The 144,179-nt window shown below is 32.0% G+C and overlaps 9 protein-coding genes, 1 non-coding gene and 1 pseudogene across 14 annotated transcripts; 3 read left to right on the top strand and 8 right to left on the bottom strand.

Moving 5' to 3' along the window:
* Positions 1 to 14,794: 14,794 nt before the first annotated feature.
* Positions 14,795 to 17,455, bottom strand: LOC125865134 (transcription factor MYC2-like). Of its 2 annotated transcripts, none has more exons than XM_049545312.1 (3): positions 16,853 to 17,455; positions 15,995 to 16,333; positions 14,795 to 15,287 (listed from the first exon to the last, which is right to left on the bottom strand). In XM_049545312.1, the coding sequence occupies exons 1-3, from the start codon at positions 17,444 to 17,446 to the stop codon at positions 15,036 to 15,038; spliced, it is 1,185 nt and encodes a 394-aa protein (XP_049401269.1). In that variant the 5' UTR covers positions 17,447 to 17,455; the 3' UTR covers positions 14,795 to 15,035. The 2 variants fall into 2 exon arrangements, with proteins under 2 accessions (XP_049401269.1, XP_049401270.1); XM_049545313.1 differs by having other exon boundaries at positions 15,995 to 16,318.
* A 23,763-nt stretch (positions 17,456 to 41,218) lies between these two features.
* Positions 41,219 to 43,286, top strand: LOC125865933 (3-ketoacyl-CoA synthase 1). The gene is made up of 2 exons (XM_049546197.1): positions 41,219 to 42,510; positions 42,846 to 43,286. The coding sequence occupies exons 1-2, from the start codon at positions 41,327 to 41,329 to the stop codon at positions 43,267 to 43,269; spliced, it is 1,608 nt and encodes a 535-aa protein (XP_049402154.1). The 5' UTR covers positions 41,219 to 41,326; the 3' UTR covers positions 43,270 to 43,286.
* Positions 43,287 to 51,282: 7,996 nt separating this feature from the next.
* On the top strand, positions 51,283 to 52,055 carry LOC125865338 (uncharacterized). Its single transcript, XM_049545538.1, has one exon. It carries the CDS (start codon positions 51,342 to 51,344, stop codon positions 51,897 to 51,899), a length of 558 nt encoding a protein of 185 aa, XP_049401495.1. The 5' UTR covers positions 51,283 to 51,341; the 3' UTR covers positions 51,900 to 52,055.
* A 362-nt stretch (positions 52,056 to 52,417) lies between these two features.
* LOC125864893 (heterogeneous nuclear ribonucleoprotein Q) lies at positions 52,418 to 63,403 on the bottom strand. Of its 3 annotated transcripts, none has more exons than XM_049544989.1 (9): positions 63,208 to 63,403; positions 61,402 to 61,827; positions 61,169 to 61,285; positions 60,909 to 61,049; positions 60,635 to 60,814; positions 58,087 to 58,291; positions 53,162 to 53,346; positions 52,988 to 53,076; positions 52,418 to 52,720 (listed from the first exon to the last, which is right to left on the bottom strand). In XM_049544989.1, the coding sequence occupies exons 2-9, from the start codon at positions 61,780 to 61,782 to the stop codon at positions 52,576 to 52,578; spliced, it is 1,443 nt and encodes a 480-aa protein (XP_049400946.1). In that variant the 5' UTR covers positions 61,783 to 61,827; positions 63,208 to 63,403; the 3' UTR covers positions 52,418 to 52,575. The 3 variants fall into 3 exon arrangements, with proteins under 3 accessions (XP_049400946.1, XP_049400948.1, XP_049400947.1); XM_049544991.1 differs by having other exon boundaries at positions 52,988 to 53,073; XM_049544990.1 differs by having other exon boundaries at positions 63,078 to 63,357.
* Positions 63,404 to 66,265: 2,862 nt separating this feature from the next.
* Positions 66,266 to 75,955, bottom strand: LOC125864706 (calmodulin-binding protein 60 D-like). Its single transcript, XM_049544747.1, has 8 exons — positions 75,582 to 75,955; positions 74,366 to 74,441; positions 73,032 to 73,090; positions 71,481 to 71,974; positions 71,228 to 71,388; positions 70,932 to 71,135; positions 69,063 to 69,306; positions 66,266 to 67,335 (listed from the first exon to the last, which is right to left on the bottom strand). The coding sequence occupies exons 1-8, from the start codon at positions 75,668 to 75,670 to the stop codon at positions 66,785 to 66,787; spliced, it is 1,878 nt and encodes a 625-aa protein (XP_049400704.1). The 5' UTR covers positions 75,671 to 75,955; the 3' UTR covers positions 66,266 to 66,784.
* Positions 75,956 to 78,633: 2,678 nt separating this feature from the next.
* LOC125866197 (ribosomal RNA-processing protein 17) lies at positions 78,634 to 81,710 on the bottom strand. The gene is made up of 4 exons (XM_049546510.1): positions 81,478 to 81,710; positions 81,275 to 81,380; positions 79,805 to 79,928; positions 78,634 to 78,908 (listed from the first exon to the last, which is right to left on the bottom strand). The coding sequence occupies exons 1-4, from the start codon at positions 81,600 to 81,602 to the stop codon at positions 78,643 to 78,645; spliced, it is 621 nt and encodes a 206-aa protein (XP_049402467.1). The 5' UTR covers positions 81,603 to 81,710; the 3' UTR covers positions 78,634 to 78,642.
* A 10,095-nt stretch (positions 81,711 to 91,805) lies between these two features.
* LOC125866441 (small nucleolar RNA U3) lies at positions 91,806 to 92,012 on the bottom strand. Its single transcript, XR_007446506.1, has one exon. It is a non-coding gene; the product is annotated as a small nucleolar RNA U3 (small nucleolar RNA).
* A 315-nt stretch (positions 92,013 to 92,327) lies between these two features.
* LOC125866281 (glycine-rich cell wall structural protein 2-like) lies at positions 92,328 to 93,087 on the top strand. The gene has a single exon (XM_049546618.1). It carries the CDS (start codon positions 92,374 to 92,376, stop codon positions 92,749 to 92,751), a length of 378 nt encoding a protein of 125 aa, XP_049402575.1. The 5' UTR covers positions 92,328 to 92,373; the 3' UTR covers positions 92,752 to 93,087.
* Positions 93,088 to 95,062: 1,975 nt separating this feature from the next.
* On the bottom strand, positions 95,063 to 109,563 carry LOC125865028 (secretory carrier-associated membrane protein 2-like). Of its 2 annotated transcripts, XM_049545179.1 has the most exons (26): positions 109,473 to 109,563; positions 109,263 to 109,370; positions 109,087 to 109,122; positions 108,834 to 108,944; positions 108,629 to 108,712; positions 108,412 to 108,530; positions 107,897 to 107,998; positions 107,606 to 107,722; positions 107,458 to 107,523; positions 107,113 to 107,179; positions 106,654 to 106,707; positions 106,235 to 106,324; positions 105,494 to 105,520; positions 105,360 to 105,386; positions 105,190 to 105,233; positions 99,546 to 99,648; positions 99,372 to 99,434; positions 98,684 to 98,717; positions 97,621 to 97,743; positions 96,814 to 96,876; positions 96,644 to 96,737; positions 96,297 to 96,342; positions 96,145 to 96,212; positions 95,861 to 95,909; positions 95,521 to 95,586; positions 95,063 to 95,381 (listed from the first exon to the last, which is right to left on the bottom strand). In XM_049545179.1, exons 1-26 carry the CDS (start codon positions 109,530 to 109,532, stop codon positions 95,295 to 95,297), a joined length of 1,908 nt encoding a protein of 635 aa, XP_049401136.1. In that variant the 5' UTR covers positions 109,533 to 109,563; the 3' UTR covers positions 95,063 to 95,294. The 2 variants fall into 2 exon arrangements, with proteins under 2 accessions (XP_049401136.1, XP_049401135.1); XM_049545178.1 differs by lacking the exons at positions 105,190 to 105,233; positions 105,360 to 105,386; positions 105,494 to 105,520; ... (10 more) ...; positions 109,263 to 109,370; positions 109,473 to 109,563 and adding exons at positions 100,694 to 100,753; positions 102,344 to 102,640 and having other exon boundaries at positions 99,546 to 99,653.
* Positions 109,564 to 116,536: 6,973 nt separating this feature from the next.
* LOC125865610 (protein ALP1-like) lies at positions 116,537 to 118,001 on the bottom strand. The gene has a single exon (XM_049545812.1). The coding sequence runs from the start codon at positions 117,951 to 117,953 to the stop codon at positions 116,604 to 116,606; it is 1,350 nt and encodes a 449-aa protein (XP_049401769.1). The 5' UTR covers positions 117,954 to 118,001; the 3' UTR covers positions 116,537 to 116,603.
* An 18,940-nt stretch (positions 118,002 to 136,941) lies between these two features.
* LOC125865111 (uncharacterized) lies at positions 136,942 to 140,663 on the bottom strand (annotated as a pseudogene).
* Positions 140,664 to 144,179: the final 3,516 nt, after the last annotated feature.

The following is a 144,179-nucleotide window of genomic DNA, read 5'->3' as shown; positions in this document are numbered from 1 at the left end:
AATTTAAAATATTTCCCAAAAACAATTTTATCATAAAATTGTTTTTGGACTGGAATGACCTGGGTGGGGGGTGGCGGGGGGATGGTGGTAGGGATGGCGTAAAAATGAAATTTTTTTATTGAAATATTTTCCAAAAATAATTTTTTCAAAAAAATTTGACGGGAATGGAATGGAATGGAGGTGGCGGGGGTAGGGGTAGGAGTGGCGTAAAAATGATTTTTTTTTAAATTCGAATATTTCCCAAATATATTTTTTTTGAAAAAAAAAGTTGACGGGAGTGGTGGGGTAGGGGGTGGCCTTGTTGGGGGCGGGGTGGGGTAGGGGCGTGAAAATGAAAAAAAATTGAAATATTTTTTAAAAGTAATTTTTTGGAGAGGGGGAGGTAGGGAGTAGGGGTTGGGTGAGATAAAAAAAATCTTAAAATCTGAAATATTTTTCAAAAATATTTTTTAATTTATTTTTTTTGGTTTGAGGGTGGGGGGGGGGGGAGAGGGTCTGGTTTGGTGGTAGGGATAAAAGTATATTTGAACTTTAAAAAATAAGAAAATGTCAAAAAATTTAATTATTTTTTTTTGAATGGGGAGGGTCGGGTACGGGGTATGGGTAGGGTAAGAAAAAAAAGTTAAAGGATGAAGTAGAGTTTTGAAAAATGTTTTCTTAATTTTGGAAAGGAAGTCATTTTCCTTAAATTTGAGAAATGAGTTGATTTAGAAAACATTTTCCAAACATTTAAGCCAACGAAACATGAAAATATTAAAAAATATTTTCCTTCATACCAAACACACCCTTAGAAGTGTTTTTAACCTTGACAGTGCCATTTATTATGAAACGTGTTATTTGCTTAGAAGCCATATATATAGAGCCAAATGTTGTTGAAATGAATTGAAGTTTTTGTCCAATTAGTTCAAATTAAATGAATATATATATATATTACCTTAAAAGCATGAACTCCTAACTTGAATGTTAAATTACTATAATATCCCTAACTTTGGTTGTGAATTTTTCGATGAGTTGTGACTTTTCTGATAAGTTGTGACTTTTTTCAAAGTTTGCGATTTTTCGATGAGTTGTGGCTTTTCCATAAGTGTTATGACATTTTCAATAAGTTGTGACTTTTCCAAAGGGTTGTGACTTCTTGGAAATGTCATGACTTTTCAGATAATCCCCAACTTAGATTGTGACTTTTTCGATGAGTTGTGCCTTTTCTGATAAGTTGTGACCTTTTTCAAAGGTTGCGATTATTCAATGAATTGTGGCTTTTCGAAAGTGTTGTGACTTTTTCAAAAAGTTGTGATTTTTCCAAAGGGTTGTGACTTCTTGGAAATGTCATGACTTTTCAGATAAGACACATTATATTTGTTCATATTACCCTTCGTTGACTATAAATAGAGGGGTTTCCTCTCATTATTCAACCACATTTGTTAAATTACTATAATATCCTTAACTTAGGTTGTGAATTTTTCGATGAGTTGTGACTTTTCTAATAAGTTGTGACTTTTTTTAAAGGTTGCGATTTTTCGATGAGTTGTGGCTTTTCCAAAGTGTTGTGACATTTTCAATAAGTTGTGACTTTTCCAAAGGGTTGTGACTTCTTGGAAATGTCATGACTTTTCAGATAATCCCCAACTTAAGTTGTGACTTTTTCGATGCGTTGTGACTTTTCTGATAAGTTGTGACTTTTTTCAAAGGTTGCGATTTTTCGATGAGTTGTGGCTTTTTGAAAGTGTTGTGACTTTTTCAAAGGGTTGTGACTTCTTGGAAATATCATGACTTTTTAGATAAGACACAAAAAAATATTTGTTCATATTACCCTTTGTTGACTATAAATAGAGGGGCTTCCTCTTATTATTCAACCACATTTTTTTTAATCTTCTACTCTTCTTCTTCTTACATTTTAATTTTTTCTTTTTGTGATTTATTGTCATTGAGTGAGTTCGAAGTTTAGCGGAATATGAGGTACCACTATTCTGATGAAGTAAGTTGTTCTACCCTAAGAGGATATATTTCATAACCTTGAGTACTTGAGGAAAATTATTTTGATGATATAATAATTACTTTTTTTTCTTAATATATACATTAGTATGTAATGTTCCAATATATGAAGTTTGCATGATGTAATCTAAATTCATTTGTTTTTGTTAACAATTTTTCTTGTGATGTAGATGCATAAATAAAGAGAGAAACTTGAGATGAAAGGGAGGACGTCAAGTTTCTTTGTGTTGATACTCAATTGAGGAAGCTTTATTTGTTTTGGCAACTCAACAATTCTCACATGCTCAAAAATCATTCATAATATAATGACAACCGTAGCCCACAGGAAAACAACAAAGTAGACAAGTCATCATCATTCTTCATCTTACCATTTCACCCATTGAGTTATCAGTTTTGATTGTAAGTCCACTATTTCAAAAAATATATTTTCACTGTTACTTATAATATGATTATATAGTCATGATAAAAAAATATTTTTTTAATAGATATGTAAGTAAAAATGAACAGAGAAATAAAGTGTTTGGTGACAAGAGATTTCAATCAAATGGAACACTAGAGTTATATTGCATGAAGAATTTTCTGTTATTTTGTGTTTATTTTAAACTAAGAAAATATTATGTCACAAGATACACTCCTTGTTAGCTATATAAAATTAGATAAGAAAATAGTTATTGGTTATAAAGTGATCTTAAATCAAATTAAAGATTCTATAAATAATACATTAAATTTTATTCATCTATCAATTTTTTTAATTGAAAATTTTTAATGTTTTATGTTACGATACAGATTCTATAATATACTAGATACTAGATACTAGATACTTTCATTAGACAACAACTATATGATATGTATGCAGCAGGAAAAATGAGAAGACTACAATTCCATAAAGATAAGGTAGAAACTTAAAGAAATGAAATATTTTTTTCGTTATAGGTGATGTTGTTCATATATTAACATTAAATTATGCTCCTGAAATATATATAACAACATTTCCCTTTAACAACCTAATTTTCTTTAGAACTAATTTTTGATGTTATATTTGTTTTATCTCTATAACATTCTACTTATAATAGTGTTGACATTCACCATAGAGGTACCCTTTTTTCGTAAAATTACCGCTCTACGATACCCTTACTCAAATATTATTTGAGTAAAACTACTTTCTAAAAAATATATATTACGTATAAAGATAAAATTTGGAAATATTTATGGTAATGGTTATGCACATACTAAATTTCAAGCATGAATATTTAAAAGAAAAATTGTACTTAAATGGTATCCATGTGGTCATAACCTTAAAAGGAAAGACTATTGGTGACTTTTTTTATATTGATATTTTTTTTCTATTATGTTGGTTAAATTTGTTTACAAAATTGAGTGAAGCAAAACATAATACTGCTAAAGAAATGTCACTTTCTTCTTATATTTAAACTTAGAATGTATTTTCAAATGTACCAATTAATGATATTTGGCCATTTTGATTTAAAAAGACAAGTAACTCTATGATAATCTGTAATAATGATTTAAAATCACTTTTTTTTTTTTATGTTCTTTCAATTATAATCATTTACTAAAAAGCTTCAATTTAGTAATGTTAATTCCATTTTACAACATCATATAACATATGATATGATACACATGTGCAACGCACGTGCCGTGAAACTAATATATATATATAGGACAACCAATCTTTCTCTTGCAAAAGACAAAGTCACAAAGATGATTTTGGCAAAATGGATTAATTAATTAACCCATACCTCCTCCGGCTACGTGTTATTTGGATATTCACCTGTCCCCCACTAGTGAAAGCAAACTAGCCTCTTAGATTGGCGAGTTATGAAGAGAGTCACTTTCGAAATATTCAATCCAGCTATAGATGTTTTGTAGTTTAATAGAATAGACACTTTCAAAAATAGACCAAACGAACCCAATCTTGTTTGATAAAAAAATTGTTGGAACTTTGTGGTGTTAAATAAGTAAAAGCTTAAAGTTATATTATTTTATAACAATATATTTAGTAAAATTTACAAGTGGAATTTGAAGAAGGTAGAGTGTATACAAATTTTATCATTACCTCGTGAAGGTAGAAAGTGTTTTTCCTCAGTACAAGTGTCACAAATTCATGTAAAAAAAAAACAGTGGAGAAAACATGCAACTAACAAGGGAAGGAGTACAAAACATACCAAAAAGGAACAAAAACAATAAAATAATAAAATAGTGTGATAATCGAAACAAAATAAACAGCATACGATGATAGATATATCAAAAGCAATAATGAGAATAATACGGCTAGTACAATATTATAATAAGAAAATATAAAGTTTTCTATTTTTTCAGATAACCAACTCCAATCCAATCATCTATTTACTTTCTAAAAAAAGGCTTAATCCATCGATGGCCCCTTAAAGTTGGCATGAAGTTTCAATTAGACACCTTAACTAGACGATGTTCATCTTAGACACCTCATGTAGGATACCGTTGTGTCATTTTGACACTTTTTTTTCAATCGACAAAAATATATAAGGTGTGTGTGTTACACTCGCGAATAACGTGTAAAGTGACTAATTAAGCGATGACATTTGTCATTTGTGTCAAAAACAATTCTTAAACAATAAATTTTGAATAAAAATAAAAAGCAATCAATGACATAGGGATTTTTGCCCAAATAATTTTTGAGAAAATACATAAAAAAACCCCTGAACTTGGTCGGATAACTTACTTTAGTACTTAAACTATATGGGCGTTTAAATCCCCCCCTTAAGATCTTTGAAGTGATTTTTTTTTCCACCCTGAGACTATAACACCACTCTCACCCGCCACATCATAGCCACGTAAGCGCCACATCATAACCATGTAGGAACCATGTCATTAATCTTTATTTCTTTTTTACTTATTCACTATTTTTTCTTAAACACTTTTTAAAATTAATTATATCAATTGATTAATTTATAAATGCATAACCCCCACCCCCATGCTCACCCCCACCCCCACCCCCTCTCTTTCTTATTCCTTGTTGTTCACCATTATTCCAACCTTCAATATTTTCTTTTCTTCTTCTTTGCTATTCAACAATTTTTTAAGTCACTTTAAAGAAGAAATTCACATTATCTTCTTCGAACCCTCCCAACAAATTTACCCTCTTGGAGAATGGATTTTTTTGAAAGCCAATTTTTTCTTGACAACTCAAATAAGAAATGAAGATTGCATAAGAAAGTTGATCCAAAAAAATATAATATTTATGAGAAATGTTTGAATGATCTAGAAATCAAAATGGGTCACTCAAAATTTAAGAAAGTTTACATTTGTCAAATCGATACTAATAATAGAGTGAAATCGACGTCAATAAAATGACATTGCTATTAAATTTTACGAATTATTAAAAGATTAGTGAAATGAAAATAGTGGATAGATGTGGGGAAGAAGATGGAGGAAGAGATGTTTTAATGGAGAAAAATGTGTATTAGACAACAAAATAAAAATAAAAAAAATTAAAGAAAATAAAAAGGGGGCCCACTAATTTCATTTACCTCTTAATAAGAAAATTTACATATTTTAAAGATTTAATATATATATATAAAAAAAAAATATTTAAATAATTTGTTATATATTGGCCAATAAAATAAGGTCATGTGTAGGGCTTTAAAAATTCAGCTTTTTTTTTTCTCTTTTTTCACGCACTTTCAGGAAAGTGCACTCACTCTCTCTGCCACATCATCCCTTAGGGGGTATTTTAATCACTTTAAAGATGTTAAAGGGGTATATAAACACCCGTATAGTTTAAGTACTAAAGTAAGTTTTTGTGCCAAGTTCAAGGGGGATTTTATGTCCTTTTTTCCATAATTTTTTTTTAAAATTAAGCCAATAAATTCACCCAGGACCCACCCCACCCCCACAATCTTCTTCTCCAGACACCCCAGTCCATTTGCAGAAATATCCCCCCCCCCCCCTCCCCGTACCTATCCATTTGCAGAAATGTTTCTTCTCCAAGTACTTGCAAAAATATCTAGGAAACACGCCCACTCAAATGTTATTTTCTTTCTGTTTTTATCTTAATCACCAGATTCACAAAAAAATTAAATTTAGCTCCTATGTAAATATTAAATTATTTCAGAATCATGAATTAATTTACTAAGTAAATTTTGAAATAGGTTTATTTCTAAATTTCTAAAACAATTTCCATCATTTTTCATCAGTTTTCGGTAACTAATTTTGTTCTCCATCTTGGATGTTTAAGTTTAAAAAATGGTGGCTGAAAATTGTAAAGAAGAAGAAAAAAAATATGAAAAACTTAACTAAATAGGTTCTCACGCGCAGTCACTTAGTGTATTACACTCACAAAGTCATGTAAGCAAAAAGTGTCAAAATGACATCGATTCCCTACATAAGATGTCTAATATGAACATTGTCCAGTTAATGTGTCTAAGTGAAATTTTGTGTCAATTTTAAGGGGCTACCGATGGATTAGGCCAAAAAAAAAAAATCTCATTCTGTCTTATCAATATTATATTATTATTTCTATTTCATTCTTATTTTCATATTTCATGATATAAAATATTATTCCATTCTTTCTTTTTCAAATAATCATTTTATATAATTTTCATGTGATATAAATTTTTTATTTTTTCAAATGATTTATTTTAATATAAAATTGTATTTTATACTAAATTTCTAAATAACACAAATTGCAAGCAAATACTATATAATATACAAATTAACAGAGAATTCAAATAAAAGTAAAATCATTAATGAAATACAATTACATAGACATTACATAAACACTCAACTTTCAAGATTATTACGTTTCTCCCATAAATGCTCTATTAATGTAGTACCGAATTCAAAATGAGCAGTTTTGTCCTTAATTTTTCTATGTTTAGCCAAAAATTGTTCAAATCGGAGATTTTCATCTACTACCATTTTGTAGTTATAGTTGGATCCTGTACGACATCTTGAATTGGTGCATTAAGATCACGTTCATCCTTGATTATAATGTTGTGCAATATAATACATGTAGTCATTATATCATGTAGCACTTTCTTTCTCAAAAAAATGTGACGATCCTGCAATAATTGCAAAACGTGATTGTAAAACTCCGATTGCACGTTCAATATCTTTTCGGCAAGATTCTTGTTTCATCGCGAAATATTTCTTCTTTTAGAAATGTGGATCTCGAATAGTTTGAACAATTATAGACCATTTAATTTTGTGCATTTTTTATAGTGAAAATTACTAATATTATATTAAAGTAAAGTAAAATTTTAAAAAAATTAAAATATTATTAATTCGGAACGAAAGTAGTTTATATTAAATAATACATTTTAAAAATATTATATACTTTTGAAAAGAATTACGTATATTTAATTAATGATCTTATATGAAAATAAATATATTAATTAGAAAATAATAAAAATAATAATAAGTAATGAAAAGTGAAATAGAGAGTGTGAATAATAGTTAATGGAGGATAAACAATGACTTAAAGAGGAGTTGGAGACTATTCTGTTTTTTACTGTCTAAATATAGAAAATAGTGTCGCGGAAATAAACTTCAACTAAGCGGCCTACTCACTTATGTTTTAACTTAATTAATGCTTAAATTGTTTGATAAAATGACGAAACATAACAATAAAAGGTAAAATAGAGATGAGTTGAGATGTCAGAGCTCCTCAACTTTCCAAAAACAATTATGTGAGGTAGTTGTCTTCCAATGTCAATAGCCATTTGGCGCTCCCCCAAAACTCCTTCCAAAGAAGGAATCTATTACCCTCAAACTTAAATTTGTTTGTCTTATTTTTTAAATTTATTAAAAAACTATTTTTTTATTATTATTTTCAATAAATTTATAATTTTAATTTTTTGCTAAATTTAAAATCATAAAATTTAAATTATATTTTACTTTTGTGTTAAATTAAAATAAAAAGAGTATAAATTAAACAAGTTTCTTTTTTTATTTAAATAAATTACTCATTTTGTTCCAATGTATACGATTTATTTTATTTAGTCAATTTAAAAAAGAATGACACATTTTTATATTAAGTAACAATTTAATTTTAAAATGCATATTTTACTCTCAATGAAATGATTTATCGTCACACAAATATCTATCACTTACTTCCTCCGTGTATTTCTACTTGTCACTTATTCCTAAAATAGATTTTCATTTTTATCTGTCACTTTTGACATACAAAGAAAAGACAATAATTATTTTTTTTCATATTTTTCCTCAGCATTAAATTCTTATTTTTCAATTCATTTTTCAAGACATCATTTAATAAGAAATTGTTTAGTAGAATACCTATATCATTAATTATTTGGTGTTTAGTGTAATTTTTGTGAGACATAATATCTATTATCTTTTTTATCTACTTTTAAACGTTCGTACAATTCTATATTTGAAAAATAGACATCTTAAAATAAGATTAATCATCTTTATCTTTGAGTCATCAACCACTTTTTTATTATATTATTTTAAAAACCAAGACAATATCTAGCAGTAAAATATAAATAATAAACTAATATGAAATCCAACAGCTAAAATGTGTGGCGGCTCTTTTCATTATTTAGACTTAAAAAGTATATTAAAATCTTCATATAGATCTTTATTAATCAAGTTTGTGTTTTGAATCGTTACACTATTGTACCTCATGTTTAGAATGGATCCAGCCAATAATAATTGCTGTAAAAAATACGAATAAAGGTCTAAAAAATATCTTAACTTTGGTAGAATTTGTTGTTGCGATACTAAACTTTCATGAGGACCTATTACCTCCCTTGACTATTTAATATCGTATTTTAAACATATATATTTGTCCACGTGAACATAAAAAAATGCAAAATTATAAATAGTAATGTGTCCATGTGGGCACATATATACCTTTAAAATACACTATTAAATAGTTCAGGGGGTAAAAAATATGGTATTAAATAGTCTAGGGAGGTAATAGGTCCTCATGAAAGTTTAGTATCGCAACAACAAATTCGACCAGAGTTGGGGTATTTTTCAGACCCTTATCCCTTTAACACCCAAGTATGTCATACAGACGTGTTACATAAAAAATTGATTTTGTAATCTTTTTAACATATTATTTTTCGGATATATGATTTTTTTTTATAAGAAATATGTGAATAAAATATCAGAAATTTCGATAGTAAATGAGTAAATGAAATCATTTTGATGTCATACAAATGAGGAGAAGAGTTATATTTAACATAGACAATGTCATTTATTATGACACGTTTAATTTGCTTATAAGGCATAAATATAGAGCCAAATGTTAGTTGAAATGAATTGAAGTTTTTGTCCAATTAGTTCAAATTAAATGAATCTTATATATATATAGGACCACCAATCTTGCTCTTGCAAAGGACAAAGTCACGAAGATGATTTTGGCAAAATGGCTAAATTAACACGTACCACCTCCGGCTACGTGTTCTTTGGACATTCGCCCATCCCCCACCAGTGAAATATTAGAGAGTTAAGAAAAGAGTGCATTTCCATCGTGAAAGATTCAATCCAGCTATAGATGTTTTGTAGTTTTAATAGAATAGACACTTTCAGAAATAGACCACACAAACCCATCTTGTTTGATGAAAAATTGTTGGAACTTTATGGTGTTAAATAAGTAAAAGCTTAAAGTTATATTATTTTACAATAACAACAACATATTTAGTGAAATGTCACAGGTGGAGTTTAAAGAGGATAGAGTGTATGCAGATTTTATTATTACCTCGTGGAGGTAGAGAGTGTTTTTCGTCAATTCAAGGGTCGCAAATCCATGTTAAAAAAAACAGTGGAGAAAACATGCAACTAACAAGGAAAGGAGTGCAAATCATATAAAAAAGGAACAAAAGCAACAAAATAATAAAATAGTGTGATAATCGAAACATAATAAACAACAGACGATGATAGATATCAAAAGCAAGAATGAGAATAATACGGCTAGTACAATATTATAATACGCAAATATAAAGTTCTCTATTTTTTCAGATAACCAACTCTAATCCAATCATCTGTTTACTTTCTAAAAAAGAATTACCTTCCGTCTCCTCAATATTATATTATTATTATTTCTATTTCATTCTTATTTTCTTATTTCATAATATAAAATATAAATCCATTCTTTCTTCTTTTTTAATTGCAATAATTGCAAAAAATATGATTGCTAAACTCTGAATGCACATTCAATATCTTTTCGGCACGATTCTTGTTTCATCGCAAAATATTTCTTCTCTTAGGAATGTGAATCATGAATAGTTTGAACAATTATAGACCATTTAATTTTGCGCATTCTTTATAGTGAAAATTAACAAAACTATATTTAAGTAGGAAAATTGAAAAAAAATCAAAATATTATTAATTCGGGATGAAAGTAGTTCATATTAAATAATAATATTTTAAAAATATTATATACATTTAAAAAGAATTACGTATATTAGAAATTTAATTAATGTCCTTATATGAAAATAATAGAAATAATAATAAAATAATGAAAGTGAAGTCGAGAGTGTAAATAGTAGTTAATGGAGGATAGAGAGTGACTTAAAGAGGGATTGAAGATCCCATTCTATGTTTAACTCTCTAAATATAGAAAATAGTGTCACAAATTTAGACTTCAACTAAGCACCTGCTCACTTATATTTTAATTTAATGCTTAAATGGTATGATAAAATGACGGAACATAACAATAAAAAATAAAATAAAGATGAGTCGGAGATGACAGAGCTCCTCAAAGGTTCCAAAAACAATTGTGTGAGGTAGTTGTCTTCCAATGTCAATAGCCATGCGGCGGTCCCCCAAAACTCCTTCCAAAGAAGGAATCTATTACTGTTCAAAATTAAATTTGTTTGTCTTGTTTTTCAAAATTTATTAAAAAAAATATTTTAATTTTTCATTAAATTTAAAATTATTTTTTACTTTTGAGTTAAATTAAAATAAGATAAATAAATTAAAATAAAAAAAGTATAAATTAAACAAGTTCCTTGTTTTATATATAAATAAATTACTCATTCTATTTCAATTTATACGATTTATTTTTAGTCAATTACATTTATATATTAAGTAATAATTTAATTTTAAAATGCATATTTCATTTTTAATGAAATGATTTATCGTCACACAAATATCTATTACTTACTCCCTCCGTGTATTTTTACTTGTCACTTATTCCTAAAATTGATTTTCATATTTACTTGTCACTTTTGATATACCAAGATAAGACAATAATTTTTTTTTCCAAATTTTTCCTCAGCATTAAATTGTTATTTTCCAAATCATTTTTCAAGACATCATTTAATAAGGAATAGTTTAGTAAAATACCTATATCATTAATTATTTTCTTAGTAGATATGTAAGTCAAACTGTGACACTTAAAAATGAATGAATTGAGTATTTTAGATTAATTTTCTTTTTAAAAAAAAAATTCTTAAATTTTGTATCAAATTAAATTAACTCATATAAAATGACACACCAGAGAAGTAAACTAAGTTTCATGAGAAAGCAAGAACCAGGGTGGAAGGGCATGACACTGTCACTGTAATTTTACATCACAGGTTGGTTTCAGTATGTCAGAATTTAACAGGCCAGTACATATAAAAACTTACCATACAAGGATATGGTATCTCATAAAAACTCTTCTCTTTTTTTCATTTAGAATTTCATATTATATTGAAATTTGACTAATTTTAATTTGAGATGTATAAGATCTTAATAAGGGAAAAATGGTTTTTAAATTTAAATAATTCTATATTATTTTATAACATTTCAAATTTAAAAGAAAGAAGAGAGAGTATACTCTTGAATGATATGTTGCTATTGAGTTAACAAGTTTTAGTGCTTTTCTAAAAAAAAATTATCGGATTATTGATTCGATTTTAATTTTCTAATATTATTTTGAGTAAACTAATAATCATTAAGACTATAGTAATTTTCTATTTTTCCCTATATAAATATTAAATATTAATATCAGAACCTTAGTAGTTATTTTCTTTGTCTTTTAACCTCAATACACACTTCATAGTAATTTTGAGTTCACAAGAAACAAATTCTTTAATTTGTGTTGCACATTTATAGATCTTTTCATGTTAATTACTATTGGTTCTATTTCATGAGCATTCTATTGTCACGACCCAAAAATGGACGTGATGGCACTCGTCTTAACCCACCAAGACAAGTCAACCTAAAACTCAACCATTACAATAAAATGCGAAAATTTTATAATAAACTCAAATATACCCCCAAAATCTGGTTGTCACGTGTACAAGCCTCTAAAGTATTACAATTGAATCAAAAGAAAAATACAAGTCTCATATGACATTGTTTCTAGAGTAGAACAAGATCATAAACAGGAGTAAGAAGGATTGTTGAGAAGACAACCAACTACCTCACAAATCTCCCAGAGGCCTCGGAAAAGAAGAGAATATCAAGTACCACAAAAATCCAGGCTCGTAACCTACAAAAATTTGTAGAAGCAAGGGGTGAGTACCAAACCACACGGTACTCAGCAAGTAAACCTCTAAATGCGAGTTAAGGGGATAGAATACAAGTACTCCTTACACCCCAACCGAACGTTCACAACTACAATCTGTATAAAATCAGTCCAACCTAACAGTTCACAATTTACAAGCACATATCTCAACAACGACATTCTAACAATCATATAATCTCAACAACAAGCTCAATATTTATCAATTACCACCTCCACAACTACAGCCTGCTTAGTACCAGCCCAACATAACAGTTCACAGTTTACAAAGCACATAGCTCAACACAACACTCTAACAATTTCATATCCTCAACAACAACACTCTAACAATTGCATATCTTCAACAATAAGCCCAATATTCATCAGTCACAAGTTTCATAGAAAGGCACTCGCAAGATCAGCAACACACAAGTTCAAGTTCACCAATAATAAAGAAGTGCAATGCAATGAAATGCAATGTCAAGTATAGTGATGCATGTCTGACCTAATGATACATACCTGCTGTCTCTCAGTCCGGGACCCATGGGGGACATATCTGTCCATGCATCCATCGCGGTGCGCGATACGACCCTCGATAATAGTAACCATCGCGGTGCGCGATACGTCCCTCGAAATATAGTATCTGTCGCGGTGCGCGACACGTCCCTCGAAATATAGTATCCATCACGGCGCGCGATACGTCCCTCGAAATGGTACATCCTCTTTATTTTCTTATTCTTTCTCAATGCACATAACACTTGTCACAACCATGTCTCAGAACAATGCAAATGACATGTTCACACAAATAATGAAGAGATGACCATTTTCAAAACATTGCACAATTCACAACAACACAATCAGGATACAACATCAACAATGATTCAACAAGCCTTTCAAACAATTCTCAACACATCACACAAACAATTGATCACATTGCCTTTTATTATCCCTTTTTCATCATTAGAATTAATCAATGTGGACAAGTCAACCCATCACCAAGCCTCATTATGCTAAACACATATTACAAGGAAATACATGAATTCCACACACTTAACAAGGGTTTAGAAATCCACTTGCCTCAAATAGTCGAACAATCACTCCAAGACTTGAGTCTTTCCTTTCGTTGAACTTCCAACTCAAAGCAATCTATTCACATTAATAATTACAATAAGATTTCGAAACTAACCACACTCAGATTACTATAGGTCTAGCCTAGACCCAAAAACTCACTCAATTTATAATCAAGTTCTTAATCTTGGTGCCAATTAACATGTCAACTCTCATGTTTTCTGAATTTCAAGCCTATGGTTAAGTTTCAATTTCTCCAAATATCACAAATATCATGCACCTAATATTTAATTACATGTCTCAATATTTCAAAGCTTGAATCATATGTGATAATTATAAGAAAATTGTGAAACCAAAAATTAATGTCATAACCACTAAACTTAACTACAGCATACGACCTAAAATTTCAAAACCAAAACCATTAGTTGATTATCATAATTAATTTAACAATCATGTGGCCATCATTACATAATGATTGGCCACTGATGCATTCCCTTCCAATTCCAAACATGCGTACATAAAGTGGCAGAAGTTAATTTATAACAATCAAACTTTCAACTCGTTTCACATTCAATTATAATAATAATAAAATAATAACAGTAACGAGTCAATATGCACAAACTTGCCTATATTATTCAAAAATCTAGTCTCAAGTGATTAACCCATCATTAGATCATTAGATTCATTAAATGATATCGCCATTACATAATTCTTAAATATAATATACTTACCATTATTTCTGGCCGAAATTTTCAACAACAATAACTAAAATTTAGACTTTCTCTCAAAGATATATAATTATACTAATGTATACTATCTATCCTAGAATTACTACAAATAATAAAAGTTGAACTTGAGGTTTACCTCAAGCACGGAACAATTTTCTTGCGGCACCAACTGCCTCCATGTTGAAGCCGTAGGTTAATTATTGCCAGACTCCTTTCTTATTCTTTTTACTAAATAAAATAATATGTATTAAAAGTAATAAACCTAGTAACTTATTTTAATATTTCAGACTTGGCCTATTATTATTAATAATAAATAAATTACCCGCAAATTAATTAACTATTGTTAAATGACTATTCAAAATTATAAAAAAATGACTTTTCGGGTCCGGGTCATTACATCTATGAAGTTATATTATTGTCTTGTCGAGCCAAATTGTTAGAGAGTTATATATTTATTTTATGAGCATTTACTTGTTAGTTAAATCGAAATCGAATCATTAAAGATAGATAAAAATAGCTTATTGATTTGATGTATTTAAAAATCAGATAAACCAAATCGATAATACACTAAACCGACCAATCACACCCCTTTCTTAGACGTGTAAGCGAAAACCCTACACTTCTTTTCCTACTCATGAGCTATCAAATGAGTAACTCCGAAGTCGATTCTCAATCCAAAAAAATGTCAAAGCATACGATACTGTTATTGAGAGATCTGATGGTAAGATTAAAAATGAAAAGAAGAGACTGAAGATCATACTTCATCTTCAGTCTCCAATAGGTAATTATCAACATGTTATTTGCTTTAAGCTTCTAAGTAGAGCATTTTTTACTTCATCTTCAGTCTCCAATCCTTGAGGAACTTTAACAAGTATGTAATGTAGCATAAGATCATTGACACTTGAGATGTTGGCATGGTAGATATGTAGTTCAACTTCTTGAAGAGCACACATCAATCTTGTTGATGGATAATCCACATTTTCTGATTGAACCCTAATCATGGCATCTTGACCTACCATCTTCACTTCAATCACCATTGTCTGGTTGTTTTTGTTCCAAATGTTGCACAAGATAATGTGAGATACTTTGTAACATTTAAAATGGGATTGTGTCACATGGAAGTAAAAAATAAATAAAATAGTTTGGAGGCTTTATTATTATAGTTTTCTCACATGCATATCTTGGCAACAATAACATATCAGTGTAATTTCATAAAAAGGAATTCAAGAAAGGTGGTGCGCACAAAGACATTATCCTATCTAGTGAAGGTAAATCTAGAAGTGTCCAACAGATGTCTGGATCAAATAAACTATTTTAAAGTAAATATGAAAAGGGAATACTGAAGAAGTTGTGATAAAAAATAATGGAGAATTAAAAGAGACATGCATATATCGTGATATGTTTAAAATTACAAAATTCAAAATTCTATTTTTAATTTAAATTTATATTTAGATATTTTTGGTTTTATTAAAACTTAATAAATTTAAATTAACATATATAACATGTCTTTTCATGGAATAATTAAGATGACTATTTTGAATTAATTCTTTTCTTTTTCCAACTCTACAAATATAAGCCTTCTTGGAGAAGTGATCAAAACAATCCTTTTAGAAATACTCATTTCATCTCAATTTAGGTGATGTAATTTGACTGAACACATAATTTAAAAAATGTCTTTTGTTGATTTATTAAAAGTCAAAACCAATCTTTGAAATAATTGACAATACGAGAAGAAAGCACGCCTTACATGATCCCAAGAAGTGGTAGAGCTTTGGTTGTCCACTACATTATCATTTTCCATTTTGTGTTTCTTCTTGTGCTCTGAATAATAGTAATTGTTATGAAGTTTTGATTCTAATTCATCCACTTTAGCTTTCAGTTGGGTAATATATGTTACAGCATCTGATAGCAATGTGGCTTTGTCCATTTTCGTTACGTTTGGAACCACCTCGCGCAACGCGTAGAATCGAGAGTTAAGTTTCTCTCTTCTCTGCCTCTCCGCCTCTACGTGGTTTCCTTGTGTCTCGCAAATCTCTCTCCCTTTTCTCCCCCTTTTCTTCAAAGTCTTGCTCTGTACAGGCAAATTCTGCATTTAAAGTTCAAAATAAGTACTTTTCACCTTTTTCATAAATATTACGTATTTCATTTGACTTCAACATATTAGGTAAAAAGTTGAAATTTAAAAAATTTGCTAAAAAAAGAAATAATCATTATTTTTGAGACAAACAAATTCAAATAGAAAGAATATTTGTTTTTTTTCAAATTCCTCAATTCTAATGCCCAAATGGCCACTAACTTGAGATTTTTTTAGAAAAAAGCAAGAATGATGCACATACATTCAATTAAATGAAAGAAATATGAACTAAAAGTAGTTTATCTTTTCTGAATTTCATGCTCAGTCAAATTACATTATATAAATTGAGACGAAGAAAGTATCTTCTTAACATTCTTGCTTATTCTTCAGCGTGATTCAAATCCTCTTGATTTTGATGGATGTGTTCAACCACTTGAACCGACTCACTTGTCCCAGTAAATATTACAATATCGTAGTATAGATGTAACATATATCAACGCGAAAGCAATAAATTCAGTTGAAGCAACTCACCTTAAATCCAACTTTGTTTTCCTGTGGTGTTGTACCTACTACTATTTCACCTTTCTTTGCTTCTTGACCATATTGTTCCAAACAATTGAAAAGACCAAAATCATCAATTGGACCAATTGTTTCATAACCAAAGAACAGAGACTTGACTTGTTGAATCAAGTTCAAGTCCTGTTTAATCACTGTGCTCGAGCCCAGTTCGAGCACACCACTAGAAATTGGAATATATACAAAAGTATTAATCCCATGAACATAATGAGCTTCTTTAGCCCTTTCACAATGACAAAACTCAAATTGTTGATCCCCTGTTAGCCACACAAAAGAATCACTACTAAAACATTTTCCAACAACTCCTTCACCAACAGAAAAACACTGAGCTAAAGACATCAAGTAGAACCATTCGACGTCTTTATTATTCGTCGTCTTCATGTTTAAATGGCCATCACCCCATGTTAAAGAAAGACTATTATTCGACGATTGCCAGAAAATAGCATACGCCCAATCAGAATAATAATTTGTTTGATTCTTGAAAATATATTGAAGCCTATGTTGAAGGCTTGATGGTGATGATGAAGGGGAAAAGATTGGTTCATCCATTTTTGGTATTGATGATAAAGAGAGATGAATAATTGAAGCACGTAGGATAAGGAACACCATTAACTCAACTTATATATATGCGCTCATAGCCTCATACCTAACTTCCTCATTTGTCCTAATTTATGTGACGGTGTTCGAATTCGAAAGTTAAACAACAAATTTGTCACGACCTTGATCTGTCGTGAGTGACACCCACACTAACCCTTTAATGGAAGAACCAGCTACCAACCCAAGACTAACCCATCAACCATTTTAAAACCAAACCATGGAATAAAACGCTAATAAAATAGTCTTAAAGCAATTATAAGTTTGAGCTTCTATAAATTTAACTAGTCAATTAAAACAATTGTGTAACCTAAAACTTGTAAGTCATAGTATCAAAACATCTAACAGTCTAGGATGGAGGATGAAAGCCCAACTAATAAAAAAACATAAGTCTAGAATGTCTGAGTCGGAATAATGGACTAAGAAGGAAAAAGAGAAATCCATAGTAGTCCGAAGGAAGTATCTCCCTTGGATTTAGATGAAATGATAACATATTTCATTTCATATACTGTCTTTTCAGTTTTCGTAATCATATAACATGTATGCACTACTAACTACGCAATTAACAAACAAACACACACACACATATATATATATATATCATACATGGAAACACAACAATCATCACCTACCTCGAATCAAAACTCGAGCTTCCCTTGGAATGTGAAAAAGTCATGTTGGAATTTGGAAGTATTTTATTAAAACATGATTTTTCCTTCGATTTCTTACTGAATCAACTCATTGGGAAAACATATGCTCAGTGAATATTAGTAAGTTTTTTGATTTTTCGTATAAAAAGACTATTATTTATTTTTTCACCGATTCAATCAAAATATTTATAATAACGGAGTGATAAGCATGTGTTTGGGCAGCATAGCTGAACTCCATACTAGACTAGCAATATCTAGTTTATGTACAAGTTTTTCCTTTTAAGTGTATCACACTACAACAAATAAAAAATTATTTTTGTGAGAAATCGTTCGTATTTAACCAATAAATTTTATAAGTGCTTTTTGAATAGTAATTATAGTATTAGTCAAATTTTTAAAAAGTGTTTCTAAATATATTTTTTTCAAAAAAAATTTTATTTGAAATTCTAAAAAATAAATTTTACTATTTCCGAAAAAGCTTATATTTCCCCTTAAAATTTTGACTTAACATCTGTTCTTCTTTTTTCTAAATAAATATTTTTGGTCTTCCAAAATTTGGCCAAATAATCTATACATATCTATCTTAGATATTTTTATTTTTTATTTTTTTTAAAAAAAAAGTATGCTTGTAAACAAAGTAATACGTGTTCAAACGTCATATCAAGAAATTTTGTTATTATAATATGTTTATTATAATGTCATTTTTGGCTATCAACCCAAATAATTTGAGCCTAGGACTAGGAGTATATTATTTATAATAAATGTTACATCGTACAATATTTATATATATATATGGACAGAAAGGCTTTGTTTTTGGCATCATAAATTCTTTATTCTAATCATCTGCCAATTATAAAAGAGAGGAAAGTACTGGAAAACGTTTTAAATTGATCATCTTTTGCAATGCCTTTTATTTTAAGTTAAATAATATCAATATATACCTAGCCTAATTGCCTAGTTGCTTATTTTATCAATCAATAATAGAACTTCTCAAAAAACAAGATTTTCATTAAAGGAGTTAGAGAAATATATATATATTGTATTTTTTTTTTTGCCGAGGGGGTTCAGGTGAATCCCCTCCCAACCCCCTAGAACACCCCTTGTAAAAACTTGAAAATCAAATATCAATGGGTGTGTTTGGTACGAAGAAAAATAATATTTTCTTCGAAAATAAGTGACTAGTTCCTTATTTATTTTTTTAATGTTTGATAATAAGTAGGTAAAAAAATATTATTTCAAAAATATTTATATGTAATCTAGCAAAACACTATTGGTGTGGGAGTAGGGCTTCTGCGGTGGCGGGGAGGTGGATGGTCAAGGGGTGGAGTGGGGGTGGGGCGTTGGGTAGATGGGGATGAGACAATAAACTTGAAATGTCACTTATGGAACTTATTTTTTCTACCTTCATTAAGTCATTTTTCTCATTTTAAGAAAATTTGTTTTCTTAGAAAAAATACTTTTCAAAATATTTTAACCAACCAAACATGCATGCTAAATTTAAATCCATACCAAACACACCCTAAGTTAGGGCTTATATATTAAGTACCCTAATTTGAAAATATGAGAAGGAATATTCCTAGATAATGTAAACGTAGCATGAATAATAAGAAGGGAAAGACCAACATGCACATGAGTAGTAGTGCAGTGGTGAGACTGTTTCACCCTTAATTAGAGGTCTCACATTTGAACCCTAGATATGGAGAAAATTATGTTGGAACCGCCACTGCCAAATGGACCCTACAGTGCACGATCCAAATTTAATGGAATTCTAATATGAACTCTGATCATCGAATTGGAGGGAAAAAAAAGGTCTTAAATCACACATCTCATTTTCTTAGTAGATAGAAGTTCCCAATGTCAGCAGTGATATATATGTGGTTTATTTTCAGACCAATAAATATGAAAAGAAGATAATGTAGGCAATATGTATATAAATGTATAGTTCAATTCAGTTTAGATAATTTTGTGATATACATATAATTTATGTATGCATAAAGCTATAAATTTGTCATATATATTGTTTAGGTATACATTTTAAATGAATTTAATACAATATAGAAAAAAACATATATTGTAAACATTTGATTCATGTATACATAATAGTGATAACATGGTATACATTTATTTGCTTTTACCTGATTGGATAAGTTGTGCCTGTTTTTAGGCATACAAATAAGGTATAAAAAATTGAATTTCATTGGAATATAAAAATTCTTATTATATAGCAGCCTCTTTATTTAGTTGGCCAAGTTGTGTCAATATTTTTAAGTTTATAATTTGCTAATCTATTTTTTATTATGTAGATGCCAATTACTTGTGGGCGTGGTATATTTATGGGTCACTTACATAAATTTACTAGTTTAGTACCTAATTATTTCTCTTAGGGCCTTTTACTTTTTATTATTACGAAACTTATCAGAACATGGACTTCAAATACATGTATCTGAGCGTCCAGATGTATGTATCTCAGATACATGACGTCAAAATTAGGTATAATTTATTTTTGATACATTGTATCTAAGTGGATTCACATGTATCTGACTCTCTCACTTGTTTATCTCGCTCTCTCGCTCTCTCGCTAGTAAATAAGATAGGAGTATTTGTTTTAGGGAAAATTGTATGAAATATCAAACTATTAATTCAAATTAAATGTTATATCCATAATTTATTTTATTTGTATTCGCAGCAAACATCCCATTTTTTGGTCATCTGGTTCGATATACAATTAATCATTTTCGGTATACAATTACCCATTCGGTATACAAATGGATAGAATGTATAAAATGTGTTTGTGTTTGTATAAAGCGAGAGAAAAGTGTATATACAAATACAAATACATATATTTTCGTCCTATACACTTATAATCATACAAATACAGATCTTATTATACAAGTACAATGTATAAATGAATTTATACAAAACTGAACAATCATATATATATATATATATATATATATATATATATATATACCTTAGGCCCGCCTACGTGGCGCCACCACAAACCAGAATTCCCTTTTAATTTAGTTATTTGCAAAACTAGTATTCCCCTTTCATGAAAAGTTGTGACTTTTATGAAAAGTTGCGACTTTAATGAAGAGTTGCGACTTTTAATGAAAAGTTGTGACTTTTATGAAAACTTGCGACTTTTATGAAGAGTTGTGACTTTTATGAAAAATTGTGACTTTTATGAAAGGTTGTGATCTTTCCGAAGGGTTGCAACTTTTCCAAATAGTTGTAACCTTTGCGATAAGGCACAATAAACATTTGTTCACACTACCCTTTGTTGTCTATAAATAGAGGGATTTCCTCTCATTTTAAAACAACAAAAATTCTAAACCTCTTCTTCTTCTTCTTCACAATTAAATATTTGTGTACTTTGATCATTTGAGTGGCTCACTGACACCATTGTTTATGTTACAGATCTTGATATGTAGTTTTATAGATAAATGATAAGATGTAATAATTTTCATATAGTGTTATGATTTGTAATTTTGCCTTTTCTTTTAATAAAACAAATGGTAAACTACAATTGAATAACCTCTATACTCTTAAAAATAGATTTATATAAAAATACTATAACATCAAAATATAAGAAAAGTTCTATTCTAATAAATGTTAAAGAAGAATGTTCTAACCGTGCGAAGCACGGGCCCATTTACTAGTTTGTATGAAATTGAATGTATCTAGGGAATTATACAAATCAAAAGCTCCATAGCAAACATAAAATTTGTTATGGAACGCAATTATGCAAACTATAACTATAACATATAAATATGATTTTTATGATTGTTATATGTGTAAGTTATTTTATTAGATAGTTTTTCGTGTATTGATGTCCATCGGCTTACTTAGTAGCCTTTGTTTTGGGCTTTGATAATAGTAAACATTATGTGGGATGACCATTTTTTAGGTATGCTTAAATAGGGAAACTTTCACATAGCTATCATAATTAAATTAATTATTCTCCTTAGCTAAAGTTTCCATAATTACTAACCGTAGCTATATTATTAAGTTGCTATAGCGATGATCGGCATTCGGCTGTATAATTCTCTTTTTTTCAAAGTTTTATACAAAATTGAATTCAATTTTTTTGAAAGCTAATGGCTGCAATCTCGGCTAGGAAAATGTATAAAATCTCTTAATTCAAAGAATATTAGCTCGTTAGACTTTCCTACAAAGTTATATCTTATTCGTACAATCCAATTGATTTCATCTTCGTACATCCGATTCAATCTCGGCGACAACTTAGTTTTCTCGGCTAGAAAAATATATTTGATTTGCATTGATTCGTGTTTTTGATTTGCATTCATGTAGATGAGGAACTTGAAAAAACAGAACAATAGAACTGATTTGTAGATGTAATTGTATAAATTCTCCATTAATAGTTGGAGTTTCATTCTAACAGTTGTTTTGCAATTATTCTAATAGATCGAGAATTAACTAATTTTAATTCTTGATTGTATAATTACTCGATTGATAATTGGAGTTTTGGTTGAAGAAATTGTTTTCAGTTGTATTTGAATTGATCGAGAGAGACGACTTGATATATGCAATTTGAGTACGTAAATGTATAAAAGTAGAATTCAATTGTATAATCTACTATAGTTTATGTCAACTAGTATACGTCCGTAATTGTATAAATATATTCATCAATGATTGTTTATAGACTTTGTATGTTTTGTATATGTATAATTTTACGTTATTTGTAGAATCGTATGAGTTAGTGTCGGTATATGTATAATTAGACTTGATGAGGTTAGTGTCTGTATGTGTATAATTAGACTTGATGGGATTAGTGTTTGTATGTGTATAATTGATTGTTGGGTGTAAATAATTATGTGGAAAAGTTGTTTGTATAAGTTAACTAATCACTTTTGTAGTTGTATAATTGACATAAATTTGATTTGTGGACTTGTATAATTTGATTGTTGACTTGTATATTTTGTATATGTATATTTTTACATTATTTATTTTGTGGAAAAGTTGTCTGTTGAATGTGTGTTTGTATATTTTGAATTCGTGTTTGTATATGTATACATGAGTTATTTTAGACAGGAATGTCTTCCATCTGTATTTTGGTAATACATTCTGAAAAATAGGATGATGCAAACTGTTATATTGACTACGTTATCGAAGGGATAGTTTTTAGAGAAAATGTGTCTACAAATATATGAATTTATACAAACAACAAACCTTAAGAGTAGATGTGAAAACAAAAAAATATACAACAGTAAATCCGAGTTTGAATAGTTTATACAAATAAGATTATACAATTTGAATAGCAATTATACAATATATTATTATACAACTATGGGTACAAATTTGACCCAAACCAAACCCAAATACAAAGAAATATAGTAAAATGTAATTTATTTGAAAAACCAAAATGAGATTTCCTTTTACCTCATAAATATACAACTGAATTCGTATATACAAAATAGATTTGTATGAAAATATACAAAATAGTGTAGATCCAAACTTCAAAAGTTTATACAAATTATGTTTCACCATCTTCATCTTTAGATATACAAATCTGAAAATCTGAAAAATCAAAAAATTCCAGTGATATATAAATACAAATCGGAAAATGATGAAATCACAGAAAAAATAAAATGTTAAGAGAATTTAACAATGAAACAATTACCTATAAATCAGGAATCACGATTGAGAAGGAATGAGAAAAAATTTCAAAATTTGAAATCAATTGTGATTGAGAGAATAAAGGAGAAAATAAGGGAAAGTGATTGAAGAGAGAGAATAGAACCATTTATATATAAGGAAAAGAATGTTATACATGGTTATACAAATAAGGAGAATTGAAAAACGTAATTACCGAAATTAAATGGCTGCGAATGGTAATATAAACAAACATTAGCTATAGTAGATAATTAAGTGGTATAAGTTTGCTTAGCTACGTAATTTTCCCTAAAAGGTTTTAGTCATCAATTCAGAATCAAAAGTAATAGAAAAATAACCGCATTATACTATAAAGATAATATTTGGACAAAAATAACAATTCCTCAAATTAGGAAAGGACTTATAAAGATTTACACTTCATAAAAGTTTGAAAATGTAGATAGCTTTTAATACTTTTTTTTTTTGTTAATTATTGGCTTGTATTTTTTTTTTTTTAAATGTAAATGGAGAAGCTTGTTCATTAGTAGTGGATCTCAATTTACTTAGAACTGAGGCGTAATAACTGTCAAATTACTATTTATTTTTTCTGATTTGAGATTCCAGTTTAAAACGATGAAATTAGGTCTTGAGTTTAATTCACACCCAAAAGCTTAGCTCAAAGGGAGGAGGATTGTCCAAGCCTTAAAATGAGTTCACCCATCTCACTAACCACCAATGTTAGATTTTATTAGTCTTTATGGCTTGAGCAATCCTCCTCTCTTTGAACTAGCTTTTGGGGTGTGAGCTAGGTTCAAAACCTAAATTTCACATGGTATCAGAGCAGAGTCCATCTCATCCAATGTTGGAGTCCCCAAAAAATCAAAATTGCCCACACATCATATGCTAAGAAGTGGGCGTGAAGTGGAGTGTAAAAGAATAACAAAAGTCCCACATTGGTGGTAATGAGATGAGTGGGCTCCTTATAAAGCTTGAGCAATTCTTCTTCCTTTGAGCTAACTTTTGGGGTGTGAGTTAAGCCTAAGACCTACTCTAACATGGTTTCAGAGCAGGGCCTATCTCATCCAATAATAAGGCCCCCCAAAATAAAAATATTGTTCAGGCACAAGAAGCTAAGCACTGGACGTGAGGTGGAGTGTTAAAGAATGACAAAAGTCCCACATCGATGGTTAATGAGATGGGTGGACTTCTTATAAGGCTTGGACAGTCCTCCTCCTTTCCAGATAGCTTTTTGGGGTGTGAGTTAGGCCTAAAACCTAAGTTAACATGGTATCAGAGCAGGGCCCCTCTCACACAATGTTGGGGACCCTCAAAATCAAAATTGTCCACGCACTAGATGCTAAGCACTAGACGTGAGGTGGGCTGTTAAAGAATGACAAAAGTCTCGCATTGATGGTTAATGAGATGGGTGGACTCCTTATAAGGCTTGAACAATCATCTTTCCTTTGAAAGGTACCTTTTGGGGTGTGAGTTAAGCATAAGACCTAATTTAACAAAAACTTAAAAAGTGAATCTTCACAAGTTGATACCTATCTGTGATAACACTTGTCTCACATCTTGTTAATTTATTAGCATACGTTGGAACGTTAATTAATGCTTTTAAAAAATAAACTTTTATAATCCCACGATTCCCACCTAATTTTCTTTAAGCATATATAAGTATTTAGTTAGTATATTATAAAGTAATGTATCATATATACTTTTAATTATTCATGTACTTCTTAAATAAAATATTTTTTTTCTTACTATTTCCAGCCTATCGGACGTGTTAAAGCATATGGATAATACCTGTACCAGAAATCTTCCTCAATTTAGTTTATAATTTGTTACGTTCCTATGCGACGTTCTTACATAGAGGTGGATATGGTAGGATATAGTACGGTATTTGAAACTTTGTATGATAATTTTGCTGTTCAGTTTTTAAAATTATTACTATATCGTTATCATACTGATTTAATTCGATATGGTTCAGTATTTGAAGTTCGGTTTCAATATTTTGCATTATAGCAAATTGGTAATCATAGTTTATTCAATTTTGATTAGCGTATACTCATATAATAGAATATTTTGACTTCGATAATTTAAAAAAAGTCTCAATTATATCATACTAAATATTAATTATGTGGATGTAAACTGAAAAAAGTGTATAGTGTATCAAAAGTAAGACACATGAATCAAAACAGATAGCGAAAGTAACTTACTTTTATGATGTTTCAACTTATACACCTTGACATGGTAACTAAATATTAATAAGTATAGACAATAATAATGTTAGAAGCTTAGAATGGTCTGTCCAAATCCTGAGAAGAATCTTTGGAAACACATTCAAGATTTTGATGATCATCAATTCCCCTGTGGTTATAAGATTCTAAGAGGATAGCAAGACAAATTATAATTGGTGTAACCACCAAGATAAGACCTAAAGGCACCAACCATAATTGTCTATTTGATGTATGAAACTTTGAACTCCACCATGCTAATATTACTCCACCTCCCATGCTTACAAATAATAATCCCAAACAAATAATCCATGTCTTATATGCCATTTGAATAAATCGATTGATTTCCAAGAAATAAAGTTGTTGTTGCTAGTTGCTTGCAGGTTCGAAAATCTCTCTTTTGTATCTCAATTCTGATTGATTTGCTTCTTCTCTCCGGAATTTCAAAACATAAGAAAAAGGTGATACGAATGACTAGCGAACGAAAAAAGGGTGAAGTGGGAATTTGAAAAGAAGGAGAAATCAAGATCAATGCAAGTCGTTATTGCTTGCAGGCTTAAAAATCTCCTCTACCCCTATCTCAATTCTGATTGATTTGCTTCAAACTCTTCGGAGTTTAACAACATAAGAAAAAGACAATATAAATGACTAACCAATTATTTCCCCTCAAAATTTCAACGAACAAATGTTATATACTAGCAAAAGAAAGAGAAAAAAGAAGTATAGAAGCTAACGTTTGTCAAAGGTAGTATTGAAGAGAAAAAGACTAGCCATGGAATGGACTATAGAATTATTTTTTGGGGTAGGTAAAAATTGAGATTTAGAACAGATTTATTTGAACCCAATATTTATGATGTAGAACATAAATTTATGTGTAAAAATTCACTTATTAGAGTATATCTGAATTCATAAATTTAAATTTTTAATAGGTTCAATACTACGAATCTTGAAGGTCTTTTTGGCCTGGTTGATGGCTACAAGTTGAAAATTAAGTCTGGTTAAGAGCTTCATGAAACTTGCCTTTTTATCAAAGTCGTTTGCTAAAAACAGAAAATAATGAAACAAGAAAGAAGGAAGAAGGTTGCGTTTCCAAGTTGGGTGTTTCTTTTCTAGTATAAAGTTTTGGGGTGAATACTTATCGCGCCAGTTGTTTATATCAACACAATAAATATATGACATTTGTCTTACTAAATATTGTCATCACTAGATCATATAGTTAATTAATAGACATTAATATCAATTCGATATAAATGTTCGATACAGATAAATTTTTAAGAAGTTTTATGTTCTTCGCACTTACTATTTATAAAGTAATTATAAGTAATAATTGTAATGGATGAATCAGGGGATAGAGCTATCTGGGGAAGATTTGCCTAATTTATTATTCTTAATTTTCTTTGAATTTGTTAGATTTTTCATTCTTAATTTAGTTATCTTTTTATGTATTATAAAAAAAAATTACTATTTTTGTACCGAAAAATATTTAGTGGTTATTTCCATGGATATTCTAATAGAATAGATGATAAAAGAAATCGTAATATTTTCATGTGGAAAAAATATGAAGTTTGTCACTATTTCACTATTCAGTGAGAATTTATTTTCTGCGCCACAATTTTCCAATTAGCTATTTCGATGAGAAATGAGTGAACACAAAATTTTCACTAATTTTCATTGATAAATTCTTTGTTTCTAGTAGTGCACATCAAATATAAAAAAATAAGTTATGGACCTATTTATTTATAGAAAAACTCAAGATTGTACTATCTCGATTAAGTTAAGGAAATAATGACAAAAAAACTAATTAACAATTTTATAATGCTTACTCGTATTTCTTTTCTTTCAAATGGATGAAACGTTCTTTTTTTAGATTGTATCAAATTTTTGTCTGCTCTTTAGAAAGAACATTGTAATACGTACGTTGCAATTTTTCTACTGAAAAAAAAACCTTGACTAAGCTAATTTTTATACTAAAAGAAATAAGTTTCCAAAAGGCTTATATCTTTTTAAATTAAGAATGAGAGTATATTCAAATGTAACAATTTTTTTTCTAGAGATCAATAGAACTTTTGAAACTTTCTCCTGTTGTCAATTTTCTTTTCTAATCACTAAAGGATTTAATAGGATAAAGCTAAAGGTTTTGATCTCGAGCCTTGAAAATGAAAATAAAAAATCTTAATAGAAAGTATTTTATTTTTGATTGATAGATGGTATCAAATACCAGATGATTATTACAAAATTTATTTTATGTGTATTCTTTTATTGAAATTCTTGTACTCATAATTAGTATATCGACCTTTACCACTATGAATGACTTTATTAACATAGTCAATATATAATACGTAATTATAAATGCCACTTATATTTGAAGTATTTACACAAGTTTAATTATATTTAAATATTAATTTAACTTAATCAAAATAAATAGGTTCCTGATCATGAAGTAGATATTCATATATATTTTATTTGAATTAATTGTAGCACGAAGTTTTTCCTTTTTAAATTGCAAATATTTTAATAAGATTTTTCATGAATGCAACTTTAACGTGTGAATTACAGCTATGTTTTGACAACCAACTTCAAATACTTTATAACAAGGTTTTTTAGACATGTAAATAATGTAGAATTCAACTTTTAGCCGCCCTCAGTTACAACCAGTTTAGCATGTTGGATAACACCTTTGTTATTATCTTATTGGACAATAATATAGAATAAGAAAAATAATTTATTAAATGTATTTTCCGATGAATAAAATATATATAATTGAAGTATTACCACCAAGCTATCTCGATTATATTATTCTTATTTATTTTTGTTAAAAAAAAATTGGATTATGCATATGTCACAATTGTGCAATCCTTTTTGATATTTTTTCTATTCGGCGTCCGATACGACGATATTTATATTAAAGTCCGATTAAATGAAGATTAAGGAGACTTTGCTATTTGTTTAATAAAATGGTCATGTGGCAAATTTTATTTTATTTTTAAAAAAAAGTCTCAATTGTGTTCACCATACCAAGTTATTTAAGAGAAAATTAGACAAAATGTTCATTGAATCAAAAGTTTCTCACCCAAAATAACTCAATTATCTTTAAATAAGTGGTGCTTGAATAGATAATTTATATGAATGTATATATATTTTGATACATAGTTATATATTATGATACACATGATTATACATTATTTATTTAATATTGATACATTACATATCCATTTGGTCATTTTGTTGAAATTTCTTTTTTGTTACCTGTAAAGTTATGTAAGAACCGTGTTATAAATTGTGCGACTAAGCAAACATATACACTTAATTATTTATCATAGCTATAGTTATAAAAAAATTACCGTTCTTCGCCACTAACATTAGATCCTATTTACTATGAACCACTTCCGGATTTGTATATCCAATATATATACCATATTTTTTGTTTTCCCCAATTATACAAATAGTCTTTCTCTCTCATCCTAATCTTTTTACTGATTTTTCTCCTTAATTCAATGAAAAAGCACAATCAAATTTTAAATTTTAAAAATTTTGTGTCTCTCTCAAATTGTGCTCCCACAATTTTAGGTAACTTCTTGCGGTTTCTTTTTTGAGCAACTTTCACATATAGCAAACACAAAATTCATATTTGTATGCTATAACAAAGTTTGCATAATTGCGCTCCATAGCAAATATATATATATATGTATAATTCGCTATACATATACAAAAAAAAAAATAGTTGTATAATTCGCTATACATATACAAAGAAAGCAGTTGTATAATTCGCTATACATATACGAAAGAAAACAATTGTATGCAAAAGATCAATTGTATAATATGTGTATGTATAAAACGAGAAAGAGAGAAAGGCAAAAGAAAACTAGGCAGGAAAATATTTGTATTGTATAATTATAAGTGTATAGGACGAAGATATATGTATTTGCATGTGTATGTACAATTTTCTCTCGTTTTATACAAACAGAAGCACAATTTATACATTTCGTTTCTGTTTGGATAAGCGAGAGAGGCGAGAGAGGCAAGAGTGGCGAGCGAAATTTGGGAGAGTGGCGAGTGAGATCTTGGAGAGGGGAATGAAAATATATGTATATATACAATTTCCTCTCGCTTTATACAAACACAAATGCATTTTATACATTTGTGTTTGTATAAAAGCGAGAGAGGCGAGCGAGACTGCCACCAAACGAGAGTGGCGAGTGAGATTCCACTAGGGAGAGTGGCGAAAATAGCAATAGTTTGCTATAGGGTACAATTAAATCAAAGTATATTTATAGCATTTAATTTGAATTAATAGTTTGCTATTATATATAATTTTCCCTTTTTTTTTTATTCTTTATTTCTCTTCCCGTGGTTTCAATATTTTATTGTATCTGTATATCCCATTGATTTCTTTTAGTTTTTAAGTTATCTCCATAGATACATACAACTCGTGGATGAACACACTTCTTCCAAGAGAGTCACTCGAGGTATACACATAAATGCACAAAAATTGGATGATTTTCCATCTTTTTCTTTGGATCTAACTCAAGTGTTCCAAGAAGTTGTGGGATCTATTGATAAATCTGGAGTTAATCAACAATAAATTAAATCCAAGCACCGCAATAACCCAGTGAAAATGCAACAACTTATGTATGTTCTTAAACATCTATAGAAGAAGATGTTGAATTTGGATCAATGGACCAAGATAATGGTGAAGAAATTGAGGAATTTGTATAATTTATTTTGTACTATCCTTGTCCCATTTTATGTGTCACTGTTTAAGTTGGCATGATGTTTAAGAAAAAAAGGAAGACTTTTGAAATTTGTGATCTAAAATAATTCTTAGATATTTGTATGGTTGAAAATCATTTAATTAAGGATAAAAGAGGTATTTTAAAGTTAAATTATTTCTAATTATTGTAAGGTGACATTCTTTTTGGGACGGACTAAAAATGAAAGGGTGCCACATAAAATGGAATGAGAGGAGTATTTTTTTTGTGATTTGTATATTTCATATTATGTTGTATACGATTCCTTGGATTTAGCATATAAATGTTTGTTGCGGCTTTTTTACTTTTTCTTAGACCTTCTTTGTATATTTTCAATTAATTCTACACAATTATCTCTTTTGTATTTGTAAATTATCAAACAAGTATACATTCCAACTATTATTTATATAATTTCAGTATTATTGAGGTATTTGTATAAGTTATTTTGTATTTTTTTTTGTGATTTGTATTCTATCAATACATTCACATTACATTTTTCGACCTTATTTGTATATTTTTCAGCAATTATATATAAGTACTTCTTTTGTATTTGTATATTATCTGCAAGTGTGTTTCATCTATTATTTATATAGTTTCAACAATTATATACATTTACTGATTTGTATAATTCAATCAATTGAATTGATTCGGAAATATTATAACAAGAACAAAGCGAATTGATTGTATCATGTACCTATTGTATAATAAACGAAGAAATCAATTGAATTTTTTGGATTACTTTGTTCAATCTCATGAACTATAGAATCGTGTTGTTCGCATGGAGGAAGTCATATTTGATATGACACTCTACTGAGATATGATGCCGTGATTTATGTGATTGATTTTCTTCTTTTCAACTGAAATTTCCGCCCATTTTCATTTAAAATTTTTAAAAAATTGAATTGTATAAAATATTAAATCCAAGGGAAATATAAAAACGGAAATATCCATAACAATTGAAACTATAGCTGTGAAGCGTAATTAAGCAAACTATAACTAAGGAGGCTTATTAAATTTTATCTCTTAGCTATTTATGAAATATTCTCTTTGATATACAAGAAGGCAAACAAAGTTTGGGCTTACTATAGAATATAGATGGTCCAACTACACTGAACTAAAAAGATTAACGGGCCAGGCCCAATAACCTAAATAATTGTTGTAGTTTTTTGCACCGTACACTGATTAGAGAGCCATCTAATTGAAAAATAGGGAAGTGTTGAGTTATATTGAATTCGAGTTTTTGATGATCGATAAATTCGACAATAATATAATTTCTTTAGCAACTCTAGATGCAATGTTATTAATTCAATTGCCATTAAATATTTTTTCGACAATATATGACTTCTCTAAGGGAAGTAGGAAAAATCAGTTGCATAAGTGACATTTCAAATTTATTGTCTCCTCTCCACCTACACAATTTCCCCTGAACACTCACCCCTTGACCATCACCCACCCCCACCCCCATCACCCCAACTCCCCTTCCTATCCTGCCTCCATATATAGTGTATCGCTAGATAACATATAAATACTCTTGGAATAGTATTTTTTTGCTTATCAAAAACTAAGAAAATAAGTGAGAAATTCACTTATTTTTCAAAAAACATTTTCTAGAAACTCATTTTCCGTAGAATTTTTTTTTTTTCATTCCAAAGATGCCTCTTTACTTATTAGCATTTCTGATCTTTGTCTGATTCTGATATATACTTGGACTTATTGAAAGATTGTGATAAAAACAATTATTTTTCAAGAGCCAATTTGATTGATGGGCATGTGCACTGGCTAACATATCGCATCTCATCACCATGTGCACTCCGACGTTTGAGTTTATTTGAATTCAGTATTTTTATTTCTTAATATAAAATGTAAAATTGTGTAGAAAGTTACAAAAAATATAATAAATAATTAATATACATTCATAAGATATAATAATATTAAAAATCCTAAAAAATAAATTTATAAAATTTAAATTCATAATTTTACTTTTTTTTAATTTAAATATTGAGGCATTATTAATTAAAACATTAGAAAATTGTCTTCGTACATCATATTTTGGTGAAATATTTTTCTAAGAAAGACGTGCAGGATTATATTGTATCGTAAATATTAAATGACGTATATAATATTTTTTTAATTTAATTTATTTGTCCTCTTTTTAGACCATTTTTAAAAAAAACGTCTCTTTATTTTTCACAATTTTTATTTTAACTTTCTACTTGATATGTTTAAAATCATAAAATTAAGTATTATTTTGATATATTTAGTATATCTTTAACTTAAATCTATAAAACTTAAAAGTGTATTTTATTTTTTAAAAATATTTACAAACTATAATTGAACAAACAAATTAAAATAAAAAAATAATGCATTTTAAATAATTGATTTTTGAAGCCTAATCTATAGTGATCACTAGTCATTAAAAACCTAATTTTAACAACTTCTAGACATGTTAGAATACCACACTTGGGACAAGATAATACTCTTCTAGATTAGTTATCAAAAGAAAACTGCCTAATCTATGCAAGTTAAATGTTAGTGAACCGTCTAATTAATGTATTAAACATGACTCCTTTTTCCCATAATAATACACTAATGAAAAGGACCCAACCCCCCTTTCATTAAATCCAGATTCAAGCCCCCTAACAAAGGGAGCTTTATTTTCAAGTGGACTTGAACTCAAAATTTCTAATTAAGAATGAACGAGTACTTATCACTCGACCATAATCCTTGTTAAGAAGTCTCAGATGTACTAGCACCGCATCTTTGATACAGTCATCGATTCTCTCGAGAGGTCACAATTGCCGCGAGCAAAGATATTAATGATGAGGAAGGCTTTTTTGTTATGCTACTAATACTTGCTCTGCTTTCAAATGCCCTTTTTTGGTTTAGACAATTTCTTTTAGATAAGTTGTCAAAAGAAAATTGCCTAATCTACAAAAATTAAATTAAACTATGAATTTTAAATGTATCACTGAACCGTCTAATTAATGTACCCACTCTATTTTATATTACTTGTTCAAATTATTTAAAATATTTGTCATAAATTACTTATTAATTTATAAATCAAAATAGAATTAATTTAATTTTCCCCCTTTTACCCTTAGATTAGTTCTTTTTGGAAGTATGAATATTGTTAAGTTTCAAAAAAAAAAAAAAATCCTTCATTCTTAATTTTGATAGTAATAAATAAGATACATAAATATAGTGTATTAAAAGTATTCTTCTTATATTATTAGTTAATGATAATCTCAGCACTCCCTTCACATGCGAGTCTGATTCTTTTTTCATACGCCAAGCACGTCAATTTTTTTTTTTTAATTTGGATGGCCATGAGATTCGATCCTAGGACCTGGTTCTTTTTTCATAGGTCAAACATGTGGAAATTTTTTTTAATTTGGATGACCATGAGATTCGATCACAGGACCTTTGTCTGCTTTGATACTAATTATACTATGTTAAAGTTTTTGAAATCTCGTCTAAAAATTTAAGTTATTAGAAAGAACACAATTTTATTAGTTAATAATATTCTGGGAGGAGGTATTAAACATGACTCTTTTTTTCAATAATACATTAATTAAAAGGACCCAAACTCCCCTTCATTAATTCTTCTTTACTTTTAGGAAACAGTTGCATGCTAACTGATGAATGTTGGCAGTTGTATTTTATTAATGGCAATTGGCATCTGTTTCCAGCTTAAAATACGTGTGTTGTTTGCCTATCCCTTTGACTAAATCAGGTACCAATTTATGTATTTTAATGAATATATACGTCGAATTTGAATTAACGTTATTGAATTCAGATGAATCAATCACTTACGCTCAACCATAGTGTCATCTAATGCTTGGTTCACGAACAATTTCTTTATATATATGTGTATACATTACTTTCTTTGTCTATTTGTCCATTATATTATTTTGAGGATGTCCAACAATATTTGTTCAGTTTGTAAAACTAATGAATAATGTTGTGTCTATGCTACCTTTGTTGTTAGATACTATTCATTTTTTCGATGTTTAAGGGTGACTTGGTAAAATTAGACCTATTATTTATTGTTTCTAATCCCTATGTCAAGTCAATAGTGGATAACTATTGTTGGACAGAAGAAGTAATTGGAAATACTCCCTCCATCCTCTTTTAGTTGTCATGGTTTCCCTTTATAGAGTTAAACGATAAGAACTTTGACTAACTGTAGACATTGAAATTTTGTGGGATTCTACAAAACGTATTCAATTCGAAATTGGAACTCTAGAAGGTGTGTTCAGTTTCAATTAGAATTCTTGGAGGCTACGTAACTTTAAACCCTAGTTTATGCCTATATAAAGGGTACTAAGTTCCCTTAAAAGGCATCTCAAAATATCCCATAAACTCTTGAGTTTTTTTAAAGATCAAGATCTCGAAAATTCCACCACAAATTCATAGAATATTCATAAAGAGATCAATATCTCAAAAATTCCATCACAAATTCATGGAATATTCATAAAGAGATCGAATCTCAAAATATCCCATAAACTCTTGGGTAGTTTTAAAGATCAAGATCTCGAATATTTCATAAGTTGATGGAATATTCATATAGAGGTCAAATCTAAATCATCCTAGTTCGAGAAATATGCCACTAACGGGCCTCGAATCATGGAAAAATCTTAGGAGAGTAGAATCAAGGGAGGAACAGAGTTGTATCCGCAATCTTGATGAATAAAATATTATGTTTCTTTATATTTTTTTTGTGACTGTAATTTATTTTTCTGTCACTTTAAAATTTGTTGCAAACACTAACATTTTACCATGTTTTTTTTTTCATCATATTGATATGAAAAGAATAGCAATTTATAGTATTTTTCGTATAGTTTTTGAATATCTAAATTTTTAGTTTAAAAATATTGAATTAATATAATCTAATTTAATTATGAAAATTAGTCAAATTGAATTTCATAAAGCGCAACATAGCAACTAAAAAATGAATGAGGGAGTATATTCTTTTTATTTTATTTTACTTGGCCTCTACACTAAAAATAGACATTTAATTTTATTTGTCTATTATAACAAATCAAGAAAGGTTTATTACAATTTTTTTTCTCATATTACTCTTAGTATTAATAACTATATAAAACATGAAAGTCAAATGTAGTGTTTCCAAGAATCACTAATAACTAATATGGTTAGTTTAACAAGATATACCTCTAATGAATTTTTTTACATATTACTCTTAGTATTAAATAACTATATAAAACATGAAAGTCAAATGTAGTGTTTCAAAGAATCACTAATAACTAATATGGTTGGTTTAACATGATATACCTCTAATTAAATTTTTTTTACATGTCAAATTAATAAAGGTCTAATACTATAAGACGGAAAAAGTAAATAAATATTTTAATCATTCCGGTACCAATAAACTCATTTACTAGATGGATTGCAATGATAACTAATATTATTTACGAACACTTTTGCCTATGCCACTAATAATGATGAATGAAGGTATAGTTATACGATTTGGATCAACAAAATTTGTGATAAAGCAGTAAGTATTTCTTTATTTTCAATCAAAAATCTACTTAGATTTTAATGTAAATATCGAAAATCGAATGAGAAAAAAATATTATGACTTGGGACTCATATTTAATGGGAATAACAACCTAACGTGTTGTAGACGTGGTGACTTTTGTTTTCCCAAAAAAAAAAAGATAAATTAAAGATAGAAAATATATATGTGGAGCCAAAGCTATTAAGAAGTGAAAATCATAGTAACTGACCCATAGTATAATGTCTTCATAATAACTTTGAATAAACAACTTTAATATTGGTGTTACGTCTTAGTCAACTTTATTTGTAGTACTATGCTCTGATCCGCTTCAAAATATATATGTTATTTTAGTAAAATTGCGTGTAAGCATGGACTCAATATTTATTACGTTATTCATCTCAATTTATATGGTATGTATGATATTAGGAGAGTTCATCAAATGTTTTGTATGATTTTGAAAAAAAATTCAGTTGTTAAGTATTGTGATTTATAGTACTTTTAGTGTAGTTTTTGAAATAATATATGTTATTATCTCTATCTCAATTTATGTGGCACAGGTGAAAATTTGAGAGTCAACCAAAGTTTTAATATATTTTTAAAAAATATTTTAAGTTATTAATTATTGTGATTTATAGTACTTTTTAAAGTAATTTTCAAATAATATATGTTATCTATATGTCCCGATTTATGTGGCATATATGAAATTTTGAGAGTTAACCAATTTTTCAAAAAATTGTGATTTATAACACTACTTTTTTCATAATTTTAAATACGTAATATACTAAAAATTTAAGTAAGACAAATAAATTAGAATAAAGAATACACTAAACATAAATAAAGAAAATTAAAGCAGAAGAGCAAATCGATCAATTGACCGACTGATCCTAAGATGCTCTTAATATGACACGTATGAAATTAAGAGACTCAATTAAATTTTCATATTTTTTTTGGTTATGTAAAATTCTCTTAATTTATATAAAGATAAAATTGAAAGAATATCAAGACTATCTTATTAATTATATGGAACATCACTTATTTTAAAACGAAATGAGTAATAAATACAATTTGTCGTTTTACTAACTTGTTTCTATTTAAGTAAATATTTTTTGAGAATTAAACACTCTTTGAAAAATATATAATTTGTATCTTGAATTTCTAAAATAACACTATTTTGATATTATATTGTTATTAAAATAACACATATTTTTTAAATGAAGGGAGTACTAGTTTTCTTATATCAAGTAAATTTAAAAATTCCATATTTACGAAAAAAATATCTTCAACCCGAGTGGACTCCCTCTGTGTGGCAAAACAATTTTAGAAAATTGTGTAAAATAACTAATTAACCCGTTTGTTCATTAATTTTGGAAGTATTTTTTTAAAAAAAAAAGAAATTGATAAAAAAAAAATAGCTTTTTGGAAATGAAATTCCAAAATTTGGTAAAAAAATTGTTTTTTTTAGCAAAATATACCTATTGATTTCTTTTTAACTTTAAAATTTACCCAAACTCATATATTTTAATTTTAAAAATCATTTATTTATGACCCTTACTAACTTCTACGTCCTTTTTTACTTGTCTAATTTTAACTCTTTTACTTGTCATTTTTGGCAAGAATTTGGCTAGAAATTTTAAAAATCTATAATATCTTTTTTATTTTAAAATAAATTGATCTTTTTTCCATTTTTTAATTAAAAGGTATAAAAGTTTAAAGGGTAAGAATGTTCAAAAAGGTAAAATAACATAAGTAAAATACCATTCTGGCCAAACGAATTTTTCCATCTTTTTATCTATTATACCTTCAATTTATTCAGAGAATTAATGTTTATGAAAAAGATAGAACCTCTTTAATGAGTAAATTGATTTTTGAATTCTATTAATTAATAGGGGTAAATAGTATACTCACTAGGTCAATTATTATTTTTTGAATAGGTATGTCAATTCAAAAATAGACAAGTAAATAGAGATAGAGGGAGTATCTATCTTCACTGCTAGAAAATAATATTAAAAAATCCATCGCGAATTAATGAAAAATTTATGTAAAATATTATTATTTTTTCTTCATTTTTCACTAAATTAGTACACTGAAAGATGCATTCTGGAAAATAAATTCTCCATACAAAAATATTCTATTTTTTTTCGTGTGACAACAATACTATTTTTTCTCTCCAATTCAATCATAATATCTAAGAGAATAGCAACTAAACATTTTTAGTGAAAAATTTCAATGAGAAAAATGTAATTATTTAGTAGTTCCTTTTCAGTCATCTGGTCTGAAAATGCATTCTCGTTGCGAAGATATTATTCTTACAATTTATTAGTTACTCCTATTGTTATTATTGATTTATTTCATATATGAATCTTCGAAATTAATTGTAATTTGACAAATTTTAGTAGCTAAGTGTGTTATTAAATTTTTTATTAATATGTCGTGTATTATTTTAAGATAATTTATTGTCTAGTTATTATAAAACTGATATTTTCTGCCAAATTTATAAATATTTTTTTATAATTTTTAGAACTTATAAGGATTGAGGTATAAGTCATATTTCATATATTTCAAAAAAAAAAGTGAAACATATTTGCAAAAAATATGACCAAATACATTTGAAACCTCCATCCAAACTTCACTCAAATATATTTTTTCAAAACTATTTATAAATTTATGATCAAACACTAGCTACATTTCTTCGACTTTAGCTACTTACATATGTAGATAGCATCAATCAATAAGAAAATGCACATAGTAATAAATGAGTAGCTAACTATTGCCCTCATTGCACTCAATATTCGAATTCTAAGTATAAATATTGCTAATAAATATTACAAGCAATTGCACAAACTAGGTAATAATACTCGTGAACATAAAATAAAGTCAAGTAACACACAAGGCAACATATATATGGCACATGTTTTTTTTATGTATAACTAATATAATTATTAATTTATCTATTCTATTTGATATTATAGTATTAATAACATAAGTAGTTTTAATGTTTGTATTAGTATGATTAAAGACATAATTATCTTTCAAAAACTTTTTTACAACCTTTAATTTTCACCGTATTTATAAAGGATATTTTTATAAATAAATTTTAAAAAAATAGAAACTATGCAATGTACATTATATTTAATACACCAAATCTAGCACTGAATTAGAAATAATCTCATTAACATAAGTATTAAGTAAGTATCAACATTATTATATATCATATTTACCATTATTGTTATACATTTTACCAAACACACCAAAGTCCCAAAATAGGAATATTGTTCACCAAATTCTCATTTGTGTTATAAATTTTAGAATATCATCAATTCTTTCAGAAAATGTTAGGATTTTGGGTGTTTTTTTATGATAAGTTTGCTATCTATATTCTTACCTACCCTATGCTTTTTAATAGTTTCTTGATGGTAAGTCACCTATAACCACCGGCCTTTTTCATGTTATATCTCTCTCGAGAGATCTCGAAGTGTACCTTGTACGAAGCCTACATATCTAGAGGCGATCAGAATTTAAAATTTTAATTTTTTAATAAAAGTTATTAGGTTCTATATTAATAATTTATACAAAAATAAAAAATTTCTTACGATATATTTAAAATTTGTATTAAAATTACTAAGTTCGAATAGACGCAAACCAAACAATACCTCTGTAATAAACGTACGGACCTTTGATTAAATGCAATTGAAATTCTTATTACGTTATCAATGTATTAATTTTAAATGATTATAGTAAATGTTACTCTATCATGTTATTGGATTTGACATGTAAATTATCAATTGTTTTCTATTAATTTGATCTAATAATATAAATAAACGTTTATATTACTGACCAATGAATGCACAAAATATGGCATGTGGTGTAATGTGTAAGTATACTCCCTCCATTTTATTTTATTTAATTCTTATATTAAAAATAAAATTTTAAATTAAGTCAAATTTAGCATTTTCTTTCAAAATTATTCTTATCATTAAATAATTGTACATAAAGTATTACTAGTAATCAAATTTATATTTTTCAAAGTATAATTAATATGACTAATACTTTTTCCATTCTCTTTTATTTGTTCACTATTTCGAAAATAGTTTTTTCACTTTTACTTGTTACTTTTAGCATATCAAGAAAATATAATATTTTAAATCTTTTAGTGAAAACTCCAACTCTATCACTGAATATAATCAGTATCATGATAAATTACTTATATTAATTTCTATTTCCTAATTGGCATACAAAATAAACAAAAAACATGTAAATATAAATTTAAAAAAAGTATTATTTTTGTAAAAAAAAAGTATTATAGTCAATATGAATATAAAGTGGGAAACATATTAGCTGTTCCTTTTGCATGTTATTGATAATGACATAAAGTCGAGGGGACTCTTTAAGATTTAGTCATAATATGATTGCTTGGACGAAATCCCCTTTTCTCACATGTTCATTATTTGCCTTCTTGGTCAATTAACCTTATAACATTGACATTTAGTTACTATTTCGTCCATCCCATTTTATGTCGCATTTTTTTTCAAATCTGTTTCAATAGAAATATCATTTTATTATAATTAAAATAAATAATTTATAATCACACAATTATCTAAAGATTGTTTTAGACTATAAATTTCAAAAATCATTCTTTTTTTCTTTTTAAATAATATGTTAAGTCAAACAGTATTACACGAAATTGAGTGGAGAGAGTATATTATTATTCCCATTGCTACTTGGCACATTTTTTGACAATAATTTCTATTAGTACTCTTTTCCATATGGTAGTTGAGCTATCTATCCTCTATTGGAACAACTCATTCCTAACCCCACCCCCTACCCCTTATGAAAACAAGATTACATACAAAACAATGCTTCCTAGTAAATAACCTATTGTATCTATCTATCTATTTATTTATCTTTCTTGTATCCATTATATATGTAAGGTTACACCCATACACAACAAAACAAACCACATCAAAATTGTGTTGTCTTTCTTTGCCTTTATCAAAACATTTCCCACACAATACACTATTCTTTGCTTCTTCTTCAACTCTCTTTAACTTCATATATTTTTGTAGAAAATGGCAAATGAAAGTATAGACATGGAAAAAGAGAGACTAACAGCTGAGATGAATTTCAAAGATTCATCTTCAGTTGTTATTAAAATCCGGCAAAAATTGCCGGATTTTTTACAATCTGTTAAGCTCAAATATGTGAAACTTGGTTATGGTTATTCTTGTAACCCTCTCACACTTGTTCTTTTTGCTACAATTTTTCCTATAGTTACCTTCACTCTTATTCAACTATTAACCGGTCTAAAATTAGACCGGTTTTATGATACATTGACAAGTGATCCAACTTTACTTATAATTAACACTTCAACCGGTCTAACCGGTTTGATAGTGCTATTTTTTGTACTAGGGGTGTATTATGTAAAAAAACCTAGACCGGTTTATTTGGTTGATTTTGCATGTTACAAACCCGAAGATGAACGAAAAATATCTGTCGATTCGTTCTTGAATATGACAGAAGGAAATGGTGCATTTGAAGACGAAACTATAGTATTTCAAAAAAAGATATCTCATCGTTCTGGTTTAGGTGACGAGACATATTTGCCTAAAGGAATCACATCCATCCCACCAAACCTCAACATGAAAGAGGCACGTGCTGAGGCGGAGGCGGTTATGTTTGGTGCATTGGATTCATTATTTAGTAAAACACAAATCAAGCCAGAGGAAATTGGAATTCTTATAGTGAATTGTAGTTTGTTTAATCCAACGCCATCACTTTCGTCAATGATTGTCAATCATTACAAGCTCAAAACTGACATCAAAAGTTATAATTTAGGTGGAATGGGATGTAGTGCTGGCTTAATTTCAATTGATTTAGCCAAACAACTATTAAAAGCAAATCAAAATTCATATGCTGTGGTAGTTAGCATGGAAAACATTACATTAAATTGGTATTTTGGAAATGATAGATCAATGTTGCTATGCAATTGTATATTTCGTATGGGAGGAGCAGCCATGCTTTTGTCTAACAAGTCGAAAGATCGAACCCGGTCTAAATATGAACTGGTTCACACGGTTCGAACCCATAAAGGAGCAGATGACAATAGCTACAACTGTGTGTACCAAAGAGAAGATGATAAGGGTGTCATAGGGGTGTCACTAGCTCGTGAACTTATGGCCGTAGCTGGTGATGCTCTCAAAACGAACATCACCACCCTAGGGCCATCCGTCTTACCTCTTACTGAGCAATTCAGGTCAGAGTTTGTCATACTCTTATCTAAAAGTTTAAACTCTTCATATTTACTGTTCTAACATGTTATTTATTGCATGGGGCCCTATTCTTTCTAATTGATCAACCACATGATAATTGATGAGAATAAGTCTGCTCTGATACCATTGATATCATGTTAAAATATGTAACTATCTCATCTAAAAAGTTTGCTCCAATACCATGTTAATTAAGGTGAGATTATTAGGTTTAACTAGACTCTTTTTTTTCTCGATGCATAGCAAAAAGTATATGCATATAATGAAATCAAATTCATTCTAAACCTACTGACTTTAAATTCTGGATTCACATCTGATTCAGGTTTTTCATGACATTGGTGAAGAGGAAACTCTTGAAAGCTAAAGTGAAACCCTACATACCGGATTTCAAACTAGCATTCGAGCATTTCTGCATACACGCGGGAGGAAGGGCAGTGTTAGATGAAATACAAAACAACTTAAGCCTAAGTGATTGGCATATGGAGCCATCAAGAATGACACTCCACAGGTTTGGTAACACGTCGAGTAGTTCGCTATGGTACGAGTTAGCTTACACAGAATCAAAAGGAAGGGTGAAGAAAGGAGATAGAGTGTGGCAAATTGCATTTGGTTCAGGTTTCAAATGTAATAGTGCAGTTTGGAAATCACTAAGGGTTATTGATAGTAATGAAGTGAATGCAAATGGAAACCCTTGGGCTGATTGCATTCAACGTTACCCTGTGAAAGTTGCCCTTGCCAAACAATAGAGGCTTAGACGATACTCGTCATCTCAATTTATGTGACACTGTTTGAATTTCAAGATTCAGATTACTTTTTTTTTATGTGGATTTTTAATATGTTAACTTGTCAATTATTGTGAATTACTGTACTTTTTACATTGTTTCCAAATATACGTAAATTTTATTTTTGAAATAAAATATTTAAGATTACGCATCATAATCCATAGTCAAAGTAATAATATTTGACTCTCGAGATCTGAACAATAATACTAGTATACTACTATATAAGTTGAGAAAGAGGAAGTAATATAATATGGTTGTTGAGAATACAATTAATTAATATAAAAGTGTGCTCTCTCTAACATCTTAAGCTTTTAGATGAGACAGTATCAGAACAAAACATGCAGAGATCAGATGGTCACATATTTCAACAATGATCAATATTTGGTTAAATTGCAAGTTTTTAGTTTCATTTTTTTATATATAGTAAATTAAAAGAGAATCATTCTTGTTCACGTAAGTCTAGTTTCAACTTTGGGTGGGCAGCTTGCTACAACTATATTTGTGAGTTCATTTGACCCAATGATAAATTCAATTATACCCTTTTTTGGGTAAATAATGATAAATAAATTAAATGTGAATATAAAAGATGTTGATTGAATTGAATGAAATAATGAAATTCGTAAGTTGCTGCTTTAGTTGATGATTTAATGGTGGCTTTATCAATTTTGGATAATTTTCTCTTATACAATTACCATTAACGGTTGTGATCAGATGGTTTAATTAGAGATTTATTTAAAATTCTACGGTATAAAAATGTAAATTCTAATGGATCTTGCATGTGAATTCAAATTAATTGGATTCTAAATTATTTGCAAATTCAAATTATATATTTTGACCAGAGTCTATCAATATATCTAACACCAAATTTGGCACATAATTAAGAGAGAAATATTGAAAACACTCTTAAACATGGCAAAAATTATTAGTTTCGTCCCTAAACTATTGATAGCCTTAAAAACACTCCTCTATTTGACTAATTGAACTTAAATATACACTAATCTTGCCAGATGGGTGAAAGACAACTAAATTCTCGTCAAGTTTAAGGGTGTTTTCAACACTTCTCTCGACCCTTATAAAAAATCCCACGCTAAAGAGTTTGAGACCACTTGATATGCCACATGGTAGACCATAGGTGTATTTAAGTTCAATATAGATAGGTGCTTTTAAGGCTGTCAGTAGTTTAAGAACGAAACTAACAATTCATGCCAAGTTCAAAGGTATTTTTAATACTTCTCTTTATAATTAACAAATATTGAGATAATAGGTAATTATTTAAAAACATAAATTGAATTAGTCAATATGATAAGGATTATATCTTATTATATAATTTTTCCAAAAAAATAAATAGAAACTCATACTTATCAAGTGGACGTAATATTAAAGATAATGGACACACAACACTTATATATAAGACAATTACATATGCATTTATTTCTTGAATTAATGAAATGTAACTTCATGATAAAATTAGTAGTTGGGACAACAAGAAAATGATAGAAAGCAAGAAACCGAATATATAACTCTCTAGAATTAATGAGATTCGACACTCTTGAGGTGTCAAAGTTATTCGTTTGATCAATCGGTATTTTGGTAAAGGGTGAAAATTATTTACTTCAATTTCGATTTTAAAAATCAAACTTCCTTTCAATTTTGAACATAGTTAAATGATTTTTTTAGGATAATTTACCTAAATTCCATAGTATTTAGAGCAAATTACAGTATTTTTCTTATTATTTTTCAAATTACAAAAATTCCTTAAAATTTATGGATTTCAGATATATCACTGGACTTTCAGATACATTAGCAAACATCTACATACATAGGTTAAGGATGTATCCGAGAGGGGAGGGATGTATCAGAGTGGAGATAAGACATCCTGATACATCAGTGGACTTTCGGATACATCAACAGACCTTCGGATACATAGGTGAGAGATATACCCGAGAGGGAGGGATGTACGTATCCGAGATGGGGATTAGGATGTATCAGCGAGTGAAGAGTGATGTATCCGAGAGGGGGATAGGGATGTATCAACGAGTGGAGAGTGATTTGAAAAATAAATAAATGGCAGGGAATTTCAGAGATTATGATAAAAGAAGATGGGTATTTAAGTATTTTTTCCAAATTTTTATCACTATTCTATGCAATATTTATTTTATTCTTGTCATTTCAATCTTTCATATATGTAACACTTTTTTTATATTATATAATTTTTTTTATTTTTAACCCATGTATTTATTAATTTTTACTTAAATTCATTAATATTATAAGTAAAATAATTTTTTTATAAGTTTGTCGCAAGCTCTATTTTATTTTTTTATGATTACTATTTTAATATTACATGTATTAAGTAAGTATGTATGTATCATAAGCATGCATATTTAAGTTTCACATATCTTTAATTGTCTACTATTTATATAGATAAATAAATTTTGACTTTCATTAATGAAATTTCAAATAACTAATATTACTTACACTATAAATAGATAATATTTTAAGAATTCATTACGAAATATACCTTTACTTTTTTGTATTACTTGCATCAAAATTTATTTATAATTATAGATTATTGTTAATAATAATAATAATAATAATAATAATAATGATGATAATAATGATGATGATGATGATGATGATGATGATGATGATGATGATGATGCTTTTGGGATAAATACGCTTGTAGTTGTGCGTATAATGAATTATTTTCTGGAATATCATCCAAATATATCGAAGATCCATTTCTTAAGTTATACAACGAATGGGTAGGAGATGAATTTTATAAATTACAATCTCAATTTGAATATATGGATATTAATACTATTACTTCCGATAATGTGATAGAGCTTTCAAAAGAAGTTACTGATAACACGTTGCGTGAAAAGATTATTCAGCTTGCTGCTAATAATAAGGCTAGCTCATCTAATGTTGTTGAAAAATCAAAAAATGAGCTTGAGTATCTGAGACTTTATCTAAATATAAATAAATTTATGTATAGTTTCTTGACTTGGTTCCGAGATGGTGATACAGTCAGATTCAATACAACAAGTTAGTGGCTTTGTCTTAGTGACTCCGTCTAGCCAGCCGTGGTCTCAACCTGATAAGGAGTAAAAGGGCGCCTTATACCCAGTTAGAACTGCTAGACACATAGGCTCACTAACAATACGTACTTGAATCTCGACAGACCCTTAAAAGGATTAGATCCTTCCATACAATCATTAAACTATATAAAATTTGTATGTATTTCGATTTTGATTTCTTCCTTAAATAATAATAACAATAATAATAACAATAATGATAAGAATAAGAATATTAATAATAATAATAATAATAATAACAACAACAATAATAACAATAAGAATAAGAATAATAATAACAATAAGAATAACAATAACAATAACAATAAGAATACTACAACAACAACAATAAGAATACAACAACAACAACAACAATTTATTCCATTCATTTGTTTCATTGTAAAGTGACATTAACTTATATACTCAACTAGGGGTGTATAAAATCGAACCGAAAACCGAATCAAATCGCAAATTGAGTCAACCCCAAAAAAAATCCGACTAATGGTTTGGTTTGACTTGGTTTGGTTTTGAAAAAATAACCCGACTATATTTGAATTGGTTTGGTTTTAACTAAAAAATACCAACCCGAGACCAAACCAACCCAACATTATATATATAATTTTAAAATTTTATTTTATACATAAAAATATTTACTTTGATATAATTTTTAAATATTTCTTATACTTTTTCATAGTTTTTATCTTTTAATATATTATTTCAAGTTTGAAACTTAGAATTATGAATGGGCCAATAAAAATTATAGTCCACAGAGGTTGGTAATTATAATAAAGCTTAAATCAAAATAAAAATGAAATTAATACTAATGCAAAAAGAAAATCAATTCAACACTAAGAATGACAATAATATTGAATATTTGTTCTTTCGTTTTACATTGGTTTAGACAATTAAAATACATAATCTAATTTTAATTTCCTTTAATATTTAGTCATGTAACTAATACTTATTAAAGTTAATTTTAGCATGATTTAGTACTTTTAAATTATGATCATTTTCATTATGATTTGTTAATTTGCAATTTGTTTTATGCGATTTCATTATTATTATTTTTGTTGGATATTTTAGTGTCATTAATCATATCATATTGTGTTATATTTTTAAGAAACATCTTAGATAGTTGTATTTTGGTAGGACTAAAGAAATATTTGAAGTACAAGTAAATTATATGTTTGTATGAATACTTTATCGGAAAAACCCGAAAAAACCCGAGGTTGAAAAACCCGAGTTTTATTGGTTTGGTTTGGTTTATAAATTTAAAAATCCGACGCAAATGGTTTGGTTTGATATTTGAAAAACCCGAACCAACCCGGCCATGTACACCCCTATACTCAACCAATACTTTTCATTTATCTTCTTTTTTTTACGAAAATAATATATTTTTTACAGGAAATTTATTGTATAGATTTAAAAAAAATTTCTTGATTTTAAAGAAATAAAAACTAACAAATGATAATATAAAGGCAAAATAAACAATTAGAAAAGTAATTAAGAAATGGGAAGAGAACGACTATTTTTCAAATTTAAGAAGAAAGTTTAATTTTTTAAATAAAAATTTTGGGGCGTAAATGATTTTTCCTTTTTAGAAAATGTATATGGTACTTGATATTAATGAACTGAATGCAAATCGGAACTCTACCCTTGCCAAGCCATAGAGGTCTATATGATAATCCTTCCGTCTCAATTTATGTGTTACTGTTTGAATTTTAATAGTCAAACAAGCTTTTTTTTTATCGTGAATTTTTTTGCCAGATCTTTTAAATATTTTAAATTATTGATTACTGTCAATTACAATATTTTTTACATTGTTTTCAAATATATAATTTTCATGTCAAGAAATTTGAAAAATTCATATCCAAATGCATAAGTAAAATTAATAAATGTTTTGACTTTCAAAATTTGAACGATACCCACGTAAACTAAAAAAGTGGGAGTAAATTGCATGTGTTTAGTTTCAAATTTCAGGTAGACTGCTCACCTTATTGCCTGATTATTGTTTAAAGTAGGTGATATTTATGAGTTCATTTGGACTTTCTCTTCTTTTGCTTTGATTGTCTTCTCTCTTTAATCTGCTTAAATATTAAAGCGGATTCAATATTAGAGATTAATATAGGCACTTATATTAAGACAATTAGCTATGCATTTAATTCTTAAATAAATGAAATCTTACTAGTTGATAGAGGTGGGACAAAAAGAAAATGAGACATATGTAAATACAAAGCAAGAAATTAAACATTAGTTTTCTAGAATTAAACAGATACAGAACATCGTATATCGAATGAAAAAAGAATTCTAGTTATCAAGTTGATGTAGTATTAAAGATTATGGGCATACACACTTATATATGAGACAATTACATATGCATTTACTTCTTAAATAAATAAAATCTTACTACTTGATAGAGGCACGTAAAAAAAAAAAAAAAAGACATATTGTAGATAGAAATAAGAAACCGAACATTTAGTTTTCGTGAATTAAGCGAATAAAAAATATCGAATGAAATAAAAAAACTAGTTATCAAATCAATGTAGCTAGTATTAAAGATTATGGGCGCACATACTTATATATAAGACAATTACATATGCATTTGCTTCTTAAATAAATGAAATCTTACTAGTTAATAGAGACATGAAGAAAGAAAATGAGACATATTGTAGATAGAAAACAATAAGGCAAGAGAGAACTTATGACCTCGCGGATGGAGAGGGATTCGAACCCCCAATATTTTTAAAAATACTTATCGAACATTTAAATTTCTTGAATTAAATAAATACAAAATATCGAATGAAAAAAAAATAGTTATCAAGTCAATATAATTTCAAAGTTTATGGGCACACACACTTATATATAAGACAGTTACATATGTATTTACTTCTTAAATAAATGAAACCTTACTACTTGATAGAGGTAGTATTGTAGATTGAAAGCATGAAACCAAACATCTAGCTTTCTTGAACTTTGGATACTAAACATCGAATGAAAAAAAGAATTCTATAGTTACCAAGTCAACGTAGTATTAAATATTATGGGCACATACACTTATATATAAGACAATTACATATGCTTTACTTCTTAAATAAATGAAATTTTATTACTTAATAGAGATGGGACCAAAAAAAAGAGTGGTTCATTTTTATTTGTTCACTTTAGCATTACACGCTCCTTAAAAATAATGATTGAAGATGAATATTTACTACAATACACATATTAATTTTAGTTTCTCGTGCAACTTCAATTATCAACTTACAGTCTTGTAGTTTTCAATTCAGCATCAATTATTAGGGCTTTAAATGATATATATGTTTATCTATGAATGTATTCTCTTGCAAGGTATGCTACTTTTCCATTTCATTTTACTTGACTCTTATATTAAAAATAGATGTTTCAATTTATTTGTTTATTTTAATAAATCAATAAAGTTTTTTTTTTTCCACACTATCCTTAGTATTAAATAACTATAAAATAATAGTAGTCAAATTTAGAAATCCAAAACCTCATATTAGTTTAGTAAAATACATTTCTTAATGAAGTTTTCTTAAAAGGTGTGTCAGGTCAATATGAGTCAAGTAATATGGAACTGACGGAATATTTGGCTTGTAAGAAACGAACTCTAATTTTCTTGAATTATTATTTTGTGTAGAATTGGTTACTTCTGGTTGGAAAAGAAATTAGGGTCATATTAGGATTATATAAATTAGTTTAGGAAAGTCGTGTATTCCTTTATGGTTACGAACATTTTAATTTTAAAGCAATAGAGAGAAAACATGAGAATTAAAGTATGGTAGATTTGAAGTTTTGAGTTGTTTTAAGTCTATCAAGTTGTAATCATTTTCCTTGATTGAATTAGTAATTTGTAAAGTTTCTTTCCAATCAATAATAGAAAAATTACCTAAATACACAACTTATTTTATCATTTTCTTTAAAATTTCCTACCGTTTGAAAAAAATTACAAAAATCCCTACTCTCTCCTATTCTAGATAATCACTTTATGCGATGTATCGAAACATAGGTGATATATCGAAATGTTGAGTGAAGTATCCGAAATCGAGATGCGATGTATCAAAACGTTGAAGGATGTATCTGAAATTGGGACGCAATGTATCAGGTTAGCCCACACCATTTTTACAAGGTTGAGGCAATAATAATTTAAATATTTTTTCAAATTTTTATTTAGAATTCCCATAATATCTCCTCCCCTCATATTCGATCATTAAAATAGTTATTATATTACAATTATGGTTGTTAAGTGCATTCAAATTAAAACAAACATATGTTTAAATTAACCGTACAATATTAACAGATAGCAACCATCCAATACATAAGTTTCAACACTGATTATTATCAATTATATATTATTTTATATATATATACTTATAAATTTATTCTCTCTTTAGGAAGATTCCAAAATAATTAAGCTTCCTTCTTCATTTTGTTGAACANCATGAGAATTAAAGTATGGTAGATTTGAAGTTTTGAGTTGTTTTAAGTCTATCAAGTTGTAATCATTTTCCTTGATTGAATTAGTAATTTGTAAAGTTTCTTTCCAATCAATAATAGAAAAATTACCTAAATACACAACTTATTTTACCATATTCTTTAAAATTTCCTACCATTTGAAAGAAATTACAAAAATCCCTACTCTCTCCTATTCTAGATAATCACTTTACGCGATGAATCGGTCGAATACATCACTTTATGCGATGTATCGAAACATAGGTGATATAGCGAAATGTTGAGTGAAGTATCCGAAATCGAGATGTGATGTATCAAAACGTTGAAGGATGTATCTGAAATTGGGACGCAATGTATCAGGTTAGCCCACACCATTTTTACGAGGTTGAGGCCCAAATAATTCTGGTCCACACACCTAACCAGTCCAATTTTCACTTCACCTATTTGTATTTTACTCCAATCTCCCTCCCTCTCTAAACCGTAACCAGAAAAATCATGTGGGCCGCGATGAGCCTTTCAGTTGCCGCTACGGCACCATTCGCCACCACTAAACCGGCGGCGAATCGCCTTTCAGCCGGAGCTCCGAGGAAGTTTCAGCTCTACTCGCAGCTTAGAAACCTCGATTTAGCATACGCGGCGGAGCAAAAGCAGCAAATTCGGAAGAAATCGCAAACAAATCATTTAGGTTATAGGGCGGAGCAGAAGCAGAAATTTTGGAAGAAATCACAAACAACGCACATACACCAAGCAGAAGAAGAACAAGTAGAAGAAAAACAAGTAGATTCAAAGGATGAAGAAAAGAAACTGACCGGATTTGACGTATTGCAAGCACTGGAAAAAGCAACGGCACGGAAAATGAAGAAAAAGAGAAATGGAAGAGATGGTTCATTGTTAACTAGTAGAAAAGTGAGTGAACTAACAGCTGCAGAGGATGAAGCTACGGCGGATTACGGTAACAAAATTGTTCGAGCATTGAGCATAAGAGAAGATTGGGGGACTCGTTTGGATCAACTGGAAAAAAGACTTGTACAACTTGTAGATACAATAGCTTGAATATGCACAATTGCTAATACTAAACATACATGCACATAAAAAACAATGGTTTATAAAATTTGTTTTTAGTGTATTATTATTCCCTCTAATTTTATACTTACAGTGATAAATTATACTTTTAGATATAAATATAATTATCTTTTGGGATCTTCAATACTATGATGAGCAATGTCTTTCAACTTGTGCAAATAGACACTTTAAACTATCCAAAATTTAAACGAGCAGACACGCCTGATGTGACATCCTACACGTATAATGTTTTTGAATGTGTGCAAATAGACACTTTAACTATCCAAAATTTGAACAAACAGACACACACTTCATGTCATTGCAGTTACGGATCAGAGGACCGAGGCTGCTAGCTCCATCTAAAAATCCAAATCTGGAATTACTATGACAAACAGTGAAGCTACAAGAGACTCGAAGCAGTTCATCTCAACAATTCATGAAGCAATTTATGAACTAAAAGTCAAAGCAGACAATATAATGAAACGCCCAAAACATCTCCAACATCTATGTTTGTTTAGTTACAATGCCTCATTAAGTTGCTGAGATTGGTCTAACTTTTACTTAACTAAGTTTCCTTTTTATAAATAAAGAGGAAACAGGAAATAGTTGTCCTGGATTACTGGTCTGGTGTTCAATGTAAGTAGCAAGTCTACAACATTTCACCGCTCTAATATGGTCGATAACGTCTACCACGGTTGGAATCATCTCCGCCACCACTGGATCCTCCTCCTCGTCCTTGTGGTCCACCAGCACCATTGTTCCTGTCATTCCTCCGAGGCCGAACAGGTGGTGCCTGAACTCCTGGCTGCTGGCTGCATGGGAAATATCACAACGTTAAAACGTTTTGATTTATTCTATCTACAGTCTATACTTCATTGGTGTTGCTAAGATATTGCACTATCAAAACTAGAATATTTCAACATTTATCTGAACATCTTAGTTATAATGTGTGATCATCCAGTCTTCCAGTATACGAAAAACTGAAAATTACAGTAGTGATGATAAAAACTTTAAACTGAAATTTCAGAATACGAGCTAGAGGCAACCAGAAATAGATGTTAATATTCATAGGAACTTACAGGACATAGCCGATCTGACCATCTGGTAAAACCATTGGCACCATTTGCATACCTGTTGGCATCGGTCCTCTACCATATATCATAGGCTGCTAAAGAATAGTAATGTATGAGATGAATATGGTCAATTACAAAGTGAAGTATCGATGATGAAGACATGAAGTACAAAGAAAATACTTGTTGGAACGCAGCAGCAGCAGCAGCACCATAACCAGCAGTTAGAGGTGCATACGGGTTCATTGGAAATGCACCATATCCTGGATGGGGAATATAATTATGATGTGGTACCGCATTGTGAGGACTAGCTGCATCAAACTTCTTTTCCGTCTGAGGCTTTGCAAGAACTACTTCTAACATCTGACCTGCAATCCACATCCACTTAATTTATTTGCCAAGTGAAATACACAAGTACAATTCTAGTTTGGTACAGAGATTTCATATAGCTGACCCCCAAACAAGTTTCAGCTGAGGAATCGTAGACAGATTGATTAAAATACAGCAGAAAACACAGAATGACACTATCATAAAACTAACATGCTAAGTAATGTTAAACCTCTGAATAGAGAAGCATCATACAGTGACGCGTGAACGTAAATTTCAGAATTGTCACAAAACCGGACTAAACAAAGATGCATGGCATTTTTAACTTATTCTAGTAATAACATAATCCTAAGCTAATGTGCACAAAATACCCCCTCATATTGGGAAAAGGAACCCCGTGCTCATGGTATTTCCATTCTTTAAAAGTTAAGTAGCCCTCCATGTTATGTAGCAATACAATACCATCAAGATATGTTCTGGCTGTACGTTTCCACAATTTTACATCATTTTAGACCAATTAAATGGAGATCACACAACTAAATGCACAGGGAAATTCTAGATTATAATTCAGAGAGAGAAACTAAAAGTATTTACGGAAGCACATATCAATACAACAATGACAACACTCTTCAAAGCCAACAACCTATCAGTAGGAAATATACCAAGACCCAACAACCTGACTCGTTCATTAGGCATTGTACAATATTCGAGCCAAAGTTGAAAAGTAAAGAGCAATTCAATCAGAGTTGAGAAAAGTTTGTGGAAGTAGAAACATGTTTCGCTATAAACTTCATTGGTAGAAAAAGTTTCGCCATAAACTTCATTGGTAAAAAAATTTCCGAAAAGTTTAAAAAAACTGTGAATGGGCACCGATATTTCACTTGAAATGCACCTTCAAACCAATATTTCACAAAAGTTGTGTATTTGCAAATACTCATGCCCAAATTAGTATTTGCAAATACTAAGTCCAGAATTTGCAATATAGAAGAAGTATATTCATGCATAAGCAGATCCTTAATAATTTAAAATACTAAAGCACAACCTTTAACCATATTACATGCCTTCAAAAAAAAAATCTAACAAGTAGCTCAAGGAATTTAAACCCAATTGTGAAATGATATTTGCTAATAGTATTTCAATGATTTTGGTGAGTTTTTGCTTTTTACCATTCAAACTCAGGGAAGACTTAAGTTGAGGTAAAAGTGATAGGATGCCTTCTTTTTAATCATTTTTGTGTCCGGACCAACGTATATGCACCTCGACTATTCAAACGGGTACCTGCTACCTCCGACCACTACAGGTATAGGATAACTCTCCACCAAGGTGGGGATGGTAAGAAAACACCTTTTGTTTTTGCTTATTTGAACCTAACACCTCATGATTCTCCTCCTACCCCACTGGCCATTAGTTCAACCCTTAGATGCAGGATGCCATGTCTTCCAATTTTATGTTCTTTCTTAGGTCTAATACTTGTAACACTACAGTGCTAGCAAAACTCAGAACGAACTAGATATCTTTCATAATAAAAATATGATCGCAAATTGCCCTTTGCCCACCTTTAGTGGTTTAAATGCAACAAAGCATCTCATAAGAAATGAACCATACCCAAACTCAACCTCAAAAGCCAGTTCATGAGGTGAGGAATACCCAAGACCATACAAGGAGATCAATTACATGTCCTACAAGGACCACTTAACCCCCTTCACCCTGCTCTAGTGTGCCAACTAGAGCATGAACAACATAATATGCAAACATTGGGACACATAATAATAGGTGTCATACTGTGATACTATGATAAGAAATGAGCCATTAGCCTAACTCAGCCTCAAAAGCTAGCTCATGAGCTGAGAATTGTCCTAAAGCATATAAAGAGACCAATTCAGATCCCACAATCAATGTGGGACAACTTATCAACATCGATATCATGGTAATTGATTTTTCTCTTTTATGATTAAAACAAATACTTGGCAATAAGTTGACGGTGTATGGGAGATGCCCAATGAACTAATGATTGATCTTGTTGTCTCTAATTCGTTGTACTGAAATAAAAAGCATTTATACTCAAAAGAGAAAATGTGAGTCTTGCATGAAAAAGAAAGAAAAACAACTGAGGACATCTAGTAAAGCACGAATGCAACGAGAGGTTCAAGAATATTTCACAAGGTTAAAAGTGATTCTAATTAATTGAAAAAAATGTAGGTTGAATCATCTTTGAGGATGGCTTCCCAAAAACAAATTTGGGTAGGCAGTTTTTTTCTTAAGTTGGAAGAGACAAATTAGAATAACCTAACTGGCGCACCAAAAGCTACTTGATGGCAAGGAGGGAAGCAGAATTTGATGGAGCAAACGACCCCAAGAGAGAAGACCATAAGAATGACGTTCAAATCAGGTCTAGCTCAGCAAAGCAAAGGAGGAATTTTTAGAAGTTTCAAACTCAAGAAGACGCCCCAAAAAAGAAGAGATTCTTTTGTTACCCAAGCAGCAATCTCTTTTTGCAGGTTATCATCAATAAGATCCTCATTACTTATCCAAAAAATGAAAAGATTCTTTGGTTGGAAGTTTGACTTGTAGTATGACTTTCTACTTAAAGAGAGGATACATCATAGGCAACCATCACTTGATCACGACAACTAATAAATCCTATGTATCCATTCAGTTCATTCAGATACTTTTCACTATGTATCTACCACTTTAATTTGATCATGGGTCCTTGTTGAGTGCAATTGAACTAATAACGAACTTTGACAAAAGTTGTATTTGTGTGATAGGTTGAACCAATTTTAGGCTTAACTAAAAATTAATTGATCTTGCAAGAGCTGCAAAACCCGAGTAATGGAAATTTCTCTCTTTGAGATGGAAGATTAAGGGACATTTTTAATCTAGATTTTAGTTTAACTAAGTTCATCTTATAGTTTGGTACAGTCCAGAGTCCAGACTTCGTAACTAGGTTCATAGTCTTTAAACAGATCTACACAGGATGACTTGATCCAGGAAAAGCCTATAACTGTCACGGGATTCAGAATTACACATTACACTCCTGACAACTGAACTGAGTTGATTTTAGTTTCAGCACAGCCCTAAGCAGTGAAACTTGTCTGAAAATCTTGAAATGGAAAAAGAGCATACACAGATGAGAGTTGATCCAAAACTGGGAAATATCTAGAGCTTTCACCCCAAAGTCAGTTCGACTTGAAAAAAACAGGCATCATCCATTACAATGGGATCTGGTTGATCATAGTTTGATAGTCCCAAATTTGAAACTAACTGTTTCAAACTCTTGAAAGAAAACATTTGCAGTGTTATAAAAGTTGATCAAAAATGAGCATATAGATCGCTTGCACCCCAAGGTCAGACGGAAAAAAAAAAGTATGTCAATGACAATTGGACTTGGCCAATCTTACTTTTTGTTCAGCCCAAACTGTAATACTTAATTTCAAAATCTTGAAAAAAAGAAATTATAGAGGATGAGAGGAGGTGATGTGAAAATTGGCTATATTCAGATGGTCATTTTGCTTTGATTCAGAAACAAAGGCACCAGACTCCTGACAACTGAAGTAACCTGACTTTAGTGTAGTACAGTTCAAACTCTAGACTTATTTCCTCGAAGTCCTAGAAATAATTACACAGGATGAGAGTTGATCCAAATACAGGCTATAGTATCTAGATTACTTTCACCCCAAGTTCAGCACAAAAACAAAATAGGCCTCACACTCCTGACAACACTTATGGGCATTTCTTCTTTGTGAGGAGGTGCGAGGTAATGGTGGTAGAGGGTACGCGGAGGGGTAGAGGTAGGCCCAAGAAGTATTGGGAAGAGGTGATTAGACAAGACTTGGCTATGCTTCACATTACCGAGGACATGACTCTAGATAGGAAGGAGTGGAGGTCGCGTATTAAGGTTGAAGGTTAGTAGGGTTAGCGTGTGTCTTCCCTTGTGAGGGTTTGGGTTGTTAGCGTTTGGAGTAGTCCTAACCTTATGCTGTTTACTGCGTTTCACTCCCATTATCTTTCTTGATGTTATTGTCTCAGTTGTTGATTATACGCTATCTTTTGTATTGGCTGTTTTGTTTTATATATATCTCTCCTGTCACTTAGATTTGATGTTCTTGAGCTGAGGGTCTCCTGGAAACAGCCTCTCTACCTCCACGAGATAGTGGCAAGGTCTGCGTACTATTTACCCTCCCCAGACCCCACCTAGTGGGATTTCACTGGGTTGTTGTTGTTGTTGTTGTTGTTGTAATCTCTTTATGATATCCTCCTAACTTTAACACATAATCTATCTATGATATAACAGAATATGTCATCAGTACAGTTTATGTATAAAGGAATAAGAGTTCCAACTTTCATTACTAAGTTTTCCAACTAGATTTAGCAAATCCTAAGAAAATATCAATTATAGCAAACTAGGAATTGTTGAACACAAAGCCTCAGCTGGTACTAAATGTTCCTAAATAGATCCTTGAAGCGTCATAATACAAATGAAAATTCTCAGATGATCAAGGACTTTTTAAACAAAAAAAAAAACATATCACAAGCACATCCATCTCTACTCATTGATCACTTTAGGTATGTCCTCACAATGACGGACTAACTTCACGCCCACCCTCACCCCTCCTCTCTCTATCTTGTGATTTATTTATTTTCCTTTTGTTCTTTTCCTTGTTGGGAAGGGGAGAAGTGATTTACAGGAGGAGCCAGTGGAACACTCAGATGTAGATCCTGAGTTTTCCTTTATGCAATGTATGTTTTCCACTTGGTATTTACATGTCTAGAAACATTACCATTTACTTCATATGTTTCAGTGTCTTTAACAGCTTTCAGAGCGCTTGACCTTTCTGCATAATGGACAAATCCAAAGTCTCTTTTACCACCAACCTTGGCTGGCGGCATAACAACTCTGGTAACTTCACCATGGCGTTGGAACAATTCCTTCAATTGTTCAGTAGGAGTGTTTTCTGGAATGTTCTTCACATAGAGTGCTTTAACCTGCGAAAGACAACAGAAGATGTGTAATACAATGTGCAAACTAGCAGAAACAGGTTGGAATAAGAGTCTTTCTAATAGTGAAAAGCACAAAGAAGCAAAAATAAGGTCCCATAGGATTTGAAGCAGAAAGCAAAAAGTGATGAGCATGGTTCTTTATGTGAAGAGCACTATTTACTGGAAATAGACAATAAAAAGGGTAAGCCAGGGTCCTAAGATCGCGCTGTGCGAGGTCTGGGGAAGGGCCGGACTACTATTTACAGAAAAATAAAAAATATGATACATATATGACTTTAGTAATATAATAATCCAATTTCAATAAAAATACTAATTTCAATGCTTATTTACAATAATGTCAAGAATAATCCAACACCTCAAAGATGGGATTCATAACCGGATTCCTCATCGGAATCACTTTGCGCGTAATTCTTTGGAGATCACATTTATCTTAAGTGCATAGCTTCACCCATGAAGCGGTGATTCCTCACTTTGCATAGCTTTGTCGCTTAATAAAACTAACTGATAGAAAAGATTCCATTATTTTGCACGGGTGGATCTTCAATCAGACAATTGATTCGTATTGGATTTGGACAATATAACAAGTAACCTAACACCATACCAAATGTGGATTTATTTTTTGAAACTAGTAACATTTGTATTGATATTAGTACTTAGGTAGTACTGGAAGAACCATATTTACAACAGAGGAAGGTAAAAAAAAAAAAACAATCCTAACTCTAGATGGACCCTAAAACATCTAGAATTGACTCAGTCTCATTAGAGTAAACATTTGTACACCAAAATCAGAACAACAAAATACATTTAAGTTTTAATCTCCTGCACATTGTTGCTCCTGTTTTCAAAACATCCGTCATTTCTCTCTCTCCATATTGTCCATCTACCAACTATGTGATTTAGCTCACTATGACTAATCTTTTTTCTTTTAGGGATGCAATAGTAGTGACCATGCCAGCTTGCACACACTACCTCGATGATAGCACAAAAAGTACCTAGCCCAACACCAAGTCCGGCAAAGATACCAAACAAAAGTTTGAAAACTTTTAATTCTCTTTGAAAAGGATGGATGCTTAGAAGCGCCACGGGAGGAGCCAATGGAAGCATACAATATGACCTAATTAGTGCTCAAGGAAGGGGGTCAAAGGTTCAACTCAAGAGAACAGGTGTACAAAAGGCCAAGAGTAAGAATGGCATCAAAAGCGCCCTCAATTTTGCACCGATGTTTTTGGCAACAGAATGGAGGCAATGCATTCCACCCCCAAAAGCACACCCCCACAAAATAGGCAACATTTTGGGCCAGTGAACATTCAGACCAAAAGCACCTGCTGCGCTTTGCATTCCGAACCAGCAGAATTGAATCCTAGGATGAGCTATTCTTAGTCCTACTTTCAAGGTTAATTTGGGTACTTATTTATTTACGACCAATGTAACCCATGGTATAAATAGTTTTCCAGGGGTTGTTCTTCCTTCTTAGCTAGCCTTTGATGAATATAGATTGTATCCTTACTCAACTTCCAAACCCTCATTGGTGCTTGCTCGACTTGATTTTCTCTTGGGGGTTTCAAATGCTCTTGGTGCTGAATTGAAATTTCCCAATAGAAGGTATTCGGCTTTTTTGCTAATAATTACCTATTTAATTCAATTTTGTATAAAACTTCTATTTCTACACCTTCATCTATTTTATTTTGTGATTCTTTACTTGTTCTTCCATTAATTCTACTATCACACCACTATTCCATAATCATGTAAGAGTATCTTTAGCAGGCACTAGGTTTACAAGTTTTAGTTCTCAACAAATCATATACACTATGAATTCCGCAGTAAAGCTACCCACCACAACTCTGCTCCAGCTATGGTTACAGCACGCCCAGAGAACCAAAAAGTTTGAGCTACCATCACAGTTTCCTGACTCAATAGTATCTAATGCAACTCAAATATATAATGACAATAAGTTCATTAGTTTTATGCACATTGAAAATACCAGCCTTATCCCCCTCCTCATTCCTAGCGACACCCACAATGCAGTAAACAAAGAAATGAAGTTTGATTCAAACCCAATAAAAAGAAAAAGAAGAAGATGAAAGCAATTTTCTGGAAATACAGGGGGGAGGGGGGGGAGGACAGGTAGCGTACTGAAGTCAAGCCAACAGGGCCACAAGTGGAAAAAAAGAATTAAGGGACTGATCATTCTGCTGTTGGTAAGGGTTCATAGTAAGAATCAAACACCAAGCATGTGACATTTGACACTTGGAGAAACAACATATCAAGAGTATTTGCTTAAGATTTCATAAAAGCTACTCAAATAACTGTGAGATATATGGATTTTACCTGAGCAGCGGCAGAAGAATGATCAGGTGTAATCTTTGGATCAGCCCAGGTGACAGTTGGTGAATTTCCCTCCAGCTTAAAATTTGTACTTACCATTTTTCTCCGAGAGTAATCCGCACAGGCATTATTGTAATATTCAACAAAAGAAAAACCCCTATTACGTGCTGGGTTTTGAGGATCCTTCAGTCAAATATTAGAAGTTTATAATTGTCCATGAGAAGCTCATGATGGAGTTGCAACAATTTATATAAGTGTTTAGGACATCAATACACACCTTTATGAGTTCTATTGTTTCTGCACCAGGACCAGTCCCATCAATGACTTTTCTGAAGTCGTCATCAGACCAGCTCTTTGGTACATTACCAATGAACAATCTGTATTTAGTTTCTGACAGTGAACACCTTAAGGTTTTTCCCTGGATTGATAATAAACACAAAAACAAATAAGTTACAAAATTATGCACTTAAACTAAAAGAGAAGATAGAGTTATAGAAAAATATGATCAATGAAGCCAAGTGTGGATGCAGAAATCACCTTGAATTCTTTGTTATGCAATTCTTCAATAGCCTTTTGTGCCTCATCTTTTGTTTTGAATGCTACAAAGGCAAAACCCTTGCTTTCACCAGTATCCCTATTTCTCATGACTCTGACCTGCCAAGATATGAGACGATGCCACAATCAGGGAAAAGCAAACAATTGAAGTATGTCACAAGCATATGCCTCTTGCAAAACTTTCACATTACTTCCAGGGTAGTAATTGGAACTACCTCATGTATTTCACCAAGTGGTTCACAGAGATCCCTCAGGTCTTCTTCAGAAACATCTCGAGGAATACCACCAATAAAAACCTCAGACCCGTGTGGAGGGAGAGCTAGAAGTTCAGCATGCTCTTTTTGTTCCTCTTCAGAAAGAGAAGCACTAGGCTTTTCTTCATCTGCAGCTGGCTCCGAAACATCACCCATATCTGCCTCTGGAGACTGCTCTCTCCCACTGTCTCCACCTCCAGAATCATATGATTGTTCTTCGCCATTTTCATCACCGACTTCTCCAGCTCCTTCATCTTCTATCAGTTCTGCATCTTCATCTTCCTCAGAGTAATTTTCATCATCAAGATCCACACGGTCATCAATTTCAGTATTCTCTGCCATGACTGTTTCGCGTTGCAGATTTTCTCATACAACAAATAAACAGGCCTGCAGACCACATTTATGTTAGCTTTTTTCCTTGTTGACAGATATACATCACTCAACCAATTAGTCAATCAACTGTTTCACACCCAAATTACTTAGGGTTAGCTATATAGGTATGTCAAAGGATGGCAAAATCATATTTTTCTTTAAAAGAGCAAGTCCACCCTATGGACATGCAAGTAATGAAGGAAGTTCAGTACTTTCTCCTGTTGTGCACCAAGAAGGAAAGACATGTAGGGCAGATAATATTTCAATAAATTCAGGGAGACAAAAATACAAAATCAACAAATGTGCAACCAGTTTCAAACTTATAGAAACACTTCTACCACTTTCTTCCTTCTCCATCTTTCGAAGCCCAATGTTCATTAGCCCATGGTGGCATAAATATAAGATGAAGTAGTAAACAATGGAGAAATGAAACTTCTTGGGTCATAAGAAAGAAAATACACTATTATCAATAGATGAAAAGATAAAAATGCATAGAAAAATAGCAAAGACACTTCCTCAAAAGGTTAAGATAACTTTCACCACTTGTTTGTCTAGTGTTTAAAGTGCTCAAAATGCCTATAGAAGGACAAAAGCTCTTCAGTGGACTCAACCAATTTTAGAACCAACATAGAACTATGAACTCATATAACAATTCAGGTATCTAAGGAGTTAAAATCAACCGCAAAACAAAATCTTAGAAATCAAACATCCGGAAAAAAAGAAAAAAATTGAAAACCCAGAGCTCAAAAACTAACAAAATAATCAAATGCTCAATACACCTATAAAAAAACAAAAGCTCTTCACTGAACTCAACCAATTTTACTACCAACATATAACTAAGAATACATTTAACAATTCAGACATCTGAGGAGTTAAAATCAAAGCTAAAAAATATGAACACCACCCCCAACACAAAATCCATTTTTTTCCTTTCAAAAATGGTAAACAGAACAACCAGGGTCGGAGCCAGGATACCACAAGGGGGTTCATCAAAAAATTACCTTAGTGAAAATTCAGTCTCCCATTGAGAACGACCCAAATCAAAGATCCGAAAAAGAGAGAAACTTGAAAACCCAGAGCTCAAAAAAACAAATGCACCCAGAAAAACTAATGAGTAACAAAACCCTAACACAAACATAGATAAGTCCGTACACATCTATCAACGTTTTATATATAAAAATTCAAGATTCTGAACCGGTAATTCCATAATAAAGCTAAAAAAACATAGAGATGGTAAAAACTGATAAAGGGCAAAAGGAAAAAACCTTGTATGAGTATGGGCGGAAATGATAAATGGCAGAAATAGAGAATGTGAGAAGAAGACATTATATGTATATGTATATGTAGTAGTAGAAGAAGAAGAAGAATATATGAGTATTCGGGGGATTTGCATACCCAAAATTAGAGAATTTTTTGCTTATCTGTGTTGTGTTTCTGCTTCTTTAGGAGGAGAGAGTTTGAAGGCGAAGAAGCTAAATCTCAACAATACTGTGAAATTTACACACACAAAAAAGCTCTTTCAACCTCTTTTATACTGCCTGCGATTTCAGTGTTCCCAATTTGGCCCTAATTTGGGTATTTGGTACTCTCTACGCCCCGCTGCCCCTGAAAAAGAGGTTTATTTTGTCAATCCATAGATAGAGTTGTAGGGGTATTATCGTCAATTTGAAAAAATGAACCAAAATTGCCCTTGTACTATTGAAAAGGATTTGTGTGTTTGGTACGAAGATTTTTCAATTTACTCGTGTTATGTTTTCGAAAATTTTATTTTTTTTAAATTTAAGGAAAATGTCTTACCTCCAAAGAGTAAAGAAAAAAAAAATTTGGAACTAATTTTCAAACCACATACCTCAACTTTTCATTCTAACTGAAATTTTGGCTATCGATTCTCAATATTAATTCGGGATCCAACTGTTGATGTTAGATTCGAAATTCAAATTCTGACTTTGATTGGAGACCCAACTTCTGAGTTTCGAATTGGGTCAGATCCTATTTTGATGTCGGATTCCAAGTCATGATTTGAGATTAGATTTTGGATTGGGTGTCTAAGTCGAGTTATGAGTCAGGTGTCATAGTGGCGTTCCGAGTCAGGAGTCGGAATGGGGTTCCAAGTATAGGTTGAGGTTGGGTCCCAGATAGGGAGTCAGAGTCGAGTCCCGCGACGAGTGTCGGGATCGGATCCCGAGTCGGTGATACGTCATATTTTGATTTAAAAGTTGGGTCATGCATTGGCCGTCAAGGTCAAGTTCTGATTTAGAAGTCAGTTCTTGGGTCAAGGGTTGACGTCAGGATCTAGGTCAAATGTCTAGTTCGGGTATCGAATCCATCATCGGGGTTGGGTGTTAGGATCGGATCTCAATAGAAAATCGAATTTCGATTCAGAGGTCACATTTAGGTGTGCCACTCAACAGGAATCAAACGATTTTCTTAATTTTTTGTGTATATTAGAACATGAATTTTTTGGTAATATGAATTTCGGGCATATATTTCAACAAAATTTGCATGACCCTTCGTAATGGCATGTGGGAACAATACGTATAACTTCACCATGACACAAACCATTTTTTTTAGCATTTAAGAGCCACGCAACAAGAATTAGGTGATTTTCTCAATTTTTCGTGTGTGTAAATGATTTTTTTGGTAATATAGGTTTGGGTACATTTTTTGCAAAAACTTTATAGAACCCGTTGTAATGACCTATGGGAAAAATAAATATACCTCACCATGATCCAGATCATTTTTTAGCATTTAAGAGCCACACAACATAATTTAGGAGATTTTCTCAGGTTTTCATTGGTATAAATTTTTTGATGACATAGATTTTAGATACCTTTTTTTAATAAAATCTTTACAAGACATTTCATAACGACCTATGGGAATAATACATATAGCCTCATAATGGTTCATGCAACTTTTTAAGTATTAAGGGGCAATCAACAGATTTAGATGATTTTCTCAATATTATATGTGTTAGTACATGAATTTTTTGGTGATATGAATTTTGGATATTTATTTTGCAAAACTTTACATGATTCTCCGTAGTCACCCGAGGAACAATATGTATAGTCTCACCATGATTCACGCCACTTTTTGACATTTAGGGGCCACTCAACACAAATTAGACGATTTTCTCAATTATTCGTGGTGTGTTAGTATATGATTTTTTTCGGTAATATCGATTTCAGACACATTTTTTGCAAAAAAATTACAAGACCCTTTGTAATGACTTGAAGAACAATATGTATACTCACCATGATCCACACCACTATCTTAGCATTTAGAGGTCATTCAAGAGGAATTAGGCGATTTTCTAGATTTTTCGTGTATTAGTACATGAATTTTTTGGTGATATGAATTTCGGACACATTTTTTGGAACAATTTTACAGGACCATCTGCAATGACCTGGGAAAACAATATGTATAGCCTCACCATGATACACACCACTTTTTTAGCATTTAGGGGGCACTCAACAAACATTTAGGCAATTTTCTTAGTTTTCGTATGTGTTAGTACATGAATTTTTTGATGATATGGATTTCAAGCACAATTTTTGCAAAATATTTGCATGACCGTGAGGAACGATACATGTAGCTTCATTATGATCCACGTCATTTTTTAGCATTTAAGGACCACTCAACATAAATTAGACAATTTTCTCAATTTTTCACATTTTTAATACATGAATTCTTTGGTGATATGGATTTTTGTCACATTTTTCGAAATAATTTACAGGACCCTACGTAATGACCTGGAGAACAATATGTATAGCATCAACATGATCCATACTATTTTTTTAGCATTTAGGGTCCTAGGAATTAAGTCATTTTCTTAGTATTTTTGTTCGTGTTAGTCCATAATTTTTTTGGTGATATATATACCTTTCGGACACTTTTTTCCAAAACCTTTACAGGACCATATGTAATGACCTGGGGGAATAATACTTATAGTCTCACCATAATTCATGCCACTTTTTTTTTAGCATTTAGGGTCACTCAACAGGAATTAGACAATTTTCTCAATTTTTCGTCAGTTCCTGAATTTTTTGATGACATGGCTTTCAGACACTTTTCCAAAACATTTACATAACCTATAGCCTCACCATGATCCACACACTTTTTTAGCATTCAAGGGCCACTCTATAGGAATTATGGGCCATTTTTTTAGCATTTAAAGGTCCCAAAATAGAAATTCAAGATCTTGTTAGTTTTTCGTGTGTAAAGTCCAATAAAGTTGGGGAATATGATTGACCTAATCATTATTTATCTTACATTATTAAAATTCTGATTATTGTTATAATCATAATTTTGCCTAGGTAGAGATGATACATAATTTTGTTTTAATTTGTCTATATGGCTGCAAGAAAGCATGCTTTGATTTGTATCCTGGATGAGGAAGATATCTCTGATACAGAATGCCAACACATTGGAGCTACACAAGTTGAACAAGAAGTGCTTAAAGCACCCAAATATCCTATTTTTATCAGTTCCATATACAATTGTTTTATAGAGTAAACATAAGATTTTCTTTGATTGAAACTGGTTTAGAAGAAAACACTAGGGGAATTACAACAATAGTCAACATTAATAAGAAAGTAAACTAGCAGCTAACAAACATCTTGAGTTGAGAGAACTGAAGTTACTTGCATCTCTCCCAGGGGTAGCTGATGTCTTTTTCAACGCGGGTTTATTCATGGGAAGTCTCTATCAGCCAGAAGCAAGAATGACAACATCTTCAAAAATGCAAATCATGTGGTGAGAAAATATCAGAACACTTCCAGATGCTGAATTGAGCCTAAACTAGCACCAGATGTGCATTCATGGCTAGACGACCAAACTCCATTAGTGAGTGACAGTGTTCATCAGAGGAAGCCCAAACATCACATTGCAAGCATACTTTACAAGGAAATGAATTTATCAAATTTGAAGTGACTTCGGCCTCCAAGTGGATGCTATGAGAAGTGTAAAATCAAATCTAGGGGTCATCCAATTCAACAATCTGTGCTCTTTTCTCAGCAGCTTTCTTCCTGATGAAGATGCCCCATCTCAATGCTGCTTTCAGTTTGAGCCACCCAACAACAGCCTTTCCTGAACGTGTACGGTCCTCATCAATACCAAAGCTTGAAGACATACTGGGCATGTATGGTGATCCATATGGGTAATTATTATCTTCTGAGGTACTAGAAGAAGCATGATGCTGGCCACCCATGTTGAATATATGGAGAAGATGTTGCATGTCGTCATTCTCTAACATTTCATGACTTCTGGTGCGTATCTCTTCCTCTGTGAAGAAGTCATCAGTTCCTTTATAGGATGAATTAGGAGTGCTAGCAGCAAAAAAGCTAGAAAATGATGGCTGTGGTGGGTGAAGGGCCAGTCTACTCTCACTTCCAGGTTGCTGAGCTTGTTGCGACATGCCTACAAAGTGGTTTTGAGAAAATGCAGCACCACTTAACTGTTCATTGACACTAACATTCGTGTTCTGAGACTCTGTGGTATATGTACCCATTAGACTATCGTTATACCCTGGCAAAACAGAGATATGTTCATTATGAAGCAAAACTTGATAAAAGATATGCAAGAGACAAATAGGTGTTATTGCATATCTAATGAGCTAGCTCAACTGGGCAATTATTCATACATAGATCAACGAATTGTTAGGGAAGAGTTCCAAAGCATTCGAGTGCTTAACTAGAATGAGTTCATGCCATATATGGCAGTAAAATATAAAGCTTAAGGTACTCTGTCCCATTTTACGAGACAACTTACTAGGTATGGTGACCTATTGTTGCTCAGATTCTTCAAAAATGTTGCCGAACCCACGTCAGATCCTCAAAAAATGCGCTACTTTTGGAGGATCAAACACGCACCAGTCAACATTTTAGAAGAGCCTAAGCAACATAGATGTTGACTAAGAAGTAAATTGCCTTGGACATAAATTTTTTTAGGTCACTTGTATTCTATTCCAAAAATCAAACCTGCCACAACATGTTACAGGTTTACTAATTGCAAATATAGGAGATTATCAGGAAGATCTTCAACCTTATTAGCAAAATTACAAAAATGCCTAAAACATTCATCACTGATTCTAGATCTTCCATAAACTCTTGTTTACACCAAAAACGAAACAAAAGCAAACAATTCATCTTCATCTTCTGGATGCTGTTGCTTTTGTTCTGGAAGCATCTGAGATTCCTTTCTTTTTTTTGATTTGCACCGGGTGTCCGAGTCTCTTTGAGCCCCGACTAATCCCGGGGGTGCACAGGCCCTCGGCAAGGAGTTTCCCGCAAGTGCACCACGGTTAATTCAGGTTTTACCATCTGAGATTCCTTTCTTTCCACACAGACCACCAAATACATGGGGAATGATCTTTCATAAGTTGGTTAAGAGTAAAACATCACATTATCATACTTAGACTATTTTCACACTGATTCAACACTATTGCAGTCCTCTTCAATTGAGATTCGCAACTAGCTATATTTTCTAAAATAGGTGGAATTATTGGAGGGAGTAAAATGCTGAAACAATGGATAACTTGCTTAGAAAGGAATTCACTTGTGACACCTACAGTAGGTTTCTTTCTAAAGCACTATAACCACAGAGCCAAGATGTACTTGCCTCTGTATGTGTGTATAATAGAGGACAACAAAAGCCCAAAAGTCACAAGATATCTCTCTTTATTGAGTATTGACCAGCAAAGGTTACAACTTACAGTGCTCTACAGATAATCAGATAGATATAAAATTAATTTGTTTTTCCAACTCTTGGGTTGTTAAGGCTATATGTCAAATTTTGATGTCTTAATGCAAAGAACTATTCCCAATAAACCCATAACTCTTGGATATGAAGGCATAGTTGATTAAATGAAGAGAAAGCGCAAGCAGGTAAAAATGACAAACCATGTTGCAGGAAACAAGTTATCAGAAGATCGCCAATCATAGACTGGCAAAGGATGACAACACGGTAACACAAGTCTACAACGACACAGTCTCAGACTTAAGAAAAAAGGGTATGCCAGAGAATATGCGATGCGTTATTTACACTCAAAGTTCAGGCTTATGTTACTGGATGTGTGGAATTTCTTATCATTTAGAGTCATATTCAGCAATGATTTATCTTTCAGTTACCAAAGGAACTCACTAAGAAGCCAACTCAGCAGTAAAAGCAAAACAATGAACACAATAGAACACACTTCAAGATAACATTTCTTAAGCATCAAACTAATATCTTGCATCTGATGCATATATATATACCTTCCAATCCCATGTTCAATCCTGAATTCATAGGAGGCTGCTCTGATGAAGTTGAAGCAGGAAGACTTGGCAGATTGAGTTGATGATCAAATGAATTAGGATGGTTCTGAGAACCAGTTGAAGGATCATACTGAGGAGCATCTGAGGTTTTATTCTGATTAAGGCTTAAAAGAGATTTGCCATCATATTCAACAACATGCATCCAGTTGTCATATGCCTTCTTGACTAAGCTGTCCACATATTCCTGCAAGAAAAGTTTGATGTTTGCTTAAGCTCTTCCTCATACCGGGAAGGTACAATCCAAAGCCAAGCTTACACAAATGGTAGTAACATGTTATATACTAATAACCACTACTTTCAACGTTTTACAATATGACAGAGACAAAAGAAAGAGTACAAACCACATCAAAATATAGGCTAAAAACATTAACTCCCAAATAAGTTAGGGTCGGCAATATGAATCCTCATTTCGTCATTTAAGCTCATATCATATCATAATAATAATAAACAAAATAAAAGTGAAAAAAATACATTAAAATTATATAAAAAATAAAATAAATAAAAGAGAAAGATACAACAATAATAAGAAGAAGAATTATAATAAAAGTTTCATACGAGTCTAAAACCTATACTCAACTAGTAGCTATCACCTATTATGGATCTTTTTCCTCCATTATGCCCTATCTTTAGCTAAGTTTGTATTGATACTAAGCAATTGTAGGTCTTCTCAGATCACTTCATTCCATATAATTTTAGGTCTACTTTGTCCCCTTTTAACACCTTCACTTACCAAAGTTTCACACATACGGACCGGTGCATCTATAAGTCTATGCAGAACATGTCCAAGCCATCTCAAGTGACCTTCTCGCAGTTTATCCTCAATGTGTGCTACTTGCACTTCTTGGCAAATGCGGTCATTTCTAATCCTATCTAATCTGGTAGGACCGCAAATCCATCTTAGCATCCGCCATATCCATCTCTGCGACACTCATATTGTGGATATGTTGGACTTTACCCGACATTCACTACCATACATGATACAACAAAGTCAGTCTTATAGTTGTTATATAGAGTTTATCTTTCACTTTGATAGGTATCCTTCTATCATATAACACCCTGGTAAAACTTCTCCATTTCAACCATCCCATTTTAATCTTATGAGTAACATCTTCATCTATCATTCCATTGTCTTGACAAAATGAGCCTAAATATCTAAATTGTTTGCATTTGAGCACTGCAATCCCATCTAGTCTCGCCTCAACTTCTCTCCTCTCATGCTGACTAAACCTGCAATGCAGGTATTTAATCTTACTTCTACTTATCCGAAAACCCTTACTCTCTAACATGCTTCTCCATAGTTCAAGCTTTTGGTTGACATCCTCGTTTCGTCAATAAATATAATATCCTCAGCATTTAAAGAGGCTAAAAACAACTTCAGTAAAAAAATCGTGCAAATTGCATAAAAATAGGGTGGTGGCTGGAAGATCGGTATTGGATTTAAATAGGCAGAAAACGGCTTTAGTAAAAATACTCGGTCTCAAATACTTTAGGGTCAAACACGGTTGGGCTGAAAGATTTGGGTTGTGAATAACAAAAACCTAGATTTAACCCATTTAGGGACATGCTCGATAACACCCATTGCCTTGACTTCGGTATCCAATATGACAAAGTTAATATTTTTTTTGGAGGTGCTGGAAAAGATGAATTCTTCTCTGCTTTACTGCAAGCAAATTGTAGAGCATAATGTTTTTTCTTTTCTTAATTTTACAAAATTATTAGATGGGTAAGCAACTTATTCAAAAGAAGAAAAGAGAAAAAAGAATCAAACATAATTATGTAAAAGAGGGAAATGAATTCAAGAATACAAACCTTTTGATCCTCTGAAAGAGAATCAACTGAATGATACTGTCCACCAGAGATTAAACCACACAACTCATAAATATTGCTAAAAACAACCCCGACACTCTTCATATCATCAGGATAATAGACATAGAGCTTCCCACTAAGAACACAGGTCTTAGCATGCTCCACAAGAGCATCCCACATCTTATTTGACATTCCACTTCCCAGGATCTGAGACAATTAGGTGAAAAATAAAAAGAAAATGTTGGATATAACCACAATTATCAAATTAATTTCCGACGTTATAGGTTTGATATTATTACATTTCGGAGCCTCTGAGAGTCTCTCACGATGAGCCGTAGAAAGTCTTCCACCGTATATATGCCAGCTTTATTTAGCCTCTTGTGGAAGGATCCATCTTTTCCTATCTTTTCCAATCTCCAAACATCATCGTTTAATGCAGGTGGATAATGTTTCTTGTACACTGAAGAATAAGACAGTCACAGAACTACAACAGATAAGATAATTGTGATTTGCATAAAAAATGGCACATAATTTGACATTTAACAGACTCACATTCTCCTCGATGATCCTTCACACTGAAGGCTTCTGTTTTTGCCTCTCGAATATGAATTCCCTCTCGAGAACCTGATACAACTTTTAAGCCTAGCCTGAACTTTCTGCTTCTAATCCAGCTAGAGTTGTCAGTAAATGTAAACTCACCAAGACTACCTACACCTTCCTTCAATATCACTTGCAAGTCTCCTGTAAGAAGCGGCCTTTTCCCATCACGCTCCTTCACAATGTGAGACTCAAATTCTTCTTCAGTCCATCCATCATCGTCCTCATTATTAAAATCTCCTCCAAGCACAACAACATCTAGTTTAACAGACGACTCTGGGCCGACTGTTACAACACGGCCTGTATTTCCATTAAGCAAGACAATATGGATAGCAGAACCCTGTTCTCCTTCTACTTTCCCTCCTGTAAAGAGAGGCAGTGACAATTTAGACCTGAACTGAAGCTGCAAATTTCTCCCATTTGGCCCTTCAATTCTTTTTGGAGAAACCCTGCATCATTTTTTAGTTGTTCAGATCACGGTGGAGTGGACAGTCATTTAAAGCAAAATTACATGGGAACTCAAGTAAGTAGGCCTAACTCAAACCCCAAAAGCTACCTATTGAGGTGGGAGCGCCCAAGGCCATATAAATCCCACCTCAGCACATAGTAGTACCAATGTGGGAGTGATCCATAAAAAACCAGAGGCATTACTCTAGCTTTTGATGAAATTGCCTTAGTGGCAAAGAGTTGAGTGGCAAAGAACCTCAAGGCTCTGATCCAAATTTAACACAGGCACTATTTTTAAGCTAACCAACACTATAGTGAAAAGAACAAAGATAGCATATTTTTAAGTAACATCCAAATGTTAGTCATGCTAATTCTTGAATTTATTCCATTACGTAATTAGCATCCAATGGAAGACTAGTAATAAATCTATACAATTTGAAAGAAGAAACTTATCAAAGGAAGTCAACTTAATTACAGATTGAAGTTTGGAACTATGACAATTCCAATAAAACCAGCGAAGCAAAGGGTAATTTCTGTTTGAAAAGGTTCACATAAATTATAAAATACCATGGAGTAGTTTAATGTGAGCAGATCATATTAAGCAACAGATATTAAGAGAAAGAAAATAGTTGATTCCAATCTGATTGAAGCCTGGGCCCTTTTCCATTTAGTATGCTTTAATATCTTACCATTTGTGGAGCACTGTAAATTGATAAAGACTTAACAGAGATATTTTTTAAACTATATAATACCTTTCCAAACTGACATCATGTCTCCGTAACCACTAGTTTGACCAAACTAGCTCTTATATTGCTGCCATGCAGCACTATCGTTTCATGAAAAATCTACAACGTGGAATCTAATCAACAGAACATACTGAATACATGATTGCTACTATGGTGCCTGCCTGACCTAAATTTGTAACGTCAATCAAAACCAGGAAAACCTCCTCTCTTATGTTCATAACTCAATTCTATTTAGAGCAAACATTGATAGGTTCAAAGGTAAATCAAATGATCCTCAAGGGGATACATTGTAAACACCTAGAATCTGACATACCTTGCATTAAGTTTAGTAGGGCAAAGTTTTGCCAAAGCCCGCTCCACTTCTTCACTAACCTAGTGAGCACAAAGGAACATCCAGAAATAAAGATACAAGAACCACCAAATCCAGAAGACATCTTGTGCAAGTGCAACAAGAAAAGAAGATTTAAGTATTGCGCAGTGATCCCAAAAGCAGGAAACATAAGCACGCTTCAATGTTGTTTCCAACCAATATAGGAGCTCGTGTACTGGTGAATAGAGTTTCATGATCAAAATCTTTCAATGCCATGCAGCAGTACATTAAAAAATAGCCATTCCCAAATGTATTCACAATAAAACCTTGAAATTGAGATCAACAAATCACTTTCCCATACACAACTGAAATTACATGTTGTGTTTAACAGAAGAGAGAGTCTAACACACTTAAAACCGTCAGATAAGAAAGAGAAACTTGAGTAAATGGCATCTCAAGGAAGCATTGACACTGTGCACATAGGCATAGCTATTGAGAACACTCTCACGGGTAGAGAGAGAGAACTCTGTAGATATTACAACCGCTATTGTTAACAGAGGCAGACTGGACCTCCTTGGGTAGGGGGGGTTGGGCTCCCGGTAACCTCGGCAAAATGTATGTATATATCTTAAATAGTGTATATATTTATGTATTGGCAGCCCTAGTAACAAAGGTAAAGTGGTTCCACTGGTTGATTTGAGGTGCACAGGTGGACTAAATAACAGGCTCACCCGGGTTCGGTTCCCACAATAGAATTTTCCCAAATTTTGAACTTCTGACATTTTAGTAGTTACAGTCAGTTTTGTTTTGTTTTCGGTTGCTTCTTTTTTAAAAGTATAAATCAGAGAGTTCCACCCAAAACTTTATAGTGAGTAATTGATATGGCTTTGTTATTTGAAGAAAAAAAATTTAACATGTCTACATTAAAGATAGTGGTGCCCCCTGCAATTTCAATACCTGGATCTGCCTCTAATTGTTAATAGTTATAATCCAAAACAATGACATATCAGACAATGGCCACATAAACCCGTGCCATAATCATCAGTTCTAAGCAGTCCTTCAAGATCAACTCTCTATAACTTGTTCTGATTAGCTCGTATGGACATAACTTATGCATTTTTTCATTTTTTAAGTGTTAATGTTGTTATACACTAATAAGTAAATATTTGCAGCTTCCAACTCATACTGGAATTAGATATAGTGTCACAGCAGTACAAGATACAACTGAATGGGTGGTTGAGACTTCCATGTATTAAGGTAATTAGAGATCACAATGAAAGTGTTTCTTAGCATCCGGTGAACAGGAAGAGAAGTGACAAAAGGTCCTAATAGCTTACAACTCTCCGAAGAATTGGCTCCAGTGATGAGCAGAGTTTCTGCAGACTGTCGACCTTGAGCGCTTCAACAATAACACTGCATTAACCATGTAGTTTTCAATAAATGATGTAATTGTTACCATGAATGATACAAAGAAGATGAGCTCAGCTAGAATAGGTATTGGAATTTCAGCTTCACAGAAAAGAATAAGATAAGCCAGTTCACACAGTTTCGTGTTAGATCGAAGCACAAAATATGACATCCAATAACTATAAAGCTATTGTTTTGGATTAAAGAAATTATGAACAAAACAACATATTTTTAAAAGGAAAAAATTGTAGTCTAGATGGTGACACTAAAAGTAATACAATTGACTGCCCATCACATAGAATAGGCTTGTGAGAGAGGCATCTGCCAATTTGATGGTCTGAGATACCGAAGTGTATATAGGATTTCAAAGAAGTTGGCTTGATATGCTCATGTATTTTCAAAGTTACAAATTAGCGGGGATACTGTTCATCTCTTTGCAAGGTCTGGCTAATCCTACTGACAGTTAACAGCTTAAACTTTGACTAGACATGGTAACTTACCTACTACATCACTTCTATTACTGTGGCAAGCAATCATGCCATATCCATTTTGCAAGACGAGGTGGCAACTGTCACAAATGTAGCTCAGATACCTCAAAACGACTTCCTCAGAAGATATCACTCCATATATTACACTTAACAAACTGAGCCATGATAAACCAGACAACACTATGAACCTCTGGAAATGATGCACCACATCAATATGTCCGGGAATGTAATACTTAAGAATTAAGCTTAAGAGAACATACTTCAATTGTCACTAGAAAAACCACAAATTGGCAAGTCATCAAGCCAGATTTAACTCTTCATTCCCCCAAGTACCAAACAACCATCAAACAGATTATCTGTTCTCAATGATCTTCGCTATGATACAACAAACATATCCATCAAGATTATAACTTTTTTTAACAAATTTATTACCCACTACCCCCATTATCCTATGATCACTCTCAGCCTTCACCCTCCACAAGAATTTGCAGTGTCTTTAAATAAAAGTAGATACTGAAACATGATTACTGATATGATGAAAAGTCAAAGTGCGACCCTGTTACTCTATTGGCAAAATTAGCTCAAGAAGAAAGTAGTAAAACCTATTTACATGGTACATTTTCTACACCCTGTTAATTTAGGATTATGGTAAATTTACCTGGCAAGAGCTGGTCTTTTTCTATCAGGTTGACCTTCTTCACTACTGCTAACATCAAGTCTACGTTTCTCTCCACTGGGTCTTTCCATGAAATTCCTCTCAATTACCGTATTGGGTATCTTTAGATCTGATTTTTTAGTTCAAATTTGAGCTCCCAAATTCCTAACGGGAAGATTAAAAAGAGGAAAAATTAAAGAAACCAAAGATGAAAGCCAAATGGGAAAGCGGGAAAAAATGAAAGAAAAAAGAGAAATGGTTGAGGGGTTTCGCGGAAATTTCGAGGAAGATCTTGAGATTTTGTTTTCATGGCTGCCTGCCTTTGGCTTGTATACCGGATATTTAGTGATTCGGATCATATAAAACAAAAATCCATCACTTGAAACTCAATAACAACACACTAGTATAATTTTATAAAGTGGGGTTCGGATATGAAAGAGTGTACATATAATATAGTAGTAATTAAAACAAAATAATATGATGGTCAAAATACAAGAAAAACATACTATATAATTACTAGTATGAATGGATAACAAGATAACGTATGTTATTTACTTACATTTTATCCTAATTTGTAACCTCTGGACCTCCTATTTAAGGTCATATCCTCGGTAAGCTGGAATTGCATCATGCTATGTCTAATCACATTTTCTCCAATACATTTTCAGTCTACCTTTACCTCTTATGAAATTATTCATAGCTAGCCTCTCACACCTCTGTATTATGACATTCGTATATCTCCTTTTCACATTTTTGAACCATTTCAGTCTCCATCGAAACCATTTCCACCTTCTTCCCAATATTCTCATTTCTAATTTTATCTCTTTTAATATGCTCACACATCTATATCAACATCCTCATTTCTACAACTTTCATTTTCTCAATGTAAGAGTTTTTGACTGACCAACACTCCACCCGATGTAAAATAGTCGATCTAACTATCACTTGTAGAACTTGTCTGTAAGTTTTGGTGACACCTTTTTATCATACAAAATTTCGGATGCGAGCCACCATTTCATTCACCCTTTTCCCAATGCGGTAAGTGACATCCTCGTCAATCTCTCTATTTCCTTGGATAATAGACCTAAAATGTTTGAAATTCCTTCTTTTTTCGGATGACTTGCATATCAAGCCTCACTTTCATATATGTCTTGTGTGTTACGTTACTAAACTTGCACTACAAGCAGCATATGTCTTTGTCTTGTTCACCCTAAACTTTTTCGACTCAAGGGTCTGTCTTCAGATCTCCAACTTAACATTAACTTTATCGAGAGTCTCATCAATCAAAACAACGTCATCTACAAATAACATACTTTGTGACAACTCACTTTGAACTTATTGCGTCAATGTATTCATCTCTAACACAAATAAAAATGAGCTATAAGTTGATCCCTGGTATAACCCCATTAAAATTGAAAAGTGTTTTGGTGTAAGTCCTTATTCCTCTCATTATACTGCTCCACCAGTCTCCTTACCTGGTGAATAATTTATGTAGTTGCACGTCCCGTTATGAATCTTAACTGATTTACGAAAATTTTCATTCTCTTCCTTGCCCTCATCTCCGCCACCCCTTCTCAAACTTTCATAGTGTGGTTTAACAGCTTGATACTCCTATAGTTGTTGCAATTTTGAATGTAAACTCTTGTTCTTATACAACATAATCATTTTACTCCACTTTTAATTTTCGGACATTGTTATCGTCCTAAAAATGACATTAAACAATCCATTTAGCCACTTCATGTCCACCTTGCATGTGCTCTTCCAAAATTCCAAACGAATCTCATCCAACCTAATTTCTCTTCCATTATGTATCCTACGAATAACACCCTCAATCTTCTCTAACCTTATACGCCTATAACATTCAAGATTATGATGCTTTTTGAGTACCTCTAGATTCCCAAGCACAATACGTCTGTCTTCTTCTTCATTAAAAGGTTTATGGAAGTATGACTATCATCTTTGTCTAATAAATTCCTTCTCCACCAGAATATTATCGTCCTTATCCTTGATGCATTTCACTTAATCTAGGACACAAGCTCTTCTTTCTCCACCTTGACTAGTCTGTACAATTTTCTATCCCCACCCTTGTCCTCTAATTCAATACAAGTATATTCAAATATTTTTCAAGAAATCAATCTAATGCATACTCAAATTTATTTTTAAAAAATGAATTATTATTTTTGATGTCTAAACAAGCCTGGCCTAGATATAATGATATGAGTGCAACTTGTCATGGATGAGTTTATATGTGACACACGCTTGGACCCTATTGCATATAAGAGTCTTGATAAAAGGTCGAACCTATTATTCATATTGAGTTTCTAAATATGTATCACAAACCATTAAAAAAAATCAATTATCAAAAAAAATATATATGATAAATTAAAGATAAAAGCACGTTAATATTAAATATCACAAGATTATGCAAAATATCTCATATCATGATATTATTGTTTTAGTGCATATGGATGAAAATATTTTATAATTCTTTTATATTTGATTGATCAAAATATTCTTTTTCAGGAAAAACAAGTTCATTGAAAAATGAGGAAAATAATTTCCAGTAGAGAACAAATTTCATAAATGTCATTTCAAATTCATTATCTCCTCTTCACCCACCCAACACCCCCACCCTATCCTACCCTCAAAAGTGTTTTGCTAGACTACGTAGAAATATATTTTTAATAATATAATTTACTTACTTCCTAAATAAAATAAACAAACTCACTTCTTTTTCAATAGAAATAGTTTTTAATGAAAAACATTTTCCTTCATTCCAAACACACCTTTAGACAAAGCAACCTTATTTTTTCTTAATCACATAAGGGGGAGGGAATTATAGGAAGAATAATTCAAATGCAAAGATTACACAAATAATTAATTGAGAAAAATAATCCGGCCAGGAATCATTGTGAACAAACCTTAGTCATAACGTAAGAAAGAAATTAAAATACTATATGCTAAAATATTCGCGATAAATAAAATAGGCGCCACGCCACAGATGAGACATTTTTTCTCTCTTTTTCATATGAAGGGGAAGGTGACAAGGTTAAAGATAACAATGCTACTGCTGCTGCTTCTTGTTCTTCTTTTTACCTTTCCTCTTATCTCTCTTACTCTGTGGCTTGGGTCGAGATCTCTTTTTTGCAGATTTCTTGAATGGTTTCTTCTTACTTACCGGAATGTTTTGTTTGCTGTTTTTAGTTTCTATAGCATGTTGAACTATTGCTGATGGTGGTGGCACTTGAGCTCGGGATTCTTCTTCTTCACGAGAGATCTCACTTGTTGTCACGATGACTTGCACATCGCCATTGTCATATGTTGTAGTACCTTTTTAACAAGAAACAATAATCAATCCACAGGTTAAGTTACATTACTGCTGCTAAACAAATCCCAACTATCAAGTAAAGGGGCAGATGTAGCTTAATGTTACCGGGTTCATCTGAACCCAACCTGGTACCTTTGACGTGAAACACAAATTTATGAGTAAAAATTGACTAAAATTGCAACAAATAGTAGATATCAACGCATAATGCTAAAGAACATTAAAGGTTGAACCCATGAAAACTTAAATCTAGGATTCACCTCTGATTAAGTATTAAGTTGACTTTATCTTGTGCCACAAGGGCAAAGCCCTACCTAACACCATTTTCATGTTTCTATGTTAAGTCTAGAGAAAAAGTAACTAATACTGTGTGTCAACCACCAGCATTAATATTTATGAAATAAGAAAGGAAGATCCGAGCATATGGAAGCAAAACTAAAAGAAATTATTGAAGCAAAACTAATTCAGGGAAGTTTGAGAAGCTTAATCGTCTCAGATACCATCAGTCACTTGGCTATAGTGCGAATAAAACATCTACATAAGCTTATACACCAATAATGATAATACAGAATTTGCATTTTTGGCATAGAGGGAACTGAAGCAGCTAAGAAAATTATTCGATCATATGGTGTGATAAAGTGAAAAGAGCCAGTCAAGGGTGCCCTAAGTTTCTAAACCTTCCCTAGCCTCAGTTAAGTGTAATTCTACATTTGAACTCTATGGATATATTCCCTCTCCCTTGCACAACATAATAACGTGTTTACAAGTATGCTGATAACTATCAAAAGATATTACACATAGGAATTCTCAGCTTTTCCAACGAGGACCAGACCATTCTCAGTGAGATCTCTGGATAGACTTCAGCACTAAACAAGTTTCCACTAATGTCATTAGGGAATACCTGAGACTGTTGCATTAGGCTCATTTTCCTCTTCAACGTCAAGGTCCTCATCGGGTTCATCAGTTACAGCAGCTGAATCAGGCGCTGCTCCACCAAAGATGGCAAATTCTCTCTCCTCCTTTCTCTGTAAAAGCAAGTGAAAGAGTAAGATACCCCACCATGACAAGTTTGATTACATCACATCAAGGTTGCAATTAGTAATAAAAGTAACAAATATTTGAATGATCGTACTAACTGCACTGCTAAACTGGAAGCAAATTTGACGCAATTGACGCACAACCAGGCAGATGAAAATGCGTTAAGGCACTTCAGCCATAATCATAAAAGTAACAGTTATTAGAATGATTACCACTACGAAAGAAGCAAATTCGAGACAATTACTGAGACAGCAAGGAACTTCAAAGCCATGAAGGTATTTAACGATAACCTGGATTGTGCTAATCTCCGTCAGAAAAAGTAGAAAAATAAGTCAAATTTTAAAATGCTTTTGCTCACTGGTCCCCATTGTTTGTTTATAGATAGGCTTCGCATTAAGACCGGTAGAATTTGTATACATGTCTATTTAGTTGAGGGGTAATTGTCATGCACATAAATAAAATATAACAAGGACCTCATTTAACAAGCCATGGAGCATGACGCCACACTTATAACCTTGGCTATAAAATCACTTTGCTAAGGAGGGTAAAGGGAGAAATAAGGACTTGTTCCATCGTGGTTAGTATACATGCATCTGTTATTTGACAGAATCAGAGAACAGTTTGGGAAGGAAATCAACCTTTCTGTTCTGTGAGTTTACCCCCTAACAAATGTAGACTGGAAAAAGATTGTACTTTGTAGGAGGGCTGTTACCATAAATAATTATTCAGTTACCATAGGAAAAAGTGTTTTCAAATAGCAATCCATAAGACTTGGAGTAAACGAACGATTCAAGCTCCTTACAGAAGGAAGTTCAGCTTGATAACTCGATAAGCTGTATTGACAGAGCAAAACCACTCTTTCAAAGGTGGGATCAATCCCAACCTATTCATCTTAGCCTAACAGTCTATTCATGGAAGTAAATTATCCAAAAAGTCTCCTTACTAGACCTAACATCGTGTCATCACTTTCAGATACAAGGAAGTTGGACTAGTTATTAGTTATTAGAAGCCTGTGACAGAGAAAAATAGCAGTAGACAACATGTAGCTTGAACAGCCACGGTTCCGTTTAGCATAAAGATGATGCAATAGTTGAGACCTCACTCTTTCTTAATTCAAGACTTGGAAGTCACAAAATGAAGAAAGTGGTTTGAGTTACAATATCAACAATATAAATAACTAAACACGAGTACATTCAATGATTCCAGTAATGCAATAGAGTCGATAGAGTATACGCAGACCTTTACATGTGTCTCCGAATGACCCTCAACTCAAAACATTGAAGAAAACATAGCAACTAACAACAAAATAACACTATTAAGCTAAAGTTGGAACCTTTTTACGAGCCTCAATACGTTTTCTCCGTAGGGCTTGTTCCAATTGAACTTGGGCATCTTTTCTTCTCTTCTTCTTTCTCTTATGAAACCCAGTAACAAAATCCCTAAAAATCAAATTCAAAACAATCAGTTCAAAAAACCAAAAAAAAAAAAAAAAACAGAAATCAAGAATCGTATATATAGCAAAAGAAAGGGAAATACTTGAGGTCTTTTTCATCGAAAGAAACAGTTAGGGCTTTGTTCTTGAGGGCTCTTTTCTTGATATGTCTTCCTCGTATCCTCGGATTTTGTACTCCATCTCCCAATACAGCTTCAGCTTCTTCCATGGCAGCTCTGTAAAACCTAAAACCCTGAAATTGGAACTAATGCTTCATGAGTTGTATCTTTAGCTTCACAAATTTCCTACTATCTTTACTAAACTTTTTAATTTCATATTAACTTACTTATTCACAGCAATAAAATACAGTAAAACCTCAACAAATAAATATTCAGTAAATTAATAATCTCTTTAAGATAATATTTTCTTTCGGTCTCAATTTGGGTCAATGGAAAAAATTACTTATTTCAATAAATAATAAGATAATATATTTCAGAAGATCCCTATATAAATATATGGTCTCATTAATATTATAAATTAATACTCCCTTTCGTCCCATTTTATGTGGCACTTTTCAAATTTTGAGATTCAAACAAGTTTATTTTTTACCGTAAGTTTTTCATAGATCTTTTAAACATTCTGAATTTTCAATTATTATGACTGATAGTATTTTTTACGTAGTTTACAAATATATACATTTCATTTCAAAAAAATTGAAGATTTTATGCGCAAATTTCCGGTCAGACTTAAATTGTTTGACTCTTGAAAAATGAAAAGTGCCACATAAATTGGGACAGAGGGAGTAATTATTTTAAAGTAAAATATATCTAAGACAATTTAATGAAATGTGATTCTATTGTATTTTGTTTTTTGTTAAAATTTAAATCTAGTTAAAACTCATATCTAATTTTTTGTACTGCATTCAAAAGTTCTAATGTTGCCATGATTGCAAACCTTTTTGAGTGCATGTAGAATGATCTCTTTAATTTTGTACTCATATAATGTTTTGTGTATTTGATCTGCCATTGCTATTTTTTAATGCCTTTTAAATGAGAAGTCATTTTTAGGTATGGTTTCAAAAAATTTCCTATGGAGTAGTTTATTTCTTTCAGCATCATGCATTGAATGTTTTTAGTAAAGATACAATGAATAATATTTGATTATTAAAAAATAATAAACATTATGTATAATGAATTTATTATTACTATGAATCATTGAATTCTTGAATTTATTTTTACAATGAATCATTTAACAAAAATATATATTACAATGAGGCATACATGTACATTGTACTGTATATATAATGAATTAATTTTTTTATATGAATTCAATAAATATGAGCCATAATTTAGTAAGATACAATGACTTGATATATTCATTATACTTTATGTATAGTAAATTTATTTTTTATGTGAATTCAGTAAATATGATACATAAATTAGTATGATTATTTTCAGTAATCAAAATTAACCTTCATTGTATCTCAAAATATTCTTTAAATTAATAAATATTTATTCATTGATTAAATAATACCTCTATAAAATAATAATATTTTATGATCCACCTATATTAATTTAGNAATTTATTTTTTATGTAAATTCAATAAATATGATACATAAATTAGTATGATTATTTTCAATAATCAAAATTAACCTTCATTGTATCTCAAAATATTCTTTAAATTAATAAATATTAATTTATCGATTAAATAATGCCTCTACAAAATAATAATATTTTATGATCCACCTATATTAATTTAGTGAGGTTTTACTTTAATAAGGGTTGCTCAAATAATTTTAAAAAGATATTTATGCCTATACTGCTATACATAAATAATAATAATAATAAAAAAAGATAAAAGCTCTTAAAGGGTTTTTTTTAAAAATAAAATAAAATATGCTTATACATTATCTTGGTGTAAAATCATAAAAATATATGTTTTCATATAAAAATAATAGAAGTATGTATAAAATTGCTAAGTTATTAATTTCTCAAATATCATTCTTTTTTATTATTATATAAATTAACATGAGTTTTATATATATAATAAATAAAAAAGTTGTAATTGCACAGTTTTCACAAGGGACAAATGATGCAGTTCACAATCTCCTGTAGTAAACTGGTCTTTGGTCATACAAGACATAGCTGAAAATCATAAATATTTAAAATTTAGCCGCTTCAAATTTAATGTCAAACCTTTGAAATTAAAGTTACAATTTGATATGAATTTGAAACGTATAGGTCTAAAATTGGACTTGTTTAGGCAGAACTTCAGATATATAAATTTGAAGTTGACATATTGATTTGTACGATTCGAACTTTAAATATGTGATTTTTGAAAATGAGAATCGAAAATGAAGTGTTTCTTTACTAGCCAAGTTGACAAGAAACAAAACATACAAAGTTGTCTTGGTGACGGACTGTTGACAAAGCCAAGTTACGCGCAATGGCATCAAGCTAGGCTTGATTCCGAAGTGGCAAGTGAGGACCAAGGACTTGAGAAAAAGGCAACTTGGTAAGGACTTGACAAGGTACAGGCTATGCAATGGCACGTGGGTGTGGCATTGATATTCAAAAACATGACAAGGGCAAACAAACGACAAAGCTAAGACAGCAATGCAAAGGGCATTGATGCTAACGTGAGATAAGAGAATGCCGCAGATTTGGACATTGGCATGACAACATTGAGCGGGAGCAATGCAAGGCTAAAAAGTCTAAGTTAGGATGTGGCATGCACATGAGCAGCTCAGCCAGCAGACAAGCAAAGGCATATAAGTTGAAATTAAAGTATTCTGTTAAGTTGTTTGTCTTGTTCTCTTTTCTATAATTCGTTTGGTTTTCATATAGTGTTTCTTACTACGTTGATCCTAAGTCTTAAACATTGTTGCCTAAATTCAAGTCGAGTTAGGCCAAAACAGTCCTAAATTTGAGTAAGTGTTGGGAAGACTGAAGTCGTCTTAGATGTTGACTGCCGCACAGAGTTAAATCAGTGAACAAATTAGTATTCAAAGTTCACCCCGTTGCACATTGTATCTAACCTCCTTTGTCCCCAAGGGCGTATTTGACGTCATATAACCACATAGATTTTGGTTTAGATTATGTATATGTGTTTTAAATAACGGAAAAGAGTCAAAAATACCCCTGAACTATTGGAAATGGATCAAATATACCCTCCGTTTGATTTTGGGGTCAAAAATACCCTTACCGTTAGTGTATTGGCTCACTTTTACCCCTCAAAACTAACAGATGCCATGTCACTTGAAAAATCACATAAAACCATATTTTTTTTGCTGAAATCTTGGATTTTTGTTTTTGTAAACTTGCCAGTTGTGTGGTGAAATCAAGAATGGCGAGTCCTGGGTCAGGGAGATTGGCTTTGACTCCGGTGAATCCGACCCCTATTTCTGGTTTAGGTAGGGTTTCGAAAACCCCTTTGACAGATGAAGTCATATGGAAGCGGCTCCGTGAAGCTGGATTTGATGAGGACTCTATTAAACGGAGAGACAAAATCAGCTCTTATTGCCTATATAGCCAAACTCGAAACTGAGGTTTGTTCACTTTGGGACTCATTAATTTACATTTTGATTGGTTAATTTGGGGGGAAGGGGTGGGGGGTGGGGGGGGTGCGATTTTACTGTCATATGCACTCATTCTTTTAGTTCTGTTCTTAGTTGTAGACGCCTAAAGGGAAAATACTTAGTTTTTAAGACTGATGTTTCTTTGGTCATGCGGCTTTAGCGTTGCGGTGTGTTTGTTATAGCAAAATATGTTTTCCTGGAAGTATTTCATTACCTTACATTGTAGAAAATGAAATAATTTTTCACGGATAACATTGTTTATGTAAACCATCTTCTTCCATATTAAATGTACCTATAGTTTGATTTGCTCAAGTTCCCTTCTTGTAATGTTCTCTTTGCCCCTTCAAATATAATTTGACTGAACAGATGGACCAATCCTAAAAAGTTAGGCTTCTACTGTCTATTTTTGTCCATTTGAATTTCCAAGTCAGCAAAAAAATATGATTTTATATGATTTTTTAGGTGACATGGCATCTGTTAGTTTTGAGGGGTAAAAGTGAGCCAATACACTAACGATAAGGGTATTTTTGACCCCAAAATCAAACGGAGGGTATATTTGATCCATTTCCAATAATTTAGGGGTATTTTTGACCCTTTTCCGTTTAAATAATAATTCACCAATTAAATATACATAAATTATAGATCTTGAACCCAGTAAATTTAAAGAAAGTGACAAAACAATTAGTTTGAACCCATAAAGTTCAAATATCTAGATCCACCTCAGTTACTAATTTCATGGACAAAACTTTAAGGTTAATAAAATTTGATATTTGACTTTCAAGGTTTGCCAATAAAATAAGCGGGGATCAAACATATAGATCTGAAGTTAAACTTATCACACCCTAACTTCAAATATGTATATCTGACATTGACATATCAATTAGGTGGAATGATCTAATGCACCCCTATACTTATACGAGTTTGTATTATGAATCCTTCTACTTAATCTTTTACCAATTGAACCATTAAACTCAATTAAAAGAAGATTTTTAAACTCCACCTACCATGTATATATGTAGTTCACTCTTCATTAACTATTTTTTAAAATTATTAACCAAAAATATTAGTAAATAAAAGGTAAAATAATAGAATTTTAATTTATTCTTTAAAGTAAATTTGGGACTTCACATAGCCGCACCTCTATGCCAAATCGTTGCCGCCACCACTTCTCTTGCCGGCGAAACCACCTATACTCTCTCCCTCACCCATCTCCATTTCTGTCGCACACCCTCATCATTTTCCTTTCCTCCTTCTCCAACCTTCGATAAACTAGCAACCCTAAGCCACTACACCACCAACTTTCGACAAACATATTTGTCGTCATGACCAACTTCTCGCACCCTCACTTGCCTCGTTCTCCTCTCCATTATCGTCTTCCTTTCTCCACACCATCAACAACCCCTCTGCGAACCACTAAGGACCGCTTCTCCTCTCCATCCTCACCGGTGTATCAACATACCACCAACAAATCCCTTCATCGCCTCCCATTTTGGTGAAAAAAGGATTAACATCGCCTCTTTCTCACTTCACTACAAATCAAATATGATATTTACTTGCCTCAATGCGCGTGTAGCCACACTCTCTCGCTAATTCAGTCATTTTAATGTCACATAGGTCTGGTCAATAGTCAATGATCAGATGGGTTTGATATATTGTATTTTATTGAGTTTAAGAGTTCAGTTGATAAAAGATTAAATAGAATGATGCATAATATAAATTCGTACAAGTGTTGAGTCCATTAGACCTATCAATTATGCAATTGAAACTTCAAACTTCAAATATCAGACATGCATGTGACTTTTTAAAAAGTGATCTAATTAAATATGAAGTGCTTCTTTATGAGCCAAGTCGACAAGTTGACCCTAGCTATATCTGAACCTATTATTGACATTGTCATATCTTTGCACATTCATGAAAGTATCATAATCAAAATTCAAAAGGTCAAACAAGTAATAAATGCTTTTGAGAAAAAACTCAGCATCACATTCACAACTAAAAATAGTGAAACAGTTGGAGCCATATACATAAAAGTAGTAACATTAAATAGGATGGTCCTTAAGTCCATGGTCGGCCCTGCTCTTTTATTAATAATGAATTTCATGCACTTACCAGAGTTGTAGTAGAGTAGTAAATATTTTTTTAGTTTTAATCAGAGGTTTTCGGTTCGAAATCCCCTTAGTTAAGGAATCACTTTTGTTAGGGAGTGTTTTACCTTCTAATATGAGATTTTCCAACGCGAATATGAATTTAATTGAGCTCCAATATAAATATCGGACACCAAATAAAGAGAAACATGATGAATGTCAATATGCTTATATGTACTAGTTGGCTACTTGGTGATTTGGTGTTTCCTTGTGTCAACCTTGAAAAGGAAACTAAAGAAGCAAAGAAATCTAAATTTGATCATGTACTATATAAAATCGTATTTGTTACGCGTTTGGTATATTCATCTCTTGTTTTTAGTAAATTATTTCGAAAGAAAGTCGAAATTTGATCCTTTAACTTTTGAGTATGGTTTAAAAACTATAAACTTATGTTGGACTCGCTTCCTAACTAGAGACGGAGCCAGTATTAGGAGTTTGGAAGTTCTAAATTTTCTTCTCCTCCCTTACCATTGAACTGTCAATCTGTTTTGTTATGGGTTCACAAGTTATTATTTAATTTTATAGTACAAATATAGGGTCTACGGAAAAGTTACTGGGTTCGTTCGAACCCACAAACTCCCACCTAGCTCCGCCCCTGTGACTCTAACACTCCAGACTTGTGGTTAAGAATAAAGGAGTACTTATCACTCCACTACGACCTTTGTTGGTGGTCTATTCATATCTGATTGTTAGTAAATTATCTTGTAATGCCCTTTTCTCTAATAAAGCTCCGACTAAATTTTTTTGTTTATAATAGTTAATAAATTATGGAGTACCTTTTGAAGGTCCAAATTACACCCCATGAGTAACTTGTATCGGGTTATCAAATTAACAAATATTTTTAAAAAATAAAATTTTATAAATAACGAGGTATTGGTTTAGAAATGAGTTATCTATTTTTATATCAAATAAATTAATAATCTATTAACCCATTTTATTCATGTGTCCACCACCACAACTATTAATATTATATTACTTCACTCTAAATCCTTTTGCCACAAAACATTTGTTTGCATTCACCGCTTAGGATACATTGATTAGTCGATAATTTGATTGATAACTTATGGAAATCGTTAACCCTTGGTCCGATGTGTTGGCTAATAATGGATTTTTATAAAATTATACTCTTCTTGTTCATTTTTATTTGTCACATTTAAATTTGAGAAAATTATATAAAATAACAAACTATTAATTCAAAATAAATGCTATAACCACAATTTCATTTAATTCTAATCCGTAGCAAACACTTTGCCATTCGCCTCTCTCCCCAAAAATCTCGTTCGCCACTCTCCCTGATCTCGCTTGCCACTCTCCCTCGCCTCTTCCACTTTATACAAACACAAATGTATAAATTGTATTTGTGTTTGTATAAAGCGAGAGAAAACTGTATATACAAATACAAATATACATATCTCTTCGTCATATACACTTATAATTATACAATACAAATCTCCCCCTTTGCATTTCTCTCTTTCTCGCTTTATACAAACATGAATTATACAAAATACAATGTATCATTTGTGTTGTATAAAGCGAGAGAGATATTTAATATACAAATGTTTTAATTCGATTCAATTGTATACAAATTCATGTAGATATACAAACACAATCATTGATACATATACATAGTAATTACATATATACAATTATATAACCGATATACATATACAATCGCTGCATTTTTTATACAAACGAGATGCATGTCTGCGATTTATACAAATGAGATGCTCCATAGCAAATATAGTTTGCTATGGAGCGCAAATAGCAAAACTGTAGTTATAGAGCGCTAATATGATTTTTATGTTTGCTAAACCTAAAATTATCTCTTTAAATTTGGCAGGCCTATTAAGAGAACAATGATGCACATGACTATTTTACGATACTGGTTTATTAACATTAAGTATATTAGGTTTTGAAAGTAATTGGGTAATAGTAAAATATTTTTAAAAAATAGTAATTGTTTCTCACTATAACAAAAAAAATTAGCAGCAATAATAATATTTACATTTAAAAAAATGCTAAAGTCTTTATCGGCATTAAATCAATTGTCGCTATAGGCTTTAATGGCACTTATTTACAAAGTATTAAAATATAATTATCACTAATAATTACCTTTAAAACATATTTAACGACATTTAAATTATTATTATTAATTAATTATCACTAAAAATATTTTTAATATTCAAATAGTAGAGCAAAGTGGAAAAGGCATGCACATGTATCTTTAATGTGCAAACAATTGAAGTGCAGACAAGTATTCATTTACCAAACATTAATGTCCACAGCTTAGTTAATGAATATTTGTGTTCATAAATATTACTGCTAATTGTACCGATGAGTGTACCTCCAAAAGCAAATCTTTATACTGTACACACATCAATCAAGACAAAATAACCTGAAAATAAAAATATATTTTCACTTTTATGTGTTAATTTATATATATTAAAAAAGAAAAGAAAATTATGTCTTATCCTTGATATTGATTACACAAGAGCAACATTCTGCAGGTAGGTGTATTGGGAGGGGGATTGTTGGATAATATCAATATTTTGCCTATGGTAAGACTCACGAGGGGCTAAGGTGGCTTGGATCAGAGTCATGATCAAATACGATGCTTACTTGATGAATTTTATTAAGAAATAAAGTTACGCATTTACTATCAATTATAATTTTTTGTAATATACGACTATAATTAAAACGAACTATTTTTCACTATTTTTATTTAAAATGATAAATATTTGTTGAGAACAAACAAGCTTACAATCAAATATATTTGGGAGGGAGGCGATCCACATCTTGATCATGTGACCTACATGGAAAAAATTCATACATTAATTAGTTACTCTCTTCATTTATTTTTATACTATTTTGAGATGTCTAATAATACTTGTTCAATTTATAAGACCAATGAATAATTTGCCATGTTATGTCTATTTTATCCTTGCTATTAAATACTAATTCATTTTTCAATGTTAAAATGACTTATATTTAATAAGAACGATTTTGGTAAAATTACCCCTATCACTTACTGCTTCTTAATCCATATGTCAAGTCAATAGTGAACAACTATTATTGGACAGAAAGAGTAATATTTGAATATGCTTCTTCAATTATTTTTATTTATCCATTATACAAAAATATATTTTTATTTTTACTTGTCATTTTTAATATATTAATTTTATTTTTTTAAAATAAACATAATCTTTATGTGCAAACAATTAAAGTGCAGTCAAATATTTATTTAGTGAATAATAATTTACTACTGTCCACTGCTCAGTTATGAATTGTTGTGCTCATAAATACTACTGCTAATTTTATTGAGTGTACTTCCAAAACTAACCTGAAAATATCCCACCAATTAATAATACTCTCTTCGTTTTATATTATTTGATTTTTATTAACTTGATATATTTTTTAAAAAAATTAATTAAAAGTCTATTTTATTAAATTAATTTATTAGTAATACTTCAAAATTTTAAATTTGATTATTAGAATACTATTTTCTATAATTATTAAATACAAAGAGTAGTTTGAGAGAAAATATAATAAAACTCTCTTAATTCGCTATAATCGCAAATCAATTGGAGTCCATTATTTACTCCCTCCGTATATGTTTATCGGTTTATATTTGACTTGACTTGAGTTTTTCTTAAGAAACAATTAGTGATAATTTTACATTTTACTCATTATGGTCCAATATAAATGAAATATTGTCACTTTTTAAAGATTCAAAATGAATGAATTTTTTAAGATTGTAATAATTATTCTTCTTTTTAATTGATTTTCATTAATGATTATCTCTACTTTTTAAGAAGAATTGGGAAAAAAGCCACTGATTCATATAACCTATATCCTATAGATAGACATGTTGAATCCTTGACAACTTTGGATGTATAATATCAATACGAGTATTGTGGATGATTGAGTTTTTTCACATATATTTTTTTTTATATTTGTGTGTCTAAGTCAACTTTTATACACTTCGATTAATTTTACAGGATACCCATCATCTTTCACCAGCAACATGTACTAGGTAACTCTGTCTACCAAGGCTAGGACAAATGGAAAAAATCACACAGTATTTTTTGTCAACCAATGATTGGGTATAAGAACGATCATCTAGAACATCACAATTTGAAGACTATTAATCACGCTCTGATCTAATGACCACCGTTCATCCATTGATTCATGTAACCTATATCCTATAGATAAACATGTTGAATCCTAGACAACTTAGAAGGTTGAATATCGGTGGGATGATTGAGGTTCTTCTATATATTTTTAAAAAAATATTTGTGGTGTCTGAGCTATGTTTCATACACCTTGACTAATTCTACAAGATACATATCACCTCAAAACCAACAACATGAACTAGGTAACTATGTCCATCAAGGCAAGGACAAATAGAAAGAATTACCTAGTGTTTTTTGTCAGATTGGAGACAAGAACTATCATCTATGACTATGACACCACGACTTGAAGGTTGTTAATCACGCTCTGGTCTAATGGCAACGATTCATCTACCAATCTTAGTTTTCTGTCTGCTTAGAAGTCAAGGATACAATAGTACGAACCTATAGAACAAATCTTGTNGGTTATTTCTCTCTATATTTTGTACTCTCATGTTTATATAGTGGATTGCTCATCTCCTCTGTGGACGTAGGTCGATTGACCGAACCACATTAAATCTTTGTGTCTTTGTATATTTCTCGTTTGTCTTCTTACTTGTGGTCTTTCGAGGTTTGCTTTGCTAGCTTCCACGCTACACCTGCTTATTTCGGTCCTAACAGAAGGTTGTTAATCACGCTCTAGTCTAAAGACCACAATTCATCTACCAATCTTAGTTTTTTGTCTGCTTAGAAGTCAAGGATACAATAGTACGAACCTATAGAACAAATCTTGTTCAAGTAAGGTCGTAAATAATTAAAAAAAACAGTAGTTGAGATTCTTTTATTCTTAATTAGACGTTTGGCATTTGAGCTATTCAAATGAAAAAAATCTATATCATTCAAAAATGAATCTTGCCGCGTATGAATCCAAATTTAGTTAAACCTCAATACGAATACTGAATTAAAAAAAAAAACACTTGATAGTGGGACTACATATATCCATAATCTTACATAGTATAGTGTAATAATTGCACCCAACCTACTTGTCAATGTCTCATACACCCCATCCAACTACCACCCACTTATAAATGCTATCTCCACTTAAGCCTTTAAATATAAGTTATTCCCTCTCAATAAAACTCAAAAAAGCTATTTCCCTCTTGTCAAAGATGAAGAACTCTATAGCTCTCATCTTAACTTTCTTGTTCATCACAATCACTATCACTTTTGCTACTACTCAAAATGATGACAACAATAATATTCCTGGTTTTGGGCCTGGTGGTGGATTCAATATCCCTGGTTTTGGGCCTGTAGTTGGAGGAGGATATGGTGGTGGATTTGGAAGCCCAAAAGGAGGGTATGGTAAAGGTGGAACCATAAGGCCCACTATTGTTTGCAAAGATAAAGGCCCATGTTTTGGTAAAAAATTGAAGTGTCCATCAAAGTGTTTCAAGTCATCTAGTGGGGCTGGAAAAGGGTATGGATATGGTGGTGGGGGTGGTGGATGCATCATGGATTGCAAGAACAAATGTCTTGCTTATTGTTAAAGGGATATGATTATGGCTTAGCCTTTCGTAAACAACTTTTTTGCCTCCACGAGGTAGTGGTAAGGTCTGAGTATACTTCACCTTTCTCAGGCTCCACTTTGTGGATTTCACTGAGTATGTTATTGTTGATTATGGCTTAGCCAAGATAGTACTAATTAATATATAGTAGTATATAGTATTTATTATATGTTGGGAAGTTTCTTTTGGAAGTTGATGCTTTTGGTTTTTGAGTATTTTGGTTTGGATTTAGTTTTGTGGGAACTCTTATGCATGCAGCTATGTTTATGCAGTTATATATAATAATATAAATATATAGTATAGTAGAATTGATTATGAGATATGTATCTATTTGGAAGTGATATTTCGATTATTGGTTTATCTGATATTATGTTTGCTATTTACGCTCCAATTAATAAGTTTGAGCCTATAAGGATATTCCCAAATTGGTTATTAAAGAATGATTTTATTATGTGATTTTGATAATTCTAAACTGAGACTTGATTAAATTTTGAATTTGTTTTAAGACTCATTTTGGGGGCATTGACTTGGCAAGTGGACAGGTCATAATATTGTTGATTATTTATCTGGTTATAATTATTTCATTTAAATTTTAAAAGAGAATTTTAAAGCAAAGTTAGTTTTAATTATTAAAAAAATAACATTTTAACGACAAATTAAAAAAGAAAGTGTGCTACAAAAATTGGGATAGTGAAAATTTAATTTTGAAATTTCAATACTAACATAAATAGTGTATTATATTATATTACTTCTCTAGAATAAGTTTTAATGTAAATCATAATCGATAAAGTTAACCCCTATAACAAAAAAGATTATGGATTCAAGTTATGAAAATAATCTTTTATAAAAATACAAAGTAACACGACATACAGTAGATTTTTTATAGTTCGGCCTTCTCTAAATCCCACACATAATAATTGAGGGGGAAAATGACAAATATATCCCTAAACTATCGTAAATGGTATGCAGATATCCCCGTCATATTTTTAGGACATTGGTGCCCCTACTGTCTAGAAACTAGAGCATATATGCCCTTCACTCTAATGAAAGACTAAACAGGGACATGTGACACAATCTTATCCATCGATTCGATATTTAATAAATGTCGGATCTGTGGATAAGATTATGATACATGTATGTCCATTAGTATAAATGGTATATATGCTCTAGTTTTTAGACGGCAGGGGCACCATTGTCCCAAAAATATTACAGAGGGTATCTGCATACCATTTACGATAGTTCACATGTATATTTATCCTTTTTCCCTAATTGAGGGCAAGCAATGGAGAAAAAAAAACTACTTTCTTTGTTTGGATTTACTATGTTAAATTTTGACTTGACATACTTATTAAATAAGAAAATAATGATTGATATATTGAATTTATCATTTTATCCTTATTAATTGATAATTCTCAAATATATTTACTCATTACATTTGTTAAAGACATTGACACCGTGTTAATAAATTAAGGATATAATAAAAAAAGAAAATTATTCTTTCTTAATTTGTCAAAAAATGATAAGTAAAAATAAAAATTAAATTAAAAAATATTTGACAAATAAATTCAAACGGAACGAGTATAAAAAAACGCGGTTTCTCGATGTGCACTCGAGTTAATGGATCAAATAGAAAACTAATAACACCGAAAGTTTCGTCACTTTGTAGGCCAGAATGCCAGACAACTCACGCGATTTGACACTTTCAAAGAACAATTGGCATGTTATCATTTTATATTAATGACATGTGTCGTGTATTGATAATGTTTGTATTAGTATAGCCCGTTTATATCTCTTTTTAGAGTACGTCTCTCTCTTTTTGAGTGCCAGACAACTCACGCTTCTTCTACTAGTTCAACTATGCTAGACGCGCAAAGCGCTCTATCTCAGTTATTTCGCCACATCTACAAAAATAGCACAGAGTTGCTTTGACTCGGACATACCCAACATTAATTAATGTATAAATTACACATCCCTATCAATACATTCTTCTCTCACTCAATTGTACTGTTTAACTAAGTAAAAAAAGTTCAGTGGACACTTTAGGGTAGCAGCTACAAATTTCCAGCAATTGCTTTTTCTGATTTTGATAGTTTTGAACTAAAACTAAACTTCTGAGTGAAATATCCACATTAGCAGATACAAATGTCCAGTCCTGAATAAGAATAACATGCACGAAATCATAGTTTTCATCGGTGTTTGCTACAAAATCATGTAATGAGCCATGCCCCCATCATCCATTAGTCGCGTAACCAGACGTATGACATTGAGAACAAAATAACTTATACCTGATTTACTGTAAAAATTCTGTGACCAAACACTGAAAGGCCAAGGTCAAGAAAGGTGATTTACATGCACAAGGATTGTTTTTGACCAGAAATATGATGATCTCTATAATTTTTTCTAAAAACCATAGTGGTCAGAGTAGTAAAAATGAAGACATATACATATATGAAAAAACATATGGAAACAAATCATATCTGCCTGACTGACTGAAGTGACCAAATCTTACATCTGTTACCACACCATTATATTGCTGCCCTCAACGCCCCTCTTGCAGCTTCGCGTTTCATCTCTGCAGCTTGACCACTTCCACGGAAATACATGTATACTTGCTGCATAATTAGATAACGGGGAAATGAAAATCAGTGAGGACTCATGTAGCCTACCCAAACTTGCTTGGGACTGCAGCATAGTACTTGTCATTCACGCTGTCTAAGATGACAAGAATAAAACTGTGGAGCGAGGTCATACCTGAATAACCCATATGCTCAGCACAGACTCTAGACAAAATAGCCCGAAACCGATGAAATAGAAAATCTGAAGAAAAAAGGAAAAGAAAAGAGGTTATCCATGTTAATAGGCTGACTCCAGCAACTTGTATGTGATATTTGTTGTTTATGCGATAAATTTAATATGTTATGCAGGTTTTATAAGACCAGCTGGCCAGATTGTTTCATGCTCCTAGTTTTGTTTTCGAAATTAATTAACGGAATAGCCTAGGCGCGAGGGTTGCGTGTGTGTGTGTGGGGGGGGGGGGGGGGGGAATACATTTGAGATAGTAGAGTACGCCGGATACTATGTGAAAACATACCCCAACAAGAACTTGTTTGCCGATGAGATCTACTGCAGGTAGAATGCCTCTGTTCCAACAAATTGTAAAAGATCAGATCATCGAAACAGATAATAATAGCAACAATCAAGAGAAATCTAGAAGCAATTAGCTAAAAGAAGGCGAAAAGCTTGACCCGGCAAATCCCTTGAATTAGATTAAGAATTTTCTCCTATATGGAATTAAGTGTTCAGCATCTGGAAGGAACTTTAAAAAATGCATTCATACATACTTCTCCATAAAGTCAAATGCAAAGTAGAACTTACGTAAGTGATTTTCCTCGGAAAACTACTGGAGGAGCAACAGCCGCAAAGATGCAGAATGCAATGTGAAGCTGTACACAGAAAGAAAATGTAAGACATCTTTGAATTCACCAACGCAATGGGAGACAAAGTTAAAAAAGAAAAAAAGAACTTACCAAGTAAAACAAGAAAAACCATGCGAACTTCATAGCACCCTCATTTCTGTGACAAAATATTTGTGTTAGCCCCATGCAAGAAAGAAAAAAAAAAGTGAAATAGCATAAGAGGGAGTTAGACATGGGATTAAACTTTTATGCTGTGATCCAGGATATAGATCATCGTCGACTAACCCACAAGGTCTTAATAATGAACGAGATTTTCTGCTACACTATCAAACTTATAAAATATAATACTTCAGCAACATAACCATTATTCAATTGACGACTTGGATTACTGCTTTCAAAAAGTGGGTGATTTAATCTGAAAGTAAATGTTGAGTTCTCCAATAGAAAGGAAAATTTACCTGAAAGCACGATAAAGAGGACGATACCACAGTACATAGGCTCCTGGAACCCCCGATATGAAGTAAATAATTGAAAGGAACCAGATCTTTACATCTAAAGCCAAAACTAAAAGTTAGATCGCTCCATAAATAAGCCATCGATGACATGTAGAATGCTGAATCAGACAAACCTCCTTCTTTAATCCATGCTGTAGTGGTAGCAATGATGTTCCACAAAAGGCAAGCAAAAATTCCTGTCACCATCATCGGATATCTAATCAGGGTGAGAGCAATAAAGATCTCACAGGATGTAGAAAAATCAGAAAAGTTAAAACTCCTGGCCAAGGGGAAGATAATAAGCACAAGGAATTTCACCAAACCTCAATTTACTTTACAACAGAGACTGATATAGGCAGTTTCTGAACTAATAACTTGAGGGTCTTGCAAGAAAATATGTACAAGATGACGGAAAATAATGCTTGTTCTGCTTATGCTTTTCATGATAGAAAATAGTTGAACTGCTGATCAAAAGGAAAAAGACAGACTAGATCCAATTCTAAGTTTTCTTGCTACAAGTCTGAAACAGGCTCTTTCTAAATTTTGTACTTAATTACTTGAAGGTTTTGCAGGTCAATTGAGGGGGGAGCAGAGAGAAAAAAATCTAGATTTTGAAACATTTTTTGACAAAAATAAAAAATAAAAAAAAATAAAAAATCCATAAGCTAATTAAAAGATGATATTTTACTTCTGAAAATTTTTGTTACTAGGTAAATTAAATGTATCAAATGGAAGTCAAATGCAGCTTTAGGTTCCAAGTTTCCTTGTCTTCGAGAAAAGATAAAGATGCCGGACTGTCAAATTTTCTTTTTTCTGTCGAATGCAACAGTTACGAAGTCTTAAATGTAGCATGATAGAAAGAAAATCAGTAAGTAGAAAGTGTCACATAAGGTTCTTCAAACTAGAAGAACCAAACATATAGAGAGGCAGAGTTGACATACCCAAAAAGGTAGTAAGCGCAACATATTGCAGCCTTTGCAAATGAACTGGTATTTCATTTGCAATATCATGATGGATGATTGGGAAGAATGGAGGCCAATTTTTCGCCTCAATAACAATGCCAGCTGCAATCAGAGAGAATAGAGGAATTGTAATGAACAGCATTCAGTTATCTAAACCATGTAACCTTTTCTTTCATAAGTTTCATTTATAGACATTTGAACCATCTAACCTTTTAAAGTAAACTTACAAATGCTCAGAAAAAAACATAAGATCCACATTACTTAAAGCTACACCAAGCCCCAGAAATGACCAACTCGGTCTCGGAACTCTCTTTGGAATTCATTTATTTCTCTCAGGGGTGGCTTTTCACCTGTCACATGTAATCCAAAAAGACTGACCTCAATAATGTTCACAATCATACTTTAGTTGAGGATCTCCCTACTCATATGTAGGAGGAAATACTGCCTACTTCTAATCAGTTTGAAGAGAAAAGGGAACTACCTGATTCATGCCTACAAAAGCTTGCTGGCGCTAAAGAACAATAGACTGAATACCGTGAAACCATTTCCTAGAAGTTCATTGATATCTTCTTTTTATAAAGCAAATCGACTTCTATTCTTGAGTAATCCACATCACTTCTGCTTCTATTGGAACACAAGATTCCCCTCTCTTTTTTTAAATCACTCTAGCTTATGCTTATAAATATATATAAAAAAAAAGACTAAGAACAAGAAGAAAGGGGAGTTTTCTTCTTCTTTTTATTATTTTTTCATAAGTAATTTTGGTCAGACCAATGTATGTGCTAGGAGAAGGAAAAAGACTGACAAATGACACAATGACAATGATAAGAAGGAATAATCAGGAAAGTTAAAACAAAAGGAACAAAGGTTCATTCAGCTTTATTTCATCAAGTACTTGGAATTTTTTTTATGTTTATTCCCTTTAAGTTTCTTGTTTAGATGTCTAAAAAATCACCAGACAGAAATAGCCTCATGTTTAAATCTAGAGATTGTAAAAGGTCACAAATGATAATTGGATAAACATAGGAGAAAAAGGAAATACCTCTTGCAGCAGCCTCTTCTTTTCGTCTCAGTTCCTGCGTGGCATCAACAAACCAAATCAGGGAATAATGACATTTGTACCCCAAGCAAACATGAGCTGCTGGGAATATGGAAGGAAAGAGTACTTTTCCACTTGCACTGTACACAGATCAACAATGATTTCAATTGGTAGAAGAAGAAGAAGAAAAGCCAAAAAGATTCAGACACAAGAGATATATTCTAATGAAATTTATGACCAGGGGATGACTGTCTCATTTTTATTTTTTTTTGCAGAGCATAGGAGGCTTGAAGACAAGTTCCTAAAAAGAACCAAACCGAAACTGTCAAACCAAGTGAAATATAGGGTCTGAAAGAGTTTCTGATTTGACAAATTGAAAAATCGCCCTCAGATAAAGAATGAATGTTTTATGAAGTTGGTGATCAACAAAAGACCTCTTTTCTAAAGTATTGGATTTCACAAAGAACTGAAATCTACCTTCCATACTGCAGTTAACCTTAGTCTCAAGCATTACTACACAACAAAAGAGTAAACCATAACTTCTTAGAACATATGAAGTCCTAAGAAAGCTGTATCATTTTATCTTTCAAACCATTTTGCAGAACAAGCTAATTACAACTAATCAAGCAACAGGAATCCTGAAAAAGACCCAGAACTACTAGTACAAATTTAGTTCATAAATCACGTGTACCTGTTCCCTCCTTCGCAATTCATTTTCCTTAGCCTGTAGTTCCTTCTCTTTCTTTTTCAAGTCCTACAATTCAGAGTGACTTAATTTAAAATAAAAATCACAATAATATATGTTAAATACGATAAAATGAGTTGATAGCTAATCACATTCAACAAATTCAAAAGTTGAAACTACCGTAGAACTATCAAGAGGAATATCAACAGGCACATCACGATCATAGAAATCAGCAGGTTCATGCGGAAGGGGTGAAAGTCTTGAGTTTGTTGCTGGAGGAACACTACTCTGAAAGTGAAAAGAGGATAGATTTATTAGCATGGATCAAGAGAAAGGGGTAAAATATTTTATCCACAGAAGGACTCCGAGATCCCCAATGAATACATGTCACGGCAAAGCAAAATATGTTTTGAATTTGAGGAAACAAAGCTCTTCAAGAAATTATAGATAGAGACATAGAGCATAAAACTAGGGTATCAGCTAAAGCAAAGCTACTACTTTACCCTCCCCACTCTCTCCTTTCCCCTCCCCAAAGAGAGGAGGCATTACAAATATGAAAGGGAACAAACAAAAATCCTCAATTAAGGCAATGCTAATATTTACCTCTCTTTCTCAGTCTCTCCTTTTTACCCCTCCACTAGAGAGCAGAGAGTTGGGTTACTGAATTATAAGAAAACAAAACGAAAATACAACCCTAATGCAAATATACCCATGTCTTTCTAGAGATTTTGGCTTTAACTAAAGGCTGAAATATATATTTCTGTGAGAATATGTCAGGACATGTCTGGAGTTGATCAGGTTAAGCGGCACGGGTGGAGCCAGTTTAGGCAAAGGGTGGCCCGACACACATCCTTCGCCAGATAATTATGTGGTGTTCAGAGATTAAATGTTAGCATATTATGAGTGTATATTTAATTTAGCACACCCTTCGCCAAATTCCTGGCTCCGCCACAAAGTGCGACACCGTAGACAAAATTGGTAGCTTGGAAATACAAAAGAGAAGCATGAAAGTAGAGCTTGGAAGAAATTATCTTGCTCTGGTGCGAACCATATGGAATAGAAGATCATGTTCAAGAGAGAAGGAACGCATTGTACAAATTAGTGGAATTTTTACGTTTTTGCACATTTTTTTTAGTACAATTGACATTTATGATGATTGGATGCCTTTGTATGATGCTGCTCTGAATTTCGCATACATCTTGTAAGCAAATTTTAGTCAATCAACTACAACCCCAAACTAGCTGGGATCAGAGTAAACAAACTTTCATTAAATAAAATTGCATTATATCCCAGACAGACAAACACAGGTTACTACCCGTCTAACTCACTGTGGTATAAAATGCTCCTCCACTAAATTTTGATTGCCCTTTCGATTTTCCTCCTCCATCCTGCAAAGGAAAATATCAGAAGATAAATTAGCCAACTATCAAGACCTGAAAAAACTATGCTTTAACACAAGGGTTTAAAGTCTTAATGACTTAACAGCATCATTTCATGTAGTTCTGTAATTACAGATAAAATATTTTACATTCAATAACATATACCAGCGAAGAAGGTTCTTGATTCACATATGATGGTAGAATTTGTCCAAGATTCTCCAAAACCTTGACTGGTAGAGAGTAACCTAGCACTTTATACAACCTTTAATATTTGTGCTGAGTTTCATGTTAAATTGCATTTACTAGTCAAATCTAATGAGAATTATGTGTTGGGATGGGAATTACCCACTAAAATGACATTCTGATACTTACTACTCGTACCAGTGAATACATTCAGAATTAAATTGTATAGTCACACAAAATATAAAAATCAAATCACAGATAAAGGACCTTCTGCTCATATTCTTATAATGTAAAACAGACCGATTCTCCAACAGTCATCGGCCAAACAATCGGCCTGCTCTTCTCTCTTTTCTCTATTGAACTCTTTCCTGAAAATGTAAACCCCAATAATACTTTTTGACAAAGATTTCTAAACCCTTTCCAAAGATAAGACAGCTTGAGGCAAAATCATCCACAGAGCCAAGAATTCTATTGTAATGAGCTGAGTCATTACACTCTAAAACAGCAGCGTATGGAGGTTAATTCACAAATGGATTTACAGGGTAATAAGGATCAGTTTAAGAGTTAGTTAAATAAGAATGAAGGGTTGTGATTAAAATGAGGGGACGGCTCATATCAGAAGGGGAAAATGCATACAAATACAGTTTCATCGGGAGGAGAAGGCAATGAATATGGTATGATCTTTTCTCATGCTTTTCTCACTCTCAACTGAATCCTATCTCTCCCAATTCTCATCTTCTTCCTTATATCTTCTAAACTCCTAATTTTTATCCTTTATCATGAACCATGGAAATTTCCTAATTGCGCAGCTGATAGTGTTACTCTCATCTTCAGATATGATGCACAGTTCTAGTGATTACACTGGAAGACAAGTGTGGATCTGGACATTTCTAATTTAGCTTTGTTTAATTGCTTTTGCGTGTAATTGTTGAATCGTTATCAGATTGTGCTATTTCATTTCTGTATGAATTGTGGTGATTAGCTGTTTGTTCGATTCTGCAAGACATTAATCGAGTTTGGTTAGTTAAAACATTATATCTATAAACATTAACATTAAAAGAACCAAGTCAAAGGTTTATGACCCAAAAGTTCACACAACAATCACCTCGTAAACTAGAAAATATTCAACAACAGGCAAGGCTATTCTAACTTATCAACAAAGAACAATACATACAAATGAGTACCAAACACAGAACCTCAACATAAAGTTACATCATAAAACAAAAGATTAAAACCCCAAATACCCAATTCAGCTAAGTCAATTTCAAGTCTTACACTATCAATAAATCAGTCAATTCACTTACCCATTAGGAAAAAGACTTGAACTTTAGTTCCATATACACAAAACAATCACACCCTCATCAATTTATTTTTTTTATATTAAAAAAACAGAAAAAAAAAAAAGAGAGCGCTTACAGCAAAGGGGTTAACTTCTTCTTCTTCAGCAAAAGGGTTGCGATCATAATGGTTAGCCATTTCAGCAAAGTTTTGTTACTGTCTCAAATTTTTGCTCCAAGAAAAGCTGCCACCAGAAATTCAGCTGAGATCTGAATAGTCAAATAGCTGAAAAAGCTTAAGAGCCAAGGAAGAAAGGAGAAGTCTTTATTCAAATTTTGGGGGCTATTTTATACAAAAAATGTGAAATCAAATGGAAGAAAATCAAGGGAATTATACCATTCTAGAGAGAGAAGTAAAAAAAGTCTTCTCTATATAGTTGAAAAATTAAATTTTTGGGAGAGAGAGGGGGGTGGAGGTGGGCGTGGGGGATTATTAATTAATTAAGTTGTTGATAAAAAGCACAAAATTGACAAAAGAAGGATTATTAAACTTTGGTCATACTTTTACTTGTCATACACTAATCCAATTAACTGATAATTAATATTAGATCTTAAAAAATAAATAATTGTTCAGAGTAAAAAAATATAGCTGTTTTTAACCTATTTTAAAAATAATGAACAAATAAAAACGAAAGTAAGAAATATTAGCTTTTGTCAATACAGCAAGTAAGGGTGTTCACGGTTTGGATAAAAATCGATCCAAATCGAAAAACAAAACCAAACCGGTAAAATAAAACCGAATTTATTTGGATTTGATTTGATTTGATTTTAGATTTTTGAAAACCGATAGTATTTGGTTTGATTATGATTTTATTAAAAAAAAAACCGAAGAAATAACCGAACNTAAAACCGAATTTATTTGGATTTGATTTGATTTGATTTTAGATTTTTGAAAACCGATAGTATTTGGTTTGATTATGATTTTATTAAAAAAAACCCGAAGAAATAACCGAACCGAACCAATGAATTATATACATATATTTTATTAATATACATACTTAATATATTGTTTTTATAAACAATTTTAAAGATCTTATATCTGTTTTCATTAAAATTTATTTATACTTTACTTGTTGAAAGCAAGAATGTCCATGGTGAAAACATTTATCTTATTGATTTCATGTATATGAGTGTTTATGACAATCTTTGTGGGACTGAAAATGTTATTGTCTCTTCCTTCTAGGCCAATATAGTGAATTTTAAAGCTTTATTGATAGTAAATTCAATGATCGAAAATTCGGTAATTTAAGTCATTTTAACTATTTTTTATTTTGAATGGATTGTCACTGAATTGTTTCTTTTATTTTTGTGTATGGTTAATAACTGAACCAAACCAAACCGAAATCGATAACCACCAAACCGATAAATGTATATAATATTTGATTTGATTTGATTTTGATAATCTTAAAGCCGATTAAGTTAGTTTGATTTTGATTTAGACCAATAATCGATCCAAATTGACCCGTGAACACCCCTGCAAGTATAGTTTGGTAAATATAATTACTAATTAAATATTTTTTTTTTCCTAACAGAAGGGTTCTACTTAGTAACATCAGCTTTTATTCTCGAGGGAAAACTTCTTGGGCGTAAATTATTGGTTTCGTCCCCAAACTATTGACAACCTTAAAAACACCCCTCTACTTAACTAACTAAACTTGAATACACCATTGATACATTCTTAATATGCACATGAGTGATTTCAAACTCTTGTAGGAGCATGATATTCTTAATAAAAATCGAAAGAAGTGTTGAAAACACTCTTAAACTTGACGAGAATTTAGGGATGCATTTCACTAATGTTGCAAGATTGCAAGATCGAGGATGTATTTGGCTTCAATTAGTCAAATAAATAGATGTTTTTAAGACTGACAATAATTCAGATAATTTGCGCTAAGTTTAGGACCTATATATATATATATTTTATTTTTTTTTATTTTATTTTTTTAAAAGCTTCAGAACAATAATTTATACTATCATTTTTATTTTGTTTGGGAAAAGAACATATGGCGTGGCAATCAGTAATATAAAAAACATGTGAGCTACTCTCAGCTCTAGATGTCAAAATTGAGGAATATATCACACTTTTCCAACATATACATTAAGTCTAAAATAACGTTTTAAAATCGATCGAGCACCTCAGGCCTTGAACCGGCAACATGGCTACCACGGCTAAAAAAAATATACATTACACATCTCGTTAAACTATCGTTAGTTTAAGATCACAAAATTAAAACTTTTAACAATCCACAACCAACCTCATGGAACTTAATTTTCTTAAATTCATAGTACCATATTGTGGAATTTTCAATATTAACCTTCCAATAAAAGCCTTACCATGTACAATTTGACATCCATCCTTAATTTGTTCCCCATTGTACAATCTTTCATCACAAAATTAAAAATAGTAGCAAAGGATGAATTTATTTCATAAAATAGATCTCCACAAATTTGTTGTTCATTTTATATATGCTTTTATAAAAATCTGCATTTCGTGCAATCCGAAAAGATCATTTTCTTCTGGGGAATTAGCTTATCAATTCCCCGAAAAGTACTACAAGAATCGGTAACGAACATCGCCTGCAATCGTTCAGGCAAAACGGAGTTGCCACAACTACCAAAACAATGAACTAATTATGGAAATTCAATATGCCTATACAGTAACAATTTACAAGTTCCCTTGCAACTGCGTGTTCGTGGGAGTCGGAAATGACACGGCGAAAAGTATTGACATACACTCGGGTTCAGTGTATAGCCTCGTATTATAGTCTTTGATCAAGACATTGTATGCATCTATGATTATCGGTAAAACGTTATCTTAGCTTAGCCTGTAATTTTGGTATTTGTTTGCGTCGTCGTTTGCGTCTTCGGCTGATCGCTTCAACTGGATCCACCCAGTTCTTGTCTTCCTCTACAGCTCGTTCCCACCGATCCTTAAATATTTGTAGCTCATACATCGACTGTCGTCGAATCTGCACCATGTAAATACAATGAATACAAAAAAAACACTCTGCAGTGTTTTCTAAAAGGAACCATAACCAATTCTATTTCTGTCTGAAAATGTGTGGTAACTCAGCAGGATAGAAGCAACGTCTTACCTCAGATCGCACGTCAACAACGTGTCTCTGTAGGCCAAGAGAAAAGAAATCAAACGAAAGTAGTAATCAGCAAAAGTTTAGCGTCGAAAATTTCTCAAACTGCTTAAGCAAAGGAGCAGTAGGATGTTACATACCTTTGTAGACTCTTCAAGATTTGAACGCTGTACAAACATGAACAAATCTTAGTGGTGCAATAGAAATAGCATACAGTGTCGTAATACCGATAAAAGAGTTTTTAAGTTATACACACTGTCTGCAATGTAAAGATTTTTATACAAGCAGTGTAATTACTGTTTTTATTTAACTACCAATGAAATGCTTATCATAGATATCGACCAGTAATTAATTCATAAGTAATTTGATTATGTCAATATAGAACACAGAACTTGAACAGATCGAGTAAATATAGCGAATAGGACTTACGGAAGGATTCGAACCTCCGAATAGTGGGACCAAAACCCGTTGCCTTACCACTTGGCAAATTCTATCAATAATAGATAAACAAACATTCAAACTTGGCCTCACTCTACAGCGCAACACACAACTAAACACTCTAACTCATCCTTTTTGTGTCTCGTGGCATCAGATGCTGACATGGCACATCAATTTTGGAGGTAGCTCGATGATACTGATACAATGGAGACGAGTTGAAGTGTCTAGATGTGCATACTCAAAGTTGGGAGTGTTTAGTTGCTAGTTGAGGTCACGTTAAAGTGTCTTATGTATGTATTATGTCTAAATATTATTCTACACTGAAGTTTGAATAAGAACCTGAATGCAATTATATACGACATATTTTGGGATAACAAACAGAGAGAACAAAAAAATTGTGTCTTACGACTCCAATTAAAACGGATATAGTAACGGAAGGTTACCTTCTTCAGAGATGGCCCTCCTAATGTTTGAATGCCCTGGTGGACGATATATTCACTATCAACTACTCCGACTTTTTTGGTTCGGTCCCCCTACAATAATTTCAAGTTCCGCATAAGTTAGAATCATGTATGCATCCGCTACTTCCAAATAATAATTGACAGCACACAAAACAAATTCTTCTATCCCGTTAAATAGCTTAAATGAGAACAATTCTCTCCAGAAACTAATACATAGCTTGCCGCCAACACACAAAAAGATGCCCTCTTCATCAATAAAAGCTAAGTCGTTGACGGACAATTCATAAGGTTTTGACTTAGATGTGAATGACAGTTTAGTATGAAGAGATGAAATTGCAAATGTTAAAACGAGTGAAATTAAACTGAACTAAAACCAACCAGCCACAAAGAAGTCATCTAACCTGTGCACAATAACCAAGTTTCAAGTCCATTCCCCATCCATGAACAAGGTCATTCTGATAGGAAGAATCAATAACCAGAATTTCATTACAGTAGGCTTGAATCAGTACATGCGTGGAAAACGAAAGCAGGTAAAAAAATGAACAAGCAGAGAATTCTTCAGCATGAGACGAAGTGTAAGTGAAACGTAATTGCGCAAAGGTTGGAGGATGTGTATCCAATAAAAACACATTTAATAGTGTAACAGAACTGAAAGTGGACAGTAACTAGTCATGAAGATTAGCAAGTGCACAATATCACGATGATATAGTTAACAGTTGCATTTTAGTAGCTAACACAAGTAAAAGATAGTTGAGTCACTGCCCGGAGAACAATCCTCCGAATATTAGGTTAGCTTAAACAAAAATCGCTTTATATCTAGACACGAACTTTGGTCACCTTCGACAGAACCGGAAGTTTACCTGTATAAGATGCCAAGCACACACCCAAGCAGATATTGAAAAGACTGGAGCCATTCCTTCCACAAATCTGCAGATAAAGAGTATTGATCATACACATTCTCGTAGATTTTGAAACATTCAAAAAGATTTCATCAAATTACACACACTTGAAGCAAGATTTTATCCAAATTGTTAAAAAGAAAAGCATTTATAGATCATAACTACAGGTAATGTAGAAATGAAAGCATATGACACTGGAAAACAAGATATCCATTATATTAATTAATGTCAAGGAGAATGCAAATGTTTAACCAGATCGACAATGCACACGGCTCATAACAATTGTATTAACTGTATAAAGCTTACCCACTGCATGGAGGACCTTCGCTTTCACCTGAGCATTTTGTACTACCTCTGCTATCATACACTCGTCTGTTTAAATAAGAAGTGCATTAATATTCACCCAGAATATTCCAAAACATTAAATTTGAGTCGTCGGAGTATCACAGCTCACCTGTGGAACCTTTTTCTCTTGCTTCTTATTGTGATTCTATGATGTATTTCAGTTGAGTTCCGGTCCAAAGCTGGCTGGGAAATCTCAAGTCCTTCTGATTTCACGATTTCAAGGTACCTGGAAAAACAAAAGTGAAGGTCCAATAGGAAAAAAGAAATTACCATCCGGCGAAAGTTGATTGAATTTTTAAAACAAAAGTTCACAAGCATTAAATTAGAAACTTATATCAAATATGTTTATCTGAAGATTATATATATCTAAATTAGGACATATGTTATGCAAGCGTTTCACCTTCCAGGATGGAAATTCTTCACGCCCAAATCTTCATCCCAAAGGAAAATGTAATCGTATATGGAAACAGCAGCAGGATGTAAGAACCGCTTTGCGAACCACCTGCGTAAAAAGGAAATCACAACAGTACCAATGAGTTCTTCTACTTTACAAGTATACAAGCTGATCGTAAATTTTCACGTGAAGAAAGTTTAGCATAAAAAGGAGGGGTAGATAGCCCTTCCAATCATAGAGAGAGCTCGAGAATTGTATTTCAATTAATGTCAAGTTATCAACAGACTCACTTCCAGCAATTGAAAACCTCAACGACTACTCTGCACTGTTTCTATTGAGAGCAGAACAATCACTCGTCTGCAAATTAAGATACTAAAGGCCCCCACCCCCTTCAGTCATAGTGAAAATCAGCCTGCTTAATTTATGCCTCCTCAAAACCCCACGGGATTAGGAACACAGAAGTCGCCGATTTCAAACTACACAAATTTCAACAAATTCCAAATCATTCACTATATTCATACCATTTAGTTTGGTTGTTTGCAACAATATGAACGGCTTCTTTACTCCATTGGAGGTCCCACCAGCCATCAACATGTCCGTCATAGTGAAACAAGATGACTGTAAAATTCTCTGAAAGAAACTGAATTAAAGTAAATCAGGCATCAGACATGACTGAAAATCAGAAAGGGATTAGTCAATTACAAGTTTTCCGAAACAAAGACGAGTAAGATGTTATACCTTTTGGACAAGAGTATCAACATTTTTCTTTTGTTTAATACCAACTGCCATTGCCAACAGGTTACGAGAACTAGAAACACTACCCTGAAAGGGGCAACACGGAGGGCGAAAAACTGAGCAGAAGAGAAAAACTAGTAACAATGATAATAAGAGATCCTAAAGGAAGATGCTACATTTATTCAACACTTAATGAGTAGAGAAACACCTTGGACTTTGAATTACTTGTAGACCAAAGAGGCTTTAACTCTAGATCCGAACTTGCTTGGATAATACCACGAGGCAAACTGTTCAAATGTGTAATATCTACATCAGAATCCTGGATGGAAGAACAAAATGCATTAGAATGACAATTGATACAAACTCTTATCGGCAAAATATTTCAGCTCATCAAGAACCGGAAGCTAATAAGTGTCGGATAATTACAAATTTATATATAGGAAGAACAAAAATGCAACTACCTTTGAAGAATAAAATGGATCCGATTTCGACTCCATCTGAAAAGGTGCACAGGAAAGTATGATTATCAGGAGAGTGGCTGGTTGTATTGTTCTCGGGCACAATATAAGGTATCTCTACTTTCTCTATATAAATAAACGGAAAAGTATGTAATGAACAAATGGTAGCACCATCATACCTCTGTTTGTTGATACTGATAGTTAGTGGTCCTATACACAATTAAAAACATAATTGTACATATAATCCCCATAAAAGCAATCTGTTTCACCTTTACTCCACATGTTACCTGCAATTCCGCTCTCAATAGTTCAATATACAGTAAACTTGGATGTTCCAAAAGAGGGAATAGATTATTTGTGATTTTTAACCCCACTATGCATTCACATACCCTGTCAACAAAGACGCTCTTTTTCTTCGTTGACGCCACCGCCATGATAGATGCCCTCATAGGCGACTATGCTATGATATAACAAAGGTTGCTCATTACAAGCTGCAATGATAACAATTTGATAAACACATTAGAGAGGAACAGTGTTTACGAGAAATAGCCTATTTATGTAAAAAGGGGATTCAATAACTACAACATGCTCCTTGTTTGACCGTACGGCAATAATTCAAATTGTGCTCTGATGTCCAAACATACTTCGGAACTTGGACTAGTTAATTGGCTCTATGCTATAAATCTATAATGCGGGGAGAAAGAGACTAAAAAGCTTTATAATCCGTGCTCTACAAAACGTGAAGCAGGTTACTCACGCGCACACCAAGTCAGGGCACTCCACCGACCATCATACAACAAGTCACATTTTGTATCATCGTGGCACTACTTGCTCGTCATTTCTGCTCCTACAGAATAGCTGGTAATACCTCCGAAGCAGAGGCGAATCCAGGATTTTAAAAAAATGGGTGCACCATTACTTTAAAGATAAGATCAAAAAATTTATAATAACAATAACTAAGCGAGCAATCCATAAAAATTACTTGGAACTTGGAAGTTGAAAAGTGAGTGGGAAGAAACTTTTGAAGTCTTTGACTTTTAGAAGAATTTAGCTTCTTTTTTTTTTTTTAAATGAAAAATGTGTTTTTAGTTAATAAAAATAAATTGAAGCTCATTGGGGCTGCCTGGGATCGAACCTGCGATCTTTGTGTTGATATCTTGCAGTTGTACCAGTGAACCATCTAGCCATTTTGAGAACGGGTTCAACAAGTTTTAATTTGATATATTCTTTAATAATAATAGAAGTAATATATCGAGCTTAGTCAGATGACCACGGGTTCGAGTGACCCAAAATATATACATAAAATCGCCCCTGCTCCGAAGGGCAGAGAGACCATCCACACAATAGTTTTAGAGTAGGAGGAGCTCAGAGTTGGAATTCAATAGTCTCAGAAATGGTTATATTTGTGCTGACAGCTACTGGTATCATCACGATAGCAAAGAGGTGCAGCTACCAACTTCTACTAAGGCTGGCCATAATGTAATATGAATAAGAAACTTGGAAACAACAAGTAGAATGAAGTATTCCCAAGTGTGGAAATGCAATGTCAGGCACAACTATGAGAATCGAAACTTAAATATCGTTTGGAAGACCTATTCAAGAAGCTTCCAAGGCCCGAGCGGATCCAACACTTTTTGACACTGAAATAATTGTAGTTCTAATTAAATGAATAAGAACTCTAATGTCCTCTAGAAGACCTATTCAAGAAGCTTATTAGGCCTGAGCTGATCCAAGATTTAAACTTTACGGATTTTAACACTGGTAACACTGAAATAATTGTAACTATGGGTGCAGATCTGGTATCTATTAGAATTTTTGTGAGTTTTCACATAAATATCTATATTCCCTAGGATGTACACACTTATCGAAGTAAAAAATAAACACTAGGTGATTTTTCCCATTTGTCCTAGCCTTGGTGGACAGAGTTATCTTGCTACCAGTTGGAGGTGCAGGTATCCCGTGAAATTTAATCAAGGTGCGCAAAAGTTGATCTAGACACCACGATCATAAAAAGGCTCGAGAAAAATGGAACTAAATTTAAAGAAGACATCATAACAAGTTAAAAATAAAAACGGAGGAGGAATACAATTCCAGAATTAAGGTTCTTGCATCAACATTGAATAACTTTTTTTTATTAGTTTTTAATTTTGCATGCAGGCATTAAATAGTATTTATTTATTTATTCCATTCCACGAGAAATATAAGCAGACAAGAACAAAAAATTCGAAATTTTCAATCCATTGAGTGATTATTCAATATCCCTAAATTCCAAAAATCATCAAGAACCCAGAAAAAAAAAATAGTAAATAAAAAATATCCTCACCGAATTATCAGTATTTTATGCAAAAAAAAATAGATTTCACAGAAATAACAAAGTTAGAACTCAACCTTTTTCTATCCAAATTTTTATAAAAAAAAATCACATTTGATGCCCATTTCTAAAAAGAAACGTATTAAATCCATTTGAAGTGTTAAAATTAATTAATTAAATGAACTAGTAATGTTTTAACAGAAACTTTATAAATTCAAAATTCTGGAACAATTAAATGAAGACAGAACGTTACTCGTGACTTTCAATTAAATAGTACACAATAATAAATATTTCAGCTCATGCAACCTATTAATCTGAATTTTTTTTTTTAAAAAAATGAAAGAATAGAAGATAAGAAACAGAGAAAATACCTCATAATTCAGATGAAACTCCCCATAAAGAATAGAAAATTTGAAAAAAGGATATAGTATATCACCGATTAATATGGGAGAAAATGTGTATATATAGAGTTTGAATTGTATACAATTACTGTATATCATGTATACAGAGCTATGGAGAAAGGGTCTTTGAGTTTGAGAGAGACAAAACTGTTGAAAGTGCCACGTTTAAGTGGAGCTTATACACATGTTACCACTAGGAAAACACACCGCCATGAAACTTGCTTTTTCTTTTTTATATTTTTTTAAAAAAAAACTTTACAAGGAAAATCAATTTTGTCTTCTTTTATATTACTTTCTCGGTTCTAATTTATGCGACACTTTTCGTTATTCATGTGGCAGTTTAAATTTGACAAGAAATTTACATATAGAGTCTTTAATTTTTTTGAAATGAAATTTATATATTTGTAAACTATGTAAAAAGTACTATAAGTCATAATAATTGATAATTTAAAATATTTATGAAAATATTACTATCAAAGATTGACAGATTTGAATCTCGAATTTAAAAAGTGTCACGTAAATTGGAACGGAGGAAGTGTTTGGTTTTTATTGATGTGACCACCCTTAAAAGTTTTAACAAATAAAGTTTTATATTAATATAATAATATTTAATAATTTATAAAGGAAATGACATGATGTCATTTTAAGTCACTAGGGAGGAAAATGTTAAATTTTGACAGATAAGACAACATGTTTAATATATGTTTAATTCTAATTCATATGATAAATAGTTTTATTTTTTCAATTATGAATGGTTGTTAGTAGGTCAGTCTCAACAATTTTAATTTCAATTAGGATTTGTTTTGTTCATGCAGAATTAATTAATAATAAACATAACATCTTCACTGTTTTGTTAGGTTATCTATAATTTTTTTAATTTTTTTTACAATTCAAATTTATACATTTTGATTTAAATTTTGTTACGAATTCGTCTTCACTTGTTATATGATTGTAATTTATATGAGCAAGATGGTCTTGCAATCGAAGGCGGAATGAGTTTAAAAGAGTTGTGGCATTTTCAAGTTTTATTTTAAACTTGAATTTAAATGACATGTCTGTTCATAAAATAAGATAACGCTAAAACAACTATTGTCTTTAACTCTATAAATTAGATCTCTCTCATGAATAAGAAAAGGAAAAATCTATAGATATAAACACAAGTTTACATTTGATTTGGTTAGTCAAGTAAAAAAATCCCCTTTTCTTCCCTCCAATCTACCTAAAGCAAAATTAACTATGGTACGCAACAATATCTTTGGACCAATCAAGTAGGGATATGGGTCTGAAAAATATCTTAACTTTGGTCGAAATTATTGTTACGATATCAAACTTTATAGATGACCTATTACCCCCCTGAACTATTTAATAGTGTATTTTAAAGGTATATATGTGCCCACGTGGACACATTACTATTTATAATTTTACATTATTTTTTATGTCCACGTGGGCAAATATATATGTTTAAAATACGGTATTAAATAGTCTGGGGGTAATAGGACCTCATTAAAGTTTGATATCGTAACAATAATTTTGGTCAAAATTGAGTTATTTTTCAGACCCTCATCCCAATCAAGTATGTTGAATTGACAACTAATTTCCAAATTATTAAAACAAGTATAATCCTATCACAAAAAGTAGTAATTAAAGTAAAAGCTACTATTGGCAGTAGGTGGGGTTTTTTTTTCTTTCCTTTTTTCAAGATGTAGGTGGTGCTTCATCAAATACAGAAATTAAAAAATGTGTATTGAGCATGTAACTTAATTAATCATTCTTTCTCATTTTGTTTGTAATTATAATAATTACAAGAAGTTATACCAACAAAATTATGTCATCTTTTACACTACCCATTTTAAAAATTATTTTTACGACTTTTTCGTCCATTTTTACTTATTTAATATTGAACATTTCTTAAGAATCAATAAATAGAATGACAATTATTATACTATTCTTTGAATACAATACACTCAATATATTGGGAAATGACTTTAGTTACAGACTACATGATACTGATTGACGAGACTCGTACTACAACAATTTTAATTATCAAGGACGAATAATTTCGTCATCTATAAATCATATTTCGTCGCTAAAACTCTTGTGTGACGAAAAAAATTTCGTCAATCAGTCGTCACTAAACGTGTGTCACTAAAAGTATACAAAGACAATTTAGTGCTTCGTCACTAAAATATTATATTAACTACAAAAATAAAATTTGTCCTCAAATGCATAAACATTTGTGACGAATTTATTTGTCATAAAAAGTGTAACTTTTTGTGTAGTTAATAGTATGTTTTGTCACTAAAAATATTATTATTAGTGACAAAATTAAATCATCACTAATTATTTTGTTCAATCAGTGACGACATCAAATGTCTCTAAAGCTATATGCATTTCGTAGTTGAAAAAATACAATATTGTCACTAATGACTATTTTTTTATATACAAAAAAATATTTTGTCCTTAAATGTATAAATTAGGGATAAATTTAATATAATAAAAAAGGTTAATAATTTTGTGATTAAATATATCATTTTGTCACTAAAAGTGTTGCTTTTATCGACGACATATATTGTCACTAAATATTATCATAAGTAGTGACAATTACAATTGTCACAAAATAAATAAAAAAATTCATATTCAATAAAAGGGGTACTAGGACAATACATTTTGTGTCACTGAATGTAATCAACTTGTGATGAATTAATTTAATTCATGACAAAAATATTTGTCATAAAATTCACCCATGATCATACAATAAAAATAACTAAAATTATACTAAATTAATAATATCTCATTACAAACTCCTAAAATAAAAGTAAAATATGTCCAATGACAAGAAAATAAAACCAAAAATATACTAAATATTACTCCTATACAAAGACATATAAGTAAAAATTCTTTCCAAAATATCAATAATGTGGTAACACATATAGCTTGTAATCAATCTTGCTTCATTTCTCACCCTTTATACCTGTACAAAGAGAGAGAAAATAAAACAAAAATTTAGATTAAGATGTTTATACTAGAGTCAAAAGTAAAATATGTAACACAATTTGTCTTTCATATGTTCTATTGCCCACTTTTATAAGACTTATTTGATGGATTGTCCCTTGTATTACAATTCCATATATATATGTATATATATATATATATATATATATATATATCAATACTTTCTAATTTACAATATAAATTTTATCATTACAAGTTTAACACAAGTGAAAGTTTATGAAATATATCATCACAAACTACTCTACATGGCAACATAAACTCTATCATTCATGAAAACTATTAACTATTAAAATATAATGTAATCTATGTAGGAATTCTCACATTCGAATCAAACATGCGTGAATTAAAGGAGAAACTGCATATAACTAGAATTTATAGCCTCATCCATTTTGTTGCAAAAAAAAAAGACGAGAGTTCTAGAAAACAAAACTCAAGCAATTTCTTAGAACATAATAGAAAAAGGCTATCAATTATTAATTTTTTTTTAATGTGATTAAGAAATGACACAAATGAAACAATCAAAAGGCTCTTTTTTCATAAAGTTGACAGATAAATACTTGTAAGTCCAAATCTTTTTTTATCTAGCTCATTTAACTAAAAATTGAAATGTTATGTCAGTTAATTAGGTGCATGTTATCAACAATGTAATTCTCATTTGCTAAATACAAAAGCCCTAAAATAACTCATGAATGTGGTAGGTGAATACAAAAGCCAACAACTGATATTGCTTAGGCAATGAATAAAAGTCTCTTAATTGAAACACATATTTCTAACGTGCCTAAAACTCACCTAGTATTGAAAGTACTTACTCTTATTTTGGTAAATTTTAGAGAACTAATCTTTCATCCCATTATTATATTAATTGATACTATTTTTAAATAAATTAATCCTCATATCAAAGGATTCAACTAATCCAAAATGAAGTAAATTCAAGTTTAACAACATAACCCATTTGTTTGTTTATTAGGTAATCACATTTATTTAAAAATATGTAAATTAAAATAGACAATTGACATGAACATTAAGCTACAACAATGTCATAAAAATAGTGGCTTGGGCATGACAAAATTAAACAACAATAACAATAACAATAACAACAACAACAACAACAAAAAAAAGAACAAAAAATAAAATTCTTACATTATATAGGACTTCATTCATTAAATAGTGATATAACACTTTAACCCAATCTTCATTTCAATCAAATTATAAATAAAACAAAACTATAGAAAAACTTATCACATAATTACATAAATTTCCATAAATAAATTAAGAGATAAGGTAAAGTTAAGTACCACAAATGAAGAAATAAGAACCGCAAAATCTTGATCGAAACTCGATTAAAACGCTCATAAATATTGTTTTTGGTGTTAGTGTGTATTGTATTTTTGTTTCCGTGTGTTGTTGTCAGGGGCGGCTCTAAAGGCTTGGCCAGTGAGGCCATTGCCTTAGGGCATCTCCAACCCAATCCTCTATTTTACTCTCCAAATATAGAGTTCTCTATTTTTTCAGACAATCAACTCCAACCCAATTCTCTATTTTACTCTCTAAAAAGGAATCTTTTTCTCTCTCCTCAATTTTATATTATTATTTCTATTTCATTCTTATTTTCTTATTTCATATTATAAATCCTTTATTTCTTTTTTTCCAAATAATTACTTTATATAATTTTTAACGTGATATAAAATTATTTTTTATTCTAAATTTTTAAATAACATAAATTGCAAGAAAATATAATATAATACATAAATTAGGGGACAAATTCAAATAAAAGTGACATACAATTACATAAACACTCAATTTTCAAAATTATTACGTTGCTCCCATAAATGCTCTATTAATGCATTACGGAGTTCAAAATGAGCATTTTTGTCCTTAATTTTTTTATGTCTAGCTAAAAATTGTTCAAACCGGAGATTTTCATCTACCACCATTTCAATAGTTGGAGTTGGAGCCTCTATGGCATCTTGAATTGGTGCATTAAGATCACGTTCATCCTCAATTATCATGTTGTGCAGTATAATACATGTAGTCATTATATCATGTAGCACTTCCTTTCTCCAAAAACGTGACGGTCCTGCAATAATTGCAAAACGTGATTGCAAAACTCCGAATGCACGTTCAACATCTTTTCGGCACGATTCTTGTTTCATCGCGAAATATTTCTTTTGTTGGGAATGAGGATCACGAATAGTTTGAACAATTGTAGACCATTTAGGATATATACCATCAGCTAAATAATAACCCATATCGTATTCTTTTCCTTGAATAACATAATGGGCGGGAGGCGCAATACCGCTAGCAAGATTGGAAAATAAATGTGATGACTCTAAAACATTAATATCGTTATTGGTGCCAGGCAAACCAAAATAAGCATGCCATATCCAAAGGTCATAATCAGCAACAGCTTCAAGAATAATTGTTGGTGATCCACTACGACCTGCGTATTGCCCAGCCCATGCCGTTGGACAATTTTTCCATTTCCAGTGCATGCAATCTAGACTACCTAACATTCCTGGGAAACCACGTTGCTCACCAATGTGTAGAAGCCTCGCAACATCGTTAGGTGTTGGTGATCTCAAATATCGCTCACCAAAAACCTCTACAATAGCTCGACAAAATCTCTTCATACTTTCAATCGTAGTTGACTCTCCAATTTTCACGTATTCGTCAGTGGCATCCGCTGGCAAACCATATGCCAACATTCTAAACACAGCAGTAATTTTTTGCAAAGTAGATAATCCAAATCTACCTAGTGCATCAATGCGTTGTTCAAAGTACGTGTCGTGATCTTTAATTGCATCAACGATACGAAGAAACAAATTGCGGGACATTCTATAACGACGGCGAAATATTGCATCATTAAAGCGTGGTGTGGCTGAAAAATAATCACGAAATAAATTATCATCTGCCGCCTCACGATCACGATTGATTACCACATGACCTGGAATGGAGCCACCTATGAAAACTTCATTAGTATGGTTTTGTAGAACTTGTTGGAACATGTAGTTGTTCATACGTAGTTGATTTATTAAATTATCATGGTGTTCTGTACTAGGAAAAAAATCCAAATCTAACGAAGATGATGACGAAGAAGAAAAATCTTCATCATTATTATTAGAACAATCTCCAAGATTGAAATTCATTTTCAAAGGACAAACCAAATTACTTTAATATGTTTTGAAATGAAATGAATGTGCAGACTTCAAGTGGTAAATGGTATTCATTATATAATATGTAATGTTTTATCTAAAAAATATTAAATGTACTGATGAGAATCTCATCCAACCGTTTATAATAAGATGAAATCCATCTAATGGTGAATATGAAGATTACATTCTATCTTAATACGGTAAAATCTTATCCACACGGTGTATACATTAAACGAATACAATTTTTATTGTTACGTAATAAAGTAAAACACGAGTTAATTAATTAAAATTGCGTAAAATGAATTATTAATTCAAACACATGAGATGCATGTATTAGATTGTTGTATACATTATGTGCGGATAAATTTTACTCGATTAATATCTACATATAATTTTTTTTTATCTAAAATAACTTTGAGATAACTATGAGAATCTCATCCTACGGTTAAAAATATGGTGAAATTCATCCAATAGTAAAAATCAAAATTACATTCTATCCTATTTATCTACATGCAATTTTATTTTATCTAGAAGTAATTTTTTGAGATAAGGATGAAAATCTCATCCTATGGTTAAAAATATAGTGAAATCCATCCCATGGTGAAAATGAAGATTACACTATCCAATTAATATTTATAGATACTCCCTCCGTCCCATTTTATATGATGTACTTTGATTTGGCACAAACTTTAAGAAAAATGGAAAGACTTTTAAAACTTGTGGTCCAAAATGAATGATAGAAATTTGTGTGGTTGTAAATCATTTCATTAAGGGTAAAAAAGACATTTTATAGGCAAATTGTTACTTAAAATAGAAATGTGTCATTCTTTTTGGGACTGACTAAAAAGGAAAGTAAGTCATATAAATTGGGACAGAGGGAGTAATTTTTACTTATCTAAAAAAAAATTTGAGATAAGGATGAAAATCTCATCCAATGGTTAAAAATAAAGTGAAATCCATCCCATGGTAAAAAGCAAAACTTACGTTCTATATGTATAATATTATGTTATGTATTGTATTGTTATCTTGTATTTAAATTATCATATCATGTATTGTATTTTTAGATTAAATTTTTTCATCTTGCCATTTTAAATTTGCGTATTCTTTATAATGAAAATTAATAATAAAATAAAATTTTATTATTCACGAAAATTAGAAAAAAAAATTAAAATACTATTAATTTGAAATTAAAATAGTATATTTAAATAATGTTTTTAAAAAATATTATATTACATTTAAAAAAGAATTATGAATATTAGATATTTAATTAATGGAATTATATGAAAAATAATATGTTAACTACAAAATAATAGAAAATAATAATAAAATAATGAAAAAGTGAAATAGAGAGGTGAATAGTAGTTCTCCAAATTTGGAGAACTACTATTCACCTCTCTATAAATGGAGAATAGAGAGTAATTTAGAGGGTGGTTGGAGAGCCCTTTCTCTATTTTACTCTCCAAATATAGAGAATGGAGAGTAAAATAGAGTGGGGTTGGAGATGGTCTTAGGCCTCAAAAGTTTGAAGGCCCCAAATTTATTTAAATTAATTTTTATTACTATAATAATATAATTTATATAAATAAAATTGTTATTGTGTATATATAAATAAAATTGTTGTTGTATATTTTTTATTATTATTTGTTTGAGAGTATTTTTTACCAGTAAGTTCATAAATTCTCATAATCTTTTCACTCATTATTTGATATATTTGTTTTAACTTCCAATTTTAAATTTTATCCTTTTTATATAGGAACTAAGTTAATATATTGATAACAAAATTAATTTTTTTTCAATCTTTTCTTAAATTGCGTGAACACAAAAACATTCATGCACAAATTTCCTTTTCGTTTTAATTTAATCTATTATATGAAAATTTTATAATTTATTTTAGATATTCACCAATGAGTACTACTTAATGGAATGAATTATATCATTTAAAAAAATTATATCATTTAAATTGATCAGAAATTTGATAAGAAGGTGTATATATTTATGTTACCATCCATGCTGAAAGCTTCAACTATTATGTTATGTATGTTCTTTTCTTTTCTTATTTGTGATAATAGCCAAATTAAAATTTCAATTTGAGTTTTGAAGCTTAACATCGATAATCCATCACTTTATTTTTTGTACCCTTCTTCCTTTTCTTTTTTTGTGTGTGAAATTTGTTATTTTTTGTCTTTAATGATTAATCTATTGTGTAGAAAATAAATTTTCTTGTTAGTTTATAAATTTTATAAAATAAATTTAAGAGCCTCTTGATATGATTTTGCCTTAGGCCACGAGATCTGTTGAGCCGCCCCTGGTTGTTGTTGCTTTGCGTGTATATGGTTTTTTTTTTTTTGTTTTTATTGATCGTCCTTTTTTTTTTTGTTTGTGTGTTTTTGTGTGATGGTAGTATAGGAGTTTTTTTTTTCTTTTTTTCCTTTTTGTCGTTTGCTGGGTTTGGGTGTTGCTGATTCTTGTAGTTTTGATTTATTGTTGTGTTAATACAGGTAATGATTGTGTGTGTGGGTAGATAGTGAGTAAACAATTAGGATAGTGAGAGGAAAATAGGATGGTGTAGGTGTAGTAGTAGGGTAAGAGGTAGTTTCAGTTGGTTATTATTTATTTATTAAATTTATATAAAAATTATAAAAATATTAGCTAATTATTTTGAACTAATGAAAATATATGAAAAGATAAGTAGTTAATTTAAATATGTAATTAAAGAATATATTAAAATTACTAGCTTATTTATTAAACCTAAATTAAAAGAAAACATATAAAAAAATTTATATTTTTTAATTTCTTTTTAAAACAATTGAAAAAATAAAACTTACCTAAAATTGCGATTCAATTTTTTGTGCTTTTCAAATCATTTAAAATAAACTTAATAAAATAAAATAAAAATTAAAATATTTAATTTAAATTTAAAAAATATATTTAAGCACTAAAAATAATGTTAAACTTAAGTTTGATAAAAAATTACGTGTCTACACAATATATTAAAACAAATATAATAATCTATAAAGTGACCTAATCGACTCTAGATGTATGAGGATATGAGTTAGAATAAAGAATTCAAAATATGGCCAAACGATTGTAATCTTAGCTGAATTGAGTGGCCTATTGTATTAGAAATTTAGTCAATTGAATTTGAATATTGCAAAATCGAATCAATTAGCTAAATTCGATTGATTAATTATCGATTAATTATTTGAGGTTCTTAATTTAAATAAGACAAAATATTTCTTAAGACATAAGTTAATTAATAATTATACATAAATATGAAGTTAACTAATTTAGAGTGTTATATATATATATATATATATATATATAATTATTTCTGAAAACTAACAGAACTAATTAGAGAATATATTTAAAATATTTTTGAAATTTTCAAAAATAATGATTTCAAATTGAAGAAGCTCGATAATTAATACGAATTGCATATGATCAAAATTGGGTGTCAACACTTGTGATGATTGAAAGGTGTCCTATATTATAATTGTATATAATCAATGTTTATACACACTTATAAAGTGCAGATACATTATTTAAAAATTATCTACAATTGATTTGTGTATGTGTTGTTTAATTATGTATAACAATATAAAAATGTATATAAGCACCTTTTATACACTATTATACACGTATATACAAGTGTTTACACTATTTTAAATTAAAAAATTATTCAGTATAATTAAAAAGTTCTATAAAATAAAACATTCGACTTTATTAAAAGAAATACTAATACTCGGTTCGCTTCGATCGGTAAATCAAATTTTAAAAAAATATTGATACCCACAACGATAGTACTTTATCTTAATATATTCAAAATCATAGTTGGTTAATTTCTTTCATTTGTGCTTTCATTTTTTTTAGTTTATTTCAATTTCCACATGGATGAAAAAGATAGAACCCATGAAATATTTTTGCATCTTTGCAGTCTAAGTTTATAAGTCGATATTATCTCTATAGAGTTGCTCTACGTAAAAAGATTCACTACTAATTATGTATGTATTTTTAGACAAAAGGAAATAGACCGAGTTAGTCTGTACAGTTACCAACAAAAAATAAAATGTACTCTTCTTTAGTGGTTAACGGTTCATAATCAGCGTGATTTTTTTTTTCATTTTTTCATATAAAATAAATAAAAGATTTGATATCATTATTCAATTTCTCTACGAAAAATCAAATGAACAGAATAATAAAATTGATATATTTCAAAATAAAAAAAAATCTTAAAAATGGTGGAAAATCTACCATTTTATAAATTTCAGCTTCTAAGATATTAAATAAATTCCCGTTAATAAAGTCGTTGGAGTACAAAATTTGGAATCAAAATATACGAGTAATTTTTATTTTATTTTATTCTAATTGCAGGAAATTCATTTCTATTAAATATAAATAAATTTCTTTCTACAACTAACCAGTAATAACTTTTTTCTTTTTATAATAAATTTTAGCATTCTCTCAATTCATTAGTATCAATAATATATTTGATTTCATACTCCATTGAATAAAAATCAGGACTTGTATCTTCTTTTACCGTGAATTTTGTTTTGAATCATTGAGGTAAGGTTCTTTTTTTCAGAGTAATTTGAAGAAAAAGTAGTGGAAAAGAGAAATAACTAAAAAATGGGTTAAAAATATAATTTCACATAGACATGAGTTCTATTTGTATAAAAATAGTCAAGAGACCAAACATGATAAATTTTTGAATACTTAACGGACTAAAACTAGTAAATGCATAGTCAAGAGACTAAAAATGGTAAGTATATAATTAAGAGACCAAACATGATAATATTTTGAATAGTTAAAGGACTAAATATGATAAATGTATAGTTATAGGACTATTTTAGACATACTTTAATAGTTGATGGACCATTTATGAAATTTTCTAATTATAAACAATCGTACCCAAAATGAATATTTTTGTAGCAAATAGTTGAATTATTCAATTACAAATTCTAAGTCGTCGCTATTTAATACCATACATATTTTGTGACAATTTTTTGTTGTCACTAAATCGTAGGTTGATTAGAGACAATAAAATAATTGTCACCAATTAATTATATTATTAGTGACGAAAATAAATGTTACAATAAAATCTAAATTTTTATAGCTAAAACTTAGAATATTTAACTACAAATTCTAATTTGTCACTATTGTATCAACATATTTTTTGAGACGAAATTATTTTGTGTCTAAAAATTAATTAATTTTAAGACAAAAATAATTTGTCACAAATTAAAAACATCATTAGTGAAGATATAATGTGTCACTGGTAACTTTAAATTCGTGACTGACAGTACTCAATAAATGGCGCTGTAATCATTTAAAATTTATTAAATATAAATTTATAAAATGATTGGAATTATATTAAATTCATTAATATATTAGTCCAAATAAATATTATGGATTAATATAATTGAGTTAATTATTTAAATTCAATAAATATGAATTTAATTAAAGCCCGCTCCATAAAGCCCATATGCCATGCCACTTAAATCTAATTGGCCAAAAGGAGTCCTCTTCTAATCACAAATCCTCTATTTTAAAACTATAAATAGGGGTCTTCATAAATCAGAAAAGAAGACCAAGAATTTTAACAAGAAGCTAGAGAAAGCTCGTGGATCAAAAGCTGCAGATTTCTCTACAAGTTCAAAAGTTCAAGAATTCAAGCATTCAAGTTTCAAGAACATTCAAGTCTCAAGAACGATCAAGATCAAGAACGATCAAGATCAAGAACGATCAAGATCAAGACCGCCGGATTCAAGATCAAGCTCGAAGCCCTTAGATTCAACTAGAAGTCAAGATCAAGATAAAGTTCAAGTTCAAGTTCAAGATCAAGATAAAGTTCCAAATCAAGTCCAAATCCAAGTCCAAGTTCAAGATCAAGATCAAGATAGAGATCAAGATCGAGATAAATCTCAAGTTCAAGATCAAGCTCAAGAGCCCTTGAATTATATTTGAAAAGGCGAATTCAGAGGAATAATAGAGATTGTAACACTCGCACTTAAATCAATAAAACGATTGTTGCATAATTTTCCGTTCTTGATTATTGTTTTCTCGACGCGAATTTTATTGTCTACAAATTCTGGCACGCCCAGTGGGACAATCTCTACCTCTCATCTCAACTTTTTAAGCATAAAAGAATATCGAGATGACTTCTATGAAGAACAACTCTCGATCAACTGCCTCTAAGGCTACTAGCTCCAAGTTCTCTAATGAAGTTGAAGGTATTTTGGGTGTTACCTTTGGAAGTTTCGGAGCTGTTACGAGAAGCAAGGCTGCTACACTAGGACAACAAACACTTCAAGTGTCATCCGCATCAACTCCAGTTTTTGGGTCTACTACTCCAAAAATATCAAGTTTCTCCGCAAACGCTTTAGAAGGAGGAAGCAGTGTTACTGAAAAGATCAAGAAGACATTGGCTCTCCTTGAGCAATCTAGTTCCAAGAACTCTACCACAAGGGAGAGCTATAATTCAACGAATGAGTCACCTCCACGTGCATCGCGTAATGTGAGTCCACTGAAGATCAACTTACGCGACAATCCATGCTACTCTCCTACATCTCCAATGATCATGCAAACAATGGTGGCTGCTGCTTCTTCCTCTGAGGAACAACTCGCAAATCTGACGAAGTTGGTTGAAGGATTGACAAAGCATGTACAACACCAAGAGTCTAGAATCGATAAGTTGATGGATCGAATGGAAAGACTTTTAGATGGAGAAGCAAGTCATGCGCCCGAAAAATGTGTTGAAGTTCAAGAGATTGGAGATCCTGGAAAGAAAGCACCGATTGTTAATGAGATGCCAGTTTCTTCTGAAGGAATGATCCCACTCGATCGCTTGAAAGAGTTCATTGAAGGCACTATCAAAGATAAGTATGAAGTCTCCACCAAGTCTTCTCATATGTATGCCAAGCCATACACTGCAAGAATTGATAACTTAAAAATGCCTGCTGGTTATCAACCCCCCAAATTTCAACAATTTGAGGGTAGAAGAAATCCAAAGCAACATGTTGCACACTTTGTGGAGACATGTAATAATGCTGGAACATATGGAGACTATCTTGTCAAGCAATTTGTCCGGTCTCTAAAAGGAAATGCCTTTGATTGGTACACAGATCTTGAGCCCAATTCTATTGATAGTTGGGAGCAGCTAGAGCACGAGTTTCTCAATCGATTCTATAGCACGAGGTGTACTGTAAGCATGGTAGAACTTACGAATACTCGCCAAAGGAAGGATGAACCAGCCATAGACTTCATAAATCGATGGAGGAACGCGAGCCTGAATTGCAAGGATAGGCTTAGTGAAGCTTCTGCAATAGAAATGTGTATCCAAGGGATGCACTGGGAGCTTCTTTATATCTTACAAGGAATAAAACCAAAATCCTTTGAAGATCTAGCTACTCGTGCTCATGATATGGAATTGAGCATGTCCTCTGCAGGAAAGGATATGACGTTTGTGCATGACCCTCGCAAAGGAAGAGACAAGCAGGAACCTAAGAGATGGAGCAAATTTGTGCCCAAGAACGACAACAAAGAGTCAATGAATGTTAATGTGTCACCTGTAAAGTTCACTACGAAGGAAGGGAAGAAGCAAAGTGTGAGAACAAGTTCTCAAGCGCGTTCAGACCAAAAATCAATCCTAAGGGAAATGCAAGAAAAGGAATACCCCTTCTTGGATTCTGATGTTTCTGATATTTTCGATGAGTTGCTTGAATTAAAGCTCATTGAGTTGCCAGAGATGAAGCGGCCTGATGAAGCTGGAAAAGTTGATGACCCAAATTATTGCAAATATCATAGACTTGTGAGTCATCCTCTTGAAAAATGTTTTGTCTTCAAGGATAGAGTGATGCGATTGGTTAGAGAAAAGAAGATTGTCCTTGATGATGAGAAAGCTAGTTCTAATCAAATCTCCATCACATTCGGCTCGCTCGATCCGATCCAAATACATATCGCTAAAAAGCATGAAGAAGAGTCATTGGAGCTAGACAAATCTCAAGTTGATATAGATGGTGATGAAGGCTGGATTCTTGTGACTAGGCGAAGACGCAACAAGTCAAGCTTACAAAAAGAATCATGTGAGCAACCGAGTAGAAAGAAAATGGTGAAGAAACCGGTGAAACAGAAATCAATCAAGCGCCCAAAGAAGGCGAAGGTAGAAGTGCATCACTACCAGAAACCCCGACATCCTGTAACTCTAGAAGAATTCTTACCAAGTTGGTTGCGCACAAAGTCTACTCAAGAAAATGTCGAGGCATCATGTTTCAATGTTGATAAAGAAGAAACAATGAAGGTGTCTCCAACTGACAGAGAAGGAACAACGAGAGAATCCTCACCAAAAGTGTCTCCTAGTGGCGAAGAAAAAGCAACAAGGGAAATCTCGTCAAAGATGACTCCTTCATCTTCTGAAAAGCCTATTGAACCTTCTTCCCAAGAAGCTTATACATGTGATACAAAAATCACATTCACAGATAACGATCTTCTGTTTGGTGAAACACTACACAATCGTCCTTTGTATGTGGTTGGTCACGTGCGAGAGAAGAAGATAAATAGAATCTTGATAGATGAAGGATCTGGAGTTAACATCCTGCCCATCCATACATTGAAGAAACTCGGCATCACGACCGAAGAACTTAGTGAAAGTCGTTTGTTGATACAAGGATTCAATCAAGGAGGACAGAGGTCCATAGGCTCTATTAAATTAGAAATTCACATGGAAGATTTGCGATCAAGCGCATGGATGCACGTGATCGATGCAAAGACTTCATACAATATATTACTTGGTAGGCCTTGGGTACACGAGAATAGAATTGTCTCATCTTCTTACTATCAATGTTTGAAGTATCTTGAAGACGGGATTGAAAGGAAGATAGTTGCAGACGATAATCCTTTCACCGAAGTTGAGACGCACTTTGCCGATGCAAAATTCTACTTGAAGAGTTATGTTGTTAAAGGGACAACATCTAATGATGTCAAATCAACCAAGTCTGACAAGATCACAAGCAAAATAATCGATACGGTTGTCGAAAAGGTGAAAGTTGACACTAAAGTACTTTGTCCCAATCTCAATGAAGGGAAGACCATGTCTTTAAAGAAGAATCTGACTTCTGGACTTCGCTATGTTCCAAAAGTAAAGAAAGAAGAAGTCAAATCATCTAACCTTCAAGAAGATGCATTAAGAGGACTAACTTTCTTGTCAGACGGATTGATGCAATAAACTTGCCTTCAAAGCTGTCAGTAAAGACAATCGCTCAAAATCAAGTGCGAGATGTAGCACTCCCTACAAAATGCACGGGAGAAGGTTTTGATCCTAATGCTTACAAGTTATTTGCGAATGCTGGATATAACCCTAATGAGCCATCAATGTTAGGGAAACTCCCATCAGTTGATAAAACCAGGCAATCACGTGAGGGCATAGGCTATAACCAACCACCGCCAGTTCGCATCTCCATAAGAAGAGCAAGTAATAATCATATAACTTTTGAAGATGATGTTACTGCTCCCAATAGAAAGCTTTCCGTCTTTGATCGACTCGGAGAATCGACTGCAAGAACTTCTGTGTTCAAGAGATTAGGTCCATTGAAGAAAAACAAGAATCTGAGAAGTTATTTAAAAGTTACAACGCCTACTTCACATTTGGTTCGAAAGGATTTCAAAAGTTTGATTCCTTCTAGAATAAGGCGACGAGTGGAACTTGTAGTTTCATGTAAAGAGGAGCTTAAGGCAAAGGTTCGCACCGTGGTTTACACCAAAGAGCGCGAGGAAGATAAAGAAAGTGTAGGCTCCTCAAATCATGTTACAATCCAAAATGAGTACGATTCTCTGCCTCAAATAAAGATTGTTGAAGAGTTAGAAGATATTGTTTGGTGTTGTCATATATCTGTCAATGACAATGATTCTTTAGAAGAGGAAGATGCTGGAGATGCTCCACCGGAACTTGAAGAAGGAGTAAAGGCCACAATAGACCCGTTGAAAGAAGTTAACATTGGCACTGATGAAGACCCAAGGTCAACTTACTTGAGTGCCTTTCTAGAAGTTGATGAAGAAATCTCTTATATGAATATACTCAAAGAATATAGGGATGTCTTCGCTTGGAGCTATAAAGAAATGCCTGGATTGAATCCTAAAGTAGCGGTCCATCAGTTGGCAGTCAAAAATGGTTCTCGTCCCATTAAGCAAGCTCAAAGACGCTTTAGGCTAGACTTGGTTCCATTGATAGAAAATGAAGTTAATAAACTCATTGAGGCAGGCTTTATTCGTGAGGTTAAATATCCTACATGGATTTCAAGTATTGTTCCTGTGAAGAAGAAGAATGGTCAAATTCGAGTATGTGTTGACTTTAGAGATCTTAATAATGCATGTCCTAAAGATGAGTTTCCTCTTCCCATTCCAGAGCTGATGATTGATGCCACCATTGGATATGAGGCAATGTCGTTCATGAACGGTTCTTCTGGCTATAATCAAATCCGCATGGCTCCAAAGGATGAAGAACTCACCGCATTTCACACACCTAAGGGTATTTATTGCTACAAAGTGATGCCATTTGGTTTAAAGAATGCTGGTGCTACATATCAAAGGGCTATGCAAAATATATTTGATGACTTGCTCCATAAAAATGTTGAATGTTATGTGGATGACCTGGTGGTAAAATCCAGAAAGAGGAGTGATCATTTGAAAGACTTAAGAATGGTGTTTGAGCAGCTTCGAAGATATCAACTAAGGATGAATCCATTGAAGTGTGCCTTTGGAGTTACTTCTGGAAAGTTCCTTGGCTTCATTGTGAGACATCGAGGAATTGAAATTGATCAAACCAAAGTTGATGTAATATTGAAGATGCCTGCACCTCAAAACATTCATGAGTTAAAAAGTCTCCAAGGAAAGCTAGCCTACTTGAGGAGGTTCATCTCAAACCTAGCAGGACGATGCCAACCATTTGGTCATCTCATGAAGAAAGGCGCTCCTTTTAATTGGGACGAAACATGTAGCGATGCCTTTAAAAGTATCAAGTCATATCTAGCAAAACCTCCAGTTTTGGCAGCCCTTATACCTGGAAAGCCATTGATACTCTACATTGCGGCACAAGAAAGGTCCGTAGGAGCCCTGTTAGCTCAAGAGAATAGTGAAGGCAAAGAAAACTCTCTTTGCTACTTGAGTAGAACGATGACACCAAATAAGCTGAACTATTCACCGATTGAAAAATTGTGCTTGGCACTAGTCTTCTCAATTCAAAAGATGAAACATTATTTTCAAGCCCATGTTGTTCGTCTTATTTCTAGAGCAAATCCCATCAAGTTTGTTATGTCGAAACTTGTCCTTAGTGATCGACTAGCAAGATGGTACCTCCAATTCCAACAGTTTGAGATCGTGTACATCCCTCAAAAAGCTGTGAAAGGACAAATATTGGCGGATTTCTTGGCAGACCATCCGATACCGAATGATTGGGAGTTAACTGATGAGCTTCCTGATGAAGATGCAATGTTAATTGAAGTTCTACCTCCTTGGAAAATGTACTTTGATGGAGCTGCACATCGTGGCGGAGCTGGTGCTGGTGTAGTGTTCATTACTTCACAAGAAGAGATCCTACCATTCTCATTTTCTTTGAAACAATGTTGCTCCAATAATGTCGCTGAATACCAAGCGTTGATACGTGGACTTGAGATGGCCGTTGACATGAAGCAATTAAACTTACAAGTCTTTGGTGACTCTCAGTTGGTGATCAACCAACTCTTGGGAAGTTATGAGGTGAAGAAGCCTGAATTGCGTCCTTATCATGATTATGCTCAAAAGTTGATAGGATGGCTTGGAAATGTAACCCTTCAACATGTGTGTAGAACGGAGAATAAGAAAGCTGATGCATTGATTGCTCTAGCTTCAACGCTAACCCTTCCTGATCAAACGCAAGTGACTATCTGTAAAAAATGGATAGTACCACCGCCAAATGAGGAAGAATGTACAGAAAATGAGTTTAATCATTTCGTCGCCGTTTCTGAAGCCGCGAAGAAAGAGTGGAGACAACCCATTATTGACTACATGTGTTATGGGATACTTCCAGAAGATCCAAGGAGAAGGACTGACATTCGTTGTCGTGCACCTCGCTTCCTTTATTACAAGGACACATTATATAGAAGATCATTTGAGGGTGTACTATTACGATGTTTGGGAGAGGAAGAAGCAATTCAAGCTTTGCAAGAAGCACACTCGGGAGTGTGTGGATCACATCAATCTGGACCAAAACTCCACTTTCACATAAAGAGAATGGGGTATTATTGGCCAACCATGGTGAAGGATTGCTTAGATTATGCTCGGAGGTGCGATGCTTGTCAATTTCATGCGAATTTTATACATCAGCAGCCCGAAGTATTGCACCCAACTATTGCATCTTGGCCATTTGACGCTTGGGGATTGGATGTTGTGGGACTACTACCAAAATCTTCTGGTGGACACTTGTACATCTTAGCTGCAACAGATTACTTCTCAAAATGGGCTGAAGTTGTCGCTCTTAAAGAAGTGAAGAAAGAGAATGTTGCAAATTTTATCCTAGTGAATATCATATATCGCTTTGGCATTCCTCGCTACATTATAACAGACAATGGCAAGCCATTTGATAATAAGTTAATGAACAAAATTTGTGATCTCTTTAACTTCAAGCAGCGTAAATCTTCTATGTATCATGCTGCCGCCAATGGTCTTGCTAAAGCATTTAATAAGACTCTATGCAACTTCCTTAAGAAAGTTGTCTCCAAGTCCAAGCGAGATTTGCATGAAAGAATGGAAGAAGCTTTGTGGGCATATAGAACGACATACCGCACTCCAACTCAAGCAACACCATATTCACTTGCTTTTGGAGTTGAAGCAGTCTTGCCACTTGAGCGTCAAATACCTTCCTTGAGACTCGCTATTCAAGAAGGGCTCACTGAAGAAGAAAATGATCGACTTTATCTTGCTGAGTTAGAAGCACTTGATGAAAAGAGGCTAGAAGCCCAACAAAACCTTGAATGTTATCAAGCTCGTCTATCTCGTGCTTTCAATAAGAAGGTTCGCTTGAGGTGCTTCCAAGTTGGAGACCAAGTTCTCGCAATAAGAAGACCCATCATTACTTCGCACAAGTCTGGGGGCAAATTTACCTCAAAGTGGGATGGACCGTATGTCGTACAAGAAACATATTCACATGGTGCTTACAAGCTTGTTGATGCAGATGGCGTAAGGATCGGTCCTATTAATGCAAAATTCCTAAAGAGGTACTACCCTTGAAGTAAGATGATGCTCTTTAAGGTACGAGCCTAAACTGCATGTCACTCCTGGCCCGCAAAAGTATAAACTGTGTACGGCACATAACAAAAAAACAAAAAAAAAATTCACTCAATCCCCCAAAACTACGTTGTGACTTGATCCTCTTCATTGAGGTACGTAGGCACTTAGAATATATCCTAAGTTCAGTTGCATAAGTGTAAAAAAAACCACATGTTCCCACTTGATCTGTCACATGACAATCAAAGCGGTAAGTATTTTGTTTTATCTTTTGTCCCATCAAACTTTAGACTTGTACGAAGTATTCATTGGTCAATAGATGGGGGCAAACCTTTAAAAAAAATGAGTTCGGTTAACAAGATGCTTGGAGTTTCTTTAAAATTGAAGTCTTCAAGTCTTCTAAGTATGCAAGTTGAAGTCAATCCTCTAAGTATACAGGCTGAAGGTATGCAAGTCTTCCAAGTATGCAGGTTGAAGTCTTCAAATCCTCCAAGTATACAGGCTAAAGGTCTTCAAGTCTTCTAAGTATGCAAGTTGAAGTCTTCAAATCCTCCAAGTATACAGGCTGAAGGTCTTCAAGTCTTCCAAGTATGCAAGTTGAAGTCTTCAAATCCTCCAAGTATACAGGCTGAAGGTCTTCAAGTCTTCCAAGTATGCAAGTTGAAGTCTTCAAATCCTCCAAGTATACAGGCTGAAGGTCTTCAAGTCTTCCAAGTATGCAAGTTGAAGTCTTCAAATCCTCCAAGTATACAGGATGAAGGTCTTCAAGTCTTCCAAGTATGCAAGTTGAAGTCTTCAAATCCTCCAAGTATACAGGCTGAAGGTCTTCAAGTCTTCCAAGTATGCAAGTTGAAGTCTTCAAATTCTTCAAAGTTTGCAAGTTGATGTCTTCAAATTCTTCAAGTCTGCAAGTTGATGTCTTCAAATTCTTCAAGTCTGCAAGTTGAGGTCTTCAAATTCTTTAAGTCTATAAGTTGAAGTCTTCAAATTATTCGAAGTTTGAAAGTTGAAGTTTTCAAGTCTTGACCTCTAAATTACCTTCCTTAAGGTGAGGATGCGTATCCATCCTCTTTTCACATTAAGGATACCATAAAGTTACCTTTCTTAGGGTGGGGATGAGTATCCATCCTCTTTTCACCTTAAAGAATACATTTAGATTACCTTTCTTAGGGTGAGGATGAGTATCCATCCTCTTTTCACCTTAAAGAATACATTTAGATTACCTTTCTTAGGGCGGGGATGCGTATCCATCCTCTTTTCTCCTTAAAGAATACATTTAGATTACCTTTCTTAGGGCGGGGATGCGTATCCATCCTCTTTTCGCATTAAAGAATACATTTAGATTACCCTTCTTAGGGCGGGGATGTGTATCTATCTTCTTTCGCCTTAAGAATGTCAGCTGCATGACATAATTTAAAGTTAACTTCAAAAAAATCACCTAGAAAAATTCTAAAGGTATTAAGCCCTGAATTTCAGATATGTTGTAGACCTTTGTGTATAGATTCTAAATAATCAAGCGGCTTGTGATTTCGTCGTTCCTACATCAAGACACAAGAGTTTTAGTAAAGCCACACAAGTCTGCAATTTTCAGCATGACAGAATTTAAAGCTAACTTCAAAAAATCATCTAGAAATATTCTGAAGGTATTAAATTCTGAATTCTGGATATGTTAGAGATCGAGAAGTCTAGCTTCTGGAAAATCAAACCGTTCTTGATTTCGATTTTTCTACAATGAGATATGAATTTTCTACGACAAACATGTCAAGCTGTAAAAAAGGGTGACGAAAATCAGAAAAAGGGAGGGAAACTACCTTGAATTATGCCTCTTTCGTCACAGGCTCGTAGCTCACAATCTGCAATTGAAGACAAAATTATGAATACAATGTGTCTATTTATAGATGTCATGTGGTGGGAATAAAATTATTCTCCTAGTTCAATTACAATTCCTTTTTGGCTAGGACAATAGAAAGGATATATGAATATGAAATTGAGTGGGATTACAATTCCTAGTTTAATTGCAATTCATTTTCGTCTAAAACAATAGAAAAGATATATGAATATGAAATTGAATGGAATTACGATTCCTAATTCAATTACAATTCCTTTTCGGCTAAGACAATAAAACATATATATGAATATGAAATTGAGTAGAATTACAATTCATTTTTAAGGCGATTGGTCACTTCGACTAAAACAAGGAACGGTTTGTGGCGTTGAAATAATTTGTAGCCTAATCCTTGACAAATTTGGAGACATGAAACGGTGGCAGTACAATGTGGGCCCTTAAATTAGCTTCCTCCGTTCAAAAGACCATCTAAAGTATATACTTATGTTGGAAATTTTGACAGTATATGTATAATATTGATCTTCCAAGTAATTGGTGAAATGTTAAATAAATAAATTGCGTTGATTAGTTTATTTTATTTGACTCAAGATCAATTTAGTAACTGGTTAATGCTTCAAGCCTAGTCTTTAAAAGATAAAATATCTCGACAAGACTTGAAGCATGGGGCATTTGTAATCATTTAAAATTTATTAAATATAAATTTATAAAATGATTGGAATTATATTAAATTCATTAATATATTAGTCCAAATAAATATTATGGATTAATATAATTGAGTTAATTATTTAAATTCAATAAATATGAATTTAATTAAGGCCCGCTCCATAAAGCTCATATTCCATGTCACTTAAATCTAATTGGCCAAAAGGAGTCCTCTTCTAATCACAAATCCTCTATTTTAAAACTATAAATAGGGGTCTTCATAAATCAAAAAAGAAGACCAAGAATTTTAACAAGAAGCTAGAGAAAGCTCGTGGATCAAAAGCTGCAGATTTCTCTACAAGTTCAAGAGTTCAAGAATTCAAGCATTCAAGTTTCAAGAACATTCAAGTCTCAAGAACGATCAAGATCAAGAACGATAAAGATCAAGAACGATCAAGATCAAGACCGCCGGATTCAAGATCAAGCTCGAAGCCCTTGGATTCAACTAGAAGTCAAGATCAAGATAAAGTTCAAGTTCAAGTTCAAGTTCAAGATCAAGATAAAGTTCCAAATCAAGTCCAAATCCAAATCCAAGTTCAAGATCAAGATCAAGATAGAGATCAAGATCGAGATAAATCTCAAGTTCAAGATCAAGCTCAAGAGCCCTTGAATTATATTTGAAAAGGCGAATTCAGAGGAATAATAGAGATTGTAACACTCGCACTTAAATCAATAAAACGATTGTTGCATAATTTTCCGTTCTTGATTATTGTTTTCTCGACGCGAATTTTATTGTCTACAGGCGTCAATACATTTTTTGGTGGGAAACTTTAGTGGACAAAACTTTGCTACGAACTATTATGTTTCGTCACCAAAAGTATCTGCTTTGTATATTTAAGCACGAAAAGTAATTTTTGTCACTAAAAGTGAACAATTAATGACGAATTTTATGTCGTAGCTAATAATTTCGTAGCTATATATCATATTTGTTGTAGTCAATGCTAGATTGAAGGTTTAGAGATAAATTCTAGAATCTAAAGCATTCAGGTTAAGTCGGATCAAGATTAATTATTTGGAGTGTAAGTTTTAGTGATTCTACACATGAGGTCGAGTGCCACCTTTGTGTTTTGTACTTCGAATATCATATTATTTTGTTGTCATACTATTTGTTCCTATGTATGTTGTATGGTACTCTTCATTTCACATTATTTTGTTATTGTTAACACTCTTATTTGTATTTCTCTTTTTCAAACTACTTGAATATGCTTTATTTTAAGCTGAGGATCTATCAAAAATAATTATTCACATTTTTTTTAAATAACAACTATTTTAAATTAGCTATTTTTGACGAACACTCCTATTAAATGATCTAGATTCCACATGAAGTAATCTTTTTTTCCTTTAAACTTGTTTTTATGGGAAGATCACATCCAACATAAATCATGTGAGTTGATGAAAAACCACGAGTGTGTCTTGCCTTTTGTGCAATAAAAAAGGATCAAGACTTGTGACTTTTGATAGGGATTTTATTTTTTGTGGTTTTGTATTTTTTGGACGCGCATAATATAAAAATTATTTTAGTATAATCATTTAAGTTACATTAAAAAAAAAGTAAATTATACTAAACAAATCTCGTGTAATAAGTTCGATTGAAAAAATATGCAGGAGCTTCAACTTGAGACTAGGAAATTTATTAGTATTTTTTATTACGGTTGTGATCGTACTTTGATTATGATTTTATCTTGTTATTATTGTTGTTTAGGATTGGATTTGTCAGGTTATCCAAAGTATTTTGCATGATTCTTTATTTTCATTATTTCTTTTTCTATACTACTTTGGACTATTTTTTCCTTGAGTTGAGGATCAAAAATTGTCTCTCTATCTATGTACACCTACTGATTAGAAGAGCAACAACAATAATTACATCTCGGTTAGAAACAAATTGAGATTTGAATTTTGGAGGAACAATTTGACTAATTTACTTCTATTTATACAATTTTTAAAATATTGTTTACCAAATTATTCACTCTCAATAAACATTCACTCCGTATTTATGTGTCTATTCCATCAAATTTAGATTTTTTTTTATTGAAAAATATTAAATAACTTTATTTTTTATTTTTCAAAATGATTCTTTTGGGTTCAATTATGTTTAATAATAATAATAATAATAACTAAAATGGACAAGAAGGAATATTATTTTCCTCTTTTAACTCCATATTGCAAAAGTCAATTCTAGTACTATTATAATTAAGAATTTTCGTGGATATTATTGGTTGTCATAGTCACATACACATTGCACTTTAATATTCTTTTTCTTAATTTAAAGAATACTTCCACGATCCTAGTTGGCTAGTCACCCTCAATACAATTGACATAGCCATATGTACTTTTTCTTTATTTTCCACAGAAACACACCTAAATTATCGCAAAATCATCAATTACACCTGTAAATTATGTGGAGGTCTTATAACCACGCTGAAATTACACAGCTAAATTATGCCAACAATTTTAGCAAGTCCACAATAATACACAAGAAAAATGGATGTTTTGTCTTCCAAAGAACTGCCGAATTAGTGAATTAGACAGGATTTCTTTGTCTAGAATAAGAAGTGGTGGGTCAATTTTCCCAACACCAAGTTTGTGAAAAAGTTATTGTTTGATAATGAGCAAGAAATATCCATTGTTCTTGTTAGAGTGGGTAAAAGTCTCACGAAATGAACTGGTGGTCTCCTTATATGGACTTGGGTAATCATCCACTCATGAGCTAGCTTTTGAGGTTGAGTTAGGCCTAGATGTCATATCTTTACATGACATCAGAGCCAGATCCATCCTTGTTTGGACTCTCGGTCCACGCTCCAGTTGGGCCTGGGCATGAAGGGGGTGTTAGAGTGGGTTATAGTCCCACATTGGTTGGGGAATGGACTGGTGGTCTCTTTGTATGGACTTAAGCAATCCTCCCATCATGAGCTACCTTTTGGGATTGAATTAGACTCAGGTGTCATATCTTTACAGTTCCGTTAAACAAGATGGATTGAACTCATAATTCATTAGATGCTTTTTATGAATGTCAACTAAGTATCATAAGTAAATTGCTCCCGTCCCGGTTGTTCAATCATTTGATTTTGGAATTCCATCATACTTTTGACTAATTTTTTTTAATTACTAGTACTTCCCTGAATATGAATTCAGAATTTAGAAATGGCACATACTCAGAGCTGTAACAATGAAGAAGTCGCCATTTAATAAATGTCAAACTGATTTGGAACTAAGTATTCACAACTAGAAATGATTTTCACATTTGGAGTCCAGTTGCAAAATGACCATGAAAGATATAGGGTTGGGGGTGAGGGGGAAGAAAATTTGTACATGAAAAAGAGGACTATGCAACCTGCAATTCACCTCTGCGAGCTCTTTTACTATCCTTCGTTACCACCTCAGATCGATGCTCCTCCTAAACGGATTTTTAGGTCGTGTATATGTCCCTTGTACCCTTTCTTAGCAGCTAACAATGACTGCAATCGAGCCTCGGAATCAGCATCACTTGGTTTATGATCATCTCATCCAACGATTCCTGCAATGCTATTTACATTGTTTCAAGAATTGGATTGAAGTTTAGATTTGGAGGGGCGAGGGCGAGGGCGAGGGCGAGCACTTCTTGGCTTCACGGGCAGATTACCTGTTGTTGAGAATGTGAGCAGAGAAGTAGTTGTGTGGTAAGAGCTTTTATAATGGTCATGATATACTTTAGTGACAATGTCTCTGAGAGCCACAGCTGACTTGTGTTCTCTCGTCCTCTTCGAGTAAAATACAATGGCGTTGGTTGCTAGCAAAAGTAAATCTCTAAAGAGTTCACCTGGTGATTTGATGGAACAGCTGACTAATCTTGATCTTACTGTTTCAATATCCATATGCTGCTTGATCATTTCCTTATATTTAGCTCTCTTCTGACTATCGCAACAATGCCTAAAGACCATAGCCGCTTCATTCTGTATAATGGAATTGAAAATTGCCATCAAATCGTCATTCATCAACCTAGATAATCCTTCTTTATTATCCTCTGTGGCAGTAGGCTTAATACTTTGGTCGCAACTGATTGATGTTTCCTTACCGTTGGAAAGGGAGATGCCACTGATTGAGCACACATTGTCGGTCTCCCCAATACTCCTTTTGACATCCGAACCAATGTCTTTCCTTTTTCTCTTACCTTTTCTCTTCCTCAAAGCCCCTCTTCCATTTCCATTGGTAGTCTCTGCTTGATTGCTTATATTTGGAACTTCAGCAGCCTCACAAGACTCCGAGCATTCTAGTTTTTGAGTCTATCTCATTAGCCAAAGCTACTGCAGGACTCTCAAACTCAGGCGAAAAGTTGGTCCTAGTACTGTCTAGCATGAAGTTGCCAGCGCATATACCATCTTTGCCAATAGATTCCATGCGTTCTGACTTCACATGAGCAGCGGGTGATTCAGTGTGAGTACCGGACCCATAATTAATCTGAGAAGACCGTTCTTTCTCAGCCTTCAGGCTTTCAATCTTTGTGACGAGAGACCTGAGATTAAACACATAAAAATTGAGCTAGAAAACTTAAAGTGAAAGGACAAAGTTCTGAAATCAGAAACCACCTGTTAAGCTGCGGACATGTAGATACAGTATGGTCAAGAAACTTAAAACACGGTATATTTGAGAAGCACAAACCTAAGACAGAGAAGCATTATACTAACCCAATTGAGCTTTCCGATTTCTCCAATTCTTGCTTCAGTTCTTCAACTCGTCTCTTTCTTAGCTCTTCAAACCAAGCACTAAGAAAGCAAAAGGTAAAGAAATGAGACATTGATTACAGTAAAGGATAAAATACTAATGTGTAAATTTTTCTCCAATTTATATCAAGTGAAAAGAAACCATATATATAATCCCAAACCTTAGCATACAACAACATACCCAGTGAAATTCCACAAATGGGGTTTGGGGAGGGTAGAGTTGTAAACATACCTTACCCCTACCTTGTGGAGGTAGAGAGGCTGTTTCCGGAGGACCCTCGGCTTGAGTACCACATACCAAAGCTTAGTATCGATCCTAGGCATAATAAATTCAAACGCCAATTCTTTTGGCACGTGCTACCAATATACTAGTAGCGCAGTCATAAGCTGAACTAAGCATTTTTAGAAGCCATAGCTGTGACATGAACTCAATGCACAAAATTAAATTAGCTCATGAGTTTGAAGAACTTGACTCACTTGCAGCCAGCGTAACGCTTTTGTAAATCCTCATACTTGGCTTTGCAGGCCTGAAATTAAGTATTTTTTTTTGGTCAAATCAGCATTTGATAGAGTAATTGTATGCTTAAAGATAAATATGGTGAATAAGAGGAGATCAAGAAAGACAACATGCCAGTGAAATATATTAATTGCATCATTTCCCAACGGTTTAACTATATATGTAAAACTAGGTACTCTCCTTATACGGGCAATTTCGTGTATCGTCAATGCACTATTCCTCTATAGTTTATCGGGAAGCATGAAAAAATCAGCTTCCAACATATCCAATGTAATCTCACAAATGAGGTCTGGCACCAGAGATATTGTTGACTGGCACAAGAATAGAAGTCCTTGCTTACACTTTCTTTCTACTGGTTGGCTTACCCTGTATTTCAAGAGTAAATATCGTAGTGAGGAATAGCGGTACCTCTATTTGTTTGGTCTAATTAAAAGATTATTCATCACCGCAAGCACTCTTGCTTAGCTATCACTTGTCTTTGCTTGCTTACTTCTGAACAAACCAAGCCCCTAGTGGTCCTTATCTTATCAAGCCACACATGGAGACATCTCAAATAGGTAAATTGGTTTGGGAAGACGGGAAAAACATCCATTGTTTAGGTTTTTGAGTAGCTAAAGTTAAAATAGAATAGGTCATCACATCCTGGGTTGAAAAATGAGCAGCTTTAAAAAGGAAATGACAAGCAGGAAGGAGAGTAGTAACGTCGTATTATCCATCCGAAGCAGTAACAAGCCAAGCACTGGTCTTTCTATGTTCTGGCACATACTTATGAAGTTAGAAAGGTTGTTTATGAAAGAGTCTCTCCTCGACTCAATCAGCCTAAAATCTTTGAAATCAGAAACGGAAATGTTAATAGGGAACCAAATACAATACAACTTGAGATATTAGTTACTTCAGTATTATTTATACGACATAAAACGTAAAGTCTATTTTAAAACAATTTATAATTGACTCATCCCAATTAGTTACTACAAGGGCCCCACAAAATCTATTTCTACATAAAAATAAAATAATTTTAAAAGTTAGGTACTACGTTAATCGTTATATCAAATAGTAACTGATACTATTAGACCAAACATTAGTATTTACTTTTACTAATTAATTTAGTTTTTATTATTAATAATAGTCATTTTCTAAAGCAAATTTATTAATTACATTCAATCATTCTGTCTATTATTTTGAACGTGTCAAGTCAATAATGAATGAAAATTAATGTGAACCTGAGGGGTGAAGTAAATGTTACAAGAACGAAGCTCCAAAGCGACGACGTTCCAGTCTTGTATCCCATGCCGGAGAATTGCGCCACCTAGGATTAATTCCTCCCAAGTACCCCACTTCTTCTTTCTGGGCCCTACTTCTTCCCTCATACGTGTACGATTCTCAACAGTCTCCATCCACGTGGACGTCTCAGATGATTTTAGAGGAACAAAGTTTCGAATTTTATACCATGCGCACGTTAGCTTCAACCACCGCCGGCACCGGCGAAACTTGACCAGGTTTAGAGTATTTCGTACCGCGCGCAAGTTAGTATCAATCGCCGATACGACCACATCGGCGGTACCTCCGATGAACTTGATCGGGAAAAAAAACAGGATTTTCCGGTGTGCAAAAAAGTGATTTATTAGAAAACTTTTGTGAGGTGATGAAGAAAGAAAAGGTGGAAATCTGATTATACAAAAATGGTTTTTTATGGCAAAGGAAAAAAAAAGGATGGAGAAGAATATAATTTTTTTTAAAGTTGAAAATTGGGCTTTGGAAATGAAATCTGAATTGGGCCCAATTTTGGAAGGAAAACGATAAGTTGGACAATTGGCCCAATACTTTTCCCGACATGGGAAAATTACATGGAAAGACCATCATTAAGACTTAACTACATAAATAATAGTACTTTTTCAATATTACAAATATGAAAGTTTTTTTCACATATATAGCAGTTTAAAGAAGTTGAAAAGATAATAATAATAATTATTAATATATATAGATATATTAATTATTAAATAAAATAGAGTACGGTTGATTCCCACTATTGGGTAGTTAGCAAATTTTGTACGGTTGGTTCCCACTATTGGGTATCAAATTTTGCATTTCTTCTGATATAAGCTTACATTATTGTTTTTTCACATAGTTCAGGTAGGAATTTTATAGGGACAATGTTATTGAGTTTCATTTGATTATTTTTGTACGTAGTTTCGGTAAGCTTCATATTTGATAGTAATTGATGTACATTGTTTCTTTTATACACAGTAGTTAGAAATGGCGAAGGAAGATTCATCAACTGAAATGGAACTACACGATGAATTTGTCGAGACGGTAACACCCGTTGGTGAGCCTAACTTTCGTTTGTTGTCTCCAACACCTATGTCCCATTCAAACTGTTGTAACATTCAAAGTGGTAGTGTTTTGCCACTACCGACAGTTGATCATAGTGTTGTTAATCGACTGAAGGAGGAGAGGTCAAAGGAGTACCTGAGAAGGAGAAAGTTGGACGAAATCAAAAAAGGAAAATCTATTGCATTTGATCTTGAAGATCAAGGTCGGAGTGTCAACGTCAAAAGGAGAAAATTTATTGAAGTTGCACCACAAAAATCTAAATTGCTCTGTTTGCGGAAAGATTCATATGTGGTAGTAATGTGTTTGACAATGAATTTGATGTCAATACACATCGCATCAAGTTTGGATCGTTGCTGTGGAATTATGGCAAGATGAAACTAGAGAAACATATTTCCAGTGAATCTAAATCGTCGGGAATAATGAAAAAAATTGATCATGTAAAGCATTATAATAATTAGCTTATATCTTATGAAATTAAGAGGAATTGGAATTGAGTCTTGACCATTGTGAGTGTCTGAGTCACTGATCTTTTTAAGTTGGTATTATGGATTAACTTTTGAAATAGTACATTTCTTTGTTTATTTTAATTAAGTGATGAACTGATATTAATTTTATTTTTCCATATTCTTATGAAGAGTTCTTTTTATTCTAATTTGGTTTAAAGAGTTTGTTCATACCTTAAAGCCATGCCACTGTCTTTAATAACAATTGTTGGTTTCTTACGTGATAAGTTAGTAATATTATTCCTATCCTATAGCATCTGGCGCAATGCTGATTTGGTACTAATGACGTCATCTGCTGGAGTTCGTACCTTAATTGTAAGAATGTTGTAACTGCTAGATAGGTCTAACAATCATCGACCCAAACTAATTTATTAGGTAAAGGAGTTCAAAACTCCTTAGGAACTGGGAATTCCTTAGGACCAGAATGCCCAAGTGTTTAAATTGGGACGTCAATTGCCAAGAGAATTGGAGCTCTGCTCGATTAATTGCACCTGCTTCTGTCAACAAATAACATCTTGTTTTCTTCTTTTTCTTAGTTTACAATGATTGTACTTATCCTGGTGGCAACTTATAGCGTAGCAACGCGAACCAAATTCAACTTTAAGGCATTTCGTTGCACTTTAATCACCCTAGTGAAGAGGCGCACTCCGATACCATTGATGTCCAGTAGCTTTTATAGTAATGGCAGAGCATCTAAGTTAGTATCTAGGTATATCTAAATTCACTTTGAAAGAAGAAAAAGAAAACACATTATTTCATTTCAAGCTGCAAGTTTATTGACAACTGAATTCGAAATGACATCTGATAGATATATATATAATATAAGTTTAATTAGACAACAAATGAAATAAAAAACAGGAAAAAAGTCTTCAAACATGAGAATCAACACATTAATTATAAAAAACATAGTAAAATAAGCATAAATACTAGCCAACTATGTTCTAAAATAAGAAGGCAGAGATAAAATTTGAGAACTAAATTTAAAAAGCTAAGTTGCTTGCAGAATGTTTCGACATGTCTGCCTATTGTGATCTTGTTGTCCACACACTCCACATGTAATTCTTGACTTCTTTGGTCTTGCTTCACCACTATTTTTGTACCTTATCTTTTGTGGCCTGCCAGGTTTGATTTTTCCTTTGGGTGGTAGGACAATATCCGCTGCAACATCAGGAGGAATTTCCCATATACTCTCGTCAGGAATTGGATACACTGGAACTTCATATGTGTTTAATAGGTTATCTTTCTTGTAATATACAGAGCAATATTCATATTCACTCATGTAGTATTTTCTCACAATAGCCAAAGCATGCTTACACGGCATAACATCCATTTGAAATTGCCTACATGTGCATATCCTTTCACGCATATTGACTATATGACGTTTACCTTCATCATAAACTGTATACAAATATTCCGTTGATGGGACAACCTACATTTTAAAAATAATTTTTAGAGGTAGTACACCAACTTTTATGCAATGTATAAAAAATGATATATCACAAACAAATTACATACCATCATTCCCTGTGATTCCTTCATTTTCTCCCTCATTAGGTGTTCATATTTTGTGCTGAGTGTTGTGCCTGTTGCAATTGCTTCATTTCTATTTGTATTGTTCCAGCGACCAATCATCTTCATCAAGTAATCCAGCAAATCATATATAAGAAGCTCTCTGGCCTCCTTATCAGCTGCATTCACAGATTCGGCAATATTTGAAGTCATCACCATAAATCTATTAACATTTGAGTGTGCAATAGACCATCTGTGATATCCAATATCAAATAAGTATTCTTTCACCCTCTCGTCAATGCTATAGGTCTCAGCCATGTATTGATTGAATTCCTCTGTTGTGTATGCATTAGCCATTGTAAAAAATATTTTTCTCAGGACCTTATGGTGCTTCCTGAAATTTTTCTTAATATTGCCCCAAAGGTGGTATAAGCATACACAATGAGGCACCCCTGGATACACAACAGAAGTTGCGTTCAGAATGCTTTCATGCCTATCAGATACGATACACATACCTTCTCTTGTGCCATAGGTCTCTCGGATCCTTTCGAAAAACCATTTCCATGATGCATCATTCTCTGAATCAACTACAGCAAAAGCTAATGGAAGTATTTTACCTGATTCATTGATAAAATACACATATAATGAATTAGGCTACAAAATCATGTTTAAATATTTCTAATAGTAGACTATATAAAATGTGAATAAGTAGATAACATTCAGGAAAAATTTATCCGAACTCGTTTAATAACCAATAAACATTCAATTTAAACTAACCTGCTGCATCCTGTGTGCAAGCCGTCAAAATTGTTCCCCTGTAGGCTGCTTTTAAGAAACTACCATCAACAACAACAACAGGCATGC

The sequence above is a fragment of the Solanum stenotomum genome, chromosome 5, assembly GCF_019186545.1.
Source record: "Solanum stenotomum isolate F172 chromosome 5, ASM1918654v1, whole genome shotgun sequence".
NCBI classification, from domain to species: Eukaryota; Viridiplantae; Streptophyta; class Magnoliopsida; order Solanales; family Solanaceae; genus Solanum; species Solanum stenotomum.
The sequence above is the reverse complement of the archived record's forward strand: the minus strand, read 5'-3'. Positions and strand labels throughout refer to the sequence as shown.

Bases quoted from the DNA above. Each gene is read 5' to 3' on its own strand.
- LOC125866197 (XM_049546510.1), bottom strand. From the start codon at position 81,602: ATGGAAGAAGCTGAAGCTGTATTGGGAGATGGAGTACAAAATCCGAGG. The intron at 79,929-81,274 runs GTTCCAACTTTA...TTGCTTTTACAG, and splicing joins GTATTGAGGCTCGTAAAAAG to AGAAAGGAGGAGAGAGAATT. The intron at 78,909-79,804 runs GTATTCCCTAAT...CTTGTTAAAAAG, and splicing joins GCCTAATGCAACAGTCTCAG to GTACTACAACATATGACAAT.
- LOC125864893 (XM_049544989.1), bottom strand. From the start codon at position 61,782: ATGGCAGAGAATACTGAAATTGATGACCGTGTGGATCTTGATGATGAA. The intron at 60,815-60,908 runs GTGTGTATTGAT...ATTTGACTGAAG, and splicing joins AAACAATAGAACTCATAAAG to GATCCTCAAAACCCAGCACG. The intron at 52,721-52,987 runs GTAAGTTCCTAT...TTTCCCATGCAG, and splicing joins GGTCAGATCGGCTATGTCCT to CCAGCAGCCAGGAGTTCAGG.
- LOC125865134 (XM_049545312.1), bottom strand. From the start codon at position 17,446: ATGGATGAACCAATCTTTTCCCCTTCATCATCACCATCAAGCCTTCAA. The intron at 16,334-16,852 runs GTGAGTTGCTTC...CTTTAAATGCAG, and splicing joins AAAACAAAGTTGGATTTAAG to AATTTGCCTGTACAGAGCAA. The intron at 15,288-15,994 runs GTAAGGCGTGCT...AAAAACAACCAG, and splicing joins CTACCACTTCTTGGGATCAT to ACAATGGTGATTGAAGTGAA.
- LOC125865338 (XM_049545538.1), top strand. From the start codon at position 51,342: ATGTGGGCCGCGATGAGCCTTTCAGTTGCCGCTACGGCACCATTCGCC.
- LOC125865028 (XM_049545179.1), bottom strand. From the start codon at position 109,532: ATGAGGGCATCTATCATGGCGGTGGCGTCAACGAAGAAAAAGAGCGTC. The intron at 108,713-108,833 runs GTGTTTCTCTAC...TGCCCCTTTCAG, and splicing joins CAAGTAATTCAAAGTCCAAG to GGTAGTGTTTCTAGTTCTCG. The intron at 96,738-96,813 runs GTTTGTCTGATT...TTTTGGCTTTAG, and splicing joins AGCATGGATTAAAGAAGGAG to ATGTAAAGATCTGGTTCCTT.
- LOC125865610 (XM_049545812.1), bottom strand. From the start codon at position 117,953: ATGAATTTCAATCTTGGAGATTGTTCTAATAATAATGATGAAGATTTT.
- LOC125865933 (XM_049546197.1), top strand. From the start codon at position 41,327: ATGGCAAATGAAAGTATAGACATGGAAAAAGAGAGACTAACAGCTGAG. The intron at 42,511-42,845 runs GTCAGAGTTTGT...CATCTGATTCAG, and splicing joins CCTCTTACTGAGCAATTCAG to GTTTTTCATGACATTGGTGA.
- LOC125866281 (XM_049546618.1), top strand. From the start codon at position 92,374: ATGAAGAACTCTATAGCTCTCATCTTAACTTTCTTGTTCATCACAATC.
- LOC125864706 (XM_049544747.1), bottom strand. From the start codon at position 75,670: ATGGAAAGACCCAGTGGAGAGAAACGTAGACTTGATGTTAGCAGTAGT. The intron at 69,307-70,931 runs GTTTGTATTCTT...CTTTTCTTGCAG, and splicing joins CTCTTTCAGAGGATCAAAAG to GAATATGTGGACAGCTTAGT. The intron at 67,336-69,062 runs GTATATATATAT...CTGTTTTGCCAG, and splicing joins ATTGAACATGGGATTGGAAG to GGTATAACGATAGTCTAATG.